Here is a 144,179-nt window from a genome sequence, read left to right as displayed (position 1 = left end):
CAAGATGAACTCAAATTTTGATTTTTATTTCAAAAATAAATATAGGGTGTCAAAATTAGGTCAAAATAGGGTCAAAAGGTTATATAGATGCGATGATAGGATAGCAAACAAATGAGTGAAAGTTGAGAGAGGATGAAAAGGTATGATCAAGAAGCAAGAGAACATAAGAATAGTTAGCTAACCTGTCTATGAAAGATGAAGAGAGAGCTCTCTCCATATACAAAATGCAAGACTAAGCTAGAATGAGCCTATAATGCAAACTAGTATGCAAAATGGTTAACTTGCAAGGGACACAAAACATTTAGACTCTAATTTCATCATTGAGCATTATTAGGGATATCAAAAGATCATAGAATACTCACTACTATAACTATGAGGATATGAATATGATCTATATCGGATAGGTATGTGTGAATCTAAGCTAAGAATCAAAGACATGTAAGTCAAGATTACTAATACAATTAGATTCCCTAAGTTTAGTATAGAAAGATTATTCCTATATCAAGGAATATGCATCAGGATAACCCCTGAGTGCAGTCTTACAAAAATAGATAAGGATGATACATTATAGGCCCAAAGTGTCAAGTAGGACAAAGCACAGAGGCTCTCAACACCTCAAAATAAAAAAGTACACCCAAGAGAAGAAAACAAGTAAAATATGCCCCATACCCCTAGTCTTCTAGTTCATGACTTCCTCAAAAGACTATTAGGGAAGGAATACTCAGCAAAGAAATCATCATAGACTGCACACAAAGAAGATAAATTTTATCATGTCTCTTCAAGTTTAATTTTTAAGTGTGTGTGTGTGTGTGTGTGTGTGTGTGTGTGTGTGTGTGTGTGTGTGTGTGTGTGTGTGTGTGTGTGTGTGTGTGTGTGTGTGTGTGTGTGTGTGTGTGTGTGTGTGTGTGTGTTTGTGTGTGTGTGTGTGTGTGTGTGTGTGTGTGTGTGTGTGTGTGTGTGTGTGTGTGTGTGTGTGTGTGTCACATGGCCATTTCTTCAAGGATCACATCTGATAGTGAGAAATATCATAGCATCCTAGACTATAGGTAAGATATCTGAAAAGTGTTGAGAAACACTCAATGTCAAGGGGGAAAGTATTGAGAAACACTATTTTAGATGAGTTGCCAGAGGAATCCTAATGCACAAGAAGACCCTAATAAGCTAATAAGTTGTGCCCCCTAGATGAGGAAAAGAGTAGATTCCAACCTAGGAAGTGTATGGAAAAATGAATGAGCATGGAGTGAGACTGGTAGACATAGGTGCGAGGGTCTCAAATAGCGCCTGTTTCCAAGTTTTCACCACTTAGCAGATTTTTTCGAGACTTTTTGTGAAATTTTTGTTTTTTTTTTTTTTTTTTTTTTTTTTTTGGGTGATCCATCAAAGCACCTATTGCTAGGTTTTCACTAGGATGATCATTTTTTTAAGAATTTTTTATATTTTTTAGAATTTTTTTAGCATCATATATAATTTTTTGGATTTTTTTAGGATCATAAGATATGTACAAATAGTTGAGCCATAAGAGTCTTAAGCATAGAATTTCTTCAGGTGGAGGATATTGATATGCTAGAGTTGTTCTCCTTCAAGAGTAGAAACCTGATAAGCCCCAGCTCCAAACATTTCTATGATGATGTAAGGACCCAACCAATTAGGCTCAAATTTTCCCTTATGTTCCATGTTCTATTGATTCTTAGGGTTTTCTGAAAGAATGAGTTCACCCACTTGGAACTCACAAGGATTGAGCTTTTTATTATAGCTAATAGACATTCTTTTCTAATAAGCCCTCATGTGATCAAAATCAGCCTTGTGGAACTCATCCAGGGTTTCTAGCTCATGAATCCTCATAGCTCTTTGGTCCTCATGAATAATCAATCCATGTAGAGAGACTCACCAGTAAGGAATCTTGACTTCTAGAGGAAGAACAACTTCAGAGCCATAGACTAGTAAAAAAGATGTACCTCCTATAGTAGTGTGTATGGTAATTCTATAAGATCATAATGCTAAATTGATTTGTAGATGTTAATCCCTACCTAATTTTTGAACTATTATATGCAGGACCTTTAGCAATGTCTTGTTGGAGGCCTCAGCTTGGTCATTCCCTTAAGGGTAGTATATAAAGGACCAATGTTGTTTGACTTTGAATTTTTTGAAGAGATGCTTGAGGTTCTTATTTTTGAATTGTCCTCCATTGTCAGTGATAATAGAGGATGGGATACCATAGCGATAAATGATGTGTTTGAGTATGAATAAGGAGAAATGTTTTCCTATAGCACTAGATATGGAAATGGCTTCAACCCATTTTGTGAAGTGCTTAGTTGCTATAATGATGAACTTGTGTCTACTGGATGCACTTGGATGAATTTTACACACCAAATCAAAGGCCCATTGCTGAAAAGGCCAATACGTAATAGAAGGGATAAGTTTATGTGCAAGAAAATGAATCAAGTTATCATGTAATTAACACTTCTTGTAAGATTTAACATATCTGATACCATTAGCTTGCATGGTTTGTCAATAGTAACTGGCCCTAAGTAGTTTTTGAGCAAGGGTAAGGCCATTAGAGTGTGTCTTGTAAATGTCATCATGGACTTTAGCCAATGACTTTTTAGACTATTTTATCTCCAAACACCTAAGAAGTGTTCCATCTAGCCCCTTCCTATACAAATCACTAGAGATAGGGGTATAGTGTGAGGCATTGTGAAGGAGTTGACAGTTTTGGTTGTGCCCAAGGTCTTTAGGAATTATTTGATCACACATGTAGGAGAAGATGGTGGATTATCAAGAGTCATGACTAACAATAGTGTAGATTACATGATTGTCAAGGGATTCATATGCAGGGTGTCATAATTCTACTAGGAACTCAAAGAGAGATTGATGTTCTCACAATTGTAGAATAGATGCTAAAGTGGCCATAGCATCTATAGTCTTATTTTTTGCCCTAGGAATTTGCTGGAATTTTAATCATGTGAAATAGTTTCTAAGGGCATCAATCAATTTCTTGTAAGGTATGATCTTCTCATATTTAGTTTGATAGTCATTTTACTTAATTAATGAAAAGCTAAGAGTCCCATAGATGTGCAATTTTGTGATCCTTCATTCTAGAGTCATTTTAATCTTATTGGTTAAAGCCTCATACTCTTCTATATTGTCGGTGCATGGAAACAAGAGTTTTTAGGACTTTAGGATTTTATAACCATGAGGTGTGACAAACAAGATCCCTGCACTAGCTCCATTCTCGGTATGTGAGTCATCAAAGAATATTTTGCACATACTCTCAATGACATATATAATAGAAGCATTAGGAAAATCAATATGCATTGGAGCATTGTCTTGTAATGAAAACTCAGCAAGTTGATCATCCATAGCTTGTCCTTTAATGGCTTTACATTAGACATACTAAATGTCAAATTTGGAAAGAATCATCATCCATTAAGAAAGTTATCTAGTAAGTGCAGCTTTACTTAGTAGATATTTGAGAGGGTCATTTTTTGCCATAAGATGCATTGTGTGGGAAAGCATGTAGTGTCTAAGTTTCTGGGATGCAAATACCACTATGAGACTATCCTTTTCAATGTTACTATAGTTTACTTCATAAGCCAACAAAGTGTGACTAATGTAGTATATAACATGTTACTTTCGATTCTCATCACTTTGTGCTAGTAATGCTCCTAGGAAGAATTTACAGTTGATATGTACAAAATCAAAGGTTTCCCTAGTATAGGTGGCATCAATATTGGAGGCTTAGCCAAGTATCCTTTGATTTTATCTAAGATTTTCTAACATTCTTCATTCCAAATACATGTGAAGCCTTTGTGTAAATTTTTATTCAATGATTGTGCTCTATCTGTTAACTGTGATATAAATCTGTTAATAGATTGAAGATGTCATTGAAGACTTCTTAGTTGACTGATGTTCTTAAGAGGAGGCATTTCCATAATGGTGAATAGAGTAAAAATGGTAGATAGGATCAAGAGTGGAGAGTTTAGTAAAATTACAAGGAAGGAAAGATCCAAATGGATTAATCATAAAGAAATGATCAATGCACAAATGAATCAAATGATGAAGAATATGAAGGAAAGAGAAAATCTTGTAATCTATTATAGAAAGTATATACTTAAAATCTTTAATAAACAGAAGATAAATACTAACCTCAAAGTAGGGAAAATCTAGAAAATGTTGATTTATGATGTCTGCATACAATTTTGGGAGATTCTGCAACTTGCTCCAAACTAGAAATGTCACGATAGAGAAAACCTAGAAAAAAATTATCTTTCTAGAAGTAGGTTGACCTTGACCTAGATAGTAGGACATAATCTTATCCTAGGGCTCAATTGTACCCTCATTGAAGATCATCCTTGACCTCAAAAATTTGACCTTGACCTGCACTACTCCAACAAAAATGTTGTTCGTGGATCTTGGAAGTTCGTTAAAAAGGGTATCCAAATTTGTACTTCAATTCATCGTCCTATACCTGTACCTACAAGAAAAATGGTTTTTTTGAGTGGGGGGTTCCTTAGTCAAACCCCAATTTGGAATCAACCTTGAAATTTAATTGAAATATAAATAAACAAAGTAAATGGAACTATTCACCTTACTTATGTTAAAATCCTTGTGGAGGATTCGAATCCTTGAATCCAAAAGTATGGATCCTCCAAATGAATGTAGAATTGTATAGGATGTCTCAAATCAATGGAATTAGATCTTAAACACCAATATTGAATGGATCTTAGCATAGGAAGAGGCTTGAATGAATGTGCATGAAGAAATCTTCAACAAGAGGGCTCCATAGAGATTGAATCCTTCAATGGCTAACAATGGATCTTCTTGATGAATTGGATGCTTGATAATGGATCATTAAATATAAAGTCTCCTCAAAAAAAGTATATAATAACTTTTCTCATAGATGGTTTATGTAAACTTGATAGATAATAGATGTCAAAATGAGAGAAGGAAGCTTCCTTATATAGTGATCTAGAGCACAAACTTCTAGAGAGGTTGATATTGGAGAATTAAATCCCAATTAACCTTAACCCCTAGAAATGGACCTAGATTAAATGAAATTTAAGAGTGTACCATTCTAAAACCCAAAATAGATTACTTGAAAGTAGAAAAATAGAACTTTCCAAATCCCAATATCCTGAAACCTCTAGAACTTGAAATTTGGACCTAGGGTTAGGGTTGAGGTCAACTCTACCCTAGGTCAAGGTTGAGGTCATCCTTGACCTAGGTCAAGTACAAGGTCAACCTTGACCCTTCAGGTTTTCATTGACCCAAAAATTCAAAGTCTTCAGTTTCTCAAAGAAAGTTGTAAGAAAGAGGCTAGAAACAGGAGGAGAAAAGAAGAACAGGGGATAAAACAACCATATACATTCAAATACCTATTCAAGGAACTTTACATGACCCTAGACCACTTACTCGGAGGACTAAATGCTCTTATCATGGAATTCCTTCTATTTTAATATGATACAAATGGCTTGCACCTTTTCTGGATCAACTTCTATGCCTTTTGTAGATATGATGTATCGTAGCAACTTTCCTGATGTGACACCAAAAGTGAACTTCTTTGGATCTAACCTAAGTTGAAATTATTCCATCTGGTCCAATATCAAACTCAAGTCATCAAGGTGCATATCTATTTTCTTAGATTTGGCTAATGTATCATCAGCCTAGTCTTCCATATTCATATGCATCATATCATGGAAGATAGTAGTTATGGCTCTTTGGTAAGTGGCTCCTATATTCTTAGACCCAAATGGCTTGAAATTCCAATAGAATGTACCCCATGCACATGTATTGACCTGCACTTTTACATACGTCATCATCATAGTCTATACTATCTCTCCTCAAGTGTGTGCATGCTAATATGACTTCTATGAAGCTCACCAACCAAAACTCTATCTATTCTACCAAATAAACTATATGATACTTAGACAATTTTCTAAGTATATATGAATATCATAGACAATTTTCTAAGTATGAATATCATAATTTAGTCTTCATAGTTTGTCATCTTTATGGCAGCCCCTATGGGCTGTAACTTGAACAATATTGATGGCCCCACCAACCCCCCCCCCCCACTCTCTCTCTCTCTCTCTCTCTCTCTCTCTCTCTCTCTCTCTCTCTCTCTCTCTCTCTCTCTCTCTCTCTCTCTCTCTCTCTCCCTCCCTCTCCCTCTCCCTCTCCCTCCCTCTCCCTCTCTCCTCTAAAATTGTCAAAATTAAATAAGAAAAATTATTTGAAAATGACCGCTTAGGCCCCTTATATAACCTTTTGACCCTATTTTGGCATAATATTTCAACTCCTTGGATTTGCACAAAAATTGTACTCCTACCTAATTTTGATGTCCTAGATCCATTTTTGGGATTGAAATCAATTTCAGAGTTCATCTTACTAGTAAAAATTATATTTTTAAATTCTTCCTTCTATGCAGTTGGCTGACTTTGTGAGGCTTAATTTTTGAATCTTGCTAGAACAATTATCATGTCTTCATCATTTGTATCCTCTTTAGCTCTTCTTACTCATTACATTTCACCATTCTTCTTGTTTTGACCTAATTTTGATGCTTTATCTTCTTGGTCAAACTTAGTCAAACAGAGGCATATCTTCACTACTTGGTGGTCACTCTTTGGTTTTACTTGCTTATTTTTCATCATGGAGTTTGATTTATATTAATTTGATCAAATCTAGGTCATTTTTTCATCTCCTCTATCTCATTTTGATTTTGATCCCAAGGGGGCAAGAATATTCTATCATTGTTACAGATTGCTTTTTTTGCCATGGTTATCCATTTCCTAGGAGAATATGCTTGACCTTTCCTTTTTCTCTTCATCTATCCTCTTTTGGCTACTTGGCCTGACATATTAGTTCTTGTCTCAAGTATTGATATTGTTTATCTCTCTCCTAATGTTTATTTATGGTGCTAACATGTTGAGCATTCAGGATTTTCTATCTCTTTGCCCTTTGTTCTTCAGAGTTAATCTATGCTATTTTCTTGGCTTCTTCATTCTTAGACGTAATGTGTTCCTAGATTGATCACACATTAGTCATAGAGAGGAAAATGTAATCACCCAAAAATGGGCATCTAGACTATTAGTCCCCTTTCTAGTATTTTTGTTTAATTAATCAATTTCTTATTCTTGATCAAAACATCAATTCTCTATTTATTTGATTATAACCTATGGTTTGACCACTATATCCTAAGTCTCTTATTTAATTAAAAGAACTTGGTCCATTTTAATTTAAAAAATCTCCAACTTCCCACTTATCCTAAGTGTGTACACGTAAAATATTATTCCTATTTTTAAAAATAAAATAAAAGGCTTTTGTTCTCACATGAGGTGCACGCTTTCCAAGGTGGGTGGAATCTTCATTCTCTTTCAAGTATCTCTCACATTTTTTAACTCCATAATTGATCTTTATTAGGTGAGATGCTTGTGCACATGGATCACTCAAGATGCATCCTTCACCCTTGATTATGCCTCTTTGACTTTTAATCTCAAGCATCGACTTTTCTCTATTAGGAGGGATATATCCTCATTCTCTTAATCTAGGTCTTTTATGCTAATGTTATGCTACAAGTTTCTTGGTGATTTTGGAGCACTTGGATAACTCATTTGGCATTCATCTTGCATCTTCATTCTCTTTCTTGTATTGTAGCTTCATGGCATACCATCTTATATTTCCTTTATGCTTATAGTTTAGATCACATAGCTTAACTAGGAGGATTTGTAATACTCACATTCTTGTTAGTTTAGCATGCATTTCCATTCTTCATTTAGCTAATAATGATTCTTGGATGCTAGCACTTTTTCTCTCATCTTTGAATATTTTTTCCAATGGTGCACCTTGCAAGGGTTTCATAGCTAGGCTCATTTGAGAGTCACAGCATTGTTATTTGCAACTTTGCACATCATAGATAGAGAGCTATAAGTTTCCTCTTGGGATACTCTTTATCATGGTTATTCTCAAGAATAATGGTTTATAGAAGTGTTCCAATATTTTGGAATACAATTGCAATATATACCATCTCAACTACGTCATTTTCTTCATCAGTACTAGACTTGGTGTGCTCTTCTTTAGTATTAAAGCATGATTTCTTCCTTTTGTCTTTATATCCCCTATTCTTTCTATACTTAAAATTTTCTTTTTCATTCCTATCACTCTTACTTACATTATGACATTTAGTAGAAAAGTGAACAACCTCATTACATTTGAAACAAATCAAGGGCCTTCGTCTTTACCTTTTCCTCTTGAAAACCTTCTTACAAGCAATGCTTCAAGTTCATCTAGATTGTCCTCGGATTTTGATTCACCTTTTTCCTTACTTTTTTTCTCTTTCTTGAAACTTCCAATGGTTAGTGAAGATTTAAAATAATTTCCAATTATAACCATACTATTGTCATAATTGCTCAATTCAAAGGAAATCAAATAACCAACTAAAAGTTGTCAAATGTCAATACCTTACCAGGCATAGTTCTCACTTCTTGATTTGTAGAAACTTTGATAGCATAAATAGGAAAAAGAGTATTTATAACTTTACTCTCAATTTTAGAATCATTGATAGCCAACAACTTTAATTCTTCCCACAACTTCCTTAATTCAATTTACGTATTGTGCACCATTCTCTCCTTCTATCATTCTCATGTCATCATACTTTCCTCTAAGACTTTTAGCTTTAGCTCTCCTTGCATTATCATCTCCTCCATGTACAAGTGTCAATTTATCCTACATCTTTATGGTAGTAGTTTAATCCTTGATATCATCAAACTCAACATCATTGAGTGTAGATGCAATCCCAATCACTAGGATATTATGTTTCCTCTTATTATTCATTTGCTCCACCGTTAGAGGACCAACATGGATAGCATATTCAAGTTCCAACCAATGGGTGGCATTATCTCTAATTCTAGATAGATAAAGCTTTATTATGTCTTTCCATTATGAGAAGTTCTTTTTGTTTAGTCTTAACACCTCTCTCTTATATATATTTGATCTTTAGCTCAAGTTCCTTCAAAATTCGTTCTCCAAGTATTGTACTTTAATGCCAATTATTAGATAACCAAGGGGGGGTGAATAGGTTATGTTTAGATATCCTCTAGTCCCTTCAAAAAATTTCAACACCAAATAAACTTTATAAACATCATCAACAATCACTTGGTGTACACATTCAACTTATTAATTAACTCATTTAATCATTTTACTCCAAATTATTCACTCACTATTCTATTTTAACCAATTGACGATATAAACTTAATTAATACCTACCATTAACTTAATTGTTACCGAGTTGCAGTAAAATGAAAATTAACTTGAAACATAACAACATTCACACAATTGAGACCAAGATTTTAAACATGGAAACCCTATAAAGGGAAAAAACATCTTGGACCAGCAAGCCAAAATTTTCGCTCTTCTGAAGTGAGCTCGACTAAGAGCCAACCTTGTTATAGGTTACATGTACATTTTTAATGTGTCCTTGTTGGAGTATTTTAATCAAAATATCATCTAGACCTTATCACTCCTTGATCTTATCTAAAGAGTGGCCTTCTCTAAAGGACTTACAAATATCACTAATCAATGTTACCATCTAGCATTTCATAGACTTGTTAGGTCCACTTGGTCTACAAGATTTTATACTAAAATGATTAGAAAGTAACAATATAAAAATGATATGTTAGGTATAACACTACCTTGCATGTTCAAATATCCTTTTTGTTTTTGTCTCTTTCTAATCTCTATACTCTGATCTCCTTCTATGTTCTCTTTACTTGTTGATTCACACTTAGACTTTCATCAACTTTTCTTATGTCTTTCCTTTTCTCCACTTGATTCATCTGGCTCAACTATCTTCTTTCATCTTCAACTACTTCACATTCATAGAAACCTTATCATTACTTGATCATCCTATAACCAGAAGCCAAAAGTGTCTTGAATATCTCCTTAAATAGTCATCTATGTGCTTCCAAATTCTTCCATTTACTTTTTCTTAATCACAATTGTCAATCTCAAATTCATACCAAATACAATAAATCCTTTGTTGAAAACAATTATGCAATTGTATGTTGTCTTTGATGTTACATAAAATGTCAAACCTTACTGAGCAAGTTAGATTGCTGAGCTCACCCGAGCATTGAAGATAGTTTCCTATGTATGCCAAGCATTCTAGTTATAATCAAGTTTAGCATTAGTTCTTGCCAAGCTCACTCGGGCATCAAAGGAAAATCCTGTGTTAACCAAGTTTACTTGATTACCAAAGGAAAGTTGGCAGGGATTTGTAATCAACTAAAAATGGTCATCTAGACTATGAGCCCTCTTTCTAGCATTTTTCCATAATTTATCTAATGGTTATTTTTTATCAAATCCTCAAAAATCTATCTATTTGATTATAACCTATGGTATGACCACTTTATCTTGAGTTCATATTTAATTAAAAGAACATGTCCCCCTTTTAATTAAATAAAAATCTCCACTCATCTCTTATCCTAGGTGTGCACACATAAAGCATTATTCCTATTTTACAAATAAAAGAAAAGGCATTTTTGTCTACACATGAATGCATATTTTTCTATGTGAAAGGAATCTTCTACTTTTAAAATAACTTTAATTCTCCTCCACACCTTTCAAACCCTCTCAAAAGTCAACTGTTAATTGTTATTGTTTGAGATGCTTGTGCACATGGATTACTCCAACTTTCAAACTCCACCCCTGATTACATTCATCTTGCCCCTTAATTTCTATTGTCTATTCTTCTTTAAAAGGGAGCACTCTCTTCTGATTCAAAAAATCTTAGTCTCACATGCTACTATTATGTTGCAGGTTTTCTTGGTGATTTTGGAGACTTGGAGCATTCTTGCATTTTAGCTTAGCTCTCATTCTACTTATATTATGACATTTTTTAGCTTAGTTTCTTTCATGCTTTATCTTAATTCTATTTTTTAGCTTCCATTTCATTTAGAATAGCTTGCATTTACATTGCATTTTATTCTAGATTCTTGGATATTGGCACTCTGGCCTCTACTCTTTGAATCTCTCATTCTATGGTCCACCTTGCAAGGGTTGCATAGCTTGGTTCATTTGAGAGCCACCATCTCATAGCCTTTTCATGTCATAGATAGAGAGCTATAAGCCAGCTTTTGGGACTCCCTCTTCCATGGGTTCTCTCAAGAATAATGGTTTATAGAAGTGTGACACTTTTTGTACACACATTTTTGGCGCCCACTGTGGGGCTAGAAAAAGTTTCTAGCTCTATTTTCTTGCTTGAATTTTGGTTAAATTATTATTTTTTATTTTTTAAAGAAACTTCTTGCATCTAATCAAGTGTTTTTGTAGAGTTCTCACTTTGATTTTAAGGCTAACCCATATGCAGATTGGTTTGCAGGCCAAAATCCTAAGTTTTTGAAGATTTGATCATATCTCCTAAACCACTTGGAGTTTCATTCTGAATTTTTTTTTGCAGGTTTTCTATGTATCGAAGATGTCTCAGTATGATTTTTAGATCATTTCAACATGATTTACATTAGTTATGAATTTTTCTTTATTTTTCCTAAAAATTCATTTCTAGTCACAAATTAACGAATTTTTCAGAAAACCTTACATTTTCAAAAAAAAAATTGAATTATATAGGAGGTACTTTCTTTGTGTTTTGAATTTTGAAGTTACATTAAGGATCAAAAACTCAATTTGATAAATCTAGTCTATTTTGATAAAATGGGTCCCTAGGGCACAATGAAGATATTTTTTTGAATTTCTTACATTTTTGGAAAGACCTCTAATTTTTAGTAGGGGTCTCTTCTTTTCATTTCTATTTTTTAATACGAAATCATAGGAAAAAATTTCAATCTTGTTGACTAGGTCAAAAGCAAAGAGTAGAAATGACAATATTTGTGATTAACTTGCACTTTCTTTGTATACATTTGGTTGGAAGATAACTTGAATCTTTGAGGAAACTAACCAATTTTTTTTGCAGGTCTTACTTGGTTATCATGCCCTAACTTTGGTTTCTTTGTAGGGAGTTTCTCATTTTCATTGCTAAAAAGAATGCATGTCAAAGTTTCAAATGCACAAGGGCTACTAACAATTGTTTGCAGGGCTGCCCAACGCATAAAAACCCAACTTGATTTCTTTTTATTCATGTGTGGCATCTACTAGTTGTTTATTTTTTTAGGCACATTAAACTTGCAATTGGGATTCCTTGGTGATAGGAGAGTATGCTCTTCGCCCTTGTGGTGAATCAGAAATCTTAACCCACCTTTGGATTTCGAAAGCAAGTGGATAATGGAAGCTTCTTGGCATGTTTGGGGGAAGAAATCAAGGTAGGAAAGTATGCTCTTCACCCTTGAGGTGAATCAAAAAATTTCACCTTTGAGAGTGGATCCATTTTGTGGTAGTTAGGATCCTTTAGAGGGCTTGCTCTCGGACAACCTGAGAGGAACAACTCAAGTGGGGACAAGTAAATTACCTGGCTCTTCCAACCCACTATAAACTCAAGGCTGTCAAGGACACAAAACCTTTGTAGATGTAGTGTTTATCTTTGCTTAGTGTGATCTCTTATGGGATTTCAACCATAAGAAGATCACTAGGCAAGAACGCTTAAGGTGCTTTTGTGACCGCAAGGTCTGTTACCCACTACAAGGTGGGGTGTCCCTTAATTGGGTGCAAGAGGAACATTAGGAATGGAAGCCTTTTCTAAACACCCTAGGTTAGTAGCTCCCCTATTTTTTTGCTTAACTTCTTGGTGCAAGGATCGATCTTCGTAGACTACCCAGATCATCCAAGATTTTACACTCACTATATGTGTTCCCTTGGTTGTGCTTATGGAACTTCCATGACAAAGCCAATATCTCTTGTGGGCAACCACTTGGTGTGAGGTGAAGGAGCATCAAGCATGGGTCAATTTGTTGAGTAATGAACTATGACTTTTAGGTAGATATTGTTTGATTTGTTCTCCAATGTGCTAGACCTATGGAAATCTTTTGAACATACACATGATGAATAGTTCTAAGGCTTTCTTTTAAGACCTCACATATATTTTTATCATGCAAGGTTTCTTTGTCTCTTGCTTGATTGTTTGAAGATTACTCCATGTATCACTATCTTTCTTGGAAAGAAATTTCTTTTGAACATCAAACTTGCTATGCTATCAACTATTGTCAAACTTTATCAACCAAGTCAAAACATCAAGTCTTAACATTTTTCTTGTGTTCTTGCTAAGGGGAGTCTCATAATTTGATTTTTATTTTTTATGTCTCTAGTTCTTGAACATGCTTAAAGTGACTCTTTGGGTTTAATGCTCTTGTTCTTTCTATCTTCATAGTCTATGTCTACTTGCTAGTTATCTTTTTACTGAAATGCCTACTTTGATTTCTTGACTACACTCTTATGTTGGGAAATTTGTTCACTTGTCACCCCACTTGCTCTATCTACTTGGCTATTTGGCTTCTTTCCTAGATCTTTACTTGAGTCACTAGTGTTGTAAGTTTCTTGGACACTTTCTTGACAAGTCACTTTACTTTATATTTACTATTTGGCAAGTGAACACTCTACCTCTCTAGTTTGGACATCAAGTTATCTTGTGTTACCTTCTTATCTTCCTCTAGTCTCCTTTAGGCTTGGACATCTTTCTACCACTATGGCATTCAAAACTTGTGCTACCAAACCTCAACCAAAGCTAGATCATCATGATATCCTCCATGCCACTAAAGAGTTTCAGGATCTATATGCTCAATACAAAGAACTAGAAGAGACAAATGATCTTTCTTACCTTCATTTCTCTAAGCATATGATATAAATGAAATCTAAATTTGAGAAAACATTAGAGAAGAAGATTTCATTCTTAAATTAATCTCCCTTAAGACCTCTACATACACATGGGTCATCTTCTTCAAGGTCTACATATTGTACTCCAGGACATCAAATGTCTTCATCTTCTAGATCTAAAGAACTCCTTAGAGAGAAAGAAAGTGATACCTTCTTTAAGCCTATTCCAAGATGTCATGATGGACCTATCTTTGACCAAGACAATGATGAATACATGGATGCATACCATTCACTTGAGCAACAAAAAAGGGACTCTAGAGATACTTTTGATAGAACTTTTTCTCCCTTGGAAGATTCTTATGATGACACTTTGCAAACACTTCTTGGCACCAAGCTCATCATGTTACCTAAGTCTATCTCATATGGAAACCCATTCTTGGATATCTATTGTGCTTATCATCAACATAATGAGCATAGTATTTCAGATTGCATTGAGCTTAGACATAAAATCCAAGATCTTATTGATAATGGGATTATTGATAACTGTAATGGCTCATGTGATGAGGATACTTTTCTTGAGAAAGATCATATTAATGAACCTATGTCTAGTGATGGTTTCGTTGATACCTTCACTTCTTCCAACACTCATGGACCTCCCAATAATTCAAATCTTTCCAATATGCCTTTATCAAATAAAGAACCTAATGTTTTTCATGTGCACTATGCCTATCCTCAAGGGCTACCTCGAAAAGAAACTCAAGCTAACCTTCACTTGGCTGCAAACCTTTTCCATGCTACTAAGCCTAAAGATCCAAGTACTACTCCATTCACTCTTAATTCTCATTTTTCCTTAGAATTGGCTCCATGTCAAGAGGAGTATCAAAAAGAAAAAGCTATAAATGTCAAGAAAGATCAAGATCAAGCACACATTCATCTCCTTCAAAATTTCACCCCTTCGTATCCTATGTCTTTTCCATCCCCCAAGTATGATGAAGATACCACTTCCATTATCTCCCTTGAGCTTACTACAAATTGTGAGAAAATTTCTCTTCCTATGCTATCCAAAGCTACTTATCAAGATCAAAGTGTCCCCTCATGTTCTACTTCTCCATATCCACTTCAAAATTGTGCTCAAGCTTCAAGTACTTCTATTAAAAATGTTGTTCATATCAAAGCTACCCATGAGTCTATTGATGGCTTTGACTATGTGCTCACTCTAAAGATGTTGATATCCCTTTTCACTATGCATTTTCATATCCAAAGTCTATCCTTGGTCCTTATCCATCAAAGCTAAAGCCTTCAAACCTTCCATCTATATTGGGACCTTATGCTCCTTCATCTCCTACATTTTCCACTCCTAGCTCTCCCATAATACCTCAAGATCAACAAAGACACTCATCCTTGATGAATTTCCACCCATCTATCCATCTAAACCAGTCATATCATCCTTATTCATCCACAATTCCCAAGTCCTTTGGAAGTGAGAATAAACATAAGAATCCATTGAAAAATAAAGATCATTATGTCCCATCTAATCAACATGTGAATGCAAAGAAGAAATTCAAGAGACCACAAAGGTCCATTATTAAAAAAGCTAAATCAAAGAAAATATGGGTTCCGAAACCCATTATTGAAGAAATGTGTTTTGAAGTATCCAAAGGAAAATCTAAAGCTATATGGATTCCCAAGTCTCTTTTAAAAGACTTGAATATTGAAAATACTTCAAAGTTGACATTCATGCTTCCAAAGGCTTCCATTCCATCTTCTTCCAAAAATCTTCCTAAAAATATTCCAAGGCCTTCCACTCAACTTTTTTCCAAATCTCTTCTACCACCTCATACATCTAAACCTCAAGCTATTTCATCCATGATTCCTCCATCATTCCAATACCCTTCAAGGTGTGTGTCAATGTTAATCTTGTCCAATATTTCAACTACCCTCATGAAATCCTCTAAAGCTTACACTTACTTTCTATACATGAACTCTTATCCTCAATATCTTGTTCCTACTACCATTTCTCTTTCATCACCCTATCAACTTCTTTGAGCATACCTTTCTATGGTCTTGGATTATCATGACTTATCTTTCCTATAGGAGCACTATCTACATTCAAACAACTTGAGCTCTTTCTAAAAATGAAAAAAAAAATGAAAATGTGCCTGGTGAAAACCACTTCTTGTGGCACCTTGGTAGCAAAAGTGAAGAGAAATAAAATTCATCCTATGGTGAAAACTACTTCTTGTGGCACCTTGGATAAGTACCATAATGAAAACTTGGTAAACAAGCAGAATGCATAATTCTTCCATCATCCATCTATCCCCTCTTCTCTCTTCATCTTGACAATGTTGAGCTATCTCTGCATATTGGATATCTTATCCACGAGATTTTCTATTGTGCTCTCTCATTCACTCATAGCCTCCATCTTGAGCTTTCTTCTTATTGCTCTATCCCATTACTATCCTATCTAGTTGACCCCTTAGTCTTGATCACAATAAATAAAACATGGTTCTTATAGGTGTCTTGACATGGCTACTCTTTTAGACTACATGCTTCATGCTATCTCACTTGTTAGCTTCACTATTTATCCTACATGCTATCTTGCTCATTACTTCCATTGCTTATCCAAAACATACTTCATCTGACTATTTCACCTCTTTCCTATTTCTTGTTTCTTTTCTATCTTACCATCTCATCTATTCTTTTGACCTATCTTTTCTAATCTTGACATCCTAGATCCATTTTTGGGATCGAAATCCAAATTTGGCTTCATCTCGCTAGTCAAAAATTTCTTCTTTCTTCTATGTAGTTGGCTGACCTATTAAGGCTTAATCTCTGAATCTTATAGGGGAAATCATCATTTCTTCATTTCTTCATCATTTCTACTCTCTTCCACTTGACCTAATTCTTATGCTTTATCTTTATTGGTCAAAGTTAGTCAAACTAGGGCATATCTTTATTGCTTGGTGGTCACTCTTTGGTTTTAATCCTCTATCTACCATCTTGGACATTGCTATATCTTGATTTGCTCATATCTTGCTCATTTTTGCATCCCCCTATCTCATTTTGGTTTTGATCTCGAGGGGGAAAAAATAATCTATCATCACCTACTACAACTATCTATTTCTTAGGAGAATTTGTTTGATCTATTCATTTGCTATCGGTCTAAATACATTGCTAGGTGTTAGCATTCTTCTTGAATTTTGACATCATTTTTTTCCTAATGTTCAGTACTACCGCTATTAGGCTGTACATTTAGGATGTGTTATCTCTCTCTATGTGTCATTCTTTGGAATCAGATATCTATATCTATTGCTACCATCTTGGCTTCTTCATTCTTTGACATCATGTGTTCTTAAATCAATCACACATTAGTCAATGAGGGGCAAATGTAATCAACTAAAAATGGTCATCTAGACTATGAGCCCCCTTTCTAGCATTTTTCCATAATTTATCTAATGGTTATTTTTTATCAAATCCTCAAAAATCTATTTATTTGATTATAACATATGGTATGACCACTTTATCCCAAGTTTGTACTTAATTAAAAGAACATGTCCCCATTTCAATTAAATAAAATTTCCCACTCATCTCTTATCCTAAGCATGCACACATAAAGCATTATTCCTATTTTAGAAATAAAAGAAAAGGCATTTTTGTCTACACATGAATGCACATTTTTCTATGTGAAAGGAATCTTCTACTTTTAAAATAACTTTAATTCTCCTCCACATATTTCAAACCCTCTCAAAAGTCTACCATTAATTGTGATTGGTTGAGATGCTTGTGCACATGTCCCACTTTCAAGCTTCACCCTTCATTACATTCATCTTGCCTCTTAATCTCTATTGTCTATTTTTCTTTAAAAGGGAGGGCTCTCTCCTCATTCAAAAAATCTTAGTCCCTCATGCTATTGTTATGTTGCAGGTTTTCTTGGTGATTTTAGAGACTTGGAGCATTCTTGCATTTTTGCATTTTAGCTTAGCTCTCATTCTACTTATATTATGACATATTTTTTAGCTTAGTTTCCTTTATGCTTTATCTTAGTTCTCTTTGTTAGCTTGCATTTCATTTAGAATAGCTTGCATTTGCATTGCATTTTATTCTAGATTCTTGGATATTGGCACTCTTGCCTCTACTCTTTGAATCTCTCATGCTATGGTGCACCTTGCAAGGGTTGCATGGCTTGGTTCATCTGAGAGCCACCATATCATAGCCTTTTCCAATCATAGATAGAGAGCTATAAGTGGGCTCTTGGGACTCCCTCTTCCATGGGTTCTCTCAAGAGTAATGGTTTATAGAAGTGTGACACTTTTTGTACACACCGGATCCTATGTTGATCGAGTTTAGTTGGCTACCAAAGGAAATTTATCTTAGAATTGGTATTGACCATGTTGGGTCAGTTAATGAAAAGTTTCTCTAAGTTGATCAAGTACTCAATTATATATTAGTCAACTAACAACATATTGAGTCTGATTGATTTATTGGTTAATTCTACCAGACTTAAGGGATGAAATTGTTCGATTAAAAGTATATTCAAGCTTACTTGAAAAAATTATTGATATAAGTATAAGGTCAAGTTGAGGAGTGAAATAAGTATGCATCGAACTAAAGAGGATAAATTAAGGAAGTGAATTGGAAGGATATCTGCAAGAGGACAGAGTATCTAAGTTGACCGAGCTCCAAAGAATATTATGATTAAAAAGGATAAAGTAATCAACCAAGAACAGAGATTTGAAACTAGCAAAGATAGTTACATCATCAATCAGGTCAAGTCATTGTTACTCTCTAATAATTGTAGCAGTGAATCAAATCTCCTAACAGAGTTAGCCTAACAGCTATTTGGTAAATCATCTAACAAGGTGGCATTTTTAGAGTGAAGTGTCTAAAGACCTCTAAAAAGGCCACTCCTAATAGGGTGAATTAAATCCTTTAATAGGGTCAAACCTAATAGTCTATTTTGTAACATTTAACCGGGTTGGCTCCTAACAAGGCTCACTTCAGAAGAGTGAAAAAGAATAACCAGTTGGAATTGAAGGTTTTCCAAAATTGGGTTTCCATGTTAAATCTTGGTGTCTCATGTGCTCATGTTATTTTCTATATATTTCTTTAGCTAATTTAATTAATGTTAATCACATTTAATATCTTAAGATTTTCATGTTCAATGTTAACCAAGTAATAGTAATATATTCGATGTTAATCGAGTTACAATAGACTATTTAGTGCTAATCGAGTTACATCAAGTTATTGGTTTTATATTGTTTTCACATCTTAAATGGACTTTTGGATTTATTTTTGTAGTAACTAATTCACTCCTCCTTCGTAGTTACTCCTTCCTGTTTCTAAAAATTGGTATCATATGATTTGGTGCTTGCAAATAAGGTTTCAAGGACCTAAGCTAAAGATCAAAATGTCTTACAGAAGGGAGATTCCCAAACTAAACAAAGATAACTTCCAAGCATGGTAGGAACTCGTGAATCTATGTTTGGAAACCATTGGAGACATAGGCCTAAAATATCTAGATAAAAAATATGTAGCACCTACTAGACCTTTGTTTGTGAATCAAATTGTGGAAAAGAAGAATCACAACATAATGATGATTAGCATTGCCTCTACTCTCAATTATGTTGAATTTGCTGAAGTCAAATATTTTCCTACTGCTCATGAAATGTGGAACAAGATGAAATATATCTATGGAGGAGATGAAAATGTGAGGAGAGCTAAGGCAAAAAGTCTAAGAGGTCAATTTGATCAAATGAAGATTACAGAAGACAAAAACATTGCATGATACAATGAAAGAATCAAAACAAGTGTAAGTGCAAGCAAAGCCTCATGAGGGAAAATAGATGATGTGACAGTAGTCAGCAAGTACTTGAAACTCTTCTTCTTGTTTATGCAATTAGAGTTTCAGCTATTCAAGAAATGAGATGTGATCCTAAAAATGATATAACTTTGGATGCACTAGTGGAAAGGTTGACAGCCTTTGAGTTAGATAACTTTGATAATTATGTTCCTAACTTTGGTATCATTGAGTTTGCATTTCAAGATAAACTATCACTTAAGAAGAAAGGTGGAAAATCCAAAAGTAAAAAGTCTAACAATGAAGATGAAGAAAATTTTGATGATGACCTTGAAGTCATTGAAGCCCTACTTACAAGAAGATTCCCTAAGGGAAAAGGAAAGTACAAAGGTAAAATACATCTAATCTATTTTTCTTGTGAAGAAGTTGGTCACATTGTTGCAAGGTGTCTAAACAAAGGAGGCAAAGAAGAAAAGAATCATGACAAGTACAAAGGCAAGAAAGATTTCAAAAGATACAAAGACTACAAGGATAAAGATAAGAAATCTTGTTATATGACTAAAGACTATGATAGTAGTGATGAAGATGAAATAGTTTACATTGTTGTAAAATATGAATCAAATGATGAAAATGATAAGATGACCCTCATTTCTCATATTAGCAAAAATGACACATGGATTATTGATAGTGGTTGTTCTCACCACATGATTAGTGATAAATCTAAATTTGAGCACTTGAAATACTATGATGGTGGGAGTGTCAGATTTGGAAATGATGAACCTTGTTCTGTAAGAGGAAAAGGTTGCATTACATTAACTGATGAACTTAGGTGTGGCAATGCTTACTAGGTTGAAGGACTAAAACACAATCTACTTAGTGTGACACAATTGAACAACATTGGGTTCAAGGTAGAATTCATGAATGGCAAGGCTAAGCTATTGGATGGGAAACAAAATCTAGTTGGGACTAGCAATCAAACAAAAGGTAATCTATTCTATCTAGATCTAGCTGAATATTCATGCTTCCTAACTCAAGTAGAGGAAATTTGGTTATGGCATAAAAGGTTGTATTATGTGAATTTTGATAACCTAGTCAACATAAGCAAGAACAAAAGAGTGAGAGGCATTCCTAGTCTAAAGAAACCTAACATTGGCATGTGTAAAAATTGTCAAATTGGAAAAATGGAAAATACAAATTTCAAAAGAAAGAACTATCATTCTGAAGAAGTTCTGGAGCAGGTTCATATAGAACTTTGTGGACCCATTGGCATAGAAATATATTATGGAGATAAGTACTTTATTTTATTTGTTGATGATTATTCTAGGATGATGACAATTATGTACCTAAAAGATAAATCTGAAGACTTTCAAAAATTCAAGTGGTATTTGGCTAGAGTGGAGAAAGAAACTAAAGTGTCTAAGGTCATATAGAGGAGGAGAATTCATCTCAAATGAATTCAATGAATTTTTCAATGAAAGAGGAATCAAAAGACATGTATCTACACTTGGTAGACCTCAATATAATGGTATAGTAGAAAGAAAAAATAGATCCATTATGGATTGTACAAGAAACTTGAGGATAGAGAAAAATGTTGGAATCAAATATTTGAAGGAAGCAATCAACATAATAGTTCATACCTGAAACCAAGTTCAACTGAAAAATGACTCAGATCAAACAACTTATGAATTATGCTATGGCTATAAACCTAATGTCTATTATTTTAAAGTATATGGAAGCAAATTTTATATCATGAAAGAATCTAGGAAAGGAAAATTTGATGTGAAAAGTGATGAAGTAATATTATTGGGATACTCTAATAAGAGAATATCATATAAATGGCTAAATCTTTCTACTCACAAAGTCATAGAAAGTGCACATGTGAAAATTGATGAGTTTGTAGAAAAGAGTGAAGAACAAAGCAGAAAAGAACCTGAAAACTAAAAAAACTTTGTTTATTATGAACCTAATACTATACCTAACATTCAAGAAAATGCAATTGGAAATCAATAGTCTTCACCACCTAAGTTGACAAAATCTCTAGTTCAACCTGAGTCACAGTTTAGAAGGACCTGAGTTTCAGTAAGTGTAAATTGAGTCGCAGTCTGACATAACTGAGTTACAGATAGTAGAACCCCAGCATGATTCTAAGCATGATGAACAGAGTGAAACAAGTTCTAAATCCAAGGAGAAGGTACCTATGCTTGCTGGATACGTTAGAAAGCATCATGCACCTGAGAAAATCATTGGAGATCAATTAAAAGCCATAATGAAAAGGAAAAAATTAAAAGGTACATGTTTTCTTACTGAGTTTGAACCTAGAATTGATAAAGATGCATTAGAAAATGAAAGTTGGATTGAGGCAATGAATGAAGAGATTGATCATATTGAAAGGAATAAAACTTGGACTCTTGTTCCTAGACCCAAGGACAAAAATTTAATTGGCATACAATGGGTATTTTGAAAAAATTTGAATGAAAATGGAGAAGTTTCAAGAAACAAGGCAAGATTAGTATGCAAAGGTTATGCTCAAGAAGAAGGTATTGATTATGGAGAGACTTTTTCTCTTTTTGCAACACTAGAAGGTGTTAGATCACTACTTGCTTATGCTACACATAAAGGATTCAAAGTATATCAGATGGATGTAAAGTCAGGTTTCTTGAATAGAATCTTAGAAGAAGAAGTCTACATTGAGCAACCTAAAGATTCCATAGATCCAAACAAAAGGGATATGGTTTACAGACTACACAAAGCTTTATATGGTCTCAAACAAGCCCCTAGAGCTTAGAATGAAAGATTGCATAGTCATCTTGTAAAGATTGGTTTTCAAAGAACAAATGGCAATAGCAGCCTATACATCAAGGAAGGACCAGATAAGAAGATAGTGCTAGCAAAAATCTCTTTAGATGATACATTATTCAATAGACATAATGATTTATGCAAATCTTTTTTAAAGAAATGAGTGAAGAATTTGAAATGTCAATGTTTGGAGAAATTAAATTCCTTGTTGGCTTGCAAATTCAACAAAAGAAAGATGATATCCACATTACTCAATCAAAGTACATCAAGGAGATATTGAAGAAATTTGGAATGGAAGATTCCAAACCAGTTGAAACACCTATGTCTACTAGACATAATCTTGAAAAAAATGATGATTCCAAAGAGGTAGATCAAACTACATACAAATCAATGATTGGAAAACTTCATTATGTTGTACACACAAGACTTGATATTGCATTAGGAATTGGTATGGTGGAAAGATTCTCTGCTAATCCAAGAGAAATTCATATGATGGCAATAAAAATAATTATGAGGTATCTAAAAGGTACTGAAGATTATGGTTTGTGGTATAAGAAAGGAGGAAACTTAAAATTGAAAACCTTTTCTGATGTTGATTGGGTAGGAAGTATTGATGATAGGAAAAGCACTAGTGGTGGAGAATTCTTTCTTGGAAAGAGGCTAGTGTCTTGGATAGGCAAGAAACAAAATTGCATCTCTCAGTCTACAGCAGAAGAAGAATATGTTGTAGTAGCATTTAATTATTCTAACATCATTTGGTCCAAGCAACTGTTGTTAGGTATGAAGGAAGAAATCAAGGATCCAATAGTTATCTTCTATGATAACACTAGTACAATCAACATATCCAAGAACCTTGTGATGCATACCAAGACTAAACACATTATAATAAAGTATCATTTTATAAGAGAATTAGTGCAAGAAAAAGAGGTGAGATTGGAATGTGTGAATACAAAGGAACAAATTATAGATATATTAACCAAGTCATTTCCTAAGGATGCATTTTTGTATATAAGAGGTAAGCTAGGGGTCATTCCCCTATCTAAAGCTCACTAATTAGATTTTAGTGGTGCATCAACCAAGCATTTTTTAAGATCAAACAAGTCGATGTATTATTGTCATAGCAAATTGCATATGAATTAGTACATCAAGTACATGGAAAGCATATTGATTTTTGTCTTTGGCATGAGATGTCAAAGAGGGAGAGTTTGATGTCATATCAGATCAGAAATTATGTATCAGTAAAAAAGGAGAGTTTGATATTAGAGGGAGAAATTGTTGTTAGAGAAATTAGAGAATCATTCTAGAGGAAGAGACTGATGTCAAAGGGAGTTCTCACTAATAGAGGGAGTTCTCATGGATGAGAATCAGAATGAAATAAAGGATATTATCCTTACTTTTATTTTTCTCTAAAATTTCATTGTACTATGACATATTTTGTTGCCATCAATGCCAAAGAGGGAGATTGTTGAAAAAAATTATGCAATTGTATGTTGTCTTTGATGTTACACAAAATGTCAAGCCTTACTAAGAAATTCAGTGATTTATGAGCTCACTCTAGCATTGAAGATAGTTTCCTGTGTATGTCAAGCATTCCAGTTATAATCAAGTTTAGGGTTAGTTCTTGTCAAACTCTCTCGGGCATTGAAGGTAGATTTTGTGTTAACCAAGTTTACTCAATTACCAAAGGAAAGTTAACATGGATCTTGTGTTGACCAAGTTCACTCAGTTACGAAAGGAAAGTCAGTTCAAAATCAATATTGACCGAGTACTCAATTCTATATTAGTTGACTGACAACATATTGAGTTTGTTTGATTTATTGGTTAATTGTAGCCAACTTATGGGATGAAATTTTTTTGATTAAAAGTATATTCAAGCAAATTTGACAAGATTATTTATATAAGCATAAGGTCAAATTGAGGATTGCAATAAGTAAGCATGGAATTAAAGAAGATGAATTAAGGAAGTGAATTGGAATAATATCTATAAGAGGATAGAGTATCTGAGTTGACCAAGATGCAATGAACATTCTTATCAAAGAGGATCAAGTAATCAAGCCAAAATATAGATCTAAAAATAGAAAAGATAGTTACATCAAAAATCAGGTCAAGTCATTTTTACTCTCTAATAATTGTAGCAGTAAATCAAATCTCCTAATAGAGTTAGCCTAACAACTATTTGGTAAATCCTCTAACAAGGTAGCATTTCTAAATTGAAGTGTCTAAAGACCTCTAACAAGGCCACTCCTAATAGGTTAAATTAAATCCTTTAATGGGGTCACACCTAATAGTGTGCTTTGTAACCTTTAACCAGGTTGGATCCTAACAGGGCTTATTTTAGAAGAGTGAAAAATGGTAACTAGTTGCAATTGGTGGTTTTCCAAAATTAGGTTTCCATGTTAAATCTTGGTGTCTCTTGTGTTCATGTTATTTTCTTTATGTTTCTACAACTAAGTTAATTAAGGTTAATTACATTTAATATCTTAAGATTTACATGTTCAGTGCTAACCAAGTGATAGTAATATTTTTCAGTGTTAACTAAGTTACAACAAACTATTCAATGCTAACCAAGTTAGAACAAGTTATTGGTTTTATATTGTGTTGACATCTTAAAGGGGCTTTTGGATTTTTATAATAACTAATTCACCCCTCCCCTCTCAGTTACTCCTTCACATTTCCAACATCTAGCCACTTAGAAAATAGAACTTCAATAGAACTTTGTGCCCATCCTTATCCTTCTTCAATCTCCATCATCATATCTTCATTGAATTTTCTCAGTCATTGACCATGTAACAAACTTTGACTTGTGCCTTAGACCATCTCTAACATTCCAATTTTCCATCATAAGTTGGCCTTAGATTCCATCTTTTACTCTTTTTTTCTTCCAATTATTACTTGATGAACATAACATTTCTTCTTGATTCTACCACAGTTGATATTATCCTAAGTACTACAGAAGTAGGTAAGGAGGTGGAGAAGATCATTAAAGAGCTATTGTAGATGTTGTTCACTGTTACTGGCATGCTAGTTGTTGGTTCATGTGGTTTTGTTGGTTCTATTTTTTATTTTCCAACTTTTGTTTAAACTTTAGGTTCTAGTTCCTTATAAGCCTAAGGTGTGTTTGGTTTAAACTTGCAATTTTAGGTCCTTGTAAAACCTAGTTTTTTTTTTATAGGTTTTAGGTCCTTATAAAACTTGATAGTACTTAATGTTGATCTCTTGCTTTTATTAAAGGGTTTCAGGTCCCTTGAAAAATTATTTTTACCTTAATCTAAAATATAACATTTCTTTCAGGTAATCTAACACTCAGTTAATACTAGATTTCCTTGGGAAATGCTAAACTTTCAGCTTAACTTTTCTAACTACTCAATGAACACTATGGTCACTTGACGAATATTGTCTTCCTTCTTTAACCTTGCTACTCGGTTTAGCATGTATAGCTCAATATATTAAAATATTACATGATTGTAAAACAATCAAACCAACATTACATTATCACTATCCAACTCATTCAAGTAACCATTGAATACCATACTTATCAACTCTATCTTCAACATACTTTCTTCAAATTATCTTCATCAATCAAATCCTCTTCATCAACCAAATCATATGACACACTATAAAATTAGCATAATGTCTAGCCCACTAAGACTTGACATCAATGATAACATGACAATTGATATGAATCTCTTACATGCACTCATAGCATTACCAATTATATTATCAGTTGGGACTAACACTAAGTTTATGCAGGAATGCCCCAAGTATTTTGACCTAAATAAATACATAAATAAAATAAAATAAAATCAATTAAAGATGTTGATGGGAAAGTTGTTCAAAGTTTGCATCTAGATATCATTGAGAAGGTCTTTAAAGTACCAATAAATTTAGAATGTAAAAATTTGATAAAGGAGAACTCACAATAATTGTGAAGTGAAGAAAAGATCAATTACATTAATTTTTCAAATGACAACATGCAATTCATTAAAGAGAGTTGGAAGCTATAAAAAGACACAACATTACAATTAATAAGGTGAATGTAATGGCACAAAATATAGGACCTCAGATCATCGATCATTTCATCATCAAGTACAAGACCTTTGTCGATAATCTAGAGGATCAATTCAATCTAAATCAATAGTTTTAACTTTTTCTTCAAGTGTATGTTCAACTTTATAGTTGCAAAAGATAGATTATGTGTAATTTGATTACACAAACCTTTTGTCATGTAATCCAATAAAGCTTATTTCCTTTTTTGACTTAGTCAAGGTGGTTGATTTCCTCCCACCTTTTTCTCCACTTCTCTCTCACTCCTTTTTCCTATATAAAGGAGTGACTCCCCATTGTAAAGATTCTCTTTTTCTTCTATGCAAGAGAACTTTGCCAAACTTGTACAAGCATAACTTCGATTATATAGTGCTAATTTGGAAGAAAAGTGAATACAAAGAAGTAATTAGAATTGAATCTTTGACTAATGTTGAGCTATCATTTTACATGATGCTTAACAACAGGAATCCTTTCAAACTCCTCTCTTGAAAAGATGATATGGGATCAACTCTAAGGTTATGGGTGATCTTGTGACCTACTTGAATCGCTCAGTTGAAGATGTGTTTTTGTTTAGAAAGAGTCCTTTGCTAGTTTGAACCAAGTTCAAATAAGATGATCAATATACTTGCTATTTCAAAATTAACTACAAAACAAGATATATTTTTTGGTATTATCTATTTTTTAATTAATGCAACTATATGAATTCCTAATTTAACCAAGGGTTAGAATAGAAAATAACAAAGATAAGGTTAATGAGAGATCAAAGTAAATAGCATAAAAGGGAAATTCCTAATGGACATTAACCACGGTAACAATACGTCTGTGAGTTAAATCATTCAAAAGATCGAGTAGGAAACCAATGAAAGTAGGAGCAGTGGTTCCTCAAATCCACTAATATAATCATCAATGAGAATTTAGTAAAACTAAAAGATGTTTCACTTCTTATCAAATCGCAAGGCCATGGAAAATGCACTCATGCTAGATGAGAAGCTATGTAGGAACAATATGGTGATCAATTCTCCAACTTGGTAAGTCAACAGAATTCTTCAACACATGACAAACACTAGAACTAAAATATCACACAATCAAATCAACACAACAAAACTATTGCCTCCATTATTATCATGAACAATAATCTAGAAAAAATAACACGCTCTGGCAAGAATAACTACACTCAGAATGAAAGCACCAAAAGCATATATTATTGCATCAAAATAATGGCCTGGAATACATGTTACATTCCTCAATTTATAAGAAATCATCTCCTCAATTTTTTTTGAGAGTGAGATATCTCTTCATGCAAATGTATGCTTAAAACTAATTTAAAAAAATCTAATTATGTACAAACTGACTCTCTAAAAGGGGCTAAAATAGGACTTCATCCTTATTTATAACAATTATGGGTGCATGATCCTTTAAATGTCTTAAAAACAAAGAAAAAAATAGTAGATAAGAAGAAAGAAGTTGTTAGAGGATCTAGGAGTCACTGGAATCTCTAAAAATGGAAGATTGGGATTCTCTAAATGTTTCTAGGATTTAAACTATCATCAAAATGCATTTTTGATGCATGGAAAACTCTAAGTTTGGAACTGGTAGTTAATTGTTGGCAAATCTCTAACTTCTTCAAAATTCTCAACGCACCTTTGGAATAGCATACTTGCACAGCTTGATGAAATTTGTGCAAGATGCTCAATTCACCAAAAAATCAATGTTCTTAGTTTTGAAAATAATTTTTGGGTTTTTCTCAAACAAAGTCTTGGAGCACTCTAGTGTACTTATTTTTCCCTTTTGATGATATACACCCTCTTTATAACCCAAAATTGTCATATATTTGAACTCCTACTTCTTCTATCTGAAATCCCAAGGCACCTATGTTGAATCTTGTCATTAATAGTTGCATAAGATGATGAACTTCTTCTGGTTCATGTGTCTGGCCTTGGTATCTTTGATCTTCAGTGTAAATTCATGAAACAAAACTTGCACGTAACTCCTTTAAAGGTGAAGGTTACCAACTTAGGTCAGATCTCTATTGCTACTAATAATGAAGATGCTATGATAATCTATGCACGTGCGCATTATGCGCCACAACTTCATGTCATGCACAATTGCGCACCTTTGTGTTATGCACATCTTCATGCACTATGAAGTTCATTCCTTGATTATTTTTCTCTGACTGCCTGATCCTTCTTGGTCAGAGATCAAGTGATCCAGATTATTGAGAACGATCAAATGTTTGAAACTTTTTCATATTTTTTTAACAAGATTTTTTAGGCATTTTTAATTGGCTTTTTTCAAAGGTCTTCTACTAAAAATTTCAAGTTGAAACTTTCATCGGTCCCTAAATTTTGATAGTCAAAGGCTCACTAGTTTAGGGATTGAAATTATATTTTTAGTTCTTCTTTCCAATGGTGTAAATAGTTTTGAATTCTAAGCTCTAGGTCAAAAGTTATGACCTTGACAAGTTTTAAATGCCTTTTTTATCCGCACAAAATAAACATCAGTTATCTTATGTTGGAAGACCCAAAAGAGGACTCCATAAGACTCAGACTGTCAAAAATTGGGTCAACACCAATCAAAATAGATAAGACAATGGATTTTTCCCCCCACAAGCCAATTTTGTGCACTAGCACATCTTGGAAGGTGTGTTAGGTGCACAAATTTTCCTTGGAGATGGAAAAGCATGCAACTATGCACTAGTGTGCATGTACACATCCCTAGGGTGGGGGTGAAGTGTGCATGTGGCCACTTGGAGCACCTACGCATGTGTGCACTTAAAGCACGAAGTCTTAAACTTGACATTTTTTCTCTGTCTCATTGCCCAACCCTTCCCAATCAGAGGTTAGGGTTTGACCTAGACCCATGGGAGGGTCCAAAATGATCGAGGCATCGGACTAGATGCCTCATAGGGAATTTTTTTACCTAGGGGTCCCCCATTTTATGACTCATAGTGGGGTGTGCATTGTGAAACCACAACAATTGAACATATTTGTGATAGAGTAAATTAGAAGCTTTGACTATGATTTGTGTCTATTGTCTTTGATTCATGTTATTATTGTATTTTTATTAGAGCAAGTGAATAAAAAGAATAATTGGATCCAAAGCTTTGATTGGGAGCAATTGTCAAAATATTGGACTAGAAGCTTTGACCGTAGGTTATATTATTGTTTTATATTCACATACTTTGTTAGGTTTAAGTTGGTTTCATGTCTTTGAACTGAAATAACTTATAGGATTATAACATAGATATTATCTACTTCTGGAAGTCTTTGTACCCCAATAGTTGTGATTTACTTTTATAGTGTAGAACAACTAGATTTATATCAAGTTGGTACGATTTCAATCAACCTTTGAGGTGGTTTTGGTTTATTGGTATCACTTTACAATTTCTAGATAGAAGTGTAGTTTATAGGTTCTTCTTCCCCATTACCCACTCCACGAGTAATTGGATTCTTTCCTGAAACAAGAAAAAACAATATTAGTAACACCCTTCAAAGTACCTCTAACTTCTTTCTTACCTTGAGTTTATCCAAAGAACAATGAGAAGGGGGAGAATTTCCTTAAAGGTATGAGAAACTTTGTCTTACTTGTTTTGGTTGGTCATCCTATTTTGTAACTAAATTTGCACGAATTGTTAGTTATAAAATATGCACCCAAAACAAAGAAGCAAGCAAATCATTACAAACAATGTCCCAAAACTTTTAAAGAAAAGGGTTATGAATCCATCCAATCTCAAGGCCTTATCAAAAAGAAAAGATAAGAAAAGTTTGTAAAGTTCTATTAAAGAAATTGGTGCCAACAAATCTTGATTGTCTTGATTAGATACTATCTTAGAAATAACATCTAGGAGCTAGTTTTCTAAAGAAGGATCTATGGAGGTAACTTGTGGCAGAGCCAAGAGGTCTTTAAAAAAGTCAACTCCCTCATATTAAATGTATTTGGCATCTAACATAGTGCAATTAGTTGAAGACTTCTTAATTAAAAAGATGGTATAGGTTGCATGCTTATGCTTTGTTGGAATACTTTAGAATGGGGGGGGGGGGGGGGTGAATCAGTTATCCAAGGTCCAGATGTATAAAAAAAAAATTTTACAACTTAGTGAACCCATAAAATATTTATACTCATGCATGCATCCATAAGATTATGCAATCACTAGAAACTTGTAGGTTACTGTCAAATCAACTTGCAGAAATGTAAACCATGAAACATAATAGATTCATCAACACACTTGACACAATGATTTACATGAAAACCAAATTTGGGAAAAACCACCAGTAGCGTGCTACTCTATTCACTCTTCTGAAGTGATGCCCTATGAAAGGCCAACCCTGTTTAAGGTTACAATACACACTGTTAAATGTGAACCAGTTAAAGGATTTCAATCACCCTATTTGGAGTGAGGCTTGTTAGAGGACTTTAGACCATTTTCTTGGAATGTCACCCAGTTAAAGGATTTACAAATGACTGTTAAGTTAACATTAATCCAAAGGATTTACCCTAGATTGATACAATTGTTAGAGAGTAACAGTAAGGCTTTGATCTGATACAACTTAGAATTTCTCTTACAGATTATAGATCTCTATTTAGTCCTCAATTCTTCTTGGCCTTCATACTTTGCAACTCTGATAGCTTGTCCACCCTTCAAGCATTCATCTACTTAAGCCTTTTTGCTTAACATTCCATTGCAAACTCTTCTCTTAGGTCACTGGATGAAGAAAAACCCTTGACTCCTTTGTCTCCCTTAGGTTCTTGTACATGACAACCTTGCTTCATGACCAACCATTCCTATAAATAAGAAATAAAGATATTTTATCGCTTATTTTCCATCATCCAATTTAGGATTCAGATGGATTAGGTAGGATACAATGTATCTACACCATATCTCATATTTCTTCTAGAAACTTCTTCTAGAATCCATTTTGAATTCACCTAAAAATGGTTTACCTCAAATTCTATGCCACCAGCTCATCAACCTTATCTTCCACCTTGTTCACAAACATTAAGAAAACAAACTTGTCAGCTCAAATTCATCAAATCCATGATCTTTTAAATAATGTAGCAACTCAACATTATCAAGCTTCTAATGCTCGGCACATACTACGTTGTTTAGCATCCACTATGAGATTACTTGACATGAACTAAAATTTACTAGTGCTCAGCATCAACTATTCTACTCAGCATACACTAGAATGAACTTGTACTTAACTCTAACTAATTTTCTGCTTGACTTGCACTGACTTTTCTTGACACCTACTATCCACTTGGTCAAGCTTGGTAGACAAACTTATGTAACTTGTTCTTCTAAACTTTCTAAGTGTAACCAGCCTTTGTAACCTTAAGTAGATTATCAATTCACCATGTCATCACTACCTTAATTGATCTTTGTACTTCATTACATAATCATAACTCAACCTTTCTTCTAGGTACTATTGTTACATCTTTTGATCAAATCCTCTTCATTAATCAAATAAGTGATAGTACTTGAATCTTACAAGCAATTGTCTTACTAGCAAATAGTAGGTTTAATACCAGTGACAAAACAATGATTGAAACACATAGTCTTCTTCAACAATCTCCTTCTTTCAATAATTTCTCTCAACAATGATCTTTTACAATCAGATCTCAAAAATCTCCCTCTTTGGCATTAATGGCAAATCAAACTGATCAACCAAATCAACCAAATGGTAAACATCTCTGTTCAACCAAACTGACTAGGTTAAAATAGTAAGACAATACCAAAAAGGAAACTTGTATCAATATCTCTCCCTCTATCAATAACTTCCATCTTCTGATTAGGTTACAAAATTATTTCTTATAACTCCCTCTTACTATATCTCCCTCTGTTGAATCAGATTAGGATTTCTCTCTCTTTCTTGTATCCTTCTCTATCTCTTTGACAACAATCTCTTGATATTTCCCTCTTAATCAGTAAATCTTTCCCTCAACATTTATACTAGTTTGATCTATCTCCCTCTTGATCAGTAAATTTCTCCCTCTATGATTATGCATACTAGCTTGATTAGTAGAATATCTCCCTCTTTGACAATAATACCAAAGACATATGCCACAAACTTGTCATCTTAAAATGCAAATATAAAATTTATCATATTCTTTTAGTTTCTCCCTCTGTCACCTTTCTTGTGATTGATTTGAAATTTCAACTATGTGATTACTTTAGGTAGCTCCTAAAGTAAGATCCTCTACATCAATGTGTAACATATGAATATTAGCTTGTTTGATGCAGGGCACTCCTCTTGTTACTTAGATAGCCTTTGATAGGGGTATCACCCCTAATTTACCTCTTAGATACTCATGAGCATCCTTAAGTAATGGTTTTGTGAAGATATCAGCAATTTGCTCCTTTGTGTTAACATATTCCATCTTCACCTCTTTATCTTGAACTAACTCTCTCAAGTAATGATACCTAATTGCAATGTGCTTTATCTTTGTGTGCATCACTAGATTCATTGATATATTGATAGCACTAGTATTATCACAATAAAGTATCACCAGTTCTATGATCTCTTCCTTCATTCCTTTGAGTAGCTGTTTGACCCACACAATGTTTGTGCAATTTATAGTAGTAGCAACATATTCAGATTTAGCAGTAGATTGTGAAGTACAATTTTGTTTCTTACTAGTCCATATAACTAGTCTCTTTCCTAAGAAAAATGCTCCTCCACTAGTGCTCTTTCTATCATCAACATTTCCAATCCAATCAACATCAGTGTAGGCTCTCAATTCAAATTTTTCATTCTTCTTGTAGTATAGACCAAACTCTTCTATTCCTTTTAGATATCTCATTATTCTCTTCACATCCATTAAGTGATTCTCCCTAGGATTAGCAAAGAATTTTGGAACTATCCCTATTGATAATGTAATACCAGGTCTATTATGTACTACATATTGCAATTTGCCAATCATAGACCTATATAATGTTTGATTTACCTCAGCTGAATCATCATTCTTTGACAACTTGTGTCCTATCACCATAGGTGTACTTACTAGTTTGGAATCCTCTAATCCAAAAGTTTTCAATATTTCCTTGACATATTTTGACTACGTGATGTGTATACCATATTTCATTTGATATACTTGCAAACCCACAAAAAAATTTATCTCTCTAAACATAGACATTTCAAATTCTTGCTTCATCTGATTTGCAAAATCCTTACATAAAGCATCTTGAGCTCCAAATATGATATCATCAACAAATATTTCAGATAAGAAAATACCTTTGCCTTTATCTTTCTTAATGTACAGATTGTTGTTATCATCAGTCCTTTCAAATCCAATCTTCACAAGATAATTATGAAGTCTCTCATACCGTGCTCTTGGTGCTTGTTTCAAACCATATAGAGCTTTGTGTAATTTACATATCATGTTCTTATTGTTAGTATCAAAAAATCATTCTGGTTATTCTATGTAAACTTCTTCCTCTAATATGCCATTCAAAAATGTAGATTTAACATCCATCTGATCAACTTTGAAACCTTTGTATGCAGAATAAGCAAGTAGAGTTCTTACTCCTTCCAATCTGGAAACAGGGGCAAATGTCTCTCCATAGTCAATTCCTTCTTCTTGTGCATATTCCTTGCAAACTAATCTTGATTTGTTCCTTGCGACTTCACCATTTTCATCTGGCTTGTTTCTAAATACCCACTTGGTACCAATCACATTTTTGTCTTCTAGTCTAGGAACTAGACTCCATGTGTTGTTCTTCTCTATTTGTTCAATCTGTTCTTTTATGGCTTTATACCAGTCAACATCTTCTAATGCACCTCTCACTATTTTGGGTTCCTTCATGCTCAGTAAACATGTTTCACTTCTTAATCTATTTCTTGTCATTGTTCTAGCATCTTTATCTCCAATGATTTGAGTAGTAGGATGATGTCTTTTGACATACTTTGACAATCTTGGTTTAGCTCTAGTTTCTTCATTATGTCTTTCAGCTTCAAAATCACTGTGTATATTTTTGTCAGGTATCTCAGCATCTCTTTCATGTTCACTAATCTTTGAATCTAAATGTGCATCCACTTCATTTTGTAATTTGGCATCTAAATGTAGCTCAATTCCTAAATGTAACTCAACATTCATAGGGTGACTTGGCAGTCATTGAAATTTGCTTTTGATTTGTAACTTGATTTGCAACATCTTCTTTAGCAAGCATTCCATCATAAAAGTATATAGATGATTTGTATTATTCTAGTTCTTTCATAGGTTCAGCCTCATTTATTTCTATATATTCATCAAAATTCACATTTTTGCTTTCCACAATTTTGTTAGTGTTAGTATTTAAACACTTATAAGCTTTACTTCTTGTGGAGTATCTTAGGAATATACCTCCTTTACTTTTTGCATCAAGTTTGTCATTCCTAACATCTTTAAGAATGTAACACTTACTTGTAAATACCTTAAAGTATTTTACATTGGGTGAGTATCCATACCATAGTTCAAAAGGTTTTGAATGAGTACCTTTCTTAATTTCCACACGATTCAAGGTATAGACAGTTGTGCTTATAGCTTCTCTCTAGTATTTCAGAGCAACATTCTTCTCCATCATGAGTGTTCTAGCATAGTCCATTATAGATCTATTTCTCCTTTTAGTTATTCCATTTTGTGGAGGGGTTCTAGAGGTTGATGTCTATCTTTTGATTCCTTTGTCATTACAGAACATCTCAATTTCATTTGATGTGAATTCTCCTCCTCTGTCAGATCTCAAATACTTTAGACTGTTACCTATTTCTTTTTCAACTCTTGCCAAGTACCACTCAAACACTTGAAAAGCATCAGATTTATGTTTCAAAAACATAATTGTCATCATCCTAGAATAGTCATCAACAAATAGCATTATGTACTTATCTCCTTTGTATCTTTGCACATCAATTGGTCCACACAAGTCAGTATGAACAATCTCTAATATTCCTTTAGAGGTATAAGTTTTACTCTTAAAACTTGACTTTGTAATTTTGCCTAACTAACATTGTTTTTACATTATTAGGCTTCTTCAACTTGGGAAAACTTTTAACTTTCTTCATGTTACTGATACTAACCAAGTTATCAAAGTTAACATGACATAACATCTTATACCATAGCCATACATCATCAAATTTTATAACAAGACTAGCAGCATCCTCTATGTCAAGTTAGAATAGATTACTTCTAGTTTGATCACCCTTTCCAATCAGTTTCCCACTTATGTCATATATCTTTGCAATCTTGTTTTCAAACTCAACCTTACATCCCAAAATATTTAGTTGTGACACACTCAAAAAATTATAGTTAAGTCCTTCAACATAGTAAGCATTATCACACAAAATTTTGTCTATGAATTTGATAGAACCTTTTCCTTTTATTTAACATGGTGCATCATTACCAAATCTTACACTTTTTCCATCATAACAATTCAGGGTATTGAACTTACTTTTGTCTCCAGTCATGTGATGTGAAAATCCACTATCAATGATCCATCTATCATTCTTGTTCATACAAGTCACAAATGCAATTGCCTCATCTTCATCAGATTCATCCTTCATTGCAATATACACCACTTCATCATCATGTTCATCAAAATCATCCTTTGTCTCTCTTCTACTCTTGTATTTGTCACCACCTCTATAGTTCTTCTCTTGGCATCTAGTAGCAATATGACCAACCTCATTGCAATTGAAACAAATGATGGGTAACTTACTTTTGAACTTGCCTTTACCTTTATGGAATCTTCTTGCCAGCAGTGCTTCAAGTTGTTCAATATCCTCCCCATCTGTATTACTATCACTAGACACATACTTCTTCTTTTTCTTCTTCTTTTCATTAGGCTCCTTCAATGACACTTTAGCTTTAAAAGCAAATTCAATCTTTTCAGGTTTGTAATTGTCAAAGTTAGATAGCTCAAAAGCATTAAGTCTACCTACTAGACCGTCAAATGATAGCTTATTCCCTGGAATACATCTCAATTCTTGAATTACAGAAACTCTAATAGCATATATACGTAATAGTGTTCTCAAAAGTTAGCTTAAAATTGTATCATCATCTAGTTTTCTATTTTCTCCTCTTATTGCATTAACTACTTCTTTTATTCTTTCAACATATTGAGCAATATTCTCACCTTCCTCCACTCTTATTTCATCAAACTTACCTCTGAGGCTTTTAGCTTTGGCTCTAAGAATATTGGTGTATCCTCCATAGATGGTAGCTAGGTAATTCCAAATTTTCTTTGCACTTTCAAGACCTTTGATATCATCAAATTCAGCATAACTTAGGGCAGAGGCAATCTCTAGCATTGCCTGGTTGTGTTCTTTCTTCTTCCTCATATCTTCAGTAGTAGGGGCACTAGCAAGATCAACATGCTACACAAAAATGGTAGATTGTGCATGATCTCCAAGTCCTCCAAGGTGTAGCTTCATCAAAAAATTTCATGCAAGAAAGTTATCTCTATTGAACTTTGGTGCTTCTCTTTCAAACATCTTGATCGTTGTGCTTCTAGTGCCTTCAAACTAGTCCTCTCAAGTAGATGACTCTAATACCAATTGTTGGAATACTTTAGAATAACTGAGGGGGGGGTGAATCAGTTATCCAAGGTCCAAATGTATAAATAAAAAATTTCATAGCTTAATGAATCCATAAAACATTTATTCTCATGCATGCATCCATAAGATTATGCAATTACTAAAAACTTGTAGGTTACTATCAAATCAACTTGCATAAATTTTGTAAAGCATGAAACATAATAGATCCATCAACACACTTGACACAATGATTTACGTGGAAACCCAATTTGGGAAAAACCACCAGTAACATACTATTATTTTCACTCTTCTAAAGTGATGCCCTGTGAAAGGCCAGCCCTATTAAAGGTTACAGTACACATTGTTAAATGTGACCCAGTTAAAGGATTTCAATCACCCTATTAGGAGTGAGCCTTGTTAGAGGATTTTAGACCATTCACTTATAATGTCACCTGGTTAAAGGATTTACAAATGAATTTTAAGTCAACCTTAATCCAAAGGATTTACCCTAGACTGATACAATTGTGAGAGAGTAACAGTAAGGCTTTGATCTGATACAACTTACAACTTCTCTTGTAGAATACATATCTCTATTCAATCCTCAATTTTTCTTGGCCTTTATACTTTGCACCTCTGATAGCTTGTTCACCCTTCAAGCATTCATCTCCTTAAGCCTTCTTGCTTGCAAACTCTTCTCTTAGGTCACTAGATGAAGCAAAACCCTTGACTCCTTTGTCTCCCTTAGGTTCTCGCACATGAAAACCTTGCTTCATGACCAACCATTCCTATAAATAGGAAATTAAGATATTTTTCTGCTCATTTTCCATCATCCAATTTAGGGTTCGAATGGATTAGGTAGGATACAATGTATCTACCCCATATCTGATATTTCTTCTAGAAACTTCTCCTAGAATCCATTTTTAATTTGCCTAAAAATGGTTTACCTCAAATTCTATGCCACTAGCTCACCCACCTTATCTTCCACCTGGTTCACAAACTTTCAAAAACAAACTTGTTAGCTCAAATTCATCGAATCCATGATCTTTTAAATAATGCAGTAGCTCGGCATTATCAACCTTTTGATTCTTGGCACATATTGTGTTGCTCGACATCCACTATGGAATTACTCGGCATGAACTAAAGTTTACTAGTGCTTGTCATCAACTAAACTTTACTTGGCATCATCTGTTCTACTTGGCATACACTAGAATGAACTTTTACTCAGTTCCAACTAATTTTCTGCTCAGCTTGCAGTGACTTTTCTCGACACCTACTATCCACTCAGTCAAGCTTGGTAGACAAACTTTGTGTAACTTGTTCTTCTAAACTTTCTACGTGTAACTAACCTTTGTAACCTTAAGTAGGTTATCAATTCATCATGTCATCACTATCTTAATTGATCTTTGTACTTCATTACATAATCATAACTCAACCTTTCTTCTAGGTGCTATTGTTACATCTTTTGATCAAATCCTATTCATTAATCAAATAAGTGATAGTACTTGAATCTAATAAGTAGTTATCTTTCCAACAAATAACAAGTTTAACATCAGTGACAAAACAATGATTGAAACACATTGTCTTCTTCAACAGACTCCCTCTTTCAATAATCTCTCTCAACAATGATCTTTTTCAATCAGATCTCAACATGCTTAACTAACATTTTCAATATCCATCCTTAAGCTACAGTTCTTATTAGTTTTGTCTCCAATACTCTTATTCCCTCTTACATAATTTCCCCCGATCAAGTTGAATCTATTTATGCTTACTATATTTATGTGCATCCAATCCATGATGAATGATGTGCTCATTCATTTCAATGAGTTTCCTTAGAACCAATTCTTTCTATGTAAAGATGTTCTTAAAAACATGGTCATTCCATATTTTTATTTGAGAATTCATGTGCTATATCTTTTTATGCAATTGGAATTTTTTTCACCCTCTCATGATGGGAATTTGACCCACCATTGTCAAATAAAAGGTAAAAAGTGTGAGTGTCTAAATTAAATCCTTTCAAATTTCAAATAGAATATGATTCCCTATTAGTATTGCAACAACTTTGTCAATTTTAAGAAGAATAGGGAAATTATTTGATCCATGGTAAGCCGACATGCTTGATCCATAGTAAGCCAAAATGCTTGAGTGAAGGTTATAGTTTTAAATCTTCAAAAAAAGAGAAATAAGGAATATATCAATCCTCTCAACAATTTAGAGTAAACACAGCCTTCTATTTGTCTATGTAAACTTTTATTTTTTGTGGACAAAGATCCACTAAATTGTTACCATCTATAAAGCCTAAAAAGTCCTCCAATTTTCTAATTAGAGGGAAAATTCTACCTTGTTTATCATTAGGTTATATTATGGCATTGAAGTCACAACATAGAACAATGTGATGATCATCAATGTATTGAATAACATCAGTAAGCTTCACCAATAAGTTTTGCTTATCTTTTGTGGAAGTGGAACTACAAATGTTTTGCATGTGGAAGGATAAATCAAAGTGATCAAATTCAAGAAGCTTCCAATTGGCATCTTAACTAACCAACATGTATTTAACTATCTTAAGATTCTACATGGTGGTGAGGCCACTTGAGGCACCCACACCAGGAGAATAAAGAGACATCCATTTAGTCCATTGTAAAATTATCTTTTAGAAAGTATCAACCAAGAGTTTTTTTCTTGTAAAAGGATAATGTCCCCTAATGAAGAATACACTTGTTTCTTGACTCTCTATCTTTTGTTATAAGCATTGATGCCTCTAACATTATATGAAATAATTCACATTCCTCTTAAGGATAACATCTGGTTTCCCTCATCCTTCTTTTAGATAGGCTGAATTTCTCTTCAATCATATATTATAATCATGCCTCTATTTCCTCTTTTTCTTTTGTGCTTTTGTTCTTTTGGACTTCCTACCTATTGGTTTCTATTGATTTCATAGAAGGGAACTAAGAAATTGAAAGAGACTATTTCCTTTCTTGATGATGTGGGGATGATGTTTATTTATTTGGAGATAGAATTTCCTCATGTATAAAGATCATCTTTATATCTCAAAGAAGCATTTTGACGCCAAATGATCTCAATAGGTTTCGTTCAAGACAATCTTGATCCTATATTTGAAAACCAAAGAAATCTTACCCAATCTAATTTTTTCCTCCTTGATCATGAATATTTTCTACATCATTCCTTTCAAGGAAATCCTAATCCTCCATTTGAAAATAGGTAATTCTTCCTTTTTCTTAATTTTTTATTCCTTGATCCTATAGATTCTCTACTATATCTTGAAAGTGTGAGTGGTTGTTTAAAATAGAATTTTTTGGTTCAACTTGAGGAAGGACAATGACTTAATTTCCCAAAAGAAACCCATTCATTTTTGTGTGCGGTAACCCCCCTATCTCCTTGGAAATTAAAAGAATGGAAGTATACTATGGGCTGAAGGATATTTGTAGTGCAAAAAAATTCCCAAATATTTCTTGATCTCCAATATCTTCATATAGGTTTGTGGTGAAAAAGATCGCAGAATAATTTGCTAGCATTTCCAATTCTTCATCAGATATTATGGTAGAGGTATTTGAACTCTCTATAATTAGATCAAGCCTAATAGTAGTTGAAGAATTATGAAACATTAATTGTTTTATAATCTTATTTAGATTCATCTACATTCTTGGATGGGAGTCAATATTGAATGAGTATGCAACTTGTTAGCAAGAAGAACTTAGTATTTGTAATGGTGAATGCCCCAATTCTATAATATCCTTACATTGCAATAAAGGAAAAGGAAGAAAAAATACATGGATAAGTTCAAAAAAAAAAAAAATCATCAAAATAGGTCATATTTAATGAACCTCATTCTCCTTGAATTTCGTATTTAGTAAGAAAAAAATACATGGTGCCTCCTGATTGGCTTTTCTTACATAATTATAACAAATAGTCGAGTGTTGAGGAGAAGTAGAAAAATCTATCCTAAAAGGCCCTAGATTCAAAATAACATTCTCAATAATTGGTTCATGAGTTAGAACTGACTCCAAATTATCAATACTTGGTGTTGTAATATCCTCTACTTTGCATTCATTTGGCAATCCCATTTCTACCTAAGGCAATAATTTTTTATACAAGATACATTTTGTTGGATCTATACAATAGTCTTTGTAGACAAATGTTATTGATTGCTTATGGTTTTGGAATTGATTATTGTAATGTTGAAGTGACCTTTCAAAATTTCCACTAAAGATGCATCTTGAATTTGTATTTCTTCTTGTTAGTGGCCCCATTCCAAATGAATATTAACCAATTTAGGGATTTTTTTGGCTAAGTTGAGAAATTGACAAACCATAATTGGAAAATAAATGTCTTGAAATGGAATCAGGTCATGCTTAATGAAAATGCCAATATTATTCATGAAGACCTCTATCAACTTTGGATACCAATATTCTAGAGGTCATACCAAAAATGAGATGTAGTAAGGCATGAAAAGGCAATTAAAGGGATTTGACTAGATTTTCGAAACTTGTGGAAAAATGGACAAACCATGACCCTTACAAAACCACCATTGAAATAGTTCACTTTATCCCTATATGATTTTGGAAGAGAAATGATGATAAAAAAAAGAGGGATCTAAATAAATAAAAAAGACATCCTTATCTCCCTCCCAAGTTTCTTCCACCCAACTCCTAACCATAGAAATGATTAAAGAAGAAGATAAAATCTTATCAATAAGTGTCATTTCCCTAGGAAAAGTGATATGAGGAGAAAGGATGTCCTCCACAAGCTTGATTTCATAAGTTTCCTTTATTTTTGTAGACAACTTAGAAGATGTAGAATCAGGTTTTGAGATGTCCATAGTAGCACTAGTTGCCTCCTATTTTTTCCCTCCATGCCTTCATTGTGTTCTTTTGAAGGGATATTCTCAAGCCTATTTTGGCCCCTGGTTTTTCCTTTAGTTTCCTTCACAAATATTTATGTGCATGATCCACTTCTTGTAGAAGATTTGATTTGAAGGGAGGTTTGACATGTGCTTGGATTAAAATATTTTTCTTGGAAGGTTTGTGACTTGCAACATGAGAGGATTCCCCGAGCTCGAAAGTGGAAAATTTGTGTGAATCCTTAGCATCTTTTTTTTGCAAACATTTTCCAACTTCAAAAGTTGAATTCTCCTTGATATGATTCTATGAGGCAGGGTCTTACTCACCACATATGTCAAAGAGTTTTTTCCCAACTCTGTTTAAATGGTTGGGAAGCCTATTCTAGGGGTTAATGAAAAAGGTTTAGCAAGTTGAACTATTTAACTATTGCAAAATATATTTTTAAATATCTTAGGTCTAGAACTATCAGACACATTCCCCACACAATCCTTGCAATCAACATGTTTAGCCTTGTCTAAAAACTAATAGGATTGGAAACCTTGATCACCCCATGAGCATCGCTTGGTTTGAAATTCATCTCATGTCTAAGCGCATTATTTCTCCCTCTCCCATGCAATTTCCACTACCCTTCTTTTTTGACTAATTGGTTAAATATTAATAAAACATCAATAAGTAAATTAATTAATTAAAATCACTTGATTATTAAATTGATGAAAAATTATGTTTTTAATTTTATATTGTAGTAGAATGATGTAAAATTAATTAAACACTAAATATTATTTAACAATTTAAGTTGAAAGCTAGTAAAATTGTTGTGTCGGAACAATTGATTATTTTTAAGTGTTTGCAATTACAATAGGCAACCTTGGAACCGAGGTATCCCTTAAAGTATACCAATAGTACCCATATATCTAGGAAACTATAGATAGATACCACTCACAATGACATGAAATATTACCATACACAAATCTCAAGGTTTTATACTACAAAAGCAATAATTGACATTAAAAAAATAGAAAGGTAAGGATTAACATTTCCAATTGTATTCAAAGTCAAAGGAATAAATGACCTAGACATTCAACACACATTCTCCTTAGAATGGTATTCTAAAATGAAAAACAACACATACATAATTGTAAGGAAAACAAAGAAGCTTAACCACAATAGCTTTTGTATTAAAAAATAAAGATATACAATAGTCTTCCCATTTTCCCTATCACTTTATTCAATCATTCACAAGGGCTTAGTTTCACTTGGACAAACTTACCTTCTATATAATTAGCCCTAACCCATCATAGAGAAGGCAACACTTTTTTAAGATAATTCTCAAAATATGCTCTTATATAGTTTTATATTTACCTTGTTTACTCAAACAATATAACCTCTTCCAACATTTTACAACAATCATGCACATCTAATTTCTTTGTGCTTAAATTATTTAAGTATTGATGACAAGTGGAATCTATCATGAATTTTAATGAATAAGGTATCTAGTTATCAACCCTTTTATTTACCATCCAATATGTATTTTAATAAAATTAACCCAACTTATTTATTGGCATATGTAGAGTACTATCTAATGCAACTATAACAATGAACTACATAAATTTATGAAATATAATATATCCTATCAAAAGTTTGTAGTCTTAGCTTGAGTTAATGAATTATATAACAATGATTAGACAATCATTGTGGACATGTAAAACTTATTAAATAACATGCTTAAAAATTGCATTTGAAATGTAGACATATTGGTACAATACGAGTATAGAATAAAATCCAAAGGAATTTATCAACTTAGTTTTAGTCCTTTGGCTTTTTCAATACACAATAATCATTATCAATTGTACTTGTTGTACTAAAATATTCCTTGGGACACCAATTATAGTCATGGCAAAAGACCATATTTTATAATATACAAAAAAAAACCCTTCCAATCAATCAACTTATTTTTATTATAGTCAAGTATTTGTCCAACATCTTGGAATGAAAAATCAAAAAATAATCTAGAGGATACTACAAAATATAAAATACCATACATATGTTTGAATTTATCAAACCAAATTTTGTAATTCTTTTTTAATGTAATAATTGTATCAAATATATCTCAACAAATAGGAACATGAGTATCAATTTTAATAACTCTCTTCCATTAATTATTTTCATAAACTCTAAATATATTTTGAGTTTTATATTTTTAAATGCACATCTTTCTAGCTAAAACTAAATTGTATATGTTTTACAATGCACAATTTGAAGTTTTACAAGGAGTGATGTAGAGAGGGAGGATAAGGTTATGTGATGGCCATAGGTCTTGACCATTTGTTTAGGGGGACTCTTTAGGCATATAGAATAAACTATGGAATAGGTGTCCACTTGATCAGGCCTAGGAGGATCAGGAGGATGTGTTGTAATAGTAAACTCTCAATTTATGACAAGAAAATTTGGTTGGGGAGGAAAACCCATTGGGGTACTTGAAAATCATCAAATGGGCTTAAGGGAGGATTTAGTGAAATGGAAGGAATTAATAGGGGTTGAAATCAATGTACAAAAAATAAATGTGGTTCCAAAGGATGGGGGATAAAAGATTAGAAATTATGGAAGAGAGTAGAACCAACTTGCAAATAGAGGACTATACCAACAACCAGATAAAATAGTGTTGTTTCAATTTTGATTGAGACAAGAGGTTGGAAGATTCCAATGAACCTTTTTCAAGAAGTGTGCTTTATTAATGAAATGGGTTGGTGGTGGCTTTTTGAGCTATTAATACATTCATAAATGGTGTGACGAAAATTGGCATAATAAATTTATTCTTAAAACCCTTCCTTACAATGTTTTATTGGTTATTATTTAGCATATTAGAGAAAAAATAATGGATTATCTATAATGGACCATACATGAAAGGGTGAATAGGTTTCTACATTAAGTATTAGGTTCTAAACTTCAATCTAAAGTAGGTTAATATAGAGGAAAACCCTATATGGATTAGGTTATATAACTCCCACCTGTTAGCCCCAATTGATGATGTAATTGAGAATGCTATGAATGTATGTGAAAGAGTCACGTGAGTTGTTATGTTGTCATTGATGTCAAGTATTACTTGATCAGACATTATGTTAATTCAGTAGAGTACCATATTATTTGATTGATGAAGAGGATTTGAAGAAAGTATGTTGATGATAAAGTTGATAAGGATGGTATTCAACAGGCACTTAAATAAATTGGACAATGATAATGCAATGTTGGTTTGATTATTTTGCAATCACGTAATTTTCTAATGTAATGAGCTATACAAGTTTCACCAAGTGACATGGCGGAAGAAGGAAGATAGTGTTCATTGAGTGATTGACAAAGCAAAGTTAAAGTTTAGTATTAATCGAGTAAGATTAATATTAACTGAGTGATGTATTATTCGAGTGAAATATTATGTTCACTAAGTAACAACAAAAAGAACCAGTTTACAAAGATGGAAAATGAGGCCAACTTTTGGTGAAAATAAAGAGTTTCTAAGAAGCCCAAAGGCATGAATCAAATTTTCTTACAAGATCTACAACTAAAAAAATAGAATGAAGATCTAGTGATGGAGATTGAAGAAGACTAAGGATAGCAAAAAGATCAATGGAATTTCTATTTTCTAAGTAAATAAATACATTGAATTTGAGACCGACAATTGTGATTAAGCGAAAAAATCTAGAAGAATTTGGAAGCAAAGGGATTACTATTTAGGAGAAGCTAGAGCAAGTTTTTGGCTACTGATCTATGTTATTAAGTTGGTGATTTATACAAAGAAAGGAGAAGGAAAGAAGAAAGGAGAACTGCGAAGATCAAAGTAGAGTGAAGGTCAAAGTCAAAGAGTGAAGAAGTGAATCAACTAGTAAAGAGATCAAAAAGAGACTAGGAAAAATAGAGATATGAAGAGGAAAGGTATTGCTAAACCTAATAAATCACTTGAAATGTTACTTTCTTACTACTATAGAAAAAAATATCTTAATCAAGTGGACCTAACAAGTCTGTGAAATGCTTTATGATAATATCAATTAGTGGTGTTTATAAGTCCTTTAGAGCATGCCACGCTTTAGACAGGATCAAGGAGTGATAAGGTCTAGATGATCTTTTGGTGTAGATTCTCTAACCAAGTCATATTAACAATGATTATGTCAACCTTTAACAAGGTTGGATCCTGGTAGAGTTCACTTCAAAAGAGTGATTTTTTTTGGGTTGTCAGTCCCATCTGGTTTTTCCCTTTACAATGTTTTCATGATAAAATTATTGGTGTCAAATATGTGAATGTTGCTATGTTGTAAGCTGATTTTTATGGTATTTACTTTTTACTGCAAGTCAATAACAACTAGGTAAAAGTAAAGTTTTATTACTAATAGTTTGTAATAAAAAATAATAATGAGTAAACAATTTGGAGTAAAATGATTATAAGTGTTAATTGTGAAGTTAAATAAGATCTTTGAGCAATTTCTTTTGGTGTTTATGAAATTTTATTTGGTACTAAATTTGTTAAGGGATTGTAGGATAACTAGACATAACCCATTCACCCCCACCCCTCCTCAGTTATCTAACAATTGGTATCAGAGCACAATGCATGGAGAAAGAAGTTTAAATCAACTTAAGCTAAATATAAAGATGTATAAGAGAGAGCTACTAGAGTTGAATAAGGAGAATTTATCATCATGGAAAGATAGAATGAGCCTATATTTATCTAGAATTGGAGATAATATAACACACTAGTTGGATGATGAATACAATGCACCTTCTACTCCTATGATTGTAGAACAAATAACTGACAACAAGAATCATAATAGCTTGATGATTGAGATTCCATCTGCCCTTAATGATGTCAAGTTTGATGATATCAAGAACTACACAAATGCTAAACAAATGTGGGAAAAATTGGCACTATTTATCAAAGTTCATGCAATTCAAGAAGTAAAATCTATGCATGGTAATGTTTTAACACTTGACAATTTAGTTGATCGGTTAACTGCATTTTAGTTGAGTAATTATGAAAATGGTATGGTTAAACTTGGAAATTATTTTAAGTCTTCACTACACATTGGAAGTTCAAAGAAAGAGAAGAAAAGTAAGGAGGAAAGTGAGTCTAAATATGAAGATGATATGGATGAACTTGAAGCATTTCTTGCAAAAAGGTTGTCAAGAGGTAAAGGTTAATCCAAAGATAAATTGTCCTTGATTTGTTTCAAGTGCAATGAAGTTGGTCATTTTTTTGCTAAGTGTCCTAATAGAAGTAAGATTGATAGAAATGAAAAGAAACATCGCAAGTATAGGAAGAACAAGGATCACAAAGGCAAAGGGAATAAATCATGCTACATTGTTGAAGAAGAGCACATTGAGTTCAGTACTAATGAAGAAAAGGAAGTAGTTGAGATGGTATATGTTCCAATCAAGGAAGATATCAATGGATAAAGGTGTGAGAATGAAACTACCCTTATTTGACATGTTAGCAAGAATTATTCATGGATTATAAATAGTGGATGCTCACATCACATGACCAGTGACTTAAGTAAATTTGACAATTTTGAAGAAATTGATGATTGTAGAATTGTTAAGTTAGGTAATGGTGTTTTATGTCCATTGAAAGGTAGAGGATCACTAATTTTGAATGATAAGATCAGATGTTATGATACTTACTAAGTACAAGGACCAAAATATAATCTATTGAGTTTTTCTCAGGTGAATGATTCAAGTTGCAAGATGGAATTTTATAACAAGAAAGTCAAGATCTATGATGATGAAGGAAATTTGAATAGAACTGGAGGGAAAACTAAAGGTAACTTATTTTATCTTGATCCTACCCTTGAGACATGCTTATTTCCTAAAGTTGAGGATGTATAGTTGTGGCATAAAAGGTTGTGTCATGTAAACATTGAGAACATGGTAAAGGTTAGTAAAAAAGAAAAGAGTTAGAGACTTACCGAATTTTTAAAACCTAAGAATGTTATGTGTGAAGAATGTCAACTCAGTAAGATGACAAAGTCAAGTTTTTAAAGAAAGATGCACAGTTCTAATGATATTTTGGAACTAGTGCATATTGGTATATTTGGACCAATTGGTATGGAAATTTATTATGGTAACATATATTTCTTCTTGTTTGTTGGTGACTACTCTAGAATGATGATTATCTTTTAATATTTTAAAATGGTGTATGACTAGATTTGAGAAATAAATAGGTAAATTATTGAAATTTCTAAGGTCCTATAGAGGTGGTGAGTTTATGTCTATTGAATTCACTAAATTTTGTGCTGATAATGGTATTAAGATATATTTATTTGCATCTAGGACACCACAACAAAATAGAATTGTCGAGAGAAGAAATAGATCAATTGTGGGTTGTGCAAGGACAATATTGGTTGAGAAAGATGTTACACATATGTTCTAGAGAGAATCTATAAGCTTTATTGTTTATACTCACAACTAAGTTTAGTTGAAGAAAGGATCAAATTAGACACCCTGTGGTGTCTAGTACAGTCATACACCTAATGTAATTTATTTCAAAATATTTGGAAGTAGGTGTTATATTCATAAGGATGTAAGGAATGGTGAATTTGATTCCAAAGGAGATGAAGGTATATTCCTTGGCTATTCATCTAAGGATAAATCTTATTAATGTTTAAACAAAGCTACTAACAAAATGATAGAAAGTGCAAATGTGACTATGTAATGCCCCACCAAGGGACCCAAAAGAATTAACCTAAAGTTTTACTAAGTTTGCTAAGCAATTTTTTTTTTAAAGTAAGAATGTATAACATACACATCAAACACATAGTAGCGGAAGCAATAACATGTAATCATCAACAAATATACATCACAAGTTACATTCCTTAAGGATCCCAAGACGTTGAGTCACATTTAAATTTAATTAATTCTAAGTCTAACAACCACCACATACATATGAAAGGATAATCAGAAAGTCCAATGTCCATAATATACATTTGCTCTGAATGCCTCTTGGCAAATTAATTCGAAATGCTCAATCATCCACTATACATGTCACAGGGTATGAAAGGCTTAAAAGAATATACATATGTAAAGATAAAGATACATCATCCTCAAATCCATGATACAAAGTAAAGTAAAATAAATGAAACTAATAACATACCTGATACATCCATACATCCATAATGATAAAATATCTATCATAAAATATAACCATCCATCATAATAATCCAAGAACATAGTGAAGGTAAATGCCAACCAAGAAAGCTCTAGCCACGGTGACCACGGACGGATATCAATGGTAAGAGTAAAAAGCACTACCACTCGACCGCGTGGAACCTAAATGGTCCACTCCCACCGTGCTGAGGAGGTAGTCTCAAGTCCCAAACAAGGTATCAAACACAAAACACAAGTACACTCTAAGTTTGGGAAATCCTAAAAGTATACTAACTCAAAGGTTCCAATATAGAAAGACATCTAGACCCAGAGGCACCACAAAGACACGTAGGAAACCTGCTATGCAAGCGGGAAAGTGTCATCACAAAAGTCACGTAGAAGTTACCCGAGCAATCCCTTAGGAATCCCGGGTCCCTAGTGATTCCTGCGGCCACTAGTATCCTCTCGTACTGACGAGGCATACTGCAGAATGCAAGGTCGTAACCAAGCGTTCTCTCTACCCCATCCTAGCCTGTACTAGCACTCAAGGCATGGGAGAGAACATACAATTATCTTATTAGGATCATTTAAGTCAGTATTTAGGTGAGATGTTTTCACTTGTTAAAACAACTTACAATGGGTTACTCCAGGCAGCCTCTTAGGGCCCCGATCCCCATTGCAAGCCACTTCTCGACACTACACATAGATAACCTACCCTAGGCTCATGAAATCAAAAATCAAAGAATCATAATAAAATCACCTCAGTCCTATACAAGCAACTGAAAAACATCATAAAAGATAAGCCACAAAAATTACATCACTTCCTCATGAGCAACAGGTAAGCATCAAATAATAATCATATGATCACAACAGTTCTCTATCAGCAACTGAAGGCATCAATGATAAATCACAATACTGATCAAAGACTCCAAAATGGTCAAGTCAACACATGACATCATCAAAAACATAACAAACACTTCAGTCCTCTCAAGCGACCGAAAGCAATCCAAGTGTAACTGATCAAGACTCAAAAATGGTTATCAAACATAACTGATCGATGACTCAAAAATGGTTATCTAATATAACTGATCGATGACTCAAAAATGGTTAAGTCAGGTATCTTATATACATACACTTCAGCTTCACACCAGGAAACTGGAAAGCAATAACAAACAATAATCACAAACATGTCATAGAGCATATCAACACATCACCAGGGTTGGGTTTAAAAGATCGAGATCAAATCATCATATCATCACAATTTGCATAACCCCCGAGCCTCTGGTAACAACCTAAACTGGTCAACATCTAACCAACCCCAAAACATAGAGAACACATAGAAAACATCATAGTCTCGCAGTTTGGATTTGATTTCAAAATACAAATTTAAGAAGAACAATAAAGTTTAAGTTTTCCAGTGTTACTATGAGTTCCTCAATTAACCTATTCAATTAAACCATGTCTTGTTCTTAAAAGAAACCGCATCATGACTTAAAGTATTAATAATCATTTATTAAATTATTAAAATAATAATAATTGATTATTAAATAAAAATAACCCCAATTCCATTAATAATCGAATTATCATTATTAAATAGTATTAATCATTGATTCCAATTAGTCCCATTATTTGTCTTCCTTATTAAATTAAAATCATTAATTATTTAATAATTAATTACTAAACAATATCCATTAACAAAATTCTTTAATATTTAGTATTCGTTAGTTATAAATTCTTTTAATAGTTAATAATTAAAACTATGATTAAAATTCTTTTAAATAATACTTACTAAATATTAATTAATTTAAATAACTAATGATAAAAAAATTATTAACAATTATTAAATTTAAAATAACTAAATTAATATATGACCCAAACTTTATTAAAATAAAGTTATAAATAATTAATAAACTAGTTAATACGTATCAAATTGAAAATCACATAACCAAAATCAAATTTTAAACATATAACAAAAGTTCATAAATTTCATGCGATTTAACAAATCGCTACCAACGACTTTATTACTATAGCGCACAACTTTTATAAGGCCGATGACTTTTTAAAAAGCTTGCCCACCACATTGCAGGTACGGCTTGCATGAATGCAGCCGATGAGAAAAAAAGGTAAGTGGGATGTGTTTTAATAAATTTAAAAAAAAAACTTTTTTTTAAAAAAAACGATACCCCCTCTAAATTAATAAGTAATATATATTACTTTTCAAAGTTCTTTTAAAATCAACGCATCTCTTTTAAAACATATACATTTCTTTTAATTTAAGTTTTTATTATAAATTAATAAAAATAAAATTCAAACACCATATATATATATATATATATATATATATATATATATTTAATTAAAACATTTTAAAAATGCCTTCTCAAAATGTGTAAAAGCATAAGTATTATTATTATTTTTAATAATAATAATATTTAAACAAATAAATAATGTTTCTATATATTTTAAAATTTGATATGAATTAATTATACCTCTTTCACTATATGAATTTAAATTTAAATTTTATTAAAAGAATTAATAAAATTAAATTCAAATCTCTCTTCTTCTTTTTTAATAACAATTGCAACCATAATCTAATAGGAAAGATTCTTTAACCATCTGAATTTCTAAATTAAAATTTTATTTTCTTAAATCTCAAACCCTTTTCGAATGGATTCTAATTTCTTCCATCTACAGAACAAGGGTTTCCAATTGATTTACTTTTCTTTGATCTCTTTGCACATGCATATTAGGATCTTCTAAAAATTATAGGATTGAAGGATTTGTTGCAACAATATACAAACACTCAGATTCATAGTCATGAAGAAGACAGAATTATTTAAATAACATAATTTTCACTGGGTGCATAAAACTCAAGAGCCTACCTGAACCTGATGCTAACATGAAACCAACCAAGAATTGCGAGAAGATTCGCTTCCAAAATTTGAGTCCAATTCGTCTCTCCAAAATTTGTTCTCAAAATTTTGTCTCCAAAAACTGTCCCCAAATTCCTATCCAAAATTCACGGTCCCCCAAAAAATGAACCCCCAAAGTTGTGATAAGGAGTCTTCTCCTCAAATCAGGGCACTAATTGTGCGTTCACCCGAGAAGACTCTTTGCTCAACTGAGTTAACTCAAAATTATCTTTTATTAATCTTTGCTTTATCTTTTTAATGCATATTAAATGAATCATTAAATAACTTTATTTAATTTTTTTCCACTTGACTTCTATTTTTAATCTTTATTACTTTTAATCCCATGCGCACTTTATGAAATTAAAAATAACATTATTATTTCCTCTTATTTTATCTTTTAATTTATTTCTTTATTTTCAACACATGCTCGCATCATGCAATCTTACAACTTTTAATAATTAATATATTTTCACTTTTTAATTTATTTTAGAAACTTAATTGATAAAATATTTAATTAACTTAAATAACAATAATATTTAGCATTTATTTAAAAATGAACTCTAAATATATTATTATTAAATTAAATTAATATTATAATGTTCTAAATTATCCTTAAACTTTATCTCCAAATTTAATTCTTTTTATTTAATTAATTTCTCAATTAATTAAATATAATCAAATATTAAAATATCATAATAATCTTCTATTAAATTAAATCATTAATTAATCCTTTTAATTAAACTTAATTAATAGGAAATACATCAAGGACTCATAAAGCAACATATGAAAACCCATCATAGAAGAACACATACTAAATCAAACAAAAAGGGTTATAATCACGAAATAACATCATTTGATGCATTCGGAGGGTACTTAACTCAGATACTTGTCCTAATTATCAATTAGGACAATTGGCTAAAGGGTTTAGGAATTGGACTTAAGAGTTTATCTCCCCTCTCTTACCATTGAGATAATGCGATAGGGTACGCTCATCCTGGCAATTCAGGAAAGTCGATACCCGGTACCTGCAACCTACATAAAATCCACGCATGTACAGACACAATATTCTAAGCTAAACAGACAATGGCAGGAAGTGGTGCATCGTGTAGATCCTGACTAGCAGGTGACTACATCTCCCTTCCTTAACCACATCAGAAACACCATACATAAAGAAAACAAACACGCACACCATACACATGCAGTATGGGGTAAGTATCCATAAGAAAGCACATGTGATAATAAACCATATAACTAATCATCATTGATAATTGAAAACATTGAATAATCATCATACATGCATGAAATATAGAGTACCAAGTCATCTCATCATATAATAAATTGAGTGTAAAACAACATCTGATAATCTGAAAGTAATGCTACTAAACATCAAGTATAAAACTGGCCTAAAAGAGTTTGGCAATTAAAACAAAATGTGAACTAGGGGTAGGCACTACAGACTATTTATGAGTTTGCACATAAGAATGATTTGGAAAGAAAGAAGGAACCAAAATAATATAGCAAGTTTGTGTATTATATGAAGAGGCACCAAATACATTACCCGAGTTAAGCAAAGAGCTATGAAGTTACAGATTGCTTTACTCAAGCACCAGACTATACAACCTGAGCAGGGAGTTGAACCTCTACTAAGTGGATAAAATATTGAGAATCGGAGATCATAACCTATATTAGCCAAATATGTGAGAAAGAATCATTCACTTGAATACATAATTGGAGATAGAAGAACTGGAGTGCTGACAAGAAATAGGTTAAGAGACAATACTTATTTGATAGTTGATTCTGAACCAATAACAATTACTTGAGAATGAAGATTAGATAAATGCTATGAATGAAGAAATTAATCAAATGGAGAAGAATAACACATGGACATTAGTACCCAAACCTGTAGACAAGAATGTGATAGGAACAAAATGGATTCTTAGAAATAAGGTGAATGAAAATGGAGAAGTGGTGAGAATCAAAGCAAGACTAGTTTGCAAAGGTTATGCACAAGAAGAAGGAATAGACTATGGTGAGACTATTGCACGTGTGCTAAGATTGGAAGGTAGAAGAACATTAGTGATATATTCTACCTACAAGAAGTTCAAAGTTTATGAAATTGGTGTCAAATCTATATTTTTGAATGGAATATGAGAAGAAGAAGTCTACATAGAACAACCAGAAGGATTCACTGAACTTGATCAGAGAAACATGGTTTGCAAATTGAACAAGGAATTTTATGGATTGAAACAAGCACTGAGAACATGGTATGAAAGGTTATATTCCTATTTAATTAAGATTGGATTTTCTAGAACATGAAGTGAGAATAATAATCTATATTTGAAATGTGAATTTGAAAGTGTGGTGTTGATTACTAAAATATTTGTAGATGACATTATTTTTGGAGGAAATGAAATGTTATGTAAGACATTTATTGATCAAATGAGCAAAGAATTTGAGATGTCTATGTTTGGTAAGATCAATTTTTTCATTGGTTTATAAGTTCATCAAACAAAGGATGGCATATATGTGACTCAATCTAAGTATGTGAAGAAAATCTTGAAGACATTTGGAATGGATGAGTCTAGACCAATTGGTACAACTATGGTGACTAAAGAGAAATTATCAAATGAAGATACTATCATAGAAGTAAATTGGACACACTACATATTCATGACTGGTAAATTATAGTATGTTGTGCATAATAGATCACATATTGCACATGTTGTTGGTATAGTTCAATGGTTTTCCTCTAATCCTAAGGAAACATGCATGATTATTGTGAAAGGGATATTTAGACAACTAAAAGGAACTAAAGATTTTGTCCTATTGTATAAGCAAGATGATGACTTTAATCTCAAATTCTATATAGATATTGACTGGGATGGTAATGTTGATGATGGAAAAAGTGTAAGTGGCAGAGCTTTCTTTTTAGCAGAAAGATTGATTACATGGATAAGAAAGAAACATAATTGTATTTTACAATCTACTATTGAAGCTGAGTACATTGTTGTTGCAATCAATTGTTCAAATATAGTATGGATTGCATAACTATTGAAAGGTGTGCAAGAAGAGATAATCAAGCCTATTACTATTTATTGTGATAACACTAGTGCAATAATTATATCAAAGAGTCTGGTGATGCATGCAAAGACAAAGCATGTATTAATCAAGTATCACTACTTGAGGGAGTAAGTACAAGAGAAACAAGTCAGGTTTGAATATGTGAAGTCTAAAGAACAAATTGTAGACATATTTACAAAGCCATTGCCTAAGGATGATTTTTAATATTTAAGAGGTAGATAGGGGGTCCTACCTCTATCCAAAATTCACTAAGTGAAGATGCATGGTGTATTGATTCATTAATTAACATAAATATCTTTGTGGATTTGATGAAAAAGTTCACTCTTTAGGAGTTTCCTAAAGTTGTGAAGATGACTATGATAAAACTAAAGTATGTTATACATGCAAGGCACAAGGATAATTACAAGGTTTTATGAGTTTCACATTGGAACTTATAGTTACCTTTGGAATTGTTGTCAAAGGGGGATAGAACTAGTAAGGAGAGAACCGGTAGAGAACCAATAAGGAGAGAATTAGTAAAGAAGTATACTGAAGGAGATCATTTGTAAGGGTGAACATGAATTAAGGAAGAGTATACCAAAAGGAGAGATGAATCAGTTAGGAAGGATGAAGATGATGTCAAAATATATGATGATGTTGTTGAACAAAAGATCATATCCTAACGGGGAGAAATGTTGAAGAATACTAATATTGTTGAAGATACAAATGAAGTAAACCTGTTGAGGAAATTTGTTGCAGAGGACATGATAATAAAGTCAAAGAGCTAAATAGTTGTATTTTTGTAAAAGCATACATTTGATTATCTTATGTAATTTTTTGTAATGTAAAATCATATGTTATGTGTTGCCATAAATGCCAAAGGGGGGATTTTTAGCCCTAACTGATGATGTGATTAAGAATGTTATGAATGTATGTGAAAGAGTCATATCAATTTTTATGTTGTAATTATGTCAAGTTTTAGTTGATTAGACATTAAGCTAATTTAGCAAGGTTGCATATCATTTGATTAATGAAGAGGATTTGAAGAAAGTATTTTATGATATAGTTGATAAGTATGGTATTCAATGGGCACTTGAATGAATTGGACAATGATAATGTAATATTGGTTTGATTTCTTTTAAATCGTATAATATTATAATGTAATGAGCTATACAAGCTACATCGAGTGACAAGGTGAAAGAAGGAAGACAATGTTCATCAAGTGACTACCATTGTCATTGAGTAGTTGACAAAGCAAAGTTAAAGTTCAATATTAATGGAGTAAGTTTAGTATTAACTAAGTGATGTATTACCTAAGTGAAATGTTATGTTCATCGAGTGACATCAAGAAGAACAAGTTTACAAAGATGGAATCTAAGGTCAACTTCTAGTGAAAATAGTATTTGAGAAGTTCAAAGACACGAATCAAAGTTTGTTACAAGATCTATGACTAGAAAAATACAATGAAGATCTAATGATGGAGATTAAAAAGAATAAGGATGAGCACAAATTTCTATTTTCTAAGTGACTAAATGCATTGAATCTAAGATCAACAATTGTGATTAAGTGGAAAAATCTAGAAACAAAGAGACTACTATTTAAGGAGAAGATGGAATGAGTTTTTGGTTGTTGATCTAGGGTGTTAAGTTGGTGATAGGAACAAAGTAAGGATAATTGAGAAGATCAAAGAAGATTGAAGGTTAGAGTGAAAGAGTAAAGAAGTGAATCAACTAGTAAAGATATTAGAGGAAAGAGATCAGAAAGAGTCCGAGAAAAATAGAGATCTAAACAAGCAAGCTAGTGCTAAACCTAACAGATCACTTGAAATGTTACTTTCTTACCATTGTAGTAGAAAAATCTCTTGATTTAGTCGAGCTAAAAAGTTTTTAAAATCCTATATGATAACATTGATTAGTGGTGTTTATAAGTCCTTTAGAGCAAGCCATTTGTTAGAGAAGATCAAGGAGTGATAAGGTCTAGATGATCTTTTGGTGTAAATCCTTTAACTATATCAGATTAACATGTGTATGTAAACCTTTAACAAGGTTGGCTCCTACCAGAGATCACTTTTGTAGAGTGAAAATTATAGGGTTGTTGGTCATAGGTGGTTTTTATCTTTACAGGGTTTCCACGTTAAAAATCTTGGTGTCAAATGTGTAAATGTTGTTATATTACAAGTTAACTTTTATGATATTTACTTTATACTATAATTCAGTAACATCTAGGTAAAAGTAAAGTTTTATTACTGATAGTTGATAATAACAGAAACAATGAGTATACAGTTTGGAGTAAAATGATTATAAGTACTAATTATGAAGTTGAATGAGATCACTGAGTAATTTCTTTTGATGTTTAAAATTTTTATTTGGTGTTGAATGTTTGAAGGGATTGTAAGAAAACTGGGCATAAATGATTCCCCCCCATGAATATTGGTTCAGTAGATGATGTTATAGAAAAGGACTTCAAACAATATGCCAAAAGCTCTATTGAATGAAAACCCCATCCCCATTTGTCCCATGTGGTGGAAAACTAGTCGAGTGTGTGTATATGTGTGTGTTTGGTGGCAAGAGACTGACATGGAAGCAATAATAAAGAAATGCTTAAAATCCAAAGAATAGGGTCATTCAACAAAAAATGTACAAGTGGTAAAAAAGGAAAAGGGCTTGAGAAAAAAACTTATAGAACAAAGATTTTTGGCAATGGCTAAAGAGGATAAGATAAGATTAGAAAAAAAAATCCTCTCGAGTCATTGCAATGTAGAGACTTCAAATATTGTTATGAATTGTGACCTTGAAGATTTGATGCATCCCACATATTTCTAGGTAGAACGATCACATATCATGTTGAGCCCTAAGTCATTTGGATTGTTATCCAGAAGGAGTTTTTAAATATTGATAAAAGTGGTAATATGGTAGGAGATGTCAACAAGTCTCTCAAAAATCATGGCTAAGGAGTATAGGAGTCATGCTTGCATTATGTCACCCTAAATGTTTTGAAGTGATACCATTCCATTCCCTCCCCAAGTTTGGCAATTTTTTCTACTAATTTTCCAAATGAGAAGACATAAGGTATGGACATTGTGATTTCACAAGAAAAGAAAATTATGGATAAAACAACACATTTATATCACACCTTTGATGTTGAGATGTTCAATCAGATGGAAGGTATAATTAGACCTTCTTATAGACCCTGACGAAAAAGGATACTTGCCTGCCTTCTTAAAAAATGCAATGAAAACACTCTTTTGTATGGTAGTAAAGATGTATGTGTAGAGAGTTGTAAGTGGTCATGATATGGTCTACTCAATCAAAGATGGGCTGAAAATAAATATGAACCTTGAAGAGGATGAAGATGGGAACCTGTGCACTCTAAAGGGTGTTTTAAAACTTAACTTTAAAGAAATACTATTAGATGAGGATTTTAGTTGGAAGATTGATGAGGTTGAGGAGATTTTAGAGACAATCAATGTCGATCATACTTAAACAAAGAACAAAAGGGAAAAGATTGAAGAATGCAAACAAAGAAGAAGAAAATAAAATAGATCCATTTGGAGATGACTAGTAGCACCAGAGGACAAGTAATGCTACATTTTTTGAATGAATTTTCCCTTCCTCAAGGAGATGAATTCCCTTACATGGAATGTTATATGTTGCAATGCATCTGAAAAATAGTGTCTTATAAAAAGATACCTTGATCAAGAATGACCATATTTTGTTATGTTCTAAGAAACTAAACTAGATAATGGTAATTTTTCCACCTCCTTAGATATTGTCATGGGGACATGGTGTTTATGTTGATTTCATAGGTGCTTATGGTGGTTTAGTAGTATTGTGGAAACCTAAAATTTGTGGAGAGATTTAAGTGTGTAAAGCACCCAATTGGTAACTTATCAAGTTTTAGATTCCTAGGAGTGGAGTAGAGCTTTTCCTTTTTTAATGTTTATGGTCCAACTAGTATGAGTTAGAAGAAGATGTTATTGGATTAACTTACTCAACAAATCCAAGTTTATAGTTTGAATTTTTTAATCTTGGAGGGTGACTTTAATGATACTCATGTGATCTTTGATAAGCATGGAGGTTGTGGTTGCCTTAGCCCTATTTTAGTTAATTTTAAATATTTTATTTTATAATAATAGGTAAGATATTTTCCCAAAGTTTGGTATATTTATATGGACCAATAGGGAAAATGGATTTCCAAATATAGATAAGAAAATGTCATGTCCCCTTTTCAAATAATTAAAAAATAATAATCTTTGCTAAGGCAGGCAGGCCCAAGAAAGTGAAGTTTTGGAAAAAGGGGGTTAATCTTTGGAAACCGTTGGACTAATAAATGAAAATTATTATTAAAATATGTTTCATTAACCTCTCTTGGATGGGAGTTATGGTTATGCCCTCTTTTAAGGGGTTTGGAGGCATTTTGGGCTGATTCCAGAACTGGATTTTGCTCATTTCTTTGCTATTCTTCAGAGGCTGCCAAACCTGTGGAGAAGGAGACCCAAGAACGAGAGTTTACAGGTTTCCAGGGAGACCCAAGAATGGGAGTTTGTAGGTTTCTAGGAAGGCTAAGGATGGTAGTTTGAAGCCATTCCATGTGCATGCTCATACAGAGTTTGCCTTTGTGCTGAACAGTGCAGATTTGTGGGTTTTCGGGTGTGTTTTTTGTATGAGTTTGGTGTTTACAGTTGAGTATTTCATATCAGTTTGGGTTGCTGCTTTATTTCAAACTTTAAGGTGTTAAAATAGATTTGAATATATGTATTGGAATGTGATTAAACTTCTGAGATAGATTATTAGTGTTTTTGTGGTGTTTCCGGGCAATTTTGTGTTAATTTCGGGAGCCCGATGAGCATAATTTTTGTCCTACATTTGTGAACTGTTGTGTAAAGGCTATACGGATCTAGAAATGTCTTTTTGTAGGCTGCTATGCTGCTGAAATTTTTGTAAAAATGTCCATTTTCAGATTTATTAATAATTTGTGAAGTTGTGAAGCTTTTGGCACTATTTTCAACATACCCGATTTGGGGTTTCTTGAAAAATTTGTTGGATCTTTTTGATATTAGTTGTTTGATCTTAAAGATCTGATTAGAGGCATGAAATATCATGTAAAATCAGAAAAGAGACATTTCATTGGTATCAGAGCCATGATCTTGCCAGCCTGAGTGTTTGTAGAAGTTTGCATGTCAGTTTTGAGAACTACCCAAATCTTGCATGTCATAATTTATGGTTGCATGTTGCTTCTAATCAGCTACGTGTAAAAATTTATGGTTGCATGCTACTTCTAATCATTTTCATGTTAGTTCTTGGTGAATTTGGTGGTTGTAGAAGTTTTCATGTCAGTTTTGACAACTACCCAGATCTTGCATGTCAGTTTTGACAACTACCCAGATCTTGCATGTCAGTTTTGACAACTACCCAGATCTTGCATGTCATTATTTATGGTTGCATGCTGCTTCCAATCAGCTAGATGTCAAAATTTATGGTTGCATTCTACTTCTAATCATTTGAATGTTAGTTCTTGGTGAATTTGGTGGTTGCATGTTGCTTCTAATCAACTGCATGTCAAAATTTATGGTTGCATGCAACTAAGTGAAAGAGAAAAAAGATATTTGCAACGAGAAAAGAATAAAAAAAAATTGATCAAACCTCCAGTTGAAAGTAAGAGTACAAAATCTAAGGAAGGGAAAAGTATGGCTGATCCATATGAGATGGAAAAGAAATTCTTCCAAGACATCCAAAATACTCAGAAGCAAACAGTGGATAGTTTGGCAGAAACTAGAGAGGCTTTGCGAATATTGACAGAAAAACTACAAGGAGTTGCATCTATTAATGAGAAAGGGAGCACTTCAGAGGAGCCAAGAAATCTGAGATCCACACCATCTAAATCAACCAAAACTATTTTCTTGCCTGCAGATGAGCCACCAGTACCAAATCCAGCCATTAATCCTGTTGAAGAGGTTACAGGTAACTTGATTACATTAAGAGCTACTTACAATGGCTTAGATGATGACTTTCGTATTTCGGTTCCTTTTAGAGAATATGTGGATATGATGAACACTTTGATGCCCAAGAAAGAGTACAGAAGGGAGCATGACATAAGTGGAAGAGAGCTCAAAAATAAAATAAGCAAGTTTATAGCACCTACTTTTGATGGAACAAATAAAATTTCAGCTAGAGCATGGCTACAAAAATTACAGACCTTCTTCACACTTAACCCCATGAAGGAGAGTGATGTTGTTCAAATTGCAAGTCTACACTTAGAAGATGCAGCCTATGATTGGTGGTATCATGGAATGACTACTCAAGGTCATGATCAAGTAACTACATTTGATGATTTTAGTCAAAGAGTGATAGATAGATTTGACCTCAAGGATGATGATTATGAGGATGTTGTTGTGCATGATGGTGAGATACTTGGTAGAGATGAGCAGACATTGAGCATTCATGACTTTTCTGAGAGAGAGTACCAGGCACAGTTAGATGTTTCGTCACATGAGGTTGAGGCTAGTAGTACTTCACATGATTTATCCTGCCAGCTGAAGGTGAGTGAAGACAGTATTGTGACTACATTATCTCATCATGACAGGTCTGTGAAATTAGTTGGCATTGGTCATATTACTCAAGTGAAGATTTTGCTTGAGTTACTAGCTGATTATAGTTTACGGATATGGACTCAAGATTGTTATATTGGCATTTGGGATTCAGTTGACTGGAAATCTTTAACACTTTTTGGTAGCAGTGATTGTTTGGGTGCTATCATGGATTTGATTAGCAGATTGCACGGTGTTGTCTTTTCTTGTGCTAGGAGCTTATCCAATGTTGGTATTAGTTTTTATACACCGTTGTTGGGCTTTGTTCATATATCCAGTCGACCATACTTGCTGGAATGTGTTGATGATATTTCATATTTGGCAGTGTGTATAGATGAGTCCCAGGATCATATTGGCATTGATGACATCCAGGAGGATACAGTGGGCAGTTTTGAAGACTTAGTTTCCTTGGGTATAGAGGAGTTGGACAGTAATGCTAATGTTTTTGATACTCTGTATGTTGATATGAGCTTTAGATTTGACTCACACGATATGGATGGTAATACTCTAGAGACTAGTAACTTTGAGGATACTCCTTTAGACAGTGCATCGGAGGAGGTTTGTAGGAGACAGTCAAGCCAGTGCCATCATGTGTCTAATCAGTTGAGAGTTAGTGACCGAGACATTACTATCACTTGCCAGCATTTCGATGTTGCTCGTTAGTTGTTAGCAGTTTATGGATGGGGTTCTCCTACTAGTGATGAGCAGGAAGGCAATTATCTTTCCTTGATAGAGATTCACTCTTTATGGGAGGCTATTCGGATTTTGAGACAGAATTATATGCAGTTGGTAGCCGACAGAGATTATCTTATGGAGTGGGGCAGTACAGCATATGATGCATTGTTGGCCAAGGAAGATGAGGTGAGTGAGCTTACTAAGCAGCTTGAGGTGACTTCTGAGATTCTTGAGAGTACACAGTTGGCTTTCAAGGAGTCACAGTTTCATTTGGCTAAGGTGACCATGGAGTTAGAGCAACTACAGTCTTTACCTGATTCTATATAGTCACAAGCTGTGGTGTTTGGTGATCCGAGGATATCCATGGCCGAGATTGTCAGAGACAGTGGAGATGGGGATGCATCCATCCTTGATACTAACATTGGCATATCAGGTTCATTCCCACTAGAGTCAGGTTTAGTTGAGTTGGTTGTTGTAGCAAATTTTTGTATGCCTGACATGGTGGTGGCCTCTAGTACTGATGGCACGAAGACTAGAGATGTATCAAAGATCATGTGTGATGTTGGTGAGTCGGCAGTTGGCATGGTTCCTGCTAGTAATACTACTCCCTTGGTGATATCTTCGAAGGTAGTAGTCAGTTCCAACATGGTTAATGATCAATTGCAGTTAGTTTCATCTAGATTACAGTCTGAGCCACTGACTGAGATTGGCGAATTCTATCGGCATTACACTATGAGGTACGCTCATCAATTTACCTTTGATGACCATGTTGATGAGATGATGATACAGAGATGTACTTTGGTTCCTAGTGCTTATCATCAGTTATGGGACAGTTTGATGCCTCAAGATGAGAGTTGTGATGGGCATGACATGGTGATAGGTTCTACAGTTGACAACTTGATAATATGTGACTTAGAGCAGGAGTTTTGGAGTGATGCTTCAGCGGGTGTTGTTATTGATTCTACTCCTTTGGCTATGACATCTCCTAACTTAGCTGGTGATCAATCACAGTGGGTTGTATCACTTGTTCATGGTGAGTTGTTGACTAAGGTTGGTTTTTTTTATCAACATTATATTGCAGGGTATGTACATCAGTTAGCATTTGATCCTTGTGTTGAGGAGTTGATGGTAGGAAAATTTGGTTTGGGTTCCATTTCTTGCTGTTTATCTTGTGATGGTTTTTTACCATCAGGGGTGCATGGGAGCTATGGTTATGAGACAGTGGCCAGTGATTTGCAGAGTTGTGTTGACTGCAGGAGTTGTACAGTGTGTGGATTCTCCATACTTGGTATAGTTTCATTTGAGAGCATTCACCATTGTTGTAGAGTTGGATTGTACATTCCGTATAGGCCAATGGGATGCGTTGATGGTATTTACTGTGTTGGTAGTTTGATTTGTCCACTTTACTTGGGTTTTGATGTTCTAAGAGTTTGTGTCTCATGGGTTTTTTACTGTGGTAGTGGTGATTTTGGAGTTTGGTTGAGCTATAATTGTCATTTTGATTATGGATTCCTCTTGGTCATATTGCAGAGGATATTGCAGGAGCTTGTGTTAATTGGTAGTAGTATAGTTCATGACTACATTTGGGATCCAGGTGGATTGATTGGTTCATTATTCAGCCATTGCTTGAGGACAAGCAATGTTTGGGAGGGGAGGACTTGTCATGTCCCCTTTTCAAATAATTAAAAAATAATAATCTTTGCTAAGGCAAGCAGGCCCAAGAAAGTGAAGTTTCAGAAAAAGGGGGTTAATCTTTGGAAACCGTTGGACTAATAAATGAAAATTATTATTAAAATATGTTTCATTAACCTCTCTTGGATGGGAGTTATGGTTATGCCCTCTTTTAAGGGGTTTGGAGGCATTTTGGGCTGATTCCAGAACTGGATTTTGCTCATTTCTTTGTTATTCTTCAGAGGCTGTCAAACCTGTGGAGAAGGAGACCCAAGAACGGGAGTTTACAGGTTTTCAGGGAGACCCAAGAACGGGAGTTTGCAGGTTTCCAGGAAGGCTAAGGATGGGAGTTTTAAGCCATTCCATGTGCATGCTCATACAGAGTTTGCCTTTGTGCTGAACAGTGCAGATTTGTGGGTTTTCGGGTGTGTTTTTTGTATGAGTTTGGTGTTTACAGTTGAGTATTTCATATCAGTTTGGGTTGCTTCTGTATTTCAAACTTTAAGGTGTTAAAATAGAGCTAAATATATGTATTGGGACGTGATTAAACTTCTGAGATAGATTATTAGTGTTTTTGTGGTGTTTCCGGGCAATTTTGTGTTAATTTCGGGAGCCCGATGAGCATAATTTTTGTCCTACATTTGTGAACTGTTGTGTAAAGGCTATACGGATCTAGAAATGTCTTTTTGTAGGCTGTTATGCTGCTGAAATTTTTGTAAAAATGTCCATTTTCAGATTTATTAATAACTTGTGAAGTTGTGAAGCTTTTGGCACTATTTTCAACATACCCGATTTGGGGTTTCTTGAGAAATTTGGTGGATCTTTGTGATATTAGTTGTTTGATCTTAAAGATCTGATTAGAGGCATGAAATATCATGTAAAATCAGAAAAGGGACATTTCAGAAAATGTGTCAATTTGTTGTGGCTAGTAGATGGAGATTGTCACCTTTTATATTTGAACCACATACTTTTACCTATTTGGAGTCAAACCATTTTTCAATTTCCATTCATCTCTAGGAAGATACTACCCCCATCAAGTCTCCTTTAAAAATCATTTATGTTCTTTTGTGGCTTAGATTTTATTCCCCTTTTTGATTGATGGTGGAAAGAGGCATAAGTTCCTCAAGGGATAGTGATTTAACTATTCTTCAAGAGGCTTCAAATTATCAAAATGAAGCTCAAGGAATGTAATCTTAGTCATTATAAAAAAATAAATTGGAAAATAAAAAATTCAAACAAAAGATGGAAAAACTAAGCAAGAAGATGATAATGTAAGGTATGTTGACTTCTCTAAGGAGAAGACCTTGATGGTCGAATATTTTGAAGTTCTGGCTCGTGAGGATTTTTTTTGGAAATATAAGTCAATAGAAACATGGATAAAACACAGGAATACAAATTTTAAAAAAAATCATTCTTTGGTGAAGGTTTCAAGATGCAAGAATATTATATCATAATTAAGGGACACTAATAGCAATATGGTCAAGGGTAAAGATGAAATTAATCAAGAAGAAATCAAATACTTCTCCATTCTTCTTTAAAATGGGTCAAATGGGTCCTTCTTGGGTTAGAAGATCTTTGCTATTATTATGAATTCCATTTCTTGAAGGTAGAATGAATTCCTTATTAGCTCGGTCATGGTGGAGGAGGTTAGAGTCATGCTCTTTTTTTAATAGGGAGCGACAAAGTTCTAAGACTAGATGTTTTCCTTGCTAATTTCTTTAAAAAAACTCAGGGATAACAAAACAGAAATTGGTTGTTGTTGTAGAGGAATCTAGAAGGAAATCCTATATTGAAGGGACTTTGACAGCAAATTATAGATCCCATTCTAAAGAAAGAGGTTGTGGAATACTTTGATGACTTCCATGTCATAGCTTTATATAATCTTATATACAAAGTGATAGCAAAGGTTGTTGTAAATAGATTGAAATCTCTTCTATCTTTAGTTATTTTTGAAGGACATAATGATTTTGTCCTTGGGAGATCAATTATTAAAGTTATAGTCATCACTCATGAGGCCATTCACTCAGCGAGGAGTGCCAAAATAGATGGAATGCCAATTTAACTTGACATCAAGAAGGTATATGATCATGGGAACTATTCCTTTCCATTGTAGATTCTAAGGCACTTTGAGTTTGATGATCAATGTATTACATGGACCAAAAGTTGTATTTGCACACTAATATTTTCATTCCTTACCAATGGAAGCCCACAAGTCTTCATTTAATCCATGCATGGTATATGGCAGTGTGACCTATCTCCTACACTCTTCATCAATTATGGCATAAGTTCTCAGGGGGCTCATCAATAAGGGGCATTTAGATGGTAATTGGAAGGGATCCAAGTTTTGTAAGAAATTGAAGCTATGTCTCACTTATAATTTGTTGATAATACTCTCTTGATGGGAGAATCATTACTTCAAGAGGCTACAACATGAAGTCCACTCTTAATAGGTATTGTTTTGTTTCTAAGCAATTGGTGAGTGGACACAATTCATGTATTTTCCTTTTTAACACATGTTTTTCCTTTTTTAACACATGTTTAAATAAAGAAAGGGACATGTGTAGGATCCTTAATATTAGAAATGGTGTTAATCTACCTAGTAAATTTCTTGGCCTCACACTTTTATTTGGTCCAACAAATAAAATTTATGGCCCAAGCTTGTTGAATCTTGTTTAGGAAAGCTAGATGGATGGAAAAGTATATGATTATCCTCAACTGATAGGATATTCATGCTCAAATTGGTTATATAAACCATTCTAATCTATTCCATAATGTGTATGAAGATTTCAAATAAGATTGTTAGGTTAGTGAACTAAACAATGAGGATTTTTTTTTTTTTTTGGAATGATGGTCAAGGACATAACAAAATTATGTTGGTGGCATGGGATAAAATTTTCCTTCCTAAGGTGGCATGGGTGTTGGACTTAGGGAATTGGACATTTTAAATGAAGCTACAAGATCCAAGCTCATCTAGATGATGAATAGAAGAATGAATCACAAGTGAGTAATGATTATTAATCATAAGTACTTGTACATCAAGTTCAAGACCCATTTTGAACCCCCAAAAGGGTTAACTATATTAACTTTATCTTGGGTTGCAAACACATTATAATTGACCATCTCACCTAGAAAGTTGGTAATGACAAATGGGCTAATTTATGACTAACTAGAGGGACTTCTTGCTATTAGTGATAAGCCATACAATTAGGAGACAAGGAGAGTTACAACCCAAAAATAAGGTATGAAGCTAGTGAATTTTTTAGTTAAGAAGGATGGTTCTAAGTAACCTAATTGAAATTAGAAGGATTATAATGAGTTGTATTTTTTGCTCTTACATTAACATGAACTGAAGGCAATTCTTGAGAGGAGGCAGTTACAATTATTAGAGGAAGTGGATGAATTATTATCGAGTGCATCCAAGAATAGTGAATACTCTATCAAAATAGGATACCAAAACTTGGAAGTAACGATTGTTAATGAAGAATGATTAGGGCATCTCTAATGGTATAAGTATTGTATGTCAAAGACAAGGTCCTTTGCATGGATGGAAATCAAACAACACATTCTTACTAGTGAGAGGTTGATGAGATTGACTATAATGACCTTCTTGGATGTATTGTTTATAGAAAACACATGTTAAATACTAGTCATATCTTATTAAATTTTAGTTTTTCATACCAATGTTGGAAGTTAATGTTCAAAAAGTTAAATTACTCCCTAAAAAATCTAGATATGATCCTAGGATTCATTTATGCATATGTCAAGGGTATCTTAAATTGTAGTTTAGAGGGTGTGGAAGAAAACAAAATTGATGGATCATCCAAGGGAAAGAAGAGAAAGTGGAAATGATTACATGAAGAATTGAAAAGTTTATTTATGAGTTAGAGTATAGACCCAAAATAGTGATGAGTTTTCCTTCCACAATAAGGGATTGTCTAGAAGTAACCTCTCTAAAAATTGCACCCAATAATAGGTCTTTAGGATCGATATGCCAAATAGGGTGAAAAGTGAGATCCAAGGGGACAAATCAAAGGATGGTTGGGTCAAGATAAATTTTATGGGGCCTCAAAGGGAAATCCTGGCCCTTTTGGAGTGGATTGTGTGGATCAAGATGCTAGTGGCAACACCCTAACAACAGAAACAAAGAAGATCATAGATGGTATAAACAATGAAGTTGAGGTGCAAGTTACATTATTTTTTGTGGACTTGGGAACCACATTAAAGGTGGGATATTTCATTTGGAGGGAAATTTACAAGTGATCATTAATGCAATGGAAAATGAAAAAGACCACATGTGGAAATTGGATAAAATTATCAACATTATTAGAAGGAGATTGTTTGTTTCTCCCAATTTCAGGATCACCCACATATATAGGGTAGGGAACACACTGGTAGATTCACTTTCCAATATAGAGATGTCCTTTGAAACAAATTTGGCTCCAACTTGGAAATTTTTTGGCAAGAGGCTTATTGATGGCTAGGTCATGTCAACCTCTTCAATATAGATGAGGTGACAAATTGAGCTCTAGCAATTGACATCACATATGTATTTGTGAGGATATTGAATCTAGAGACTTTATAGAGGCAAATGCACTATTTTTTACCCAAATCAACATGTACATTCAATTTGTTTAGGCAGTTTCTCAATTATTCAAGTGGAGATTTTGACAGAGCCATGAAAGTGAATTTAAGCTTTGGAACATTGAAGCAACAAATAGATTTTAAAGGACCCATGAATGAAGAGAGTTTGGAGAATGTTTTCACTTAAAATCACCCTTTTTCCTCATCTTGGTTAGGCATTATTAGGAATTGTGTCCTTGGCATTTTATTTCCTTTTAGAACCAACACGAATATTACCACTCTCTCCTATGCCCATGGCATTCATGTAACACCCCACCGGGGAACCCAAAAAAAATTAACCTAAAGTTTCACTAAGTTTGTCAAACATTTTTTTTAAAAAGATAATAACATCAATAGATAATATAGCGGAAGAAATAATAACAAGAGATAAAATAATAGTAGAAGTGTTAACTCACATACATAAGATCCATCATAAACATATTACATCTCTTAGGGTTCCATGACATTGAATCACATTCAAGTTTAATTAATATTAAATCTAAAACATAACAATTCCACATCATGGATTCACTCAATATTATTAATTGCTTTAATAAAATCTCTATACCTTCGTGGAAAGTTAGTAATATTATCAATGAGACTATTAACATTATAAATTCCTTTGATACTTGTGTTATAACTCATAATTTTAGGGAAGCTAATGGTACTGTTGAGTAGGTAGCAAATGTCGTGTGTAGTAGTGATCATATTATCATTCGGGGAATTAATGATCCTTTACCTATGGATGGATGCCAATTCTTTTATCATGAAAAATGGAGGTCATTGCAAAAAGATTTTTAAATATGATTGTGTTAGTACAGTGTAATTATGTGGAGATAAGTGGCCATGAGTGTTGGGTTTTTATTATCAATGATATAAGCTTTTTTTCACACGGATTCTAGGTCATTTTTGTCATTCCCCTCTTGGTTTTCTGTGAGACTCTTTTTGTCACTTTCATTTGAAGGTTTCAGACAAAGAAGAACTAGGTTTTTGGAGACAGGAAAGTGGGAGGTAAGAGGAAAAGGGTGGAACCAATGAGTTGTTCGAAGTGGATGAAGAAGGAGGAGGTGTGGGATATTCTGAGGTGGGGGAATTTTACTGAGTATATGGAGAGGCTCAATGGTAATAACCTGAACATTACATAGCAGTTTATTAAAACATGGAAGGAGGGCTTGATTATGGTGGGTAATTAGCGCATGGAGATTTTAGAGGACGTGATTGCTGAGGCCACGGGCTTGGAGTTGGATGGTATTAATTTCTATAGGGAGCAGAAACTCTTAGACAGAGCTATCAAGGAATTTGTGGAGTCCAAGCACGAGAAGAGTTGTTTGATGAAAATAGGTAATTCCTATATCAATCCAGCCTCTATTTCTCACCCATGGCATTTTGTTTTATTTGTGATAATGGAGTACTTAACTCTTGATGGGAGAATCATGAAATGTTATGGGTATCATTTCATGCTAGCCAACCACTTTAGGCACAATGTTAAGATCAATTTTCCTTACTATTTGAGGCAGTCTCTTAGCATTTCTGTTCAAGCTATTAAGAAAGACCCAAATGGCGAACATGTCTGCCATGAGGGTCTCATGGTTCTCATCATGAATGTATTAAAATCTAAGAAGATTGTGAGGACTAGAGGCCATCTAAAGGATGTCGATTATGATATAGAAGGGAGCATTCCAAAGAAGGGTTATGATTCTGAAACCTAGGATGAAGCCGAGGGGGGTGAAGAGAATTTGAACAAGGGAATTGGGGGTAGTTCAAATAAGAAGAAGAAAGTGTTGGTTCACTTTGATTTAGACAAAGATAGTGATTTTATGGAGGATTTGGTGAGGGATTACAAAAATAAAAGTGAGGGTAAGGGAAAGAGGAATAAGGGCATCCTTGTTGTGAGGGCTTCTTCCCCTTCAAATGATGAGACTTTAGCTCATAGGTTGGAAAGGAAAATATATCCCTCAAGATGTTAGGAGAAGTATTTAAGGTATAAAGAGGAGTCAGATTATGAGGAATCCAAGGAACAGGGGATACACCCTGATTTTGGTGAAAAGTTTGATGGTATGCCAAGGTCTACTAAAGGGATGCATGGTAACCCTAGCACAATTCTTAAAGAAATTGGGGTTATGAAAAATCAAATATAGATGCTAGGAAGGGATATGCAATCATTGAGGAAAGAAGTTTAGCATGCCATCAAAATTGCTCATGCTGAATGCACACTTGGACAACACATTGACATATTAATGGAGGTGTTTAGGAGTGTAGAAGATGTTAAAAACCTAATGCAGAAGATCCCACAGTTGGAGGCAAAAAATAGGGCAATGGACAAAGAGCTAAATACCAAATAGGGGAAGATAACAAAATTGGAAGCCAAAATGAGCAATCTGGAAAAACTAGTCAAACAAATTGTTGAGAATGTGAGCACTCTGCTAAAGAAAGTGGAGATTGAGAAAGGTCAGGACTCCCCTCAAATTGTGGAGAGTTAAGGTCCCAACAAGCACACTCAGGCTCACTCAAAGAAGATTGAGGACACAGGCAAAAAGGACGAGGTGAAGGTAGTGGCAGAAGATATGCACATCCTTGCGGACCAAGTGTTGGACCTGATCAAGTCTTCTTAGCTAGCTTTTTGTTGTTTCTTTTGCTATCTTTTTTTTTTTTTTACCAGCAATTCTCTCAATGACCTTTTCAGTGCTCTTTTTGGAGGTCTGTTTCATGTATGCTCTATGTTGCTCTCTCTGTTGCTTTCTTCTCTATTTCTATCTAGACTTTTTGTAAAAAGGTTTCGAGTCCTTTAAAACTTGCTTTTACTTAATCAAAACAATTCCACATCATGGAATAACTACAAACATGAATCCATTTAAATAATATACAATTTTATTAAATTAATTTTCTATTAAATTAAATTAAATTATAAAATAGGCAAGAGCCTACAACATAATGGTAAATTGTGAGCCTCTTATTGAAGAGGTCTTGGGTTCAAACCTACTCACAAATTAATAAACAATAATGATAACTAATAACAACACATAATAATTAATCTTGGCTTCGGCTTCTTACCAATCAAATTTTTTTAATATAAAATTAAAATAAAATAAAATAAAGAGAATGTGATTCTGGCATGTTGGCCTTATTGGTAGCACTGCCGCAGTAGACTATTGCCACAACAATAGTACATAGTACTAATGTTTCCATAGCAGTGCCTACTATGCAGAAACATTAAAGGTGCCACCAAAAAAAGAATAAGGGAAGGAGAAAGCATGGGGGGTGGAAGAATAAGGGAAGGAGAAAGTGGGGTGGCCCTCGCCTACCCAAAATTATCATTTTTATTATATATATATATATATATATATAAACAAAACAACAGTCCTATACATTTTAAAAATATATTTAATAATATAATTACATAGTAATTAAAAATTACTATGTAATTATATTATTATATATATTGATAAATTTTCCAATAGAATCCTGATATAGAAATCGGAACCAGCCAGTTAAATTCTATAAAACAAAATTTGTTTTCTTTTCAAATCCCAAAACCTGATTTTAACAAATCCATATAGGAAAACTCAAAATAATAACAAGGGTTTTAATCCCTCCATTCATTACATACACATTTGAAAATGAAGAGCAATAAAGACACAAACAAGGGTTTTCAGATTCTCAATTCATATATAGAGATTTCTCAATGAAGAACAATAAAATCACATAGAAGGGTTTCAACTCAATTGAATTTTGAAAATAGATTTGAAAACATAGAGAAGACAAAGAAATCAAAGAATGAGCAACTATTGCACAAACCCACAAGATCCTACCTGGATTTGATGCTAATACAACAAACACACAGAGCATGCAAGTATTCTACTCTTTTTCTAAAAGCTTTCCTCTTGGAAATTGCTCCTACAAAATCCGGTTATTGCAAAATGAGCTCTAGATCTCTAATACAGAGTTCTCCCATAATTTTAGGGCTTTGATTGTGCAATTACGTGAGAAGACTCATTGATCTTTATTTTTTATTATTTTATTATATTTTAAATATTCATGCACACTTTTTGGCAATTTAAATTTTTTTTATTTAATTAATTTTCTTTCTCCCTTTAATTAATTTTTGAGATGTTTTTGATAAACCTATTTATTAACTTAAGTAATAATAATATTTAGCATTCATTTAAAAATGATCTCCTAAATATATTATTATTAAATTAAATAAATATTATTATGCTCCAAAATTAGAACTATAACTTTATCTTTAAATTTAATTCTTATATTTTTAATTATTTCTTAATTAATTAAATATAATTAAATATTGAGTTTTCTTTATAAAATGTCCATTAAATTAAATGATCAAATTATCTCTTTTAATTTGAGTTAATTATAATAGAAAATCAAAACGGACCCACAAGACTAAATACGAAAAATCCATCATAAAGTATAGAATACCAAAACAAACTCCAGGGTCAAAATCATGAATTCATGTCAGTTGACAAATTCGGATGAGTAAACAACTCAGATACTTGTCCTACTTTCTAGGACAATTGGCTTAGGTTAGGATTTGGACTCAAGAATTATCTCCCCACTTATACCATTGAGATATTGCAATAAGGTATGCTCATCATGGCAATTTAGGGAAGTCGATACTCAATACCTGCAATCTGCATAAAATCCACACATGTACATACTCATATATTCCAAACTAAAGATGCAATGGTGGGGAGTCATACATCGTGTAGATCCCAACTAGCAGGTGATTACGACTCCCTCCCTCAAACATATCAGGAATGCCAATCATAAAGTAAAACAAACAAGTGCACCATACACATGCAAGTATGGGTTAAGTAACCATGAAACTACATATAAATCATTTATCTAACTAATCATCATGATATAACTAAAATCACTAACTGAACATACATATATCATCATTGAAAGGATAAACATAAACACATGAAATACTTAACAACTCATCACATAAATCAATTGAGTATGAAATGACATATAATCAAATTCATTAACCAAGTACTTCTAATCATAAAACTAGCTTAAAAGAATCTAACAATATAATCAGAAAAGTCAACTAGGGGTAGGCATTACATTCACTCCCCCTAGACTTAGGCTTACTCCTAGAAGCCTACTACAATGACTAGGATAACTAAAAGTCAAACAGTACTATCTACAATGTCAAACAAAAAGCTCATTTAAGAAACTAATACAAATAAGTTAACTATGTATACCTTTCAATCACTTAGAGCAATATGATTCTAGTTTAATAATAAATCGAAAACCATATTGATCCAACATTTATCTTTTTAACAAATACTAAAATAGATCCCCTAAAATACTCCAAACAAAAGATCAACATCGTTAAATCCATCAAAAAACATAAAAGTTATAATGTATAGACATAAATCAAAAGTCAAGAACATAAATGTTATGAGTTTCCAAGTTTCATGTTCAAAAGTTACACTACTTCTAATTTTGTTTTTGTTTTGTTCAAACTGTTTAGGTTCAATTTTGTAATAGACACATATAACAGTTCAAGATTTGTTTAAGTTCAACTAATGGCATTCCAATATACCCAGAGCTCCCAATATAGAAACTTGGGCTCTGATACCAAATGTAACACCCTGCTAGGGAACCCAAAAGAAATTAACCTAAAATTTCACTAATTTTGTCAAACAATTTTTTTTGAAAGATAATAACATCAGCAAATAATATATTTGGAAGAAATAACAAGAAGAGATAAAATAATAACAGAAGCATTAACTTGCATACATAACATCCATCATAAACATATATCTCTTAGGATTTCGCGACGTTGAATCACATTTAAGTTTAATTAATATTAAATCTAAAACATAACAATTCCACATCATGGAATAACTACAAGCATCAATCCGTTTAAATAATATACAATTCTAGGATGCCACTTGGCAATAAGTAGAATGCACAATCATCTACTGTACAAGTCATATGGTATGAGAGACTGAAAGAATATACATCATAAAATAGATTACATCATATAATAAGATATATGAAATCAAATATAATACACTTAGAGTATAAACATCCATCATAGAAATACAAGATCAGATAGAAAGGAACATCTACACAAACACATCCAACAATGACATCGAACTGTCAGATCTCAACCAGGGTTTCAGTTTCCATTTCCATTTTCAAGTTTCCATTTTTGTTTTCAATTTCCAAGTATTACAGTTTATTGTAATGGGCACCTACTGGTTATAACTTCATGAAACACTTTGCAAGTAAGCTCTGATACCACTGTAATGGACACCTAGGAATGCCCAAAAGATGAACCAAGGCTGAAATTATATTAATGCTGAGAATGTTGCAATCAATTACAAAGAGATGTATTCCAAAGGCCAAACCCTAATGGAATGACATTTAGAATATTACAATAGAGAATGAACGTCCTCTATTGCCAAAAGAAAAGGAGTGTGATTCACACATCCAAGCTCTTATCAAATGCAAGTCATAATCGTCCGATGATCAGCAATGAGACTTTCAGTCCTATTTATCCTTTTCTTCATCCTTCTGGAAGGAACTAAAACATTAATTAATTGCAAGAGCTAGAAGCTTCCTCCTTCCAATAATTAATGCATACCCAAGAAATTCCTCCCTGGCAATAATTAATTAAATCACAAGAGGCTTCCATCCTTCCAATAATTAATACATACCTTAGAAGCTATTAATACAAAGTCACCTTTTAATTTAATTGAATGACTAATTTTTCTTATCCTCCACTTAGACTTTGGAGAACGTGAAGACTAAAACATGGGAACATTACATTTATAAAGTTTTTGATCTCAATCAGGGTTTCAGTTTCCATTTCTTTAGTTGTCAAATTCACTAAGGTTTCCAAGTTCACTAGAATCCTAGACAATTCAACAATTCATATAAAGTTGTTTAAACATTGCATCATAGTTCAACTTGTTTTCTTCAAACATAAGAGTTTAATATACAAATAGGGTTTCAATTTTTGTTTCCAAGTATACCAGTTCATAGAGTTTTCGAATTATCAAGAGATGCAATAAATTTCCCTAATAATAGAAATTATTTCCATAATTACATCATCAAGAAAAATATTAGTTTACTTAAAAGTAATCAAGTTTTCCTTGTTGAATTACTGTTAGTTTTAGGTAGCTTGGAAAACTATTCATCCATATGTGATTAATTGGCAAATAATTGTTAGAGTTATGACAAATATGTGTTAATTAATTGACTCCTTCTAGAAGCCACTAGTAACCTATTGGTTAGGTTGTTTTAATCGAAAAGCAACAAGAAACTTCTTGGTTAGGAAACAACTAGAAACTTTTTGGTTGAGTTGTCTTGATCAAGAAACAACTAGAAACCTCTTGGTTAAGTAGTATAAAATGGGGTCAAGGGAGGCATTTGGAGAACATAATAGAACAAAGAACAACAAGAGTTGTAGAAGCATTTGTAGTGTTAGCAAATGAGTTTGCAGTGATAGAAAACAATCTTGTAGTGTTAGCAAGGGCATAGTGGTAGCATTGGGGATAGCAGTGGAGAATATGAGCAAGAAAAATTAGGAGGTTATTTGAATTCTGCCAGTGAGAGGCAAGAAATTTTGTATCTCTTGATTTTCTAAAGTTAATATATTTTCCATCTGCAAAACTAGTTTTCCCTTAGGGGTTTTTCCATGGTTTGATTTGTCCAAAAATATCATGTTCTTTGTGTTATGAATTTCTTTCCGTATTTTTATCGGTGAAGTTGCAGTTTTGTTATTTTTTTATATTAGCTAAGACTTTATTTCTAGTAGTTTAATAATTGTTTACGATAGGAGATCAATAATCAATGACTACAGTAGTGTTAATTTTCATATGGTATCAGCGCATTGTTGAGGGTAGAAGAGTTTTGCCCTAGGAAATAAATTGTGATCTCTTTAGATTTATCATTGCTTTAATCTCTGGAGATGGCTTCATCTAGTTTGAAAGATTAGGACAGACTGGATGGTGCCTCGAATTTTGGTGTCTGGAAGGCCATAATTTTTTTATTGTTGGAAGAGAATGGTATCAAAGATTATGCTACCACTAGTATAGTTGTAACTACAGATGCTATACAACTTGCAACATATAAGAAGGATGATGCAAAGGTGAGGAGGATTATCCTTGATGGTGTCAAGGATCATATTGTTCCACGTATTGCAGAGCTAGATACAACAAAGAAGATGTGGGACACCATTTTGAATCTATACCGAAATGCTACCACCAACATGAAGATGATTCTTAGAGAGAAGCTAAAGAATACCTAGATGAACCAGGGAGAAGACATTACAAGTTATCTCACCATACTCAGACTTGTTAAGGATGAGTTAGCAATCGTTAGAGATAGTCCTAGTGATGATGAGCTAGTGAGAATAACCCTAAATGGGGTTTCTAAACAGTGGAGTGTCTTTGTTCAAGTTGTCAATGGACAAGATACCTTACCAAGTTGGGATTGATTATGGACTAATTTCACTCAAGAGGAGTTTAGACTAAGTCTTGTCAATGGGTCCAACAAGAGTAAAAAAAGTGAGGTGGAATAGGAAAATGTTGCCCTAGCAGGGAAAGGGAAAGTAAAGAAGGGATCTAGCAAAGGATTGAATTCATAAAGTGAGAATAAGAAGGACCTTTCTAAGGTCAAGTGCTTTGGATGTCACGAGTATGGTCACTATGTTAGTGGTTGTCTAGAAAGGAAGAAGGCAAAGAAGTAGGCGACAACTTCAACAAGTGCAGAAGAACTCTCTAGTAGAATGGAAGATAAGTTTTTACTTATAGCTTGTATGGTGAACTCAACCTCACAGACTATCAGGTATATAGATAGTGAGGCATCATTTCATATGACAAGAGTTAGAGAGTACTTCTCTAGTTATAACGAGGAGAACACCAATATCCAGATTTTTATGGGAAACTTGTCCAAACTCAACCGGGTTGGGAAAGCGACTATTTAGTTTCAGAGGGAGAATGGAAAGATAATTCTAGTTCATGATGTGTTCCATGTGCCAGGCTTAGGTATGAATTTGATTTCTATAATTGTTCTTTAGGATAGGGGGTCTAATGTACTCTTTAGAGGGACACGTGTTGATTAAGCATAAGGATTGGAAGTCACCCATAACTGTTGGAGTTAGGAGTGGTCGCCTTTATAGGTTGCAATTTGATACTCCTAAGGCACTCATGAGCATCACTAATCTTAGAGATCTTGGAGAGCTATAGCATAGGAAGATGGGCCATATTCATCATGGAGCACTCAAATTACTTGGTGAGACGATGACAGGTATTCCAGAGGTGAGCATAGAGCATGATGATGTATGTAAGGGGTGTGTGTTGGGGAAGTTTACGAAAGCATCTTTTCCAAGGAGTGACACTAGGTCTGAAGGTGTTCTTGACCTAGTACATTTAGATGTTTGTGGGCCGATGTCAACAAAGTCTATCAGAGGGTATGCGTACTATGTTACATTTATCAATGAATTCTCTAGAAAGACCTAGATATACTTCTTGAAGACCAAGGATGAGGTTTTTAGTCGATTCCAAGAGTCCAAGGCTATAGTGGAGAAGTCGATAAGAAATAAGATAAAGGTTCTTTGGTCAGACAATGGAGGTGAGTACAAAGGAAATAATTTCGAAGAGTTCTGAACTAGGGAAGGAATCAAGAGACAATCGACTGTTTCTTACAATCCACAACAGAATGGAGTTGTTGAGAGGAAGAACCATTCTACATTGGAGGTGGCAAGATCTATGCTACATGACTAGGATATGCCCTGCTACTTGTGGGCATAAGCATGTAGTACAATAGTCTACATTTAGAATAGGGTTCCACATAAGGTGCTAGGGAGGATGACACTAGAGGAAACTTGCACAGGTAAGAAGCCCGATGTTAAACATTTCAAAGTATTTGGGAGTTTGGCATATTGTCATATTCCAGGTGATACATGTACCAAGTTAGATCAGACTGCAGAGAGTGGGTACTTTGTTGGGTACAGTGAAACCTCAAGGGCATATAGGAATTTTATCCCCGACACCAAAATAATTATTATCAGACGTGATGTCAAGTTCATGAAGGACAAAGCATTTAGAAGGTCCAGAGATTTTCCAATAGATGATCAGAGTGAGCGGCCAATAGAAGCTCCAAGGCCTAGTCAAGGGCAACAGAGCACAAGTACAGTCACCAATACAAGTGTAGGCTCAGGTGGTGAAGATTCACAGAGCATGAAGCAATAGGTGCAAAAGGAAATGCATCTAGAAGACTTAGAGGTTGATATATCATCCTCTACAGTTGGCAGCAAGAACTGTGAGGTTCAAGAGACACAAAGGGATACTTAGGAGTTTGTGGGAGCTCCTAAGAAGAGTAATAGACAACAGAGGCAACTAACCAAGTTCAATGACTATGTGGCATTAGTTAGTTAGTTGGTAGATAGTGAACCTTCCAGCTATCAGGAGGCTACAGAGCATCAGGTATGGCAGGATGCTATGGTTGAAGAGTATAACTCAATTATGCAGAATGATGTGTGAGAGGTAGTTCCTAGACCAATAGATAGAGTAGTAGTTGGATCACGCTGGATCTATAAGATAAAGCACGATACATATGGTAGCATCGAGAAATACAAGGTAAGTTTCATGTCCAAGAGGTTCTCTCAGAAGGAGGGAATAAACTATGAGGAGACATTTTCTCTAGTGGCCAAGTATACTTCTATACAAGCTATGATCTCGTTTGCAGCACAGATGGGATGGTAGATCCATCAAATGGATGTCAAGACAACATTCCTTAATGATAAGTTAAAGGAGGAGGTATACATGGAGCAACTAGAAGGCTTTGTAGCACACAACAAAGAGACCCACATGTGCAGATTGATCAGATATGTTCAATGTGAAGGTATCAGGTTGATGGACTATATCGATGCAGATTGGGAGGAAGTATAATGGACAAAAGGAACACTTTAGGGTGTTGTTCCAGTTTCGGATTAGGAGTTGTATCTTGGTTCAACAAGAAGCAAAAGTCTGTGGCTTCGAGTTTAGCAAAAGCAAAATACATAGTAGCTAGCATGGCGACATGTGAAGCTATATGGCTTTAGAAGTTGTTAGTAGCCTTGTTTTGTTAGAAGGTTGAGACTACTATGATACACTGCGATAATCAAAGTTGCATCAAGTTGTTCGAGAATTCAGTATTTCATGATAGGTCTAAACATATAGACATCAGATAGCACTTTATCAGAGATTGTGTACAATGGGGGATTGTTCAGCTATAGTATATACCTACAGAGTAGCAGGTAGCAGATATTCTGACAAAGGCATTGGGGAAGGCAAAATTCATCTTCTTCAGAGATAAGTTGGGTGTTATGCAAAACAACTTCCTCGCTATAAGAGAGTGTTAGTTTTAGGTAGCTTGGACAACTATTTGTCCTCATGTGATTAATTGGCAAATAATTGTTAATGTTACGAAAAATAATTATTTGTTAATTAATTGACTCCTAGAAGCCACTAGTAACCTATTGGTAAGGTTGTTTTAATCGAAAAGCAACTAGAAACTTCTTGGTTAAGTTGTCTTGATCAAGAAGCAACTAGAAACCTCTTGGTTAAGTAGTATAAAAGGGGGTCAAGGAAGGCATTTGGAGAACATAACAGAACAAAGAACAACAAGAAGTTGTAGAAGCATTTGCAGTGTTAGCAAATGAGTTTGCAATGATAGCAAACAGTCTTGTAGTGTTAGCAAGGGCGCAACGAGTGTTGGGGATAGTAGTGAAGAATATTAGCATGAGAAATTAGGAGGTTGTCTGAATTCTGCCAATGAGAGCAAGGAATTTTGTATCTCTTCATTTGCTGAAGTTAATATATTTTCCATCTGCAGAATTGGTCTTCCCTTAGGGTTTTTCTACAGACGATTTGTCCAAAAATATTATGTTCTTTGTGTTCTAAATTTCTTTCCATATTTTTATTGGCGAAGTTGTAGTTTTGTTATTTTTCGATATTAGCTAGGATTTTTTTTTTTAGTAGTTTAATAATCGTTTACAATAGGAGATTAATAATCAGTGACTACAATAGTGTTAATTTTCACAGGTATGATGTTGGAGGTTGGTTGCCATGACTATTATAACCTTTTGGTTTAGGTCTTAGTTAAACTTGGACAATTATGCTATATTTTGTAATAATATTAGTTTACATTAATATTAACGAGATCACAATTTATTGATAAAATAAAGTAAAAGTGTATAAATTCAAATTACAAGAACATCCTACACAATTGACCAATTAAAATTGAATCTCATAGATTTATTGTCCATTCTTTATTATTTGTCTACATTCCAATATATTCCACATAATACAACACTCTATCAATCAAATAACTATTGCACTTCTCTTTAAAAAAGTACTAGTAATTAGCTTTTCTTTTTTCTTAACCTTGTTACCATTGCAATGACCTCATTGTTAGAATTGTTAGTAATATTTATAATAAAATATTATATCAAAATAAAACCAAATAAATATACCAATTACACTATCAAAAGCAATGTACTATCCGAACATGCTATTTGTTATTTTCTTAAAAAATATTCAGGTTTTAGTGATAATTCAAAGTACATATAAATAGGGCCAGAAGTCCAAGAAATACGGAGCTCCATAGGCGTGCCCGCTTAAAATGGGAGTCCCTCCTGACTGTGGAAAACGGCATACAATGAAAAACGCTGGAAATACGAAACGTTTGAAGTCTTAGTTGTTACCAACGTGGCAAAAAGCGTCAAAATTATTAATGACCGTCCGTCACAGTGTGAGAAGACCCCTTTCCTTTGCGTTTGTGAAAGTGCCAGTTCGGAATCAAAAATTAATTTAAAATTCGAACTGGCACAGTTTAGAAACAAGGAAAAGAACAGAACTTGACGGAGAGCAGAGCAAAGTAAAAACTAAACATTTTTTTTGACGGAATCTGCAAAGTGATTTGCAGCTTCCACGTTCGATTCTGCTGTGCTCTGGGTGGATGATGCTGAGAAAACCCTAGCGATCTGCTGAAATTGAATTTGCAGGAGCCGATACGTCAGGAAGAGTGATCCAGACTGCAGGAAGTGTTGCGAAGTTCTCGGGTAAGAGTTTTCCACTCAAATTTTTCAATCTGTAGCAGAAACAGATTTGCCTACTGCTTTCTGTTGCGAGATTTTAGAGGGAGATGCTGGTGGAGCATGTAAAATGGCAAGGTAGAGGAAATGGATTTGAGTGTATTATGCGGAATTGAAGTAATTGTGAAATTTTGTGCTAGAGCGGAGGGGGAAGAGGTGATTTCTGGACCGCCAATCACGATTTAGAGCTTTTAATAACTTTTCTGTACCGATCTTTGAATGTATGCGCGTTTAGACCGCAAATTATGATTTCAGACAATCCTTTTCTAATCTCTTCTCCGCCCCACACTAGTACTAGTAGCGGTAGTTATGACAGTGTTTTCCCCAGTGTTAATGCTACCTCCCGCGGGTCATCTCAGATCCGATCTTCAAATTACAGTGCGGGTGGACAACACGAGAGGCAATACTTGAAGGATAACAATAACAGCTTCTTCGGATGGGATTCTTACTCCAATTCAAGCCCTAGCAATAAAGTTCAGCTCGCTGGCTCTGAATTCTCACCTTTCCGCTTGAAGAGTGAGACTGAAGAGCGGGTTGTGGCTTTTTCAGCTGACAACATGTACCCGTCGAATGCCTCTGTAGTTAATTCCCCAGAGACTCGTAATTGTGTAAACACGTTTGAGATTTCTAACACGCTAGACAGTCCTTTGGCTCAGAAAGCAGAGAATGTGAGGCGACAGACAGATTCTTCAAAAGGGCAAGGTTTTAGAGGTTTGGAGGGGGAACATTCCGCAACAAATGGTGAAAATCAAAATGATAGGCTCATATATGTCAATGACCCCAAACTGACAAATGACAAATACGAGTTTACTGGAAATGAGATTCGGACCAGCAAATACACAGTCATTACATTCCTACCGAAGAATCTGTTTGTTCAGTTTCATCGGCTTGCTTACATTTATTTCCTGGTGATAGCTGCCTTGAATCAGCTTCCGCAGCTTGCAGTTTTTGGGAGAACTGTATCACTTTTCCCTTTGCTGTTTGTTTTGTGTGTGACAGCTATCAAGGATGGGTATGAGGACTGGCGGCGACATCGATCTGATAAGAAGGAGAATAATAGGGAGGTACAGGTGTTACAGGGTGCCCTGTTCAGCTCTAAGAAATGGAAGAACGTAAGAGTAGGTGAAGTTTTGAAGATACATGCAAATGAAACAATTCCATGTGATATTGTTTTGTTAGAGACGAGTGATCGTAGTGGAATTGCATATGTTCAGACAATTAATCTCGATGGAGAATCAAATCTGAAAACAAGATATGCTAGACAGGAAACTGCAGTTAAGAGGCCTGAGAAGGAGCCCCCTTCAGGATTTATTCACTGCGAACAACCAAATAGAAACATATATGGTTTCATTGCAAACATGAAAATTGATGACCAAACGATCCCCCTTGGGCCATCAAACATTGTGCTTCGAGGTTGCCAGCTGAAAAATACTGCATGGATAGTCGGTGTGGTTGTTTATGCTGGTCAAGAGACCAAAGCAATGTTGAATAGCTCAGGAGCACCTTCAAAACGAAGCAGATTGGAAGGGTACATGAACAGAGAGACAATATGGTTATCTGTCTTTCTATTTATTATGTGTGCTGTGGTGGCATTTGGAATGCTTATGTGGCTTCTCAAGCACAGTGGGGAACTTGATTATTCTCCGTATTATAGAAAGATAATTTTTACAAATGAAAATGAGGGTGGAGAAAAATACAATTATTATGGTGTTGGAATGGAGGTTTTAATTTCATTTCTCAGTTCTGTCATAGTTTTCCAGATAATGATACCGATATCTCTGTATATATCAATGGAATTAGTCCGTTTGGGACAGTCCTATTTCATGATTGGGGATCAGGAGATGTATGATAGCAATTCAAATTCAAGGTTCCAATGTCGTTCATTGAACATAAATGAAGATTTAGGTCAAATCAGGTATGTATTCTCTGACAAGACAGGCACCCTGACAGAGAATAAGATGGAGTTTCATAATGCAAGTATATTTGGGGTGAATTACTGCAATGCAAAATCTACTGTTGAATGTTTGGTGCAAGAAACTTCTGGCAAGCATGAAGAGCGGGAAAATATTGCAGGTTTGCAAAATGCACCTTTATGATTTCTTGGATAAATGTTTATTTGTTTATGATTCTTGTTTGGCATGTTTTAGAGGAAGTGAGAGTATGTCCTCGATGTTGACCACTGGCTATTTGTTTCTTTGTCCCTTTTAATATTGTATTGGTTTCTTTCTACTGGTTCAAGCATTGTACAGGTGCATATGACTTAATTTATTTCTCGTTATGCTCCATTTTAAGGGAGTTCCATAAGCAAGTTTGTTTGGAAAAATTCTCATTTTCGGATTCATTGTTATGGATGATGATATGTTTTCTAATGATATTCTTGATTCATCAACTCAATTTAATTGCACACAATATCAACTTTTCAATAAGTGAAGGTGCTGGTTTATGCTTTTTATTTGGCTCATTTTCGCTTCTTTAAGCTCTAATTTGACAACCAAGAATCAATCCTTTTCTTTATCTTATTTGTTTTTCATTCCCCATTTAATGTACAGACAAAAGTACCAATGATGTGTATTGAACCTTATTACAATAAGTGAAATATGTGTTTAATTTATGCTCTTCCTATCATTTGCACAATCTTTTAAACTTGGTCATTTTAACCAGTCTCAAATTCTCAATGATAAATCTTAATCAAAATTTTATAGGACTAATCTCATTTTTGACATCCTTCAGAACATTGCATGTTGGATGTGGAATGTCCTACCAAGTTTGCTCAAAATATTAACTTTTGTCACAACTTTAAGCTGTTTCCAAAAGTTTATTTTTTGATTGGTCTATTTCTTGCGTGAGGTTACCCTGATGCTACAGTGAAGTGCCACCTTTTCTGTCAAAGTTACAAAGGATATGTATATGACCTCATCAGTTTCACCTCAGGTTGGATACTATATTTTATGCAATTTAAAGACTCCATATGTCCAGAGGGGATTAGAAATCGGAGCTCTGCCAAGGAATAGCTATTGATTTTCTACTTATGATCATCACTTGATAGTTGTCTTGCTTAACTTGTATAGAAGCAGTTTCTGGAAGAGATTTTGTTAGAGTTTTTGTGTCAACATTTCGGATCACACTCTGTGATCCATCATCAGGACAAAAGAGAGCTGAAGGATGAGTAAGAATAGTTTCTGGAAGAGATAGTGTTATAGTTCTTGTTCAGCTCTCTTTTGTCCTGATGATGGATCACAGATTGTGATCCGAAATGTTGACACAAAAACTCTACTCATCCTTCAGCTCTCTTTTGTCCGGATGATGGATCACAGAGTGTGATCCGAAACGTTGACACAAAAACTATTACAAGGTAATTGGTAAATACTTGCTTATAAATAACAGAGACCGAAAGGTCAATTTATACAAAAGAATGAGACGATGTTTCCTTAGGAAACGATCGTAAAGAATAGAAACATTCTATTCCAGAGAAAGCAAAAAACGAAAGCAAACTAAAGGTAAAGATATTTACAAGATAACCATTAACTAATAATAGACGTCTTATCTATTATTGTAATACCCTCCCTTAATGGTTAATCTATCTAACACACCAAGCTGTCCTCTGAATTTGACAAACTTATCGGGACCAAGAGGCTTGGTGAGAATGTCTGCAGTCTGATCTGTGGTAGGAACATACTGCAGATCTATAGTCCTGTCCTCAACCAGCTGTCGTATGTAATGACAATGAACATCCACATGCTTGGTTCGTTCATGGAAGACTGGATTCCGTGCTAACTTGATAACGCCTTCGTTATCAACAAACAGAGTAGTCGGTCCTGCTGGTGACATCTGCATATCCCCAAGCATCCGACGAAGCCAGACAGCTTCACATCCTGCCTTAACAGTCCCTCTGTATTCAGCCTCTGTAGAAGAGAGAGAAACTGCTTGCTGCTTCTTGCTGGTTCATGTGACTGCACCGGATCCCAAACTAAACACATATCCAGATGTTGACTTTTTATCATCAACAGAGCCTGCCCAATCTGAATCTGTGAACCCACTGAGTTTAGGATTAGAACTCCGAGAATACAGAAGTCCATAATCAGAAGTGCTCTTCACATAACGAAGCACACGCTTTGCTGCCATCCAATGATCAGCCTTAGGAGCTGTCATAAAGCGTGAAATATAGCTGACTGCGAAACTGATATCAGGCCTAGTAGCAGATAGGTAGATGAGGCTGCCTACTAGTTGCCTATACGTAGTATCATCAACGGAAGGAGAATCAGACTTGGCTGATAACTTGAGACCTTTCTCCATAGGTGTAGATGCAGGTTTGCAATCCTGCATTCGGAATTTGTCTAACAAGGCTCTGGCATATTTGGACTGAGAGATGAATATACTAGAAGACTGTTGCCAAACTTCAATACCTAAGCAATAATGCATGAGCCCAAGGTCAGTCATATCAAAAGACTGACATAAGTGTTGTTTGATTCCCTGAATCAAAGATGCCGAACTGCCAGTGATGATCAGATCATCCCCGAACTGCCAGTGATGATCAGATCATCCACATAGATAACCAGAAGGATGATGTCATTGTCAGTAGTCTTGATGTACAGATTTGAGTCTGAAGAACTCCTCTTGAAGCCTTGATCACTGAGGTACGTATCAATCTTGATGTACCATGCCCGAGGGGCTTGCTTCAAACCATAGAGAGCTTTTACCAATCTGAGAACCTGATGGTCTTTACCAGCAACCTTTAAACCAGGAGGCTGCGTCATGTAGACCTCTTTATGGAGATCACCATTCAGGAAAGCACTCTTTACGTCCATCTGATGGACCTTCCAGCCAAACTGTGCTGCCATGGCTAAGACTAATCTGATGGTGCTCATCTTTGCAGTAGGAGCAAAGGTCTCCTCATAATCAATGCCCTGACGCTAAGAAAAGCCCTTTGCCACTAAACGAGCTTTGTACTTATCCAAAGTACCATCTGATTTGTATTTGATTTTGTAGACCCATTTGCAGCTAATGGGTTTCTTCCCTGGGGGAAGATCAGAAAGGACCCAAGTGTTGTTCTTCAGCAGGCTCTGGTGTTCAGATTGCATGGCTTGTTCCCACTCTGGAATTCCTTTAGCCTCGGAATATGTTTGAGGTTCAAACACACTGTGAATGTTGGCCATAAGAGCAAAGTTAACAGAATCTATAGTTTTGCTCTTTTTCTGAGTAGTTCTCCCGTCAATGAGCTCATCATCATGAAGATCAGCAAGTGTCTTAGCCCACCACTTAGGCCGGAGAGGAGAATGACCAACAGTAGTACTAGGAGATGCTTGATCAGCAGGATCCTGATCAGAAGAATCTGGATCAAACTCAGGTGAAGCATCTTCAAAACGAGGTGATCCTGCAGGAGAAGCCGGAGGTGGCTATACAGGTATCACTGGCAGGACTGGAGTTGTAGGAGCTACTGGAGCCCTCCCATCAGGTGGACCTAATGGAAGTCGAACTCCCAAATCATGAACCTGCATAGGTTGGTCTGCTGGATCAGGAACAGGAGGAACAGGCATGAATGGTCCTCGTTGCTCATCAAAGACTACATCGCGGTTGTATATGAGACGAGATGCCTCAACATCAATAAGGCGGTAGGCTTTGTGAAGACTGCTATATCCAACAAGCATCAGTTTTTGACTCTTGGCATCCAACTTGGTGCGTGAAGCATCAGGGATCCAAACAAAAGCAAGAGAGCCAAAAACCTTCAGGTGACTGATTCTGGGCTTGCGACCTGACCAGGCCTCTTCCGGAGTTTTACCTTTGATCGCCACTGTGGGTGACCGGTTCAACAGATAAACTGCAGTGTTAATTGCTTCTTCCCAAAAACGGTTCGGAACATGTCTGTGTTCGAGCATGGAACGAGCCATCTCGGTAATTGTCCTGTTCCGACGTTCAACTACACTGTTCTGTTGTGGCGTGTGGGGTGTGGTGAACTGGCGTTGGATGCCATGTGTATCCAAGAAGCTGGAGAAAACATTAGAACAAAATTCCCCCCCATTGTCTGATCTAAGAGTAATAATAGATTTCCCAGACTCTTTTTCAACTAAGGGTTTAAACTTCTGAAATACAATAAATGCATCGGATTTCTTTTTAAGGAAATACACCCACATTTTTCTACTGAAATCATCTACAAACAACAGAAAATACTTGTACCCAAGAACAGAAGGAGTGGCCATAGGGCCGCAGATATCAGCATGAACAAGCTGAAGTACTTGAGAAGCTCGCCAAGAATCGCCACTGGGGAAAGGTGTGCGATGTTGCTTCCCAGCCTGACATGCGTCACAAACTCCAAGGTGTTGGGTTTGAATCTCTGGCAAACCAAGAACAAGCTCATCCCGAGCAAGTTGTGAGAGATAATGCACATTTAAGTGCCCATATCGCTGATGCCAAAGTGTGCTGATGGAAGATCGCCGAGCAGCCATAGCTAAGTCCTGAGAATCACCAGAATCAGTAAGTCTGAAAAGACCATGATCCTCAAGACCAACTGCAACAGTAGACTTAGTTGCCCGATCAGTGATGGTGCACTGATGTGAACTGAAGGTGACTGCCAAGTGTGGAGAATGTCGTAGCAACTGACTGACCGAGAGTAGATTTAGTTCCATCCCTGGAACGTAGTACACATCAAGGAATATGAGCTTCCTCCCAACAGACTGAATTTGAATGTTGCCTTTACCAACAACCGTGTACTCTTCTCCACCACCAAAGATAACCGAATCTGAATAAGGCTGTTAGTCAGTAAACCAGTCTCTGCGGTGAGTGAAATGTCGAGAGGCACCTGAATCAATGTACCAGGCAGATGACTGTACATGATCTGCAGGTCTTTTAGCCATGAAGGCGTAAAAGGCAGATTCGACCTACTCAGTGTGCTCTGCACTGTTCGCTTTGGGTTGCGAATTTGATTGCTTAGACTGGGCAGCTAAGCGTTTTCGACATGCAACCTTCATGTGACCATACTTGTGGCAATAGTTGCATTGAATGTTCTTCTTTTTGGTACCATCGGATGCTGGAGCAGAAGACTTCTGCTGAGATGGTTGCTGAAACTTGCCCTTATCTTTCTGAAAGGATTTCGCAGCAAAGGCTTGCTCAATGGAGGTGGAACTGGAGCTGCTACCGAACTGTTGTTTCCACCGATCTTGCTGAAGTAGCAGGGTGCAGAGATCAGTGAACTTTAGATCAACACCAATAGATGTGATGTTGAGAGTCTTGATAAAATGCTCATAGGAATTTGGTAAACTCCGAAGAGTGATTACCACAATATCCTCTTCCTCCATCTTGCGATCGATGGCAAGTAACTGATCACGGATTTCCTGAATGCGATTTAGGTGTGCTTGGAGCGAGGTGCGCTCATCCATGACAATAGAAAACAGAGTGTTTTTCAGAAAGAAGGCTCTGCTCTTGTCGGAAGTCTCATGAAGACCTTTTAGATGTGTCCAGATTTCGGCCGCTGTCTTGCCGGATGGAATCTGAGAAAGCTGGTCATCAGCTACGGAGAGTTTGAGAAGCATTACTGCCTCTCGATTGTTCAGATCCCATGTATCTTGATTAGGACCCGGAGAAGTCGGACGCTGCTTAACACCCAGAACAAGTTGATCGGTGTTTCGATATTCGAAGATTGCGATGATGCGCTGCTTCCAGGTTCCATAATTGCGACCATTGAATTTGGAATTATGCTCGAGCAGAATATTTGTCAGAGATGCCATGGCACGTTTTTCAATGAAAAATTGTGAAAATCTGTGAAGGCACGTTCTTCGAGGCAAAAATACGGAAGACCCAAAAGAATCAGAGAATGACCCAAAAGAGAGCTCGAAAAACCCAGAAGGAATTTGCTGTCGTTTTCTGAATCCGCTGGCTCAAAAATCGAGGCACCCAGAAAAAACGGACGACAACCCAGTTGAGCTCTCGAAAAACCCACCAAGAATTTGCAAACAAAAAATTTTTTTTGACCCCAAAAATTAGGGTTTCGAAAAAACGGCCCTAGCTGAAAAAAGCTTGAAAAAACTTAAGATTTCTTGATGAAAAATGGTCGAATCTGCTTCCCAGAGCATGATGACAGACTGAGACGGCTAAGAGCATGAAGATTTGATACAGAAACATGCAGATTTTCACCCCAAAAACGCGAGTCTTCAAAAAATGGCCACGATTTTCACGCGATTTGCAGACCTGTAATTCGGGAATTTCTCCAAGCAGAAAAACCCTAGGTGGGTTTTGGAGAAATTAGCTGAAATAATTTTGGAAAAATTTAAACAAATAATTTCAAGAAGAAATTATAAATTTTTCCGAAAAAAATTTAAGTATTTAGCTCTGATACCATATTACAAGGTAATTGGTAAATACTTGCTTATAAATAACAGAGACCGAAAGGTCAATTTATACAAAAGAATGAGATGATGTTTCCTTAGGAAACGATCGTAAAGAATAGAAACATTCTATTCCAGAGAAAGCAAAAAACGAAAGCAAACTAAAGGTAAAGATATTTACAAGATAACCATTAACTAATAATAGACATCTTATCTATTATTGTAATAAAAACTCTAACACAATCTCTTCCAGAAACTGCTGCTATGTATTCTTACTCATCCTTCAACTCTCTTTTGTCCTGATAATGGATCACAGAGTGTGATCCGAAACGTTGACACAAAAATAGCACAATCTCTTCCAGAAACTGCTGCTATGCATGATGGATTGTGGAAAATTAATGTGTTAAATTGCTTAACTTGTTAAATATGCTTATTGAGAGTTTGAACCATATGGAGATATTTTGGTGTATTGTCTCCTCATGTGATTTGTACTTCTCATTCTGAAGTATATTTTTGAAGCAAATTCTTTTTCTAGATTCAATTGTGTGTGTTTATTTAGCATCAATGTTTCGGATCATCTTTCTATTCTTCTCTCTCATCTTGATGATGGAACACAGAGTGTGATCCGAACGTTGTTGCTAAATAAACACAATCAAATCCAAAAAAGAGTTTGCTTCAACATATGGATTGTGGAAATCTGATAATGTTAAGTATGTATTTGTTTACATCTAGGAGATATGATCTCCTCTACTGTAGATAGATATTATTGCTGTCTAAATCAGTATTTCCCTGTTGTTTATATGCCAAATTTCAGCATTATGTGGATGTGTATATGGGAGAGCTATAGAGACACCCCAAATTTTAGGAATTGACACATGAAACTAGGGGCACAAATATATGGCTTTTTATAAAATCTGAGTTGGCCTAATCATTAAAGTCTTTATACTCTAGACTCCTAGAGAGGTGGACAGAGATTTTGGAGAAAAGGAGGATTGTACAGCTTGTTTTACAATATATAATGTAAATGGAAAACCAACGATTCTGTAGAATGCTTGTATAAGGAAGGTCTTACACACCAAATTAATGCATTCCTTGGCAGTGGCTTTAAAAGCCTTTATCTTTTACTAGTTACAAATATAATATCAAATCTTGTAACTGTCTGTATAGTTCTGGATGAGATTGGTAGCCATTTCTGCACTCCTCAAAGATTTAACATCATTAGGATCCGATTTATATATGTGCAATTATATGTACTTAATTCCTTATTAAACATCCTTGAAAACTTATAAATTTAGAGAGTTAACTTACTGGTCAAATTAAATGTTTAATTATTAATAATATAGTTAACAGCTATAAGTGCTAAAGCTTTAAAATTGCTGATTAACTTAGAATTCCAATTTTATAACTTATTTTTTTTTATCTCCTTGGATAAAGCTAAAAGGGATATCTAGGACAACAGTGACAAAAATTAGTCAATCGAATATTGAGAAATTGAGTTGTTATGGGCTGAGTCAATTATTAGACGGAAATCAAAATGTATTCAAAATTATATCTGAGAAGGCAGTCAAGATCATGCTTTTTGAACCCATAACCAGGCTACTCTAGCTAAGTGGCTTTATTAGCCAAAGAAAACCTGTAAAAAGGTGAGCTAGATTTGGTCGATAACAAAACAATGATCAGCAAGGTTTTAATGGCAGATAGAGCAATTCAAATGACTGTTTAGTTCTTTATGATTCTAGGGGGTCCTATATGGGCCTTCGCCCAGAAAAGTGATAAATCAAAGATCACACAAACTGGAGCTGAAAAGGATAGAAAACTATGCAAGGGCAAGAGAGGAAAAGGTCACAGGGCGAGAGAGGGAAAAGCCATTTAGGGGCAGCATAGAAACAACTCACACAAAGCAACAAAGAAAAAAAATAGAGCTCAAATACAGAGGAGAAGACCCCTGACAACCAACATCACATCCGTGGGCACATCCTATCTGCCAGCACCCCACACTGCCATCATCTAGGTCACCCGAAAAATTAAATCAACACCACCTGTGCTTAATCACAGAAGAAACATTGTCCAAAACACTATCTCCACAAATAGCTAAAGCAGAAAATGTAACACCACGAATGACTTCCATCCTCTGCTGTGACCCTGCTGGATGAAACCTGTCCAGGGAGGATAGAGTATATGTACTGTTCATCTGTAGCACCCCCTTCTTATGACCCACAAGCAAATGCTTTATCACCTTACACGAGTCAAGATAGAGTGCTTATGACCTAATGAGCTGTTTAAATTATTAATATCCTGGAGAAAATGTTTCAAAATATTTAGTCATTTCTAGTTTTTAATTTCTTGTAATGTCACCTATTGGAACTTTACTTGTTTTACCCTAAAATGACCAATTAGGGTTTCGATTGCACTTGGGAATGGCAATATGCTTGGTCTTGACTCTCTGTAATGTTCCCTACTCGGAAGCTGCCCATTTCCAATGATTAACACACATCACTATTTAAATCAGTTAGAAAACAATTACTGATTCATAGCACATTCTTAAAGCCGTAATCCCTTACTGGTCTCCCAATCCTAAGGGAGGATGGGGATTTACTGTCATAGGGCGCCTGAGACCACCTCCATAATTAGGCCCAAGGGTTTCATAAACACCCGTCAATACCAGCACTTGTCCTAAGGGTTCTTTAATATAAGAACACCCACCAATACCACCACTTGGAATGGAACTACTCTGCCTTTCCCTAGAAAATCCAACCTATCCTTCCATAGCGAAAGATTAAGAAATTGGCTATGTATATATTAGTAGCATAACATAATTTTGAATTCATATATGACCCTGGTGAGAGATAAGACCTGTTTATTATGGATGAAGCAAGGATGACAAAAAAAATTTATTGTTGGAGGATAAGTAATAAGGCAAATGGATTGTAAGACAATAACAGATATTAGGTTTATTGTGATGTGATAGAAAGCCGGATAGGTGATACTGTGATATGACATGGTAAAATCCTAAAAGACCCCCGGAAAATGAAGTTGTACCAAACATTTTTGTAAATGTTAATCTTATAAAGCTCTTAGCAGAACATTACAGCCCAAAACACATGGCAATGTGCAACTTATAGGGAGAGCCTTTCATTCATGTATCTAAGATAGCAATCTTTGAGGCTGTGACCTAGATTACAGTTGTGATCACCCTATATATATATTATCATTCAGATATAATTTTCTATTTTCTGTAGATTAGAATTAATTTATATATTAATTACAGCATGCTTTGCTGTTACATTATGCTCACCAGCACCATAACTTGATTAATTTACATATATGTAAATATTCCTTTCAGAGGTCTTCCTCAGATACATTATATATTGTCCTATTTATCTATGATCTCCATCGATGATTCTAAATAATAATTTCTAATCCTTCTTATTTTTGTACTTGGATATGAAAGGTTGTGTTCTTAAAGACATATCTAATGTCTATTTATTAATGTTTCTTCTTTGAATGCTAATCGTACCATCTGATAAAACTGATTTATCTAATCCCAATTGCTGTTTTGCATCAATTGATCCCCTATCTATCTTGGTATATATCAACTGCTGCCCATTCTACTTCGTGCCTTTCCATCACTCTTTTAATTATCGGCTAGCTATATTTGTTTATAACGGTTGTTATGGCTATTACTGATTTCACCTTTAACTTAAACGTTGGCTTAAAGACATGATCTTGGGCATGGTCTATTATACGTGTCGATATTAGTTATTTCTACAAGTCACTTCTTTCATCAGCTGATTAATCATTGCTTAGCCCAATTGATGCAGTTATTACAAATTAATGTGTAATAGTCATTATCCATTGATCTCTGTCTTTAATGGCATCTCTGGGTAATTTGTTTGAAGAGCCAATTCAATGATATTTAGCATGCCTGATATCCATTATTGATTCTTTTTGCCCTTGTCTCCCTAGAGATTTCACAAAATTGAGATATTTAGTTGTCTTATATTATAATTTATGTATTTATAGTTTATTTATTTACGTTTATATTTTAATTATTATTATTTATAAATTATACATCATTAGATTTTATTTTAGAAAGGGGATATCACATGTCTATAAAATAATATTTACACTGGAAACTATACTTTTTTCAATTGGCATTTCGCTAATTAAGTGAGTTTTCAAAATTGAGAATCTCTTTTTGTAACAAACTTGCTATTTCATTTATTTGGCATATTGACAGTACTCCTATGATTTGGATTGTGCATAAATCAGAAAAGTGATTAAACAAAGACCGCACAACTGAAGAGCTGAAAAGCATAGAAAAAACCATGCAGGGGAAAGAGAGGAAAAGGTAACACAGGGCCAGAGAGGGAAAACCCATAAAGAAGCAGCATAGAAACAATCCATGTAAGGCAACAAAAAAAAGAGCTCAAATACTGAAGAGAAGATCCCTGACAACCAACACCATCATCCATGTGGCGCATTCTAGCTGCCAACACTCACACTGCCATCATTTAGGTCACCTGAAGTCAAATCAACACCACCCGTGCCTATCACCAGTGAAGAAACATTATCAAAAGCACTGTCTTGACAAATACCTAAAGTGGAAAACTTAAGACCATGGATGATTCCATCCTCTGCCGTGACTGTGTGGATTAAGTCTGTCCAGGGGGGATAGATTATGTGCACTAGCCATCTCTAACACTCCCTTCTTATGACCCACCAGAAAATGCTTTATCACCTTATATAGGTCAAAGCTTATGGCACAATGACCTCTTTAAATTATTAATATCTTGGAGGAAATATTTCATAATATCTAGTCAAGATTAATTTTAATTTCTATACAATCACACTCAGTCAGTCTCTGCTCTTAATAAGAAGCAGTATTGAACTGTCTAAAATAAAAAACATATTGTTGGTGATTTTCTATTGTTTGAGGCCATACTTGCTCATATATTCGTGAATAAAGAAATATATTCTAATGTTGTGATATTGCTATTGGGATTCAATTGTGTAGTTTTTGAGTCAAATTCATTGACCCATGGTTCATGAGTAGGGGTTCACACAAACCCATCTCTCATGAGAATAAATGAAACACTTCGCACTCATTGGATCTAGGTGATACTCATAGAGGTGAAGCACTGGGACTTCCCGAAAGGTCACCCATCCCAGTTCTGCTCCAGCTGGAGCACGCTTAACTACGAAAGTTTCCTCCATGGTTAAACCCACTTTGCTTGCAACCCCTATTGCAAAACCTTCATCAAATGTTGTGCCTTATGAACCATTCATTAGAAAGCTCCTTAAGCTCATCAATTGATAAGCAAGAATATTTAAATAAAAAACATAAGCACTGCTACAGAGCAATCAATACCTTGGTACCTTAGACTTAAAATTTGAGCAATTTACTACTCACCCTTAACTTTTTACGGCATTCCCTGTCATTGCTCTACAAATATGAAATCCGTGTCTACAAGAAAGGAAATTAATTATCCAAAAATACTTTTACCATGGAAGTATCTACTTGTATTTCAACTCTATTAATTCTTTTTCATTAGAAAAGTGTTATGTGAACTTATAGGTTTCAAGTGTCTCTTTGAAAATGTATTATGTTCTGTTTCTGATGTTTTCCCTCTCTTGTTCGGTGCCTCCTTAGAGATTCTACAGAAATACTGGATAGGCAGGTTTTGAAACCAAAGATTAAGGTCAAGGTGGATGTTGAGCTTGTTCAGTTACTTAGTAAAAGTCTATCATTGCAAGAGAGAAAAGTTGCACATGAATACTTCCTTACTCTGGCAGCTTGTAATACAGTAGTCCCTACTATACTAGAAACGCCATCCACTGGAAACCATGAATGTAATGCTGCAAATTCATTATATGAAGATTCAAGATTAATTGATTATCAGGGAGAGTCTCCTGATGAACAGGCTCTGGTTGCAGCAGCAGCTGCTTATGGATATACTCTCATTGAGAGAACATCAGGGTATATAGTGATCAATGTATTGGGTGAAAGGCAAAGGTAAGTATTATTTGCTTGAATTCTTTCTGGTGTAACCTACCATGAGCCACAAAATGTTTTGTTGAGAATTCATCTTATATAGATTTTGCAGAGGTGCTAAATGGAAAATTTGTAATGCAATGATTTTGTTTTTCATTTTATAATCTTTGAGTTGTATCTGAAATATTTTTTCAGACCTTAGTTTAATCAGTTTTCTTTCTTGTTTCTGCGCTTGGTTTTGCAAAGGCAGGCTGGATGTATTGGGGTTGCATGAGTTTGACAGTGTACGCAAAAGGATGTCAGTAATAGTGCGATGTCCAGACAATACTGTAAAAGTTCTTGTAAAAGGGGCAGATAGTGCTATACTTAATATTATAGCCAAAACGTCTAGCAGCAGTGAATCAGCTCCCTCGAATGATTTATTTCGTGCCACAGAAAGCCATTTGACTGAATATTCTTCACAAGGTTTGCGAACTCTTGTCGTGGCAGCCAAAAACCTCAGTGAGGAAGAACTTAAAAGATGGCAGTGTAGCTATGAAGAAGCCAGTACATCATTAACAGAAAGGGCAGGCATGCTTCGGGGAGCTGCAAGTCTCATTGAATGCAATCTTAACCTACTTGGGGCAACAGGGATAGAAGATAAATTACAAGATGGTGTTCCAGATGCAATAGAATCTCTAAGGCAAGCGGGAATCAAGGTTTGGGTTCTGACAGGAGACAAGCAAGAAACTGCTATTTCCATTGCTCTTTCATGTAAGCTTCTTAATGGTACTATGCAACAAATTATAATCAAAGGTGCCTCCACGGATGCTTGTCGAGATCTCTTAGCAGAGGCAAAGGCAACATATGGAATAACTAGAAACGGAAAGCAAAAAAACTTATCAAAAAGGCAAAAGAGTGTTGATATTGATGAGGGTGAGGGAATACATGGAAGGCGAATGCTCGGTATGGTAACTTCTTAATCTCAATTAAATTTTGTTTTATCTATTTCAAAAATAAATAATAATTTTGACTACCATTGTAAGGCAGGTACTGAAGAGGGGCATTCACCATTGGCACTAGTAATTGATGGCACGAGCCTGGTCTATATATTGGAAAGTGAATTGGAAGAAGAGGTATGTTCTTTTTAATTTATCTTAAGCTTGTTTTCATATCATGATACTTGATAAGGATAACAGTTAATGAATTGAAATAGTCAATCTTGTGTTTGGAAAATGAAAGTGTGCAAAAGATTTTGAGATTTATCTTGAGTATATATTTGAAGCTTTCATTCATATTATTTGATCATCTGTAACAATCATTGTTAATACTCTCGATTTTGTTTATAATGCCTTTCCAGCTTTTTGATTTGGCCACATCATGTAAAGTAGTACTTTGCTGTCGAGTTGCTCCTTTGCAAAAAGCTGGTATTGTTGACCTTATCAAGAGCAGAACAAATGACATGACACTGGCCATTGGCGATGGTGAGTGTTATTTCTTTAGTTGCCACCATTTTTATAGTTGTATAATGTAAATTAGAGATCTATAAAATGTAATTTTTAGTTGCTTTTTACTGTCTTTTATAAAGAGTTTGTAATGTGACGTGTTCCTGCACATATGACTTGCAGGTTCTTGAGGTTTATGTTGTTTTTGAAAAATCAACTCTATTTTTATTTATACTATCTATTCAAAACTGGAAATGCTTACTACTATCTGACAAATTGAAATAGTATAATTAAAGTATATAGTTTAAAACTTTTGTCGCAACCTAAGATCTCTTTTCTTATATGCATGGTTACTCTGTCATTGAACTGACCAATCCAATACACCTCTGCTTATCTATGGAGGGGCATCTTCTTGCATTATGTTAATTCTTTTTTATTTATGTCATTTTTTTCTCCTCCAAATGAATTTATTTATTGGTGCAGGAGCAAACGATGTTTCCATGATACAGATGGCAGATGTTGGAGTAGGCATCAGTGGTCAAGAAGGACGACAAGCTGTGATGGCATCTGATTTTGCAATGGGACAATTCAAATTTTTGAAGCGATTATTGCTTGTTCATGGTCACTGGAATTACCAACGTGTTGGCTATTTGGTTCTGTACAACTTCTACAGGAATGCTGTATTTGTATTGATGCTTTTTTGGTGAGTATTCAGATGTATTATATTACTGTAAAAACATGATGCTTTCCTAAGTTAAAAAGATACTTGTAAGGTTGAAGGCTTATGTTGGAACCATTGGAATTCTGTCTTTTCTACCGTTTTTCCTGTGTTTTCCATTTCAGTTTTTGTCTAATTGCCATCTTTCATGATAGACATACAGTCTTTTGAATTTTTCTTAATTTTTTATTTATTAAAAAATTCAGAAAAAAATTAAAAAATTGCCAATTAAGTCATAATTGGGTAGAACTTTAATCGGAATTGTATACTGAAATTTTAATCAAATAGTCATATATTGATAATTTTATCACACTCCTGAAGAAATGCGTTCTGTTGCTTGAATGGATAAAGTGGAGTGTGCCAGAAATAGAGAGGCCATTTTTTCCACAAAATTCCTTAATTATATGAAGATGTTTGAGGCTGTGTTAATGATACACAAGATTCTCTTGTTATTTGTGTGAAAAAAAATCATAAATTAATTGATGTTTTGGTTCACACTTAGTGATTTAGCATTAGGATGAAGAAGTCAAGAATTTACAAATCAGGAGTTCTTATAAAGATAAATCCATTAGGACATGTGTGATGTCCAAAGAGGAACATTAATTGATATTCTAGTTTAGCTTTTATTAGTTAGGTACCAATATAATTAAAGATATTTGAATGGTCAGTTGCTGTTAGGAACTCCTGATTAGTTTATTAATTACTCCTGTATTCAAATTAATAAAGTGACGAGTTTTCTTTGTGCCTATGTTGATACTCCTGTGAAAATTTTGCCTATAGTCAGTTGTTCCTTGCCATGTTAAGAATATCAACTAAACTGCCCCTTTGTCAGGTTGCATAATTGTCTTCTATCTGTTTAATATTTTAAACAAACAAGTCTTGCAGGTTGTTTGAGATTGAGACAACCCAAGTGAAAGGTGACAAAAAGTATACAAGGGAAGAAAAGGCGGTGATGTTTAGAAGGATAAATGTGACAATTAGCAAAGAGAACCAAATAAAGAAATTAGTCGCCATTATAGGTGGCAAAACCAGTTAGAAATTTTACCTAGAGTGGCAATGATGTGATACAGTTGTGAAATATGGTGAAGTAAACCTGAAAAACATCTTGAGTGAAATTTCACACTTTTAACGAGGTTGTACTTGTTCAAAATGGGGATAGAAGTTGTGATGACATCATGAAATTGTGACCTGCATGAAAGACTAAAAGGAACAATCAAAACTTGACATTTTTGTATGGTTTTGCTATTCAGAAAGGTGACTAAATAGAAACTATATATTCCATGTGGTATTGCCACAGAAAAATTCTGTCAAAGCATTAAGAAAACAGCAAACACAATGCAAAATTGAACCTAGTCAAAAGCAGTTCAAATGCCCAAAGGTTGCAGGCTTTGTTGATGGCTCTGCCTTGTGGAAACTCCCCCATTGACACTTTAGCAGCTTCAGTTACGCAGCACCTAAGACAAGGATCAAAATTTAAAACCATGATGCCACCTTTGTCCAAGGTAGTAAGTAGATGTAAAGCTGGACATAGTTCCATTGGAGTCCTTAATACCTCTTTTAAAATGGTAGAATTTAGGGATAGATTAAAGAAGATTATAGACATTGGTATTTAATTATTTGGTCCTTAAAAGCTTCCTCTATGAGCTTACAGATAAGTGCTTTGAGCACATAGATTTTGTGCTGCAGAAGTCTTCATTTAAGCTGAGAAGTTTATTGTGTTGTCGTTGGAGAGTTTGACGAGTTAGCAATAAAAAATAATATGTGTATAATGAGTTTGTGTATCATTCATCTGCTATCCTACAGAGTAGCTTTGTATTCTTCTAGGTTGTTTGTCCATTTCACTTATATGATTCATTTCTGTTTTGTTCATCTTGTTTTCTTTATTTAGTCAATCCAAAATTCTTCATTACTGTTTTTATTCATCTTCTTTTTTGCATTTAGTCAATTTGACTGATGAAGTGGATCCATTGATCTTTGTTGCAATAATTTATTCCTCCTAAATGAAATTTGTCATTTATTCTTACCAGAATGTTTTACCAAAGCTGAATTCTCAACTTCACCTATTGAATTTGGCACTATGCTCCTTTTCCTTGTTTGGATTGATCAACTATGTCACTACTATTAGCTTTCGCTGGAAGAGCATTTGGTTTAATACCTCCGCTGTTTAAGTTCAGTACCCTGTGCTTACTTTAGATTCTGCCTTATCTTATGTTAATGTTTTGCCCACAAATAAAAGTAAACAGCAAAAAGGGAACAGAAATAAGAACAAAAGATGCAAGACATTTATCCTGGGAAAACCCTTCCACTTGAAGGGAAAAACCCAGCCACACCAGAAAATTCTCTTCTATTGATAAAAAAATGTTAAAATACAATGCTTTCATTTGATACTATATATACATATGGATTTGAGAGACTCTTCATCTCACAACTGAAGGTCTCTTCAATTTCTCAATCAACTCTTTTCATATTTCCACATGCACACCTCTTTGCTTGATGCACGACACATCTCTTCATACAATAAAATGTAAAATATTGTTATAAATATTTTCTTCAGCTAAAGATGACCTTAACAGTCATATTTCTATTTCATAAAATTAGAGAAAAGATCTCTATCACAACTTCAATCTTCGACACTCCCTTTTAGCAAGAGAGAGATTTCTAGAGTGGTCGGCACACATAACTGCAACCAAAGATGTCAATGATAAATTGTCATCACATAAAATATGTTATCTCAGTATAACAGATGTACCATAGTTACTTCATAAGCACATAAAATTAAAGTTATGGAGTCACACACATGACTTCCACCATGCCTTTTTTTAGAGGGTGATCCACCATAGCTATTCATAGAGGGTGGAACGAGGGGCTTTCACCTCAAACCAAAGTTTTCAAACTCAGACCCGACTTAGACTCGGCAAGGGTAACTCGACTCATGAACTGGCTCGAACTTGGCCTTGACTCGACAAAGCAAAGCTCTTGAAATTTAGAGTTTGTTTTAGGATTTAAAGAACATTTCATGCACCCATTATTGAATAAAGCTTAAAGAAACAATAACATAATGAATAGAAGGTAATTTGATCACATACATAAACATACATCGATTACATAAGTACAAACTTCAAAGGTAAATTGTAGCTGAAGGAAATATCAAATATAGATATATAAAATTCAAAATTCTACATATTGTCAAATCAAAATGTACATCAAAATCCATGAAATCCATCACATCAATAGTCATCATCAAATGTTCCAAACATATGTAAAAAAAAAAAGTCTATAACTATGGCTCCTCATCCTCATCCTTAGCCTCAGCCTCAGGGTAATCTATATTATGCTTCCTAGTAAGGTGTCTAAGATAGGTCTTAGATGATTGATAAGCCATAGTCTCTGCTTGTGAGGTGGGATCAACTCTAGCTTTGTGCTCCTCCGCTGCCATAGCCATCCTCGACCTCTCTGTCTACTTGGTCAATCCTCTAGGTCCTCATAATCAAAGATAGGATCAGTAGCCTCAATAACCCACTCAAACTCTGGATCAACCTCCTCTAGAGTCATCAGGGAGGTGTCACTATCCAAAATTTCTCTAGTCATAAGGTGTAGGTTGTAATGGACAAAGACAAGATTATTCATCCTCTCCATAGACAACTTGTTATGCCTCTTCGAGTGGATGTGATTGAACATGCTCCATTGCCCTCACATCCAGAAGTGCTATATGCTGACTCAATATGCGGATGACAATTTTTTAAAGTTTTTTGGCTAAAAGCCCAAGCATTTGCCACCATCTATCTCAAAAAAGAAAAGAAAACAAAGATTAGTCTCATTTCCACCTTTAAAGCTAGAACCTAGATAATAAAATTAAAATGCATAAGCTGCAATTTTTACATAGCTGTAATTTTGTACAACCTTTGCAGTTTTGGCTTCCAAAATGGGCCCCAATGAATTATTATAGGCATCCATCTTGAGCAATGTATCTATGGCATTAGTGGCCGCCATTTTCCCTATCACAGTATTTAGGCCACTAAGAACCTCCTCATTTGCCTTGAAATCATCACGGAAACAGAATGCCGGATTGAGGTAATAGGCTACTGCATGGATGGGTCTATGAAGCTGATTTTGTCATCTCCTATCAATTATGACCAAAACGGGGCCATACTTGTGTTAAGTTTGTAGCTGCAGTTAGATTGATTCGATCATGAGTTACAGTGTTGATGGCAAATCATCATTATATATATATATATATATATATATATATATATATATATATATATATATATATATATATATATATATATATATATATATATATATATATATATTATATGGTTATTTATATAATTAACGTATTAACTAATGATGATTAACTATAGAGACATGTCTCTTCATGAGACTTGTCTCATATTTATGAGTCTTCAAATCTGCATTTGGAAGACATCAGTTACAATGGCCATGTTAGTACATTTGCAGAAAACAATCCATGTTACTCAACATGGTATTAGAGCCAGGTTGGGAGGAGGATATCAATGAAGAATCATTATATCTGGTCATTTTTTACCAATAACCCACAACAAAGATAAATATAAGGAAAAGAATGGCAGATACACAGACAGATGAATCAAAAGAATGCATTCAATGATAGAGTAAACCATATTAATGTTTGATTAGCATACCATCATTAAATTACAATATCATTTTTCCTCTTCCCTATTTTGGAGATGAATAGAAAAGGCAATCGACCATTTCATCAGACAATTGATAAAGTGAACAAAAGGAAAAGACGAACATTGCCTTTGTGTGACATTGACGTTTACTGATCACCTAATACGAATGCAAAACTAGCTCTTTTTGAAATGTGTTTGTTGCTTGGTGAGAGAATATGGGGAGAAATTCACACAATCCTTCAGGGAATATTATGGTCACGAGTCAACATTATATCCTGGTCATGACTATTGGAGGACCTCTATTTAGCTGTCCATTTCCTCTTTTGAATGTGTAATGGTACTTGTATTGCTGTTCATTCATTATTTTGCATATTCAAAATAATCCACATGTTCATTATGTAGAATCATTTCATAGTTAGGTCCCACAACATATGCAGGGATTTGTAGCTTTGTCCATCCCAAAAGTTTGTTCATGGTGCAAATACTTTTATTCTTTAAAGTCTTAGTGTTCCAATGGAAATTTGACATTGAGGTGTCATATGAATGACACTATTTACTGCATCACTTAAAAAATCATACATATGAAATGTTGCTAGGATTATTTCAACCTTGGATTCTTGAGATGATGGAAGATGATTGGGATTTCCCCGGCTGTCCTTTATCTTTAAGGAAATTAGGGATGCATCCTTGGATAATATCTAATGAGATTGGACGTCTTAGTGATGTTTGGCCATCCCCAAGATGATTAAGGATGTCTGATGTCCACCAGCTATTGTAAAGAGTGCCATGTGTCCTTTTAAATTAAAAAATAGAGAAAATGATATGGAAAGCCCCAAAGCTCCCTTGTGCTCCTTATGTCACCCTAGCACACCCTATACGTAACCTACTCAACCATTTGCATTGCTGCTCAACATTACCACAATCATTTTTTTCACCTGTAGTTTTGAACTTGATGAGGAAAGAGAGGAGAGGAAGGGAATATGCATTATATCTTTCACCATTGAATACTCACATTGCCTTGACGAATAAAAGTCATGGCTAGAAAGCATTAAATTTAGAACGCGCCATGCTTGTTGGCAAATATGATGATTTTATACAAAATCTGCAACACAAAGGCAGTGCAAGAAAGTTGGATACAACCATTACTTGATATGTTTTAATGCTCTCCAATGGCATTAGGAGCATATGCGCGTGTACATGTATTCATACCATTTTCCAGACTTGGAACATGGTGAACCTATCTATTCTTAAGTTACACAGTTCTATAAAGAACAAATTGAGAATATCACAGGTGTAATGCTTTAATTTCTTTTGCTAAGATTAGGTATCACTGTAGTCTCATAACTATTTTCTGCAAAGATGCTATACTCTTGTAGCATGATGTTTTTTATATATTTGTTGAGAGAAAGGATCTTTGCAAATGTAATAACACTTCTGACTTTTTATGTTTTATTTGCAGATTTTCATGTTATAAATATTTGTAGAAGAAACATGTTTCTTGTTGGAATTCTTTAGAATAACTAGGGGTAGGGGGGGGTGGGGAGGAGGGTCGGCGGGGGTGTAGATGTACAAATAAAACTTTTCATAACTTAGTGAACCCATATCTATAAAACATATTCATCATGCATGCATTAGGTCATACAATCACTTAAACTTGTAGGTTACTGTCAAATCAACTTTGCAAAAATGTAAGCATGAAACATAACATATTCAATAACACATTTGACACAATGATTTTACGTGGAAACCCAATTTGGGAAAAACCACCAGTAACATGCTACTCATTCTCACTCTTCTGAACTGATGCCCTGTGAAAGGCCAACTTTGCTAAATGTTACAATGTATACTGTTAAATGTGACCTAGTTAGAGGATTTCAATCACCCTATTAGGAGTGAGCCTTGTTAGAGGACTTTAGATCATTCACTTGGAATGTCACCCGATTAAAGGATTTACAAATGACTATTAGGTCAACCTTAATCCAAATGATTTACCCTAGATTGATACAATGATTAGAATGACAGTAAGGCTTGATTTGATAACAACTTACAACTCACTTTTCATATTATAGATCTTTGTTTCAGTCCTCCATTTTGATTTTCGCACACTTTAGTTCTGATAGCTTGTTCACCCTTTAAGCATCCATACCCTTAAGCCTTCTTACTTTGCTTGCCAATAGCAGTCTCTTCTGTTTGGTCACTGAATGAACCAATACCTTAGACTCCTTGTCTTCCTTAGGTTCTCGCACATGACAACCTTTGCTTCTGACCAGTCATCTCCATAAATAGAAAATTAAGATCTTTTGTCATTCAACCTCTATCATCCATTTTAGGGTTAGGTAGGATTTAATGAATCTCCCCTTTTTTTCATTTTATTCTCTTCTAGAAACTTCTCTTTCAATCCTTTTTGAATTCACCTCAAAAACGGTTCATCTTGAATTTTGTGCCACCAACTCATCAAGCTTATCTTCCACGGTTCACACAATTCAAGAAATTAAACTTGTCGGCTCAAATTCATCGAATTCACAACCTTTCTCATAATGTTGTCACTCGTCATAAACTTGCTTCTGATGCTTGACACATACCCTGTTGCTCGACATCCACTAACAAATCACTCGACATACACTGAATTTTGACTTTGCTCGGCCCGAACTGAACTTCTGCTCAGCTTGCACTAACTTTGCTTGGCACTTATTGTGCAGATTGTTAAGCTTGGCAGACTCAATTTGTTTTACTTGTTCTTTTGAACTTAATCAGTGTATCCATCCTTCGCAACCTTAAGTAGATAATTAATGGACTGTAACATTACTGTTTTAGTTTGTCTTTGTACTCCTTTTCATACCATAACTCAACCTTTCCTCTAGGTGCTTATGTTATCTCATTTGATTAGATCTTCTTCATCAATCAAACAAATGATAGTACTCAAATCATTTAAGCAATTGTCTTACCAACAAGTTGCAAGTTTGTCATCAGTGACACAACAATGATTGGAACACATTCTCATACTTGTATCAATCTGTTTTCAACAATCTCCCTCTTTAGCATTAGTTGCAAACCAGTTCAATCAATACAACCAACAATAATACCAGAAAGAAAATAATTCTTTGTATTGAAATCTCTACCTCTATCAACAACTTTCATCTTCTGTATATGTTACAAAATTCTGTTTTGATCAATAGACAATCAACTCATCCTTTTGACTCCCTCTTGATCACTTCTTAAATCTCCCTCAACACTATTTCCCTCTGAGTAGATATTCCATATTCCTTATATCTGTATAATATTTCCACTAATATCTCCCTCTTTGACAACAATGCCAAAGACTTGTCATCTTAATATGTAGATATGAACAATTTCAGTTTCTCCCTCTATCACCTAGCTTGTGACTAATTTGTAGCTCCAACTCTTTGATTACTTTAGGCAGCTCCCAAAGTAAGATCCACTGCATCAATGTGTGACATATGTCAATCATCTCGTTTGATGTAGGGCACTTCTCATGCTTCTTAAATAGCCTTGGATAGAGGTATCACCCATAGTTTACCTCTTAGATACTCATGAGCATCCTTAGGTAATGCTTTTGTGAAGATATCAGATATTTTCTCTTTTGTATTGACATATTCTATCTTCACCTCTTTATCTCAAGTAATGATACTTGATTGCAATGCGCTTAGTCTTTGTATGCATCACAGGATTCTTTGATATATTTATAAAGCTTGTGTTATCACAATAAAGTATCACAGGTTTAGTGATTTCCTCCTTCATACTTTTGAGTAGTTGTTAGATCCATAAAATGTTTGTACAATTTATTGCAGCAGCAACATATTCAGCTTCAGCAATAGATTAAGATATGCAGTTTTGTTTCTTGCTAGTCCATATAACTAGCCTTTTTCGTAAGAAAAATCCTCCTCCACTCGTGCTTTTTTTGTCATCAATATTTCCAGCCCAATCAGCATCAGTGTAGGTTCTCAACTCAAAATTTTCATTTTTCTTGTAGTATAGACCATAGTCTTCTGTTCCTTTTCGATATCTCATTATTCTCTTAACAACCATCAAATGATTCTCCTTGATATTAGCAAAGAATCTTGCAACTATCTGAACAGATAATGCAATTTCAGGTCTGCTAGGTACTAAATATTGTAATTTGCCAATCATAGACCTGTACAATGTTTGATTCACCTCAGCTGAATCATCGTTCTTTGACAATTTATGTCCTACCACCATAGTTGTGCTTATTGGCTTGGAATCTTCCAATCCAAAAGTTTTCAATATTTCCTTTATATATTTTGATTGAGTGATGTATATACCATATTTCATTTGATGTACTTGCAAACTCACAAAGAACTTGATCTCTCCAAACATAGACATCTCAAATTCTTCATTTCATTTGCAAAAGCTTTACATAAAGTATATTGACCTCCAAATATGATATCATCAACAAAAATTTTAGATAGTAAAATGCCTTTACCTTTCTCTGTCTTCAAGTACAAATTCTTGTTATCATCAGTCCTCTCGAATCCAATCTTCACAAGATAATTGTGAAGCCTTTCATACCATGCTCTTGGTGCTTGCTTTAAACCATATAAAGCTTTGTATAGTCTACATACCATTTTTTGTTGTTAGTGTCAATAAATTCTTCTAGCCGTTCTATATAAACCTCTTTTTCCAATATGTCATTCAAAAATGCAAATTTAACATCCATTTGATAAATTGTGAAACTTTTGTATGCAGAGTAAGCAAGCAGAGTTCTTACTCCTAATCTTTCAACATGAGCGAATGTTTCCCCATAGTGTATCCTTTCTTCTTGTGCATACCCCTTGCAAACTAATCTTGCTTAATTCCTTGTGACTTCACCATTTTAATCTAGCTTGTTTCTGTACGCTCACTTGGTGCCAATCACATTTTTATCTTCTGGTCTAGGAGCTAGAGTCCATGTCTTATTTTTCTCAATCTATTCAGTCTCTTCTTTCATGGCTTTACTCCAGTCCACATCTTCTAAGGCATCTTTCACTGTTGTAGTTTCATGCATGCTAAGCAAACATGTATCATTTCTCAACTTGTTCCTTGTCATTGGTCTTGCATCTTTATCTCCAATGATTTGTGCAGCAGGGTGATGTCTTTTGACATACTTTGACAGTTTAGGTTTTAATCTGTTTTCTTCATTTGGTCTCTCAACTTCTGAATCACTATGTACTTCTCTATTAGGTAGTTCAACATCTCTTTCATGTATTCTAATCTCTGAATCAGAATGTCTCATCTTCATTTTGTAACTCAGCACCTGATTGTAGCTCGGGTCCGAAATGCAACTCGACATTCATAGTATGTGACTCGATAGTCATTGAAACTTGCTGTTGATTTGCAACTTGATTCACAACATCTTCATCAGTAGGCATACCTTCATAAAAGTATATAAATGATTTGTATGCCTGGTTCCTTCATAGGTTCAGCTTCATGTACTTCTGTATATTCATCAAATTTCACATTTGCACTTTCCACAACTTTGTTAGTGTTAGTATTTAAACACTTATAAGTTTTACTTCTTGTGGAATAGCCAAGGAATATACCTTCTTCACTTTTTGCATCTAGTTTACCATTCTTGAAATTTTTGAGAATATAACACTTGCTTCTAAATACCTTAAAATATTTTACATTGGGTGAGTATCCGTACCATAGTTCAAAAAGTGTTGAATGAGTACTTTTCTTGACTTGCACACGCTTCAAAGTATAGACAGTTGTACTTTTAACCTCTCTCCAGTATTTCAAAGTAACATTGTTCTCCATCATGAGTGTCCTAGCATAGTCCATTATAGATCTGTTTCTCCTTTCAACAATTCCATTTTGTGGAAGGGGTTCTAGGGGCAGATGTCTGTCTTTTGAATTATCTGTCATTACAAAACATCACAAACTCATTTGATCTAAGTTCTCCTTTGTCAAATCTCAAACATTTCAGACTTTTACCTGTTTCCTTCTCAACTCTTGCTAAGTACCACTTAAACATTTGAAAAGCATCAGATTTCTGTTTTAGAAACATAACTGTCATCATCTTGGAATTGTCATCAACAAACAACATAATGTACTAGTCACCTTTGTAGCTTTGCACATCAATTGGTCCACACAAGTCAGTATGGACAATCTCCAAAATTCTTTTATAGGTATGAGTCTTACTCTTAAAGCTTGACTTAGTCATCTTGCCTAATTGACACTGTTTGCAAATTGCATTGTTAGATTTCTTCAACTTAGGCAAGCCTCTTACTCTTCTCATGTTACTGATACTAATCAAGTTATCAAAATTAACATAACATAACCTCTTGTGCCATAGCTAGACATCATCAAATTCTACAACTAGACAAGTAGCATAATCCATATCAAGATAGAAAAGATTACCTCTAGTTTGATCACCTTTTCCCATTAGTTTTCCATCAGTATCATATATCTTAGCAATCTTGTTCTCAAACTCAACCTTACAACCTGAACTATTTAGTGGTGACACACTCAACAAATTATAGTTAAGTCCTTCAACTTAATAAGCATTGTCACATAAATTCTTTTCTGTGAGTTTGATAGAACCTTTTCCTCTTATTAAACAAGGTGTATCATTACCAAACCTTACACTATTCCCATTATAATAATTCAAGGTAATGAACTTAGTTTTATCTCTAGTGATGTGATGTGAACACCCACTGTCAATGATCCATCTATCATTCTTGTTCACATAAGAAACTAGTGCAATTGCTTCATCCTCATCAGATTCATCCTTCATTGCAACATACACTTCATCATCATGATTGTTAGATCCATCCTTAGTTTCATCTTCAGCAATGTAGCAAGATTTCTTGCCTTTGTCTTTGTAATTTTTGCTGTCTTCATCTCTTCTACTTTTGTACTTTTCTTCTTCTCTAGGCACATCTAACAGCAATATGACCAACCTCATTGCAATTTAAAACACATGATATGCAACTTACCTATGAATTTTCCTTTACTTCTATGAAATCTTCTTGCCAGTAGTGCTTTAAATTGTTCTACATCCTCCTCATTTGTATCATTGTCACTAGAAACATATGTTACCTTTTTCTTCTTCTCATTAGGTTCCTTCAATGACAACTTAGCTTTCAAAGTAGATTCAACATTGTTAGATTTAAAGTTATCAAAATTAGATAGCTCAAAAGCAGTGAGCCTATCTACCAGACCTTCAAGGGTCGGATTAGAACCTGGTATACATCTTAGTTCTTGTATTGCAAAAACTCTAATAGCATAGATGGGCAGTACTGTTCTCACAAATTTTCTTAGCACAGTGTCATCATCTATCTTACCATTAGCTCCTCTTATGGTATTAACAATATCTTTTATCCTAGAGCAATATTGAGCAACATTGTCACCTTCTTGCATTCTCATATCATCGAAGTTACCTCTAAAACTTTCAAATTTGTCTCTTAGAATATTTGTGTCTCCTTCATAAATGGTGTGAAGAGAATCCCACATTTTCTTTGCACTGTCACAACCCTTGATATCATCAAACTCTGCATAACTTAGGGCAGAGGCAATCTCCAATATTGCTTGGTTGTGTTCTTTCTTCTTTTTCAGATCTTTAGCAATTAGGGCTCCAACAGGATTAACATACTCTATGATGATGGTAGACTGTGCATGATCTCGAAGACCTCATAGGTGTAGGTTCATTGAACTTTACTATGCAGGATAGTTATGTCTATTAAGTTTGGGTACCTCTCTTTTTGACATCTTGATCTTTTTGCTTCTACTTCCTTCAAACTAGTCCTCTTAAGTCGATGGCTCTAATACCAATTGTTGAAATTCTTTAGAATAAATGGGGGGAGGGGGGGTGAATTAGTTATCCAAGGTTCAGATGTACAAATAAAACTTTTCACAACTTAGTGAACCCATATCCAGAAAACATTTTCATCATGCATGCATTAGGTCATACAGTCACTTAAAAAAGTAGGTTACCGTCAAATCAACTTTGCAAAAATGTGAGCATGAAACATAACAGATTCAATAACACATTTGACACAATGATTTTACGTGGAAATCTAATTTGGGAAAAACCACCAGTAACATACTACTCATTCTTACTCTTTTGAACTGATGCCCTGTTAAAGGTTACAATGCACACTGTTAAATGTGACCTGGTTAGAGGATTTCAATTACCCTATTAGGAGTGAGCTCTGTTAGAGGACTTTAAATCATTCACTTGGAATGTCACCTGGTTAAAGGATTTACAAATGACTGTTAGGTCAACCTTAATCCAAAGGATTTACCCTAGACTGATACAATGAATAGAAAGTAACAGTAAGACTTGATTTGATAACAACTTACAACTCACTTTGCATATTACAGATCTTTGTTTCAGTCCTCCATTATACTTGGCTTTCACACACTTTAGCTCTGATAGCTTGTTCACCCTTCAAGCATCCGTACCCTTAAGCCTTCTTGCTTTGCTTTCCAATAGTAGTCTCTTCTGTTTGGTCACTGAATGAACCAATACCTTAGACTACTTGTCTTCCTTAGGTTCTCGCACATGACAACCTTTGCTTCTGACCAATCATCTCTATAAATAGAAAATTAAGGTCTTTTGCCATTTAACCTCTATCGTCCAATTTAGGGTTAGGTAGGATTAGGTAAGATTCAATGAATCTCCCCTTTTCATTTTATTCCCTTAGAAACTTCTCCTTCAATCCTCGTTGAATTCGCTTCAAAACGGTTCATCTTGAATTCTATGTCACCAGCTCATCAAGCTTATCTTTTACGGTTCACACAATTCAAGAAATCAAACTTGTTGGCTCAAATTCATTGAATTCACAATCTTTCTCATAATGCTGTCACTCGACACTAACTTGCTTCTGATGCTCAACACATAATGCGTTGCTTGACATCCACTATCAAATCACTCGACATACTTTGAATTTTGACTTTGCTCGGCTCCAATTGAATTTCTGCTCGGCTTGCACTAACTTTGCTCGACACCTACTATGCAGATTGTTAAGTTTTGTAGACTGAGTTTATTTTACTTGTTCTTCTGAACTTAATCAGTGTATCCATCCTTTGCAACCTTAAGTAGATAATCAATGCACTGTAACATCACTGTTTTAACTGATTTTGTACTCCTTTTCATACCATAACTCAACCTTTTCTCTAGGTTCTTTTGTTATTTCATTTGAGCAGATCCTCTTCATCAATCAAACAAATGATAATACTCAAATCATTTAAGCAATTGTCTTACCAACAAGTAACAGGTTTGTCATTAGTGGCAAAACAATGATTGAAACACATTCTCCTACTTGTATCAATCTGTTTTCAACAGTCTCTATGGTAATTTATAAATTAATCATCAATTAGACAATATTAACATTATATATATATATATTGTATAATAATATATAATACTTATAATACATATAAGTAGATATATGAGGGCTTGTCTAATTGATGATTAACCAATAACTATAGAAGGATTATCTCTAGGTCAATTCAATCTGACTTAAGTTACAACATTAACAATATTATTAACATGTAATATTTGAGAATTTTGAAAACTTATACCATTGAATTAACATATATATATATATATATCATTTTATCTAAAACATGGCCATCTAGATTGCCATCCGTAGTCCTAAAAAATGGCTTCTTGGACTATTGTCCTTGAAACACATCCGACTGCCCTTTGTGAATCACATTTTGAAAGCACTATAGTACATACAATGTCTCCTTTACAAATTTGAAGTTATCCACTCAGATACTTTATTTGTGTACGTCTTTTTGTGCACCAACAGAGAAATAATTCAAACCTATTGATCCAAGGTCCAACTTCTCTAATGCAATATATGCTTAGTACTATCCTTTCAAACATTATTTTGATGTATACAAGATATTTCAGTTGAAAGAAATGAACTAATTAGTGCTAAATTTTAGAGAAAGAGTAAAGATGAAGTCAGGGGACATGTTGAATTATAATAACTGAAAGTCCTGCTTACCCCAGTATAAAACAAATTTCATATTGATCGATTTTGTTGAAAGGGCATTAATTGTTATCCTCCTCATCATAAAGTCTTGGAGCAGACTATTTGCTATCATTACTATATTCAAAATGCTCCGAGTGTCATTATTGTGTAGACTTGAGGACCATAGTAGCAAAAATCACATTTTACTGGAAGTTTTACCCAAAATTGTTTTTCTTTAATAAAAGATTTGTGAATTATTTGAAAAATCAGCTTGAACTGTTTTTCAAGATAAAATACCAACAAATTGTGATTTTTTAGTGATAAATTCTGCAAAAATGTTACAATAAACTTCACAAAGAATAGCATTACACCTTTTTTCTAGTCATACATTTTTTCATTATATAGACAAATATTTCAATTTGGGGGTTTTGGATACTTTGGTTTAGGGCTAGGGGAAAACAATAAATGAAGTATGGTAGTACTCAAAATTTATTTATAAGCAAAGAGACACTTAAAGCTGATAGAAAAACACAAATTCAAATCAAAAGCAATGCATAGAATGAACCATAAACATATTTCACCTGTAAGAGCACACAGACATGTTTAAGAATGTTGTGCCTTGCAAAGGATTCAAATGGGAACATCTTTAGGTGTGGGAGAGGATCAAATTGTGAAAAGTTAAATGACCTATTCACTAAAATCTAGTTTGTAAAGACTAATCTGAACTGAGAGGTTTAAGTCTCTCCATTATCTAGGGGAAATACAAGAATTTAAAAAAAACTTACGCAGTGGAGATTTAGGAGCATAAACGTAGTTGAGGAAATATTCTCCCTAGACCTAGGAGCAGGGTGAACCCTCATGAGTTGAGGTTTAAATTGTGTTTTTAAATAAGTAAATTCAAAGGCTTTTATGATTTCTCCAATAGACTGAAATTTGTCTAATGTGTTGGAGCTGAATGCCATTTATCCAGAGGTCATGCATTTGGGTGATGCCACACTTTCCTATGTGTCATGTTGATCCATTTAGAACCTAGTTTACCTTCAAAAGAAAAGGACATTGATCAAAGTTGACTTGAGCATGGTGAGTTGTGGCAAGGAGTCAAAGGAAAAGAGATATATTGATAAGCTTTCATATATTGTACAGCCTGAGTTGGCTTAGTGGTGGAGAACTTGTACTCTTGAAAGAGAGGTCACAAGTTCAAATCCCACTGGGGGGTAGGGTATGTACGCCTCGTTTGTAGCGCCAAGTGCCTCTTGAAAAAGAGTACGAGGTAGTCCCATATCACTGTCACCATATGTAAACCCAAAAACTATGGCATAGTGTCGTGGACTATAAAACCTCCTTTCCTTTCCTTTCCTATATTTTTCAAATTGTTTGGTGCATAATCATTTTTTTTCTTAAACAAAGTTATTCACCATGAAGAGGACATCAAGGAGGATCAACTGGTTGACCTTGATGAGATTTAATGTAGACTTTGAATGGATCACAGCAACGATGAGTCAATTTTCCATGGGATAGATCTTACCATCTTGGGGTATGCCGGAATTTATCCTTGGGAGATTGATTAAATTCTTGCAGCTCTCTATTGTAGTATACTTTGTAGCGGCAATTCATTGGCTCACTATTTTTTTTGACTTTGTACATTGCTGGTTACATTTTCATACATTTCAGGTTTGAACTTAAAAGTTGTAGTATGGTACTATCATACTATGCAGTAATGTACTATGCACTGTGTATTGTATTCTGTCATCCGAAAATGAATGAAAAAACTTATGTTTCAAAATTCATGTTTCAAACTCTCATTTCTCTTCACTCTTGATGTCTATATGCATTTAAATTGCCTTTAAGAAATTTACAAATAACAATTTTTTTTTTCTCTTTTTTGTGCATTTGTTGATTTCTTAATTTTTCCTGATTGCAACAACTTTTTGAAAAACTCTTTTATTTTTTTGGTTTGTCGAGGTATTCTCAAGAAACAGTTTACTCCAATGTGTGAAATATCACGGGAAGCCTATATGCTAACTGACAGGATTGAGGAACAAATCAAAATGCATTAAGAATGTCCAATCTCCTTATTTGGCCCCTTGCCCAAGCCTAAATCTAGTCCAATTACAAAAGTCTACACTGTACACCAACTACCTCGCAATAGAAAGCCTTTGCCTAGGCCTTAAGCAAGTACACAGCTTGAAGCCTATGTGTCAAATAAGAAAAAGTGGAGGGAAAATAAATGGACTTGTCATTACATGCTTGACACCCATAATGATTGAGACAATCATGTCCTTGTCTCACAGACATTGCATTTTACAGCTGAGCAAGAGCAAAATATCAATCTAGATTTTCCAACTTTTTTGGATGTCAATGCCCATCCAACTACTACTTTTGGCTGAAGAACAGAAAGCATTTTTCTTACATCATTCAGTAGAAGCCAAATGAATATCATCACACAAGGCACTATTAAATTCATAGGCCTTTAATAAAATGAAAATCACACTCTCAGCCTTAAATGTTTGGTCAGTTTTAATAATGAGGGGACTTCAAGGTACTGATAGTGGACATTTGAGCATGGCATCTCATGCATATGAGATTCTCTTACAGGTTGCAGTGCCATTGTAGATATGCTATGTTCTTCTTTGTAACCCATGGTTGTTTGACTCAGTTGCTACTGATAGAGCTTATCCTCAATACAGGTCTGATAATTCTCAAAGTTGTACCTTTTATTAACTAGAGACCCCTTCGAAGATCTATATTTCATTGGTACCTGTTATGAAATGCAAAAAGCTTGTTTCTTGTGCCCAAATATTTGTACTACTCATGTTCTGCCCTAAGTCAGCATAAAATGCTACAAAGAAGCATACTTCCATAACTTAATGCGTTGAGTGTACAACTTAACAGCAACTTGACAAACTACTATAGCAACATGGAGATATCGTTGAAGAGTTTTTAGACATCTCGATTTATGTTCCATGACATTCCAGGGACAGTGATAGTGAGATGACATGGGACACATTCTATGGGTGGCAGTCCGGGGGCCCTTTTTTTGGGATTGCAGATGCAGTCACAAACAAATACAGACACACACGAATAGACACACACAGACAGATATACCAATTAGGTCTTATAAGCAGTTCTCAAGTGATAAATGCATGTGCAAGCACACTATGAATGTTGGCCATAAGAGCAAAGTTAACAGAATCTATAGTTTTGCTCTTTTTCCGAGTAGTTCTCCCATCAATGAGCTCATCATCATGAAGATCAGCAAGTGTCTTAGCCCACCACTTAGGCCGGAGAGGAGAATGACCAACAATAGTACTAGGAGATGCTTGATCAGCAGGATCTTGATCAGAAGAATCTGGATCAAACTCAGGTGAAGCATCTTCAAAACGAGGTGATCCTGCAGGAGAAGCCGGAGGTGGCTGTACAGGTATCATTGGCAGGACTGGAGCTGTAGGAGCTACTGGAGCCCTCCCAACAGGTGGACCTAATGGAAGCCGAACTCCCAAATCATGACCCTGCATAGGCTGGACTGCTGGATCAGGAACAGGAGAAACAGGCATGAATGGTCCTCGCTGCTCATCAAAGACTACATCGCGGCTATATATGAGACGAGATGTCTCAACATCAATAAGGCAGTAGGCTTTGTGAAGACTGCTATATCCAGCAAGCATCAGTTTCTGACTCTTGGCATCCAACTTGGTGCGTGAAGCATCAGGGATCCAAACAAAAGAAAGAGAGCCAAAAACCTTCAGGTGACTGATTCTGGGCTTGCGACCTGACCAGGCCTCTTCCAGAGTTTTACCTTTGACCGCCACTGTGGGTGACCGGTTCAACAGATAAACTGCAGTGTTAACTGCTTCTGCCCAAAAACGCTTTGGAACATGTTTGTGTTCGAGCATGGAACGAGCCATCTCGGTGATTGTCCTGTTCCGACGTTCAACTACACTGTTCTGTTGTGGCGTGTGGCGAACTGGCGTTGGATGCCATGTGTATCCAAGAAGCTGGAGAAAACATTAGAACAAAATTCCCCCCCATTGTCTGATCTAAGAGTAATAATAGATTTCCCAGACTCTTTTTCAACTAAGGGTTTAAACTTCTGAAATACAATAAATGCATCGGATTTCTTTTTAAGGAAATACACCCACATTTTTCTACTGAAATCATCTACAAACAACAGAAAATACCTGTATCCAAGAATAGAAGGAGTGGCCATAGGGCCGCAGATATCAGCATGAACAAGCTGAAGTACTTGAGAAGCTCGCCAAGAATCGCCACTGGGGAAAGGTGTGCGATGTTGCTTCCCAGCCTGACATGCGTCACAAACTCCAAGGTGTTGGGTTTGAATCTCTGGCAAATCAAGAACAAGCTCATCCCGAGCAAGTTGTGAGAGATAATGCACATTTAAGTGCCCATATTGCTGATGCCAAAGTGTGCTGATGGAAGATCGCCGAGCAGCCATAGCTAAGTCCTGAGAATCACCAGAATCATTAAGTCTGAAAAGACCATGATCCTCAAGACCAACTGCAACAGTAGACTTAGTCACCCGATCAGTGATGGTGCACTGATGTGAACTGAAGGTGACTGCCAAGTGTGGAGAATGTCGCAGCAACTGACTCACTGAGAGTAGATTTAGTTCCATCCCTGGAACGTAGTACACATCAAGGAATATGAGCTTCCTCCCAATAGACTGAATTTGAATGTTGCCTTTACCAACAACTGTGTACTCTTCTCCACCACCAAAGATAACAGAATCTAAATAAGGCTGGTAGTCAGTAAACCAGTCTCTGCGGTGAGTGAAATGTCGAGAGGCACCTGAATCAATGTACCAGGTAGATGACTGTACATGATCTGCGGGTCTTTTAGCCATGAAGGCGTAAAAGGTAGATTCCACCTGCTCAGTGTGCTCTGCACTATTCGCTTTGGGTTGCGAACCTGATTGCTTAGACTGGGCAGCTAAGCGTTTCCGACATGCAACCTTCATGTGACCATACTTGTGGCAATAGTTGCATTGAATGTTCTTCTTTTTGGTACCATCGGATGCTGGAGCAGGTGACTTTTGCTGAGATGGTTGCTGAAACTTGCCCTTATCCTTCTGAAAGGATTTCGCAGCAAAGGCTTGCTCAATGGAGGTGGAACTGGAGCTGCTACCGAACTGTTGTTTCCACCGATCTTGCTGAAGTAGCAGGGTGCAGAGATCAGTGAACTTTAGATCAACACCAGTAGATGTGATGTTGAGAGTCTCGATAAAATGCTCATAGGAATTTGGTAAACTCCGAAGAGTGATTACCACAATATCCTCTTCCTCCATCTTGCGACCGATGGCAAGTAACTGATCACGGATTTCCTGAATCCGATTTAGGTGTGCCTGGAGCGAGGTGCGCTCATCCATGACAATAGAAAACAGAGTGTTTTTCAGAAAGAAGGCTTTGCTCTTGTCGGAAGTCTCATGAAGACCTTTTAGATGTGTCCAGATTTCGGCCTCTGTCTTGCCGGATGGAATTTGAGAAAGCTGGTCATCAGCTACGGAGAGTTTGAGAAGCATTACTGCCTCTCGATTGTTCAGATCCCATGTATCTTGATCAGGACCCGGAGAAGTCGGACGCTGCTTAACACCCAGAACAAGTTGATCGGTGTTTCGATATTCGAAGATTGCGATGATGCGCTGCTTCCAGGTTCCATAATTGCGACCATTGAATTTGGAATTATGCTCGAGCAGAATATTTGTCAGAGATGCCATGGCACGTTTTTCAATGAAAAACTGTGAAAATCTGTGAAGGCACGTTCTTCGAGGCAAAATACGGAAGACCCAGAAGAATCAGAGAATGACCCAAAAGAGAGCTCAAAAAACCCCGAAGGAATCTGCTGTCGTTTTCTGAATCCGCTGGCTTGAAAATCGAGGCACAAAAATTGAGGCACAAAAATCGAGGCACCCAGAAAAAACGGACGACAACCCAGTTGAGCTCTCGAACAACCTACCAAGAACCTGCAAACAAAAAATTTTTTCGACCCCAAAAATTAGGGTTTTGAAAAAAAACGGCCCTAGCTGAAAAAAGCTTGAAAAAACTTCAAATTTCTTGATGAAAAATGGTCGAATCTGCTTCCCAGAGCACAATGACAGACTGAGACGGCTAAGAGCATGAAGATTTGATACAGAAACATGCAGATTTTCACCCCAAAAACGCGAGTCTTCAAAAAATGGCCACGATTTCCACGCGATTTGCAGACCCGTAATTCGGGAATTTCTCCAAGCAGAAAAACCCTAGGTGGGTTTTGGAGAAATTAGCTGAAATAATTTTGGAAAAATTTAAACAAATAATTTCAAGAAGAAATTATAAATTTTTCCGAAAAAATTTAAGTATTTAGCTCTGATACCATATTACAAGGTAATTGGTAAATACTTGCTTATTAATAACAGAGACCGAAAGGTCAATTTATACAAAAGGAAGAGACGATGTTTCCTTAGGAAACGATCATAAAGAATAGATAAAGTATCTTAATTAAATAAATAAATTAAGTGGTCCTAGGGGTTTTTTTCCACATTCTTTTTCCCTTGGTGTCTGCACTTGAACAGGGATAAAAATAAAAAGAATGATGGAAAAGGTTTTAAATTAATAAAATATGGGCTATTGCCTATTACCTAAGTCACAAGGTTCGAGTTCGTGTTCGTATTCGACAATCATAAAATTCGGATGAAATTCGGAAGGACAAAAAATTCGAAAAAAATTCGTAATTAAATTCGCTTTATATGAATTTAATTTTTTAGAAAAATATAGCATAGAAAAATAAATAATTCATTTTTCTTTTACCAATTCATATATATATATATAATAAAAACATTATATAGAGAATATGTAAATTATATATATATTAAGTATCCATGTGTAATCTTATTTCAATATTTATTTTACTAATATATTATATCAACTATATATAATAAAAATAATATTAACACATTATTTTAAAACTACTATATATAAAAATAAAGGTAATATAAACATATAAAATAGTATCATCGAATTATAAAACACAATATGAATATATAATACCTACAAACAACATTATAAATTTTGAAAACAAATATACCCAAACACAAAATATTTTCATCAAAAAGGAAAAGTCTAGTTCGAAACCCGACGCCCCGCATTCCTCCATTTTCTTCAGCAGCCACGACATTCTACAAATCCTAGCCACAATACTTTGCAAATCCTTTCGTTGGATGGAATCGCATTCACAAATTTACCACCTGCACATCCGTGGGTAGTTTCTCCCACCCATCTGAGACAATGAAATGCAAATAACGACTGACGATAAACGCAAATAAAACCTCTTGGTGTCGAAAAAGAAAATGAAGACACGGAAAACCCTAAAAAATATTTTTTCAAACCTGATGTTGTATATGCAGACGAATTTTGGGCGGATTTTAACGATTTTTTAATGATGTTTTAAAGTTCGCCAAATTTCGAACCTCATGGCTGAAATTCGGCGAACCCTGTGACATAGCCTATTACCGATAAAAATAAACAAAATTAGGTGGTCCCAAAAACAAAAGGATATTATAAGGACTTCATGGGGCAAAAATAATAAAATAACAAAAATAAATTGATGTCCGCCTATGACCTATTGTAAATTTCTAGACGCTTTTCTAAGGCCTTTTCAAGGAGATGGCTGGCATTGTAAATAAGGAGGGGACTGTATTTGTACTCTTCTTTGTATTTCCGGAAGTTGGAGGCTGAAGGTATTTCGTACATAATTTCAGAGGTCAAAGATCCTCCCTAGTCTGTATTTGCAGTTTTGGTGGTTCACAACCACCCTAGTCTATAGTTCAACTGCATAGTTCCAAGAATCACGGCGATTCATGCGATTCACGCGATTTGGCAATTCGATTCAAGCCAAACGATTTTTTGTGAATCGGTGAATCGAATCAGCGATAAAGGGTTTATGAAATAAGTTACTCACTAAATTTCAAGGGTTTTTTAAATTTTCCGATTCATGGCCGATTCGATTCCGATTCATGGCCGATTCACGATTTGATTCGGCCTTGCCGATTCCGATCCGATTCCGATTCTTGTTACTTTGAGTTCAAGACATCGATTCAGATTTTTCACTTGTGCATGCTTTGTGAGTCTTCATGTGAAGATTATATCTGATGTAATTTTAGATCTATTTGGTGTGGAAATCCAATATTAATTATCAATGCATCATTCTTTCTCTATGGAAGCATTCATAAACACTGCATTATCCTATAACATCACATTCTGAGTTTAATCTTTGATATGGCAACCCAAAAAATGCTCATATTAATCCTCTAATATTCATCGACATCATTTTTAGATAGGGTTACCAGTCGAAGCGTCTTCGTACAGAAGGGCAGGAGTTGTGGTACAAAGCTTTGAGAAGACTGAAGGCAGATGGTCAGGTTAAGGCAATCACTGTACTGCGTAGCATGTATGTGTAGTTTCTCACCCTACGGATAACATACAACTGACCATTCATGTATGAAATAGATTGTACAATTAACTAGGTGGTATGTAGAGCAGGTTGACTGAACTGTATGGCGGAAGACATGCCATATGGAGGGGTAGGCTATACGGCTGAGACATCCTTGTACTGGGGGTGTATGCACAATACATCATAGGTCTGGGCATTGTATGGCTAAGGGTGTTGACAGGAACATCACATTGATGGTCTCTTCAAGAATCTTGGAGAATACATGGAGGGCATATTATATATTGATACTCTCTCCAAGGGTCTTGGAGAATACATGAGAAGTGACATTTCACATCAGAAAATAATTGTCCTCAAACCTAACAGAGCTCACATGCAAAATCAATTAACACCTCTGACATAGCTAACACACGTTGAGAAGCTAAATGCCATTTGCCTTGGTAGAGAAACAAAAAATGGGGACATTACATTCATGGTCCAAGAGCTCTACAGAATGAGAATACAAATAGCTTCATTTCTCCTTTATCCAAGCCAAGAATCTGTCACTTGAAGCTGCTTCCTTAAATTCCTAAAAACAAGGGAGCTGCACCCAATACTTTGGGCCATAGCATTGATGTAGCTGTCTGGAATACAGAAATGGGCTAAGAAGAGTATCCTTGGTCATCAGTGGAGAATCCAAAATGCATTGAGCAAAGTATACAGTAAGTGTCAGGTCAATCCATATGACATGTTTTTTGTAAACAATGTTGCAATTGTGAAAGGAGTTTGATGGATCTTTTACATTCCCTAAAAATGTTTAGTGCTTTGTTTCTTTTGATTCCATAAGGCCTAAGGTGCATTCCCTTCAGACCAAACTTTTTTTGTTGTTTCAAAAGGTTATTTCCTCAAGCAACAAGCCTTCCTTTTGGAAAGGATTCAAAACCACATGCTGTCTGCTTGCTGCCCCATTGCTGAGCTACTTCATCTGCCTATGCTCATGCATAAGCTCACCAATCACTTCTTTTAGGTCTTCTTAAACCTTCATTCAATTCAGACTTTTTGGAAAAAAATATCAATAGCAAAACTTCGTATCGCTAACAAACAGTAGGTAGTTTTTGGGTAGTTGGTTAGATTTTGTCTTAACTGATATTCTCATTGTATTTATTCACCTCTTGTGATAATGCTATGGTCTATGTCACAAGGTTCGCCGGATTTCTAGCATGGAGTTCGAAATTCGGCGAACAATTTAAAAAGCTAGAAAATTCGAAAAAATGCGTGTCAAATTCGCATAGCAGTCGGCCAGTTTTTTTTTCTTAAGTATTTTCGTTGAGGTTTTTGATCCACTGGTTTCAATAGTGCGTGAATCTGCAAATCTAGACAAGTTCGAAAGGAGAGTTGGTTCAACAACGAAATCTAGACGTGGGCATCCTGACACTTCCCACCAACCATTCTATTTTCTTTACCATCGGCATCTGCCAAACCTGTCCCCGCAAAGGTTTAAAGGCTTAATATCGTTTGCCTACAAAGCCCATCCTGTAAGGCATTTGCATCTTTGTGCACCCACCACTGGGCTTTTCCGTTTCGGTCGGACCATTTTTTTCAAGTTTTTTTTCTCAGAAATTTTATCACGATCGCAATGTATGTAGTTTTTTAAAGTTTTGTTAAGGATGTTTATTTTCTAATTTTTGTAATAGAGTTTTAAAAAATTCAAATATTGCTATTATTAAATTTTATTTGTTTTTATTAAAACTTAGCGTTTACACTTTAATAACTTTATTAATATTTTAGTATATTTATTTAGATAGTAAACAAAGAATATATTAAATTAAAAAATATAAATTTTTAATTAATTAATTTTTTTACTTATAAAAGTTAGAAAATTATTGCAAGTCATTTAAATTTAATAAATGTTATTGATACTTATAGTAATTATAAATTTTATGTTTCTTTATATAATTTTTTTTTTAATGGTTTATATTTTATAAACGTAAACTATTTTTATATTTTATAGATATATTATTTATATTTTTAAAATATTAAATTTATATAGGGCGAATTTAATGTCGAATTTTTTTCTGAATTTTCCACTCTGTCGAACTTCATCCGAATTTTATGGTTGGCGAACTCGAATTCGAACTCGAACCTTGTGACTTAGGCTATGGTTACTATTCAATAGGTTTACCTAGGGCCGAAGGTTGACATGCTTTGAGTAAGCAAAAGTATTATTATGCTTTTTGTTTTGAAGAAAACCTTACAATTGCAATATACTGACACTGTCTGGCTAAAATAGATATTAAGCGGTGCAAGTATAAAAGGCTGGAATTTGTTTACACAACAGAAAAACTTGTCAAGTTGAAAGGAAAGCAACGCGTACACAAATTCAATTTTAGGCTTCTCTAAACTTTACAATACAAAGCTTGCAATGTTCATAAAGCTGCCTTGTATTATTTTGCAAGGTGGAGTTTGGACCTGGATTTCTATACTTATAGTATGATTACTTAAATGTTAGCCCATAAACTGTAAGTTCTAATTTCATTAAATTGGTTGAAGCTTATTTAGAATGCAGTTTTGTGGTTGGAGTTTCTGTTAATCAATTCAGATGCATATTCCAAGAGAAAGGAGAGAGAAGCAAATAGGATGTAAGGAAATGTTGGCACCATATTCTATCTGTTTTGCTCATCGCTCAATCTCGTAACAATGCATTTCAATTGATTTATTTGTTTTAAGATTCTTTGATGTGGGGCTTGATAATGATAATTAAACATCTGTAAATGGATCTAATAGACACTAGTACTGGTTTGTAATGTCCCCCTTTAGCCTAGCATGCTAATAAATAAATGCCAATAAATGTATAAATAATAATGCTAGCCTCTTATCTATTCTCCTTATAGGCTAAAGCATTAAGTTAATAAAGAGGGTTAAATGTTTTATTAAATAAAAGAAGGAAAAAACATAAAGAGGGTTAAATGTTTTATTAAATAAAAGAAGGAAAAAACTAAGTAATTGCAAATATGAATTTAATTATTCATTCAAAATTATTAAAAATGGGGCCAACTTGAGTTAAGTCTCTCCTAGGTCATGGGGGTGAATTATTAAATAAGACAAATATTATTATTTGCTTAAGTTGCCAAGTAAAAGAATTAGAGCAAGCAAATTGATAACTTTTTGACTGAGGATTTTTATAAAAGGTTCATTTGGGGATTTGAGTCTCATTCTATTATGAGATGCTAATTTGTTACTTGATAATTTCTCTATTGTTGCTGGTTTGACAGCGGCAACCATATTTGAGGACAAAAACCCTTGGATATTTGTAGGTTGGATGGAAACCAAACACTACTTGAGAGGTTGACTCACTCCGGGTTCATCGTTGAGCAGATTTAATATAATAAAACAGGTTCTGGAGGAAAATTTATGCATATTCTAGCATTGTAATAGCAGTATATTTGATGTAATAGCCATGCATATTTAATATCAAAATCAATATCAATAGATTTGTGTTTGTAATTGAATATTTCCATTGAAATCTATATCATTTCCTTGCATATTTAGTTTGCATGTTATTTTGCGATGAAATGAAGCAAAACATTTCAAAATTTGAATACCCAAATCGAATTTGAGAGTATCTGAGTTTGGGATATTCAGTTGTGTCAGATCCGCAAATCCTGCCTGCTTGTGGATTTTATCAGTCTACGACAAATATTTCAGTTGCATGTTAGATTTTTCAGTTGCATGTTAGCTTTTTCAGTTGCACGTCAGATTTTGCAGTTGCATGTGGGTCGGATGTTATTGCATGGCAACTTGGTGAATACTCAGATGCTTGAATGTCAGTTTAGGAGCAGTTCATTACAAGGGTTACCATTGCATGTTATTTCTAAGTAGTCCTAGTTAATGAATTTGCATTGCATGTCCATTTGGTGGATGCCCAGATGGTTACATGTTGCTTTTCAATCAATTTAATGAAGTGGGTTTCTTTTGCATGCCATATGCAAGCAGTACAAATTTTTGGATTTGATTGAATGACAGTTCTGATTAGTTCCAAAAGGTGGTTTTACTTTGCATGTTAGTATTTTACTTATGGCTGATAGTGAATGACCATAGAGGTATATTGCTAAGAATAGAGGAAACAACAAATTCACTGTTTATTTTAGACATCTACAGCAGGGGTATAAAAGGTTACATCAATGGCTAGATTAAAAAATGGGAGATTGTTGCCTACTTCCCTTCTTGCCTCAGAAGCTAAAGAAAGTGATAGAAAGAATAGTGATATTCCACAAAGAAATGATCAACATATGGCAGAACTTATGATGGTATGAATGACTTCTTTCAAGCATTTCAAAAATGTCAATTTGATATGTTATTATTGTTGAGAGATTGGTTTTGGAAGAAGCTAAAAAAATACGGATAAGAGACATGATAACAATGAACACATTGAAGTCATTGATGATGAGCATATAGGTCATCCCAATATCGAGCATTCATTTATAGAGGAAGCCAAAAGTTCACTTCAGCCATATGAGGGTTTAAGCAAAGAGAATTCCAGAAGAGAGATAAACATGACCTCTTTTGATGTTAAGCATGAGATTCATATGGATAATGATGGTATGGATTCTCAGGGTGAGCGCAATGCTTTTTCTAATGTGTAAGTTGATTCCAATGGTGGAAAAATTAAGAAAAATCAGAACATGTCATTCAAACTGAAAGTGTTGAGAATGACATTTGCAATAAAGATGTGCTTGTAAAAGTTGAAGGAATGACACAAATGACAACTATGTTGATTGTTATAACAACAGTGATTTATCTCCTCATCCTTATTGTAATGTAGGTCATGATTATGGGGAAGATAATGTGACTGAAGCATCTAATGCTGGCATTCAAGTTTTGAAAGATGAACATGTCGTTGGTTGATGATGCATCATCCAAGGGGACTGAATCTGTTGACCTTGAAATTACTCCACTAAATCAGTCCATGTAATGGTTGAGAAGGCAAAGTAAGCTGATTTAATAGCCCGACAAGCCAAGTTTCCCCTGCAACAAATTAATTTTGTTGGTGGACAATGATTAGTGGACTAGCCACTCATGAATTGACTTTGGTTGTTGCTGATGTCATCTTCATTCCAAATTTGATATTGACATCTAGTTCTTGTGATGGTACGGTTGCATATTGGTTGGCATTTGAGCTAAATGACATTGGTTGTTTAGTGTTGAATGACTGTCCTACATGGCAGTTCACTACATTTTCAGAATTGTTCAGGTCTACATCAGCTATGGGTATGCATTGGAATGTGTGCGAACACAATTACTTGATGCGAAATACTCATGAGACGAGTCTTCTACTTTTTCCCTTTCATGATAACGTCATTGCCATCCTATTTATTGCTAGTCTAAGATATAACAGCAACATGTGGTGGCCTAGTCTGTTGATTTTTGAATATATGAGAGTTGCTTTTCACATCCTTTGGTTGGTGTACATTTATTGTTTGATGTCTGAAGATGATTCCTTGGTATATGATTACTACTTCACCTTATACAACAAGTTCTATATTTTGAATCTAGGTATTGAGTGGTTGGGTGTATTGTTTCAGATGGATTCCATTATGTTGCTTCATAATTTGTGGTGTATTGTAATTACTATCAAAGTAGTGCAGTGATGGGGTAGTGCTGCTGAAGTTGATATGGGATCCAGGGACTTGATTTCAGCATGTAGGTGCAGATTGCTTAAGGACAGGCAATCTTCAGGAATAAATAACAATGCTAACCTATTATTTATAAATAATAATACCAAAGCATTAAGTTGATAAAGGGGGCTAAGTGTTTAATTAAATAAAAAGAGGAAAACACTATAGTTATTGCTAATATTAATTTAATTATTCACTAGCAATTATTAAAAAGGGGCCAACTTCAGCTATGAATTAAGTCTTTTCTAGGCCACTGGGGTGAATTATTAAATGCGAGACAAATGTTATTATTTGCCTAAGTTGCTAAATAATAAAATTGGAAGAAGGAAACTGATAGCTTTTTGGCCGGGGATGTTTATAAAAGGTTTGATTGGGGTTTGGAGTGTCATTCTATAATGAAATGTTGATTTGTTACTTATTCTCCATTGTTGCTGGCTTGATAGTAGCAGCCATAGTTGAGGACGGAAACCCTTGGGTATTCATAGGTTGGACAGAAACCCAACACTGCTTGAGAGGTGAGCTCACTCCAGGTTCATTAGTGAGCATATTTTCATTGGTTTAAACAGGTTTTGGAGGAAAATTCATGCATGCTCTAGCATTGTAACAAGAATATACTTGATGTAATAGCCATGCATGTTTTATATCAGAATTATTACCAATGGATTTGTGTTCGCAAGTGCTTATTTTCTTGGGAATCTATAACATTTCTTTTGCATGCTTAGTTGCACATTTGCATGTTGTTATTTTGCAATTAAATGAAGGAAAACATATCAAGAATTGAAAACCCAAATCAGATTTGAGACAATATCGGAGGCTGGGATATTTTAGTGGTAATAAAGCCCCAAATCTTGCCAGCCTGGGGGCTTCATTAGTGCATGACAGAGATTTCAGTTGCATGTTAATTTTTTACGTTGCATGTCAAGATTTTCAGTTGCGTATGAGTTAGCTACTCTTGCATGTTAGTCTATAAACAATTTATGAAGCATATGAGGGTTAACATTGCATGTTATTTCCGTGCAATTTTGGTTAGTTTATTTGTGTTGCATGTTAGCTTGGTGGATACTTCAAGTGTTGCATAGTACGTTTGATCAATTTGTGAAATTGGGTTATTGCAAGTCAGTTTAAATTCATTCTATGCACCATAGAGTGGTGGAATCACACAAAAATTACACTAGAAGCAGGTTAAGTAAGCTGAGGGTAATCCCGTTGTTGAAGAAATGGGTGAGAGGAGAGCAAAAAGCCTACCTAGGGACATGAACAATCAGCTTAATGAATCTTTGACTACTTTTGCCCAACAACAACAACAGATGCTACAACACTTACATGACCATATGATTACAGCCCGGAGCGAGATGGGATTAGATCATTCACGATCAAGAAGGTCAAGAAGTGGGAGTAGTAGAAGGCATACTAAAATAAATAGCACCGCCACTGCAATAGTTTTAGATAGACGGTTTCTTCCAATTTTATACCAAAAAGAGAAGAACAATCATCTACAAGTTTAAAACAACATAACAGGAAAGAAAATTCAAAGGAGGTACACAAAAATCTTTGTGAAGAATTATATAAACATGCAGATTTGGCTCATGAAGACAAAAGGAAAGTATTGGGGAGTGTCTCATATGATGCTTCTTCATCTTTACAAGAATATTCACAAGAGGATTATGTAAGAGAGATAAACATGATTTCTCTTGATATTAAGCATGAGTTGATGTGGATAATTATGGTATGGATCCTTTGGGTAATCACAATGCATATTCTAATGTGTTAGTTGATTCCAATGGTGACACAATTTATATGCATGCAGAAATAGCAGAACATGGCATTCAAGGACTTTTGAGAAACATGGAGCAAAAGCCTTTGGTGGGAAGATTTGCAAGACCATTTGGTAGTAATTGATGATTCCAAATAAGATAAGATAAATTTATTAATATCCAAATAGAGACCAATAACGGTCTAAGGGACTGGAAACAGTACAAGAGGGCAAAATGCCAGCAAGGGGAGCACTATGTTAAGAATATAACTTGAATAATTCTACAGGTCTGATAAGTACAAACCGTACTTTCTTACCATGATTGATATATCCTATGAATGACAAGTAATACATTTTATACATTTCCTATATGAGCCGACGATTCCAAATAGACATTCTTGTTTTATATTTAACTAAACTAATATTAAAGTTTTGTTAATACTAAGCAAAATTTATTAAGTTGCCGATTTAGGGATAATAATGTTTTAATGCTAAACTAAGGGTCATGTCCCTTGAGGGACATACCCTCTAGAAGGATATATCTACGGGTTGTGAATATAGATTGGAGGACACACAATTCATAGCAGTCTGATCTTCCAAACATTCTCTTTCCCACAAATAAATAGTAGAGATTTTACAATCACACAAGTTCGACCATAGAGGACTAGACCTGCAGTAATCATAAAAGAAATCTGCCTCAAGAAATCTGAATATACATATTGTTAAAAGGATCTTTCTCAGCAAATCTAAGTTTGATTCAAGACTCATGAATTTGCAGAACTGTAAATGGTATCAGAGTTAAGTTATCAGATCTAGGGCTCTACAAATTTTTAGTAATCAGACCTTATACATATTCAGTAGTTGTCTTCCATTTCCAATGGCATATACAATCAGACTTGAGGATAGATTCGATGAGAAGGAACACTTTGAAGCATGGAAATTCAGAATCTTAATGATTCTTGAAGAAAACAATGTTAAACAATTTGTTGATGGAGCATCCAAACAGCCACCAGTTAAACCTCACAAATCCATATGGACCAATGGAAATAGAAAAGCGATTCAAATCATCTTGGATGGAGTTAAGAATGATATCGTACCTATGCTTACGAAACACCAAATTGCCTACGATATGATGAATGCATTACGAAATGCATTTGAAGTAAATAATGCAACTAGGGTCTTTGCACTAAAAAGACAACTGAATCACATCCAAATAAAGAAAGGAGAATTGATAAACTCTTATTTTCTAAGAGTTGCTGGCATTAGAGATGAATTATCACGCATAGGAACCATCATTAATGACACCGAACTAACGCTCATGGCCATAGATGGTTTGCCAGAATCATGAGAAACATTCGCACTAGGAATAAGTGCTAGAGATCAGCTTCCAGACTTTAACAGACTCAAGAATGATTGTCTTCAAGAAGAGTCAAGAAAACTAAAGGAGGAAAGCCAAAAGTAGAAGATGAAGAACTTCACGTTCTTAATACAAACTCCTATAAAGGCAAGAAAAAGCAATTCAAGAAGAAAAGGGGAAATCAGAAGAATGGAAAGCCCAAGAAAGATCTATCTAAAATAAAGTGCTTCAAATGTGAAAAATTTGGACACTATAGATCTAATTGTCCGGAAAACTCCAAACAATAGGCAAATTGTACAAATGTCATTAGAGAAGAAGAGACTTATGATCCTGAGAACCATGTTTTGTATTCCTCTCTATCAAATGAAATCTCAAATAAGGCATGGGTAATTGATAGTGGATCTTCCAGAGATATAACAGGATAAAAAGAAACTCTAGATTCCTTATCAAAGAAAGTTAATGGTGAAGCTACTATTGGTGATAACTCTGCACACTCAATTGAAGGAATTGGTAGTTGCACTTTGAAACTAAAAATAAGAAATACTTTTCTTCTTAAAGGTGTACTCTATGTACCAGAGATTAAAAGAAATCTAATTTCTATAACAGCACTTGAAGATGATGGACACGATGTTGCATTCGTAGATGGCAAAGTATTAACTTGGGCTAAGAACTCTTCCATCAAGAAAACTAAATTAATTGGTCAAAGAAAGGGATATTTGTATGAGTTGAATACAGAATCTAGTCGATCCATTCAAGCCCTAGTTCACGAAGCTAAAGATTCAAGCGAAATATGACACAGAAGATTAGGGCACCTAAACTTTAAAACTTTATCAACTATGGAAAAGATGGTTACCGGATTACCAAAATTAAATAAAGATTACCCTAGTATTTGCAAAGGGTGTGCCCTGGGTAAAAATACCAGAAGTCCTTTTCATGATAGTACTAGAAAAAAAAATAATGTACTAGAATTAATTAATTCGGATTTATGTGGACCTATGTCCATTCCCTCCCTTGGAGGATTCTGGTATTATGTCCCTTTCGTAGATGACTTCTCTAGGAAAACATGGATTTATTTTTTAAAATGCAAAGAATCAGAAGAAATCCCACAAAGATTTAAAGAATTCAAAGCATTAACTGAAAATTTTTCAAGACATAAAATTAAAACCCTTAGAACAAATAATGGAGGAGAATATACTTTAGACTTGTTTAAAAGGTTTTGTAAAGAATCAGGGATCAGGAGGGAGTACACTGTTTCTTATAACTCAGAACAAAACAGGGTAGCTGAAAGAAAGAACAGGACAATTATAGAAGCTGCTAGGGCTATGATTTTTGACCAAAATCTAGAATACTATCTTTGGGCAGAAGCCTCTTGTACTGCTGTATACATTCAAAACAGAAGCTCTCACTCCTATCTTAAAGATAAAACCCCTGAAGAAGTATTTACTAAAGTAAAACCCAATATAAGTCATCTCAGAATTTTGGATGTGCTGTATACATTCATGTTCCAAAAAAAAAGAGAACCAAATTAGAACCATCTGGGAGGAAAGGTATCCTTGTAGGGTATAGTGAAACTTCTAAAGCATATAGAATTTTCATACCTGGACAAAAAACTGTTGAACTTAGCAGAGATGTAATCTTTGAGGAAGATCTTGCATTCAAAAGAGCCTTAAGTTCCAATGAACCTTCTACTTTATCAAATTCTGAAAGAATTAGTGAATCTGAATCCCAGAGGGAGAATCTAGAAGAGGTTGAAAATGAAAATATGAACCTTGAGGAAAATTCTAAGAAAAGACTACTTTGGGCCATAAAAATAGTTGAAGCAGCTCAAGATTTTGCTGCACCTTCAGGATCAATCATAGAAAGTAAAAGACCTAAAAGATTCTTTGGTTATACAGCAAATATGATTGATTTATCCAAAACAGAGCCAACCAATCCTTCTGATGCTATTAAACATCCAGCCTAGAAAAAAGCTATGACAGAAGAATATCAATCAATAATGAAAAATGATGTTTGGGAAGTAGTTCCAAGACCAAAAGGAAAATCCGTTGTTTCTTCCAAATGGATATTCAAGAGAAAGCATGCTGCTGATGGGAGTATTGAGAAATATAAAGCTAGATTTGTAGACAAAGGGTTTTCTTAGAAAGAAGGGATTGATTATGAAGAAACCTTTGCTCTGTTGCCAGATATACTACCGTTCGAGCTGTCTTAGCAATTGCCGCATCTAAGGGATGGAAGGTACATCAGATGGATGTAAAAACAACATTTCTCATTGGAAAGATTTCAGAAGAAGTCTATCTGGAGCAACCAGAAGGATTTGAAACCCATGATCCTAACGCTTTTGTTTGCAGGCTCAAGAAAGCTCTCTATGGGCTTAAATAGGCAACCAGGGCCTGGTATGAAAGGATTGATAAATATTTCACTGGCTTAAGATTCTCTAAGAATGAAGCCGATCCAAACTTATATTATAAAAGAGATAAAGATGCTATGGTAATACTGATATTGTATGTTGATGATTTATTAATCACAGGTGATGATCAACTTATAGATCAGTATAAGAAAGATCTAACTAGAGAATTCGAGATGAAAGACTTGGGGCTTCTCCATTACTTCCTAGGATTGGAAGTACGACAGAATTATGATAGTATCATATTGAATCAAGGAAAGTACACTTCAGATATCTTGAAGAAATTTGGAATGTGGAATTGCAATTCTATGCCTTCTCCTATGGAGACCAATTTGCATAAACTTAAAGAGGCAGCTATAGAATCACCTCCAATAGATTCTACTCTCTACAAACAGATGACTGGGTCCCTTATGTATCTAGTAAATACAAGACTTGATATTTGCTATGGTGTTCATCCCTTAAGTCAGTTTATGTGTGAACCTAAGGAGATTCGCCTAGTTGCTGTTAAACACATTATGAGATACTTACAAGGCACTCTTAATTATGGACTCAAATACGAGAAAGTTGCTTTAGACTTGCATGGATTCACCGACCCAGATTGGGGTGGAAGTGTTAAAGACAGAAAAAGTACTTCAGGATGCTGTTTCAGTTTAGGATTAGCTATGATTTCTTGGATATGCAAAAAGCAGTCTTTAGTAGCTCAGAGCTCCACAGAAGCAGAATACATTGCAGCAGCGATGGCCTCTCTAGAAGCAGTATGGCTGAGGAAGTTACTTGTGGGATTATTTGAGCAAGCCATGAATCCTATGATTATTCATTGTGATAATCAGAGTTCCATCAAGCTTTTGGTGAATCCAGTTTTCCATGACAGATCCAAACATATTGAAATTCCTTACCATTATGTGAGAGATATGGTAGATAGGAATTCTATAAAATTGGAATACATTTGTACTGCAGATCAGAGCGCAAACATACTCACCAAACCTCTATCTAGAGTAAAGATAGAATATTTTAGGCGGAGACTTGGTATGGTTGAGTTGTAATCCATTTGTACTCTTTTGATTATTAATAAAATAATTGTATTTTTGTCAGGCTATTGACTGTTATGGGCTCCACCATGTGTAATCATTATTTAAGAGGGGACGATCTCTGAAATAATGAATACTTGTGTAAAATGCATTATGAGAGATGATGATCTCTTAGATAATGTACTAAACAATAGATTTTACTGTTAGATCTAGATGAGTTTTAGATCGTCTTGTGACATTGACATTGCTATGTTCATGGGTCACAAATTGGATAAAGGGAGAATCTTAGAATTCTTCGAGTTTATCCTGTATTTTGGTAGATCTTAAACTTAGGATCTTGTTGTGATTTAGAAATACCAGTCTCTATGAGTCACAACATGTGTCTTATCACTAGTAGCAGTGATTTGTCATATCACAGGTTTAGTAATATGACGTTGTATCATGTGTTCTATGATACCACATAGTAAGAAGAGACAGACAGATATAGAGTATTTATTCTTGTTTAAACATCTGTATTGATGTTTGCTAGATATGACATCTCTCTGTAGGATTATGAGGTTAAGAGGGAGTGTTAAGAATATAGCCTGAATAATTCTACAGGTCAGTACAGACCGTACCTTCTTAGCATGATTGATATATCCTATGAATGGCAAGTAATACATTTTATACATTTCCTATATGAGCCCGCGATTCCAAATAGACAGTCTTGTTTTATATTTAACTAAACTAATATTAAAGTTTTGTTAATACTAAACATAATTTATTAAATCGCCGGTTTAGGGATAATAATGTTTTAAGGCTAAACTAAGGGTCATGTCCCTTGAGGGACATACCCTCTAGAAGGATATATCTACGGGTTGTGAATGTAGATTGGAGGACACACAATTCACAGCAGTCTGATCTTCCAAACATTCTCCTTCCCACAAATACATAGCAAAGATTTTACAATCTCACAAGTTCGAGCATAGAGGACTGGACCTGCAGTAATCATAAAAGAAATCTGCCTCAAGAAATCTGAATATACATATTGTTAAAAGGATCATTCTCAGAAAATCTAAGTTTGATTCAAGAATCATTCTCAGCAAATCTAAGTTTGATTCAAGACTCACGAATTTGCAGAACTGTACATGGTATCATAGCTAAGTTGTCAGAGCTAGGGCTTTGCAAATTTTTAGTAATCAAAACTTATATATATTCAGTAGTTGTCTTCCATTTCCAATGGCATATACAATCAGACTTGAGGACAGATTCGATGGGAAGGAACACTTCAAAGCATGGAAATTCAGAATCTTGATGATTCTTAAAGAAAACAATGTTAAACAATTTGTTGATGGAGCATCCAAACAGCCACCAGTTAAACCTCACAAATCCATATGGACCAGTGGAAATAGAAAAAGCGATTCAATTAATCTTGGATGGAGTTAAGAATGATATCGTACCTATGCTTACGAAACACCAAACTGCCTATGATATGATGAATGCATTACGGAATGCATTTGAAGTAAATAATGCAACTAGGGTCCTTGCACTAAAAAGACAACTGAATCACATCCAAATAAAGAAAGGAGAATCGATAAACTCTTATTTTCTAAGAGTTGCTAGCATTAGAGATGAATTATCAAGCATAGGAACCATCATTAATGACACCGAACTAACGCTCATGGCCATAGATGGTTTGCTCGAATCATGGAAAACATTCGCACAAGGAATAAGTGCTAGAGATCAGCTTCCGAACTTTAACAGACTCAAGAATGATTGTTTTCAAGAAGAGTCAAGAAAACTAAAGGAGGAAAACCAAAAGTAGAAGATGAAGAACTTCACGGTCTTAATGCAAACTCCTATAAAAGAAAGAAAAAGAAATTCAAGAAGAAAAGGCGAAATCAGAAGAATGGAAAGCCCAAGAAAGATCTATCTAAAATAAAGTGCTTCAAATGTGAAAAATTTGGACACTATAGATCTAATTGTCCGGAAAACTCCAAACAATAGGCAAATTGTACAAATGTCATTAGAGAAGAAGAGACTTATGATCCTGAGAACCATGTTTTGTATTCCTCTCTATCAAATGAAATCTCAAATAAGGCATGGGTAATTGATAGTGGATCTTCCAGAGATATAACAGGATAAAAAGAAACTCTAGATTCCTTATCAAAGAAAGTTAATGGTGAAGCTACTATTGGTGATAACTCTGCACACTCAATTGAAGGAATTGGTAGCTACACTTTGAAACTAAAAATAGGAAATATTTTTCTTCTTAAAGGTGTACTCTATGTACCAGGGATTAAAAGAAACCTAATTTCTATAACAACACTTGAAGATGATAGACATGATGTTGCATTAGTAGATGGCAAAGTATTAACTTGGGCTAAGAACTCTTCCTTCAAGAAAGCTACATTAATTGGTCAAAGAAAGGGATATTTGTATGAGTTGAATACAGAATCTAGTCGATCCATTCAAGCCCTAGTTCACGAAGCTAAAGATTCAAACGAAATATGGCACAGAAGATTAGGGCACCTAAACTTTGAAACTTTATCAACTATGGAAAAGATGGTTACCAGATTACCAAAATTAAATAAAGATCACCCTAGTATTTGCAAAGGGGTGTGCCTTGGGTAAAAGTACCAGAAGTCCTTTTCATGATAGTACTAGAAAAACAAATAATGTACTAGAATTAATTCATTCAGATTTATGTGGACCTATGTCCGTTCCCCCCCTTGGAGGATTTTGGTATTATGTCCCTTTCATAGATGACTTCTCTAGGAAAACATGGATTTATTTTTTAAAATGCAAAGAATCAGAAGAAATCCCACAAAGCTTTAAAGAATTCAAAGCATTAACTGAAAAATTTTCAAGACATACAATTAAAACCCTTAGAACAAATAATGGAGGAGAATATACCTCACACTTGTTTAAAAGGTTTTGTAAAGAATCAGGGATCAGGAGGGAGTACACTATTCCTTATAACCCATAACAAAACAAGGTAGCTGAAAGAAAGAACATGACAATTATAGAAGCTGCTAGGGCTATGATTTTTGACCAAAATCTAGAATACTATCTTTGGGCAGAAGCCTCTTGTACTATTGTATACATTCAAAACAGAAGCCCTCACTCCTATCTTAAAGATAAAACCCCTGAAGAAGTATTTACTAAAGTAAAACCCAATATAAGTCATCTCAAATTTTTTTGATGTCCTATATACGTTCATGTTCCAAAAGAAAAGAGAACCAAATTAGAACCATCTGGGAGGAAAGGTATCCTTGTAGGGTATAGTGAAACTTCTAAAGCATATAGAATTTTCATACCTGGACAGAAAACTATTGAACTTAGCAGAGATGTAATCTTTGAGAAAGATCTTGCATTCAAAAGAGCCTTAAGTTCCAATGAACCTTCTCCTTTATCAAATTCTGAAAGAATTAGTGAATTTGAATCCCACAAGGAGAATCTAGAAGAGGTCGAAAATGAAAATATGAACCTTGTGGAAAATTCAAAGAAAAGACCACTTTGGGCCAAAAAAACAGTTGAAGTAGCTCAAGATTTTGCTGCACCTTCAGGATCAATCAGAGAAAGTTAAAGACCTAAAAGATTCTCTGGTTATACAACAAATATGATTGATTTATCAAAACAGAGCCAACCAATCCTTCTGATGCTATTAAACATCCGCCCTGGAAAGAAGCTATGACAAAAGAATATCAATCAATTATGAAAAATGATGTTTGGGAAATAGTTCCAAGACCAAAAGGAAAATCCGTTGTTTCTTCCAAATGGATATTCAAGATAAAGCATGCTACTGATGGGAGTATTGAGAAATATAAAGCCAGATTTGTAGCCAGAGGTTTTTCTCAGAAAGAAGGGATTGATTATGTATTGAGAAATATAAAGCCAGATTTGTAGCCGAAGGTTTTTCTTAGAAAGAAGGGATTGATTATGAAGAAACCTTTGCTCTTGTTGCCAGATATACTACCGTTTGTGTTGTCTTAGCAATTGCCACATCTAAGGGATGGAAGGTACATTAGATGGATGCAAAGACAACATTTCTCATTGGAAAGATTTCAGAAGAAGTCTATCTGGAGCAACCAGAAGGATTTGAAACCCATGATCCTAACGCTTTTGTTTGCAGGCTCAAGAAAGCTCTCTATGGGCTTAAATAGGCAACCAGAGCCTGGTATGAAAGGATTGATAAATATCTCACCGGCTTAGGATTCTCTAAGAATGAAGCCGATCCAAACTTATATTATAAAAGAGATAAATATGCTATGGTAATACTGATATTGTCTGTTGATGATTTATTAATCACAGGTGATGATCAACTTATAGATCAGTGCAAGAAAGATCTAACTAGAGAATTTGAGATGAAAGACTTGGGGCTTCTCCATTACTTCCTAGGATTGGAAGTACGATAGAATTCTAATAGTATCATATTGAATCAAGGAAAGTACACTTCAGATATCTTGAAGAAATTTGGAATGTGGAATTGCAGGTATCTTCTCCTATGGAGACCAATTTGCATAAACTTAAAGAGGTAGCTGCAGAATCACCTCCAATAGATTCTACTCTCTACAAACAGATGATTGGGTCCCTTATGTATCTAGTAAATACAAGACCTGATATTTGCTATGCTATTCATGTCTTAAGTCAGTTTATGTGTGAACCTAAGGAGATTCGCCTAGTTGCTGTTACACACATTAGGAGATACTTACAAGGCACTCTTAATTATGGACTCAAATATGAGAAAGTTGCTTTAGACTTGCATGGATTCACCGACCTAGATTGGGGTGGAAGTGTTAAAGACAAAAAAAGTACTTCAAGATGCTATTTTAGTTTAGAATCAGCTATGATTTCATGGATATGCAAAAAGCAGTCTTTAGTAGCTCAGAGCTCCACATAAGCAGAATAAATTGCAGCAGCGATGGCCTCTCGAGAAGCAGTATGGCTGAGGAAGTTACTTGTGAGATTATTTGAGCAAGCCATGAATCCTATGATTATTCATTGTGATAATCAGAGTTTCATCAAGCTCTCGGTGAATCTAGTTTTCCATGACAGATCCAAACATATTGAAATTCCTTACCATTATGGGAGAGATATGGTAGATAAGAATTCTATAAAATTGGAATACATTTGTATTGCAGATTAGACCACACACATACTCACCAAACCTCTATCTAGAGTAAAGATAGAACATTTCAGGAGGAGACTTGGTATGGTTGAGTTGTAATCTATTTGTACTCTTTTGATTATTAATAAAAATAATTGTATTTTTGTCAGGCTATTGATTGTTATGGGCTCCACCATGTGTAATCATTATTTAAGAGGTGACGATCTTTGAAATAATGAATACTTGTGTAAAAGGCATTATGAGAGATGACAATCTCTAAGATAATGTACTAAACAATAAATTTTACTATTAGATCCAGATGAGTTTTAGATCGTCTTGTGACATTGACATTGCTATGTTCATGGGTCACAAATTGGATAAAGGGAGAATCTTAGAATTCTTCGGATTTATCCTGTATTTTGGTAGATCTTAAACTCAAGATCTTGTTGTGATTTAGAAATACCAGTCTCTATGAGTCACAACATGTGTCTTATCACTAGTAGTAGTGATTTGTCATATCACAGGTTTAGTAATATGACGTTGTATCATGTGTTCTATGATACCACATAGTAAGAAGAGACAGACAGATATAGAGTATTTATTCTTGCTTAAACATCTGTATTGATGTTTGCTAGATATGATATCTCTTTGTAGGATTATCAGGTTAAGAGGGAGTGTTAAGAATATAACCTGAATAATTCTACAGGTCTGATAAGTACAGACCGTACCTTCTTAGCATGATTGATATGTCTTGTGAATGGCAAGTAATACATTTTATACATTTCCTATATGAGCTGGTGATTCCAAATAGACATTCTTGTTTTATATTTAACTAAACTAATATTAAAGTTTTGTTAATGCTAAACAGAATTTATTAAGTCACTGATTTAGGGATAATAATGTTTTGAGGGACATACCCTCTAGAAGGATATATCTACGGGTTGTGAATGTAGATTGGAGGACACACAATTCACAGCAGTCTGATCTTCCAAACATTCTCCTTCCCACAAATACATAGCAGAGATTTTACAATCTCACAACTTCGAGCATAGAGGACTGGACCTGCAGTAATCATAAAAGAAATCTGCCTCAAGAAATCTGAATATACATATTGTTAAAAGGATCATTCTCAGCAAATCTAAGTTTGATTCAAGACTCACGAATTTGCAGAACTGTACACAATAGTGTCCATGGAGAGAGCAAGCAAGCAAAATAACAGAAAAGGGGAAAGAACTAAATACTCCTCACAGATGATAATTAGTCCATGATAGAAGGGTACGATCTAGGACTAGAAGGTGCCCTAGTTCGCCGCCTCTGAGGATTGTTGGAAGAAGGGTGTCGCTGCCTAATGTGCCCTCTATAGGGTCTCACAGATCTGGCGTGACTTGAAATAGAGCAGAGAGACCGTTTCATCCCCCGGGCAGGGGCCTCGGGTGTGAAAACCAAGGTGATAAGTTCTTAGGAGTCTGTCTCAATGGGAACTGAAGCTGAATTATATAATCTCAAAGCAGCAAGGTCTTGTGAAGGTAAAGTGCAAGACACCACTGGTCACTGTATAGTTTACTTTCTCATTCTCATGAGTTTGTAGCCCTTACACATGAAATAACTAATGTAGAGGAGTCTACAAGTGTTAAGTATGAAGTTTTCAATGAAGAAAGCTTGTAAAAGTTGAAGACTTGACTCAAATGCATAACACTATTGTTGATTGTTATAACAGTAGCGATACATCTCTTCATCCTCAAGATAATGCAGCCCATAATCATAGAAAAGACAATGTTATGAGATCACCTAATGTTGGCAGTCAAGTTTGGGCAGATAGTCATGAGAGATGGGTTGATGATGCAACTAGCAAGAGGGAAGACTTTACACATCATTGCATATAAGATGTAAAGAGAATTCAAAGCATGTGTGGTGTGTTGCTTCAAAACTCCGGTTATGTTGTTATTCTTAGAGTAGTGCAATGGACTAGTGGAGCAATGTTCTTGAAGTTGATATGGGATCTAGGCTTTTGGTTTAAGCATGCATTAGTGGATTGCTTGAGGGTAAGCAATCTCCAAGAAGGGAGGATTGTAATGTCCCCCTTTTGGCTAGCATGTCAATAAACAAATAATTTATAATGCTAACCTATTATCTATAAATTATAATGCTAAAGCATTAAGTTAATAAGGGGGTTTAAGTGTTTAATTAAATAAAAGGAGAAAAAGGTATAGTTATTGCTAATATAGATTTACTTATTCATTATCAATTATTAAAAAGGCCCAACTTAAGCTATGACTTAGTCTTTCTTAGGCCTTGGAAAATTCATGCATGTTCTAGCATTGTAATAGTATATTTGATGTAACAGCCATGCATATTTTATATCAGAATCATTAGTAATAGATTTATGTTTGTAATTGATTATTTCCATGGAAATATATATATCGTTTCCTTACGTATTTAGTTTGCATGTTGATATTTTGCAATGAAATGGAGCAAAACATGTCAAGATTCGAATACTCAAATCAAATCTGAGAAGAGTATCAGAGTTTGGGATATTTCATAATTCACATGAAAGCCAACTCAAGCTGGACTTGAGAAATATATAAAGGGGACAGTGGCCATATATGTGGACATTAGTAATACATGCATACATTTGGCTGTTTTATTAAATAGGTCATTAGTTATAGAGGTACAAGAAGTTGATAAATTTTTTGCTACCACCTATTCTTATAACCTTCTCACAGATTTACACCATTCCTTGCATTTTTTTACTATCTCTCTGAATCTTGGGAATGCTTTCTAGAATATTGTACCTGAAGTTGCTTTCAAATTTGATTCCTTGCTTATATCCTTACATGCTGGCAGCTTACAGTGTGTTACAGCCATCTAGTTTCAAACTAGTCTGAATTTGTGTCCTGTTCTTTCCATCTCTACTTCTCTCTTCCTTTTTCTACCGTCGGTAATTGCATGTTCACTGCTTCGCTGGTGGTTGAGAGTAATTCTTTGCAAGAGTGAGAGGCAGTGAGGAACATTTCTAATTCTTTTTATTTTTTATTTTGGCAAAGAAATGATTATCATACAAATTAGAAATATTGACTGATAGGATAAGAGTTTATTAAGATATAATGGAAACATAATCTTTAATTGTAGTAGACTTAAACATCATAAATGTTTCGAGTACTACACATTCTGATAACTAAATGTCATAGAGATCAGGAGTATACTTGGGATTTCTAGTAACTAATTCAGTTGATGGTGATATTCTACTAAATGACATACTCTATTGAATTATGCAGGTATATATTGTACACAGCCTATTCTACAACATCTTCCTTAACTGACTGGAGCAGTGTATTCTATTCTGTCATCTATACTTCTTTGCCGACAATTGTGGCAGGTATATTAGACAAGGATTTGGATCAAAAAACTCTACTTCGCTATCCAAAACTTTATGGGGCTGGGTACAGACAAGAAAGTTATAACCCGAAGCTCTTCTGGCTCACAATGACTGATACATTGTGGCAAAGCCTTGTTCTTTTCTATGTACCACTTTTATCATACAAACAAAGTACAATTGACATCTGGAGCATTGGTAGTTTGTGGACGATTAGCGTGGTTGTCCTAGTCAATGTTCATTTGGCGATGGACATTCAATGTTGGGCAGTTTTTACTCATGCTGCAACATGGGGCTCAATTGTTGTTACATATGCTTGCCTTGTCATTTTGGATTCAATTCCTGTATTTCCTAACTACTGGTAAGAAAGTCATTTTGGATTCAATTCCTGTATTTCCTAACTACTGGTAAGAAAGTCTTCATATAATATTCTTGATCCATGTTGTTCTGTGAAGTTTGTATTATTACTTTGGAGAATGGAAAGGATGTGTATGCCATTGAAATAGTGTTGTTCTAGTTTTGTTTGCAGTCCTATAGTGCAAGGCAACTGCTAATTGAAATATCCATTTTACAGGACAATCTTCCGGCTAGCCATGTCAGTGCCATATTGGTTAAATATTCTTCTTATAACTTGTTTAGCATTACTGCCTCGCTTTGCAGTGAAAGCTATGACACAGAGGTTCTGGCCATCTGACATTCAAATTGCCCGAGAAGCAGAAATACTGAAAAGGGATTCTGACAACTAGGCTGTGATGTTGATTGAAACTGCAAACTCTCTTGGTCATTATTCTTACAAAGGATGGAGCTCTTTCCTGCTTCATGTAACTACAGGAACTAGTACCTTTGCTGCGGGGCTTATTTTTGGTGTGACAACTGAAGTGCAGTGCTAATTTGCAGAGTTACAATATTTGTATTCAATCACCTTGTGTCTAATCTGGCACAACAGCATGAGATGACATGTTGGAGTAGTGCACTTGCCCATTGCTCACATGTAGGTCTGAAATGGCCAAATCAAGTGACCTGTGTGTTGCTTGTCTTAATCTTGCAGGCTTTGTAGAAAATGAAAATCTCAATGTATTCTATTTTCCAAAGCTGGTCATAGCAGCCAAGGTTTGGATTGCTGTATCTCTCTTCAAATTGATATGTAATTATGTGTTTTAACTTCATATAAATATGTTATGGAAGGCAGACCAATATGAATCAGTTGATCTTGATTCTTTAAATTTTTACTACTAACCCCAATTTCCATTTCCTCTCTACTCTTATTTAGAGAGAAACAAGAAGCCAGAATGCTTAACTTATTTCTTTCACTAATGTGGAAGTCAGGATGAGAATTAAAAGAATTTTGAACTTTTCTGTTTCAATACTTGAGACAAAAAATTACAGCTGAAGTGTAAAATAGACCCTTTGAGAAGAGCTTCCAAACTTCTTCATGATGTAGTATGCGTGCAAAGACGTAGCCATATACATTGCTTCAAGGAATATGATCTAACGTGAATTACTGGCTGCAATTCTGAGTAGATGCACATCTCCAGTGCTTAGTAAGAATCTTTGGCGTCAGGAATTGTTTTCTTGTAAGTTTGTGATGCAAAATAATACATTTATTTTTTGAATGCAACCATTCAGCAACATGAGAAGGTAAGCTATTTCCAAAATTGTATACCCAAAAGATCATGCTCTTCTGCACTATTCTAAATTAATTTGCATTTTTTTTCCATGTAGCATGGTATGTGTGGACTGACCTTTTATACTGCAGATTGTGTACAATCACTCCTAGGGTTATCTAGGGTGCTTTGAGGAGCTGGTCAATTTGTTATGAGAATATTGTTTTCAGCTTTAATTTGAAGGCACCATGTTGCGGGAGCGGTGGCAGTACCAAGTAACTATTTTGTTGTGGAAAAGCCAACTTCCAAACTACTACTCAATGTTATAGCCAGACCCATAAATTCTTTTAGGGAGGGTTGTCAAGGGATCTGGGGAATAGAGAGAAGGGAACGAGGTGTAGAGCTAGCAGACTTGGGATAGAAAATTGCTTGTAAAATAGAAGTAATAAAAGCCATTTTTCTTCTTCCAATCTCTCCAATTATTTGGAGAATAATCCTAAATTTTGGGTATCAAACACAAGCTTTTAGATATTATTGCTAGTGCAAAACCAAGCCCTTAGATTTTATGGGCTTTTTAGCACAGGGTGGTAAGCATGAAACCAGCTTTAAGAGGTTTTGGTAGAAAAATAAATCTGAAATATCATTTATGTCGTTGCTATAAAATCTCAGGGCATTAAGCAATAAGACTAAATCTAATGGAAACATATAGTGAGTAGTAAATTATGTACATGATTATTGAAAAAAAATGTCAAATATAAGTCATCTGCATCCTGTTATATTGAAAGCTTAATTGCTTCGCTCACTTTTCAAATGGTTTTGCAGTCAAAACGAGTGTTGCCAAAAATTGGTGTAATCAGTTATCAAGTCTAAGATGAACTATTAAACAACAAAAATTGGTGTAATCA

The 144,179-nt window shown here is 34.6% G+C and overlaps 1 protein-coding gene across 1 annotated transcript; it reads left to right on the top strand.

Annotated features, from left to right (window-relative positions):
- The first annotated feature begins 81,267 nt into the window (after positions 1-81,267).
- On the top strand, positions 81,268-142,893 carry LOC149548245 (phospholipid-transporting ATPase 1-like). The gene is made up of 8 exons (XM_089792295.1): positions 81,268-83,592; positions 95,499-95,850; positions 96,080-96,774; positions 96,859-96,944; positions 97,169-97,292; positions 97,737-97,956; positions 141,573-142,031; positions 142,245-142,893. Exons 1-8 carry the CDS (start codon positions 81,765-81,767, stop codon positions 142,414-142,416), a joined length of 3,936 nt encoding a protein of 1,311 aa, XP_089648421.1. The 5' UTR covers positions 81,268-81,764; the 3' UTR covers positions 142,417-142,893.
- Positions 142,894-144,179: the final 1,286 nt, after the last annotated feature.

This window comes from Cupressus sempervirens, chromosome 7, assembly GCF_028749045.1.
Source record: "Cupressus sempervirens isolate cs-2001-9-10 chromosome 7, ASM2874904v1, whole genome shotgun sequence".
Classification (NCBI taxonomy): domain Eukaryota; kingdom Viridiplantae; phylum Streptophyta; class Pinopsida; order Cupressales; family Cupressaceae; genus Cupressus; species Cupressus sempervirens.
This window is presented reverse-complemented; position numbering and strand designations above follow the sequence as displayed.

Bases quoted from the DNA above. Each gene is read 5' to 3' on its own strand.
- LOC149548245 (XM_089792295.1), top strand. From the start codon at position 81,765: ATGATTTCAGACAATCCTTTTCTAATCTCTTCTCCGCCCCACACTAGT. The intron at 95,851-96,079 runs GTAAGTATTATT...TTGCAAAGGCAG, and splicing joins GTATTGGGTGAAAGGCAAAG to GCTGGATGTATTGGGGTTGC. The intron at 142,032-142,244 runs GTAAGAAAGTCA...TCCATTTTACAG, and splicing joins CCTGTATTTCCTAACTACTG to GACAATCTTCCGGCTAGCCA.